Genomic DNA, 144,179 nt, shown 5'->3' on the forward strand with positions numbered 1-144,179 from the left:
AACACAAAGACAAGATAAATTTGCAGCAAATTGGCAACAATTTTTGGAATTTTTTTTTAACCATCTCTTAAATTCACAAATTCAATCCACTTTATTATTTCAGCCGTTTCCCAAAGCTTGGGTTGCAATCCTATGCATATACTTACTTGGGAAAAAGTCCCAGGGAATCCTGTGGGGCTTACTTCTGAGTAGACATCATTAGTCTTGCACAGATGGCTATTCCTGCAATGTTGGGAAAATGGAAAATCCTATGTACACATATTTCCCCCTTGTAATTATTATTTTAGCTCCAGTTCATAAGCTGTATACTAGCTCATAGAACTTTAGTCTGATACCAGGTTGTTTATTTGTGGTAAATTCCATTCAATCTGTGGGCTAAGGTTGACTAACCGCCATTGTGAAATGTAGATGTGCATGCATGTCCTTACAGCAGGATATGGGGAAAATGTAACTCTGCAGATATTGTTGGACTTCATCTCCCATCATCCCAGACTACTGGCCATTCTGGCTGGAGCTGATGGGAGGACCACATATTCCCCATCCCTCCCTTAAGGTGTCCCCCCAAATATAGACTGTGTAAGTAGGAGAAGGATGAGAGGGTGGGTGGGAAGAGGAAGATAACATGACATTTTAAAACACTGGTAAACACAGATGAGGAATAATTAGGAGAGGAGGGAACCAGAAGGAACCAATCCCGGCTTATCCAACTGCTTACAAATATTCCGAAGGAGAAAGCTGCAAATTATACATGCTTGCTGGATTCTTTATGCTAGAAGCAATACAAGTGTACCTTGTGCTTGGGTATTAGAATCCAAGTGGAACATGTATTTCTAGAAGGATGGAATGGAATGCTAAACAGAGCTTTTCCTCAATTAACTCACACATTCTGTTGTTTCTGGATAAAACAAACCCCAGTGCTTCCCTCTGGCATATATATTAGAGACATGAACCACGTGCAAGTGCTTGAGAAGAAACTCAAGACACTCATTCATATATTGAACTACTTTCCACCCCTCCCTCCCCATCTCTTTGTCTTATGTTATCCAAGGGGGCACTAAATCAGATTTATGAGTCATTCTCAGCAAGGCTGTATCCTTCCATAAAGCAGATGACTGTAAGATATAGACAGTGGAACTAATCACAGATACCAGAAGCCATTTATTCTGCAATAAGAGCACTGCAAAAAGCCATACCACTACTTCACACCTTCTATACAGCCCGTTATTGACCTTTCAGGCAAAATGGATAGGCTGGAAGGCTAAGATTTGCTGGCATAAGAGGAAAAATGGGATTACAAGGGAACAATTGAATTTCTGCTTGGTATGACTGGAAATCAATCTGAAGCAGAGATGGGAGAAATAGGGGTTCAGTCATTTTATTTAAAGTTCAATTTTTTAAGAGAGAGAGAAGTGTCTAAGATTCAGTGATAGGCTACAGCTGGCAGAAAAAGAATTTGCTAGATTTTATATTCCTAGTGGTTTTGAGATTAATATCCCTCCTCTGGTACTAAAAGTAAATTGGAATCAAGAATGCCTTAGCCACTCATGGAGAATAGTGATCATCCATATACCACACATGAATGAGGAAAGAGGAACAGAGGAGGGTTACTCCAAGTTATTTGTTTCATTTAAAATAAACCCACATTTCATCAATATCAATATCAGGGCTGGATACATAAAATGAAATAAAAACAACAAACCAAATAAAATAAACAGCAATACATACTCAAACAACAGAGCAGGCTGAACCTGTTTGCAAAACTTAAAATGCCTTGGCAAACAAGCAAGTCTTAACCTGGTGCTGGTATGATTATAGCAGTGACACCAGTTGTTCCTGTAAGAAGGGGTGCCACCACAGAGAAGGCTCTCTGCCTTGTTACCACACTGCAAGCTTCTCTAGACTGTGGAATATGGAGTAGAGGCTTCACTGAAGAATTCTTAAGCTACCCTACATCAGCCCACCAACATCTTGAGTTATAGATAGATAGATAGATAGATAGATAGATAGATAGACAGACAGACAGACAGACAGATAGAACTCCACATTCAGAGCTTTACTGACCCTGAGGCTGGACTTGAATAACGTGTGGTAGACATTATTTTAACACCTTGCTTCTGGAGACAGAATGCTTGACTAGACAGATTTCCTACTAATCTGGAACAGCAAGTCCTATACTTCTTAGAACTCAAAACATCAGTTTTACTTATTTTTGTCTAAAGAATTGTATACTGATCCATAAATGTAGCAGCAGAACATGTTCTTGCTGCCGGTATCGATGCTTCAATCAAAGCAGATTTGTAGCCATTATTTAGAATTGCTCTCCTTGCCCCCCCACCCAATACTTTGTTTTTCTGCGCCTGATATAGAGAAACTGAGAGGAGGCTTTCCCCATAATTTAACCTTTGAATCAGAAACTACTCTCTCTACTAAATTTCTGTGCATCCTATTAAGGGCAAAATGTAGTGAAAGCCACCAACTTTGATGCTTTAAAGTCATGGAGGATAGGACTATCTGTGGCCTGATCCACGATGGCCCTTCTTAAGAAGTGAAGAACTCAATTAATTAAAAAGGGTTCTAATATCTAATTTCTAGTTTCTAATTAAGGCCCTATCTGATAAAACAGTAACGACTTCCCTCACAGAATCCTGGGATCTGTAGCTATTAAGAATGCTGAGTGTTGCTAGACAATCTATTCACCTCACAGAACTATAATTCCCAGAGTTCCTGGGAAGAGGGATTGAGTCTTAAACCACTGTTGGAATTGTTCCTCTGTGCGGGGAATAGGGGTCTCTTAACAACTTGCAAAACCCTTTTAAAAACTGCAGTTTTGAGGATTATTTGGGGGGAGCCATGGCTGTTTAAAGCGTTGTGCTACTGCTTTAAACGTACTACTGCACCGATGGGGCCCAAGTGTGCTAGCTGTTGGTCCTCCTCATCAATGTCTGAGCAAGAATTTAAGAGTTGATCTCCCTCTTCCAACATGTTTCTCCTTGAAGTTCATCCTACTGAGGCATGGCTGAAATGTATCCATTAGTATGACGGATGTGCTTGTGCAGAAAAATCTCTTCCTTGCTACATTTCCATTAGACCCAATTGCCCTTATTTACATGTGCTGCACATGTGCAGGGAGTGGAAGGTAATTGATCTTCATTCATTTTCAGGGTATTACCATTCATGTTGAGAGTTTCCCTGGAGACAGCACTCACAGTTATGAATTCATTCACAAAATAGAGACACTGGAGGTAAAATAATACATTGTTCTTTCTTTCTTTCTTTCTTTCTTTCTTTCTTTCTTTCTTTCTTTCTTTCTTTCTTTCTTTCTTTCTTAAAAAAGCATGTTGCATTTTTCAATCATTAAAAAGGGTTCTTGGGTTTTATGCTAAGCAAGTTAGCTCTTTTATGCACACATTTGTGTTACATCTGACTTTCCAGTAAGGATGTGTCATTTTTCTAAGCAAAATGTGTAAGGATGAAAACAACACATGGTTCAGAGTTTCTTGGAAGATTAATTACCTTAGAATTTGAAATGTGGTGTAGGCCCCAGTCATAAAACCACTTCAATTGGTTTCATATTCACCGTTGTGTATTTAGGATAGAAGCGTCAGAATTTGGCTCCAAGAATTCAGCCTGCAAAAGTTTAGCAGGTTATTTTGAGGTAATGTTATGTGATTCACATCCAGAAAGGTCTGTTTTGTTTTTAAAACGGGGGGGGGGGGGTATAATTTGCCTGGAGAATATAATTTCACCAAGTATGGTCAGGGTGGCCCAAGACATTTTGCCGCCTGAAGCGGAACAGAAAATGCATTCCTTCTGCCTATGTTGGCATACAGTAACCACAGATGGCCATGTTACTTTGATACCTAAGGGGTAAAAAATAATCCCACAAGCCCCTCTCTCTGTGAGTAAAAGTATGATACATTTTTTAAAAAAAGTTTGCTGCCTTTTTCATGCTTCCTGAAGTGGTTGCTTCTTTCTGCCTAATGTTAGGGCAGGCCCTGTTCTCACAGCACCATAGTGAAATTTGCTATATAGAATTGTCTAAGCTCCCTTGCATGTAAGGTAATCAGGTGCAAAGGGACTTAGGTGTCACCTTTTTAATAGTTGTACTGCCCTGTTTGGGGTGGAAGTCCCATGCTAACAAAATGTGTGAGCAGGGAGTGGAGAAACCAAACAGGGCAGCATACCACCAATGTTGGTGTGCTATTCTGACCAAGAACTGAACACATTCACACGTTCAATGTGTGAGTGAGGATTTCCACACAGGCGTCCACCCTCCACAACTGGGATTCCTGACTGAATGGAAGCCTTCACAAGTGTACACCGTAGGGGTTTCCACACATAATATGAACAGTTGAAAAGGTGTAGTCCTGCAGGGATATCTCACCTGAAAGCATGTGCTTCATCGAGGGGGAGCACATCTCTTCCGTTCATCACAGCCATTGACTTGTCTGTGGAGCAAGTGCTGAAAACATGTCCTCTTCACCCCAAATCCTGTTCAGCTACCTGAGGCTGCAGATCATCTCCCTCCCCAGACTCCAACAATGCTGTTTCCCTGGGACTCCTGCCTCACCATCAAAGCCTGCAAGGTTGTCCATTCACTAGATTCTGCTCCGGTGTTCCAGCTTCCACTCCTATTTGCCCTTGTTTCCCTCCTCCTCTCCCATCAGAGTCTACCAACCCCAATCTGGGCCTGAAGGCACCCAGGGACTTACAGTATCTCTTTAGGAACACGGGGAGATGCCTTATTCTGAGAAGAAGGAACAACATTGAAGAGCTGATGCAACTAACCCAACCTTTGTCATGCTGGCTGGGGCTGATGGGAGTTGTAGTACAAAATATCTGGAGGACACAAGGTTGGTGAAGGCTTCACTAACAAAACTACTACTGCAAACCAAAGAAGAAGAGATGTACGGTATTTAATTTTTCACATAGCACCACATGCAGCGTTAGGTGGCAACACAGCATGCTAGCGAGCATTAGCAGAAAGACTGATGTTCAGCTTTAACACACAAAAGGCAGCATGATGCCTTTATAATGGCATCTCAAAATGGGTTTGTAGTGACTAGCAAATTAAGTTATTTGGTAGTCTTTTTATTAGTGACTTGTTTCCCAAGATTTATAATTAAAAATCTATATACAAATGAGTTGTTCATATCAGTGAATTTGTATGCCCTGCTGGAGTCAAACCAGAACTTCTGTGATGTTTCAGATACACTTTGGAAGTAATACTGATATTTTACCTGGAATATGAGGGGGAAAATGGGATAGATTTGATTGCCCACAGACAGCTGGCCTGCGTCCTGTTGCTACCACTTTGTCACTTAGCTCAGAAAGGGAATATTAGAGACTGGATGGTGGTTTTATAAAATCTCTGGATGCAGGGAGAGCCTGTTCAAGATTGGTCACACCAGGTAAAAGGTGAAGGTAAAGGACCCCTGGACAGTTAAGTCCAGTCAAAGGCAACTATGGGGTTGTGGCGCTCATCTTGCTTTCAGCTTTCGGGTCATATGGTTTGCCTGACTAAACCGCTTCTGGTGCAACAGAACACCATGATTGAAACCAGAGCACACAGAAACGCCGTTTGCCTTCCTGCCACAGCAGTACATATTTATCTACTTGGACTGGTGTGCTTTTGAACTGCTAGGTTGGCAGGAGCTGGGACAGAGCAATGGGAGCTCACCACTGTCGTGGGGATTCAAACTGTTATGTACTGAAGATCTCACCCTGGGCCAGCAGGGGGATACTGTAGATAGTTTTCACTCAGGTCCACATATGCAAATAAGGGATTGAAAGTGACGTTCAGTGATTGGATAGTTACAGAAAATGGTTACTGTTGCGTTCTAGTGGAGCTCTATATAAGCAGGCTAACCACAGCTCCACCCACACCCCATTTCATGGAGGTGGGCGTAACTCCCTCCTGTATTGAGGCATTAACGATGCACAGGACCCATCCAGTCAACCCTGTCTTACTAGATTTTACCAGGCATGATGAGCAGGAATAGAGAGGGCATGTAGTCAGCTTCACTGCCACAGTTGTCCTGTTGATCTCCTTAGGCTGCGACTGAAACCGACCACACAACCTGTAATTCTATGCCGCTCCAGGGTCCTCCAACCAGCCTGAATATTCTCGATATGATGCCTCCTGAACTAAAGCTCCCATCACCACACTGGCTACCCTGATTTAGATCAACAGATAAATCCCCCTTCATCCCTTCAAGACTTCTAATGCAAGGCTCTCCTCTTCTTATAATTCCCCGCGTGCGACTTTGAAGTCTTCGGCTGAAACCCTATTTGCACTTGCTCGAGAGTAAGCTCCACTGAACTCAGCAGGGCTGCCTTCTGAGCAGCCAAGCGTTTGGACTGTGCTGTTGATGAGCCATTATCTGATCTCCCTGTTTTGTAAGTGTTTCCAAGGGACTAGAACCACCTTCATATATTAATTCATTTAAAAGGCCTTTCAGGGTGTGATTCCTCAAATGATGGTGCAATTATGAGGCTTGACAAGAAGGACAATTTACAACATCAACAAGCGAAAGAGTTCACGTAGGCATCTGCTTAATATTCACTGCCATGCCTTTGAGGAAGAAAATAAAATCTTGTGACCACTCAGTCTAGCAATCCGAGTCCAATTAATGTTATACTGAATAAATTAAAGCATCCTTTTGTTTACTATGGGGAAACTGCCATGGCGCTGTGAAAGGTATTAATTTTATGTGTTTGCAATTAGCCTCCATGCTTCTAACAAGCGAGAGCTCCTTGAACGTGGGACCTTCAAAAAATAACTTTGATATGAGGTTTAGATAAGACTGTTTTTTAAGTTAAAAATTGAAATACATAATTATCAGTTCAAGCAGTGCAGCTTTTCTCTGTGTAGAAACGCAGTAGAGAATTTGTAATCCTAGACATTGAAAACATATCAGGCATATGAGTATCATGCAGTGGGGTGATTCATAAGGATGCAGCCCTATGCCCGCTTTCCTGTAAGTAAACCATCTTGAAAACTATAGGACTTACTTTTGAGCAGGCATGCTTGGGGCTTTGCTCTTTAAATGCATATTGATATGGCCTCTAGCAAAACATAGTAAATGAGGCTGCAACCCTGTGCACACTTACCTGTAAGTAAGCCCCATTGAACTCAGTGGGCTTACTACTAAGGATCCACGTCCTGCATTGGGCTGTGAGGTCTGAGTTCAAATACCAGCTTAGCCACAATCTAAGGTGTATTTAGGCAAGCCAAAATTCTCTCTCAATCTAAGCCTCAAATCTGAAATACAGGAAATATCATCCTACCTTACAGGGTAGTTGTAAAGACTTAACATGTGTGAATATATATATATATATATATATATATATATATATATATATGTAAAGGGACCCCTGACCATTAGGTCCAGTCATGACTGGCTCTGGGCTTGCGGCGCTCATCTTGCTTTATTGGCCAAGGGAGCCAGCGTACAGCTTGCGGGTCATGTGGCCAGCATGACTAAGCCGCTTCTGGTGAACCAGAGCAGTGCACGGAAACGCCGTTTACCTTCCCGCCGGAGCGGTACCTATTTATCTACTTGCACTTTGATGTGCTTTTGAACTGCTAGGTTGGCAGGAGCTGGGACCGAGCATCGGAATCTCACCCCGACACGGGGATTCGAACTGCCGACCTTCTGATCGGCAAGTCCTAGGCCCTGTGGTTTAACCCACAGCACCACCCGCGTCCCTAAATACACACACACACACACACACACACACACACATATTGCTGTTTACAAATGCCCTATTTTCTTTAAGGATTTTTAAAAATGATTATTTGCTGTTTTTATGACCAGGACTATTCACTCTTGTGGTTTTGATTTTGTCCCTGTTGTCTGTTTTGTTACTTGTATGTTACTGATAGCTGTCTTTTATTTCTCTTTTATTTTATTCCCCTCTGTGCAAATCTTGAACGAAAGACAAGTTGTAATTTTCTAAAACCAAACCAAATCATCCATCCTATGAACATTTGCTTCCATTGACCTCAGTGGAATTCATTTTTGAGTAAACATGCGAATGATCAGCCTGCAATGCCCAATCCATTTACTGTGTTTTTATTATACTGATCATTCCCAGCAGAGAAAGTGCATCTTAACAGAGCTATGCTAATGAATTTTTCCCTTTTCCTTTATTTTTGCCTACACACTGTAATTACTTCCCACTTTCACTCATTTCTCATTCTCCACGTTTTATTTCATGGGCTGTGTACAGTGTGCTGGGATTTGTAGCTCTGTGAGGGGTAAACTCCAGTGCTTTAAACATATGGGGTGTGTGCAGCCAAGGTCCCCACCTTCCCACAAGACGTTAGAATAGAAATAAAAATGCTTCCTTTGATCAGGAAAGCCCTAAAGCCTCATTCTAAGCAGAGTTGCTTGGAAGGCCTCACTGAGTTACATGGGAATGACTCCCAAATAATTGCACACAGGATAACCATTCTGTGATAATTATCTCTGTGTGGAAAGATAGGAAGAGTTATCCGAATCTTGGAGACCTCAGCATCATCTTCCATGTGGCTTATTCCTGAGGGATGCTGTGAATGACAGCTTTATCTTCCAGCAGCAACTGTCTCTTTTTGCACTGAGCTACCTCTGGGGAAGTATAAAATCCCTACTGTGGTAGTTGCAACATGAAATTGGCAATAAAGTGCTGGTGCCAGCACAAGTTAATAGACAGGAATAAATCTTCAGTGGAAAAGCTAATCCAACCTGTTCAGAGCGTCAATTTACTGGAAAGCACGGGTCTTTTAAGGCCTGTGGTCTTAAAAGTAGCTTGGTCTGCTGAAATATTAAGGGCGAACGCTCCTCAGACATTGATGGGGCAGTCCAGGAGTCCCCACCCCTCGCAGGTGAATCCCACACATTTTACGTGTTCTGTGTCTTCAGGAGTAGATCAGATTATAAAGGGTTCCAGCAAGATGAGGCATCTGTGGCCCTTCAGATGTTGGTGGGCATGATTGCTGACCATGTTGCCTAGGGCTGATGCAGGTTTGAGTCCAATAACATCAGGAGGTCCACTGGTTTTCCATCTCTGGCTTACAGCTTTCACTGATACCTTCTAACAGTTGATTTTGAGGGGTGGTGTATGAGCACTGTGTTAGAGCAATTAACTTCTTGAAATAGCACTTTTCCAGTTTCCAGGCTTTGGGTCATTAATTTGAAGAGTGTTGTAATGTGACTTCTTTTAGTTGGGTGGGATCTAGAAGTCCTGCCTTTTATCTGTATAGCTGTGTTTCGGGGTTTTTACTCAGTTGTTCTTAATTGCTTTTAATGTAAGACACTTTGAGTCACTCTTTGAGAAAAACAACTAACAAATATAATAAACCATAATAATATGAATAACAATAATAGAGGAACCGAGAAGCTGTCTGAGCTCACAGCTGTGCATGCATATTGTTTGTGTATTAGCTGGGTTAAGGCAACATATTCCCAAACTCTTCCCTAAATGAAGACTTGGGACTTTAAGGTAGGAATTGCTTAATGATGATGTATTTTCCTGAGTAGTATATTCTATATCTCACTTTACTACGCAGAACTGCACTGCCATCTACTGAAAAACAACAGCTCTAACCATCCACTCTTTTTGTTAAGCAAGAGGGTGTTCACAAACAAGGGCAACTTCCAATTATTGTGCCAAGTCTGAGTTGCACTAATAAAGCAAACACCTGAGGGATCGTCACATGGATGATGGAGAAAATTTGTTTTCCATTGCTCCAGGACCCAAATTAACAAGATCAAATTACAAGAAATGGAATTTAGTCTAAAAATCAGGAAGAACTTCTCAAGAGTGTGAGCTGTAGAACAAATTGACTCAGAAAGTGGTGGGATCTCTTTTGTTAGATGTTTTGAACCCGAAGCCAGATGCCTACCTATCAGGGGTGCTGTAACAGTGCATTCCCAACATTGGCAGGAAGTTAGACTTGATAACCCTTGATGTTCGTTTATGGTTCTGTCTACTCAGAAGAAAATTCATGTGAGGGAGATGGAGAAGCTACAGAGATGAGTGTGCCAGAAGAGGCGCTAGTGGGGTTATTTTTTTTTACTCAGACTGCCACTGACTCCGTGAGGCACCAGCTGTGAATGAGAGACCCAGAACCAAAAGAGAGGCATAAACTGCAGAGATAAGATTGCAACAGTAAGGCCTTTTGGGAGGTGAGGTTTGAGCAGAAGCCTCCAACCCAGAGAATATGATAGAACCTGTGCCTAGAGAAAGGTGCAGTAGGGATAAGAAAGCATCAGGAGGTTTTGTTTTTATTAACAAGGAGGCTGTTCAATGTGGGTCACACCCCGGTAACTGGTAGAGTATTGCAGCCTTAAACTTACTCAGAAATTTCACATGCATTATCTTGGTAATCCACATGACAGACTCTGTCACTCTTAGCAATTCTGTTACACGTATATCATTTCTTAAGTAAGCGGCCTAGCTGGAGCAACTTGAACCTCCAAAGCAGACTTCTATTATTAGATCTGATTGATGTAGATTTCACAATATTTTGCATACATAACAAAGAACAGGATGCTTCATGAATTTCCTAGGTAGCTGCAGGCTGCGCCAAAGTTAGTCGCTACGCCCTTGATAGTATCAGGTTACTATTTTTCCATTTCCTGCATTGCATGTTCTTCTAGCTAGCAACATATGGGCTAAGATGACTTGATAAAAGCCCTGACGTAAAATCAAGGAAAATAACACCAGGGTGCATCTAGATAAAGTGCACAGGAAATTATGAGCTGTACACCTGCGGTCCCCCATGCTGTTTCAGAAGTAGCACAAGACAGTTTGTTTGGGAGACAAAGGGCTTATCCACATAATGTGGATTTGAAGCTGCTTGTGCCTCAATGTGTCTGGCATTGTCTTTATGACATCTTTCCCATTGACCTGGCAGCCAGGAATTTGGCCATGCCAAGCCATCAATGGTGGTTTCTTTCTCTTGTGCACTAATAGGGAAGAGCACTGGTGTGTTGAAATCAGTGGTTGAGAGTGGTGTGTACATGGTAAATCATTAACTATGGTTTACTGCATCAAGTGAATGATACCATTATTTCTAGCCCCCTCTCAACATCTTGGCCTATGAGCAGCAGAGTTCAGTTTAAGCTTCTATTTTCCCTAATTTATCCTCCCTTAAGGTTTCCTTTTGCACTTATGGTTCTGTTTTCTGGGCCCATACAGTCATACCTCAGGTTACAGATGCTTCAGGTTGCATTTTTTTCGGGTTACAGACCCACAGAAACAGGAAGTACTGGAATGGGTTACTTCCGGGTTTTGGTAGTTGCACTAAATCACACTTTGCGCATGAGCAGAAACGCTGAATCGCAACCTGCGTGTGTGCAGACGCGCTGCTGTGGGTTGCGAACGTGCATCCCACACGGATCACGTTCGCAACCCGAGCGTCCACTGTACAACGAAGAGCAGTTTCTAACTTAAAACAGAAAGCAATAGAATGATCTAGAACAGCCTTCCTGTGCACAGAATACATTTTATTTTATAATAAATTAAACTTTCACCCAGACTTTTTAAAAAAACAATCATGCCAATGTGGAAATATGGCAAACTGAATTTGATGATGAAGGGGGTGGGGAGAGAAGCCAAACTTTAGAGCTTCATTCATTTCAAACTCCCACTCCAAGTATCTTTTGCCAGGGAAGCGTAAAGGAGCTGCCTTAGATACTGGGGGGATGGGGAGTGGGACCAAGATATCGGAGAACAGAGTTGTGCATACCCCTGTCCTTAGGTGTGGAGGAAGACAGTGACCCAATGCCAGTGATGAAGTAAGATTCAGCTGGGAGTCCAGTCAGCTTCTGGTTTGGGATGAGGACACCACCTTGTTCTTTTCTTCAGGCACAAAAAAGCTGGTCCTTTTCACTCACACAGCCAGAGGCCGATGAGACTTGAAGTCCAACAACTTACAGAGGGCCACAGTGCCCCCCGCCCCCATTCCTGTATCTCTGCTCTATAGCACAGTTTCTGATTTCAGAACCATCATGGCTTTCTCCTGTGAACTACTGGAAATGGCAACCTTTTGTGAAAGTTGTGCATCTCTTTGGCTCTCAGAAGAGCCGCACTTGAGCATGTTCCAAATATCCATTCTTCCAGTTTCACTCACGAAGCAGTAGAGAATTGGGTCAGCTATACAGTTCAGACTCGTCAGTGCAGTTGTAATCCTGTAAGGTATAAACATCCTCTCGGCAGCGTCACAGCCACAGCCACAGTCACACTCACATGGCTCAACGATACTGCGAATGAACAGAACGACATGATATGGAGTGAAGCACAAAAAGAAAGTGACGACGATGCTCAGCAATAAGTGGTTGATTTTCCTCTTGTCCCTGTTGTGGGTGGCTTGATTGTTCTTCACAGCTCGGTATATTTTCTGGTAGCAGAAGACCATGATGGCCAGTGGGATTGCATACCCCACAAGCACACGGTAAAAGTTCAGTTGGGCCTGCCAGTTTACTAGAGGGTATGTATCATAACAAAATGTATGGTTTGTGGATACAAAAGTTTCATTAAATATGTCTTCGTTCTTTAAAACCTGATAGTTTGACATGATTTCAAAGGCCCAGACAAAGATAGAGGCAAGCAAGGCAAATCTTCTTGTACGCAAATAATGGAACCTCAGTGGGTAGACTACAGCTAAGTATCTATCAATGGAAATGCAGGTGAGAAATGCTGAGCTGGTGTAATAATTCAAGTACTTAAGGAAAACAGAAAAAGTGCAAAGTTGCTGGGAAAGGTCCCAGTTATCCTCATTCTGAGCATAATAAATCCATAGAGGCAGGGTCAAAGTGTACAGCAGGTCAGCTAAAGCTAAACTTAAAAGATAGATGCCCAACTCATTTTTTTGCTTTATTTGGCTGTAGGATATATAAAGGGATGCAGAGTTGGCAGGAATACTGATAATAATCAAAATGCTGTAGAGAACAGGAAACAAATGTTGATCTAGTTCATAAGTTATAAGACAGGTTGTTGCATTGCATAATGATTTATTACAGGCCATTCTTTCCATTAAGACCAGTTCACTCCAGATGGAAGGGATATGATGCCAAAAATTACTAGTTGTCCCAATCCAATTTTGGGTCACAGAAGAGCAGATAATAGGTTCTTATGGTCCAGATTGTCAACCTTCACCAAAATGCAATTCACTGTGTTTTGTTTTTGTTTCTTTGCTGCAAAGGAGAGAAAGAAAAGATGCAATTAGATGGTTTGTTTAGTTACTCTGATCGAGGCAATTGTCAATGACGCTCAAAGCAAAAAACAGTAGTAAAAGGATGGAGATGATTAAAGGTACTGCTGTACATCTGTCATTTTGGATGGCTTTAGGGTCTCTTTCCCTCTTTTAAAATTCTGAAAGGAAGGAAAACTGAGCAATGAAGGACCATCTAGAAGGAATGGCTCATGTCCAGAACAGTCTCTGAGGGAGAAAATAACACAGCACAGATTAGAATAGCTACAAAGAAATATAAAAAGGTAGCCAATGTAGTTAAATTGCAGGATCACTTGCTGAAAGAAGAAAAATAAAAAGACCACAAACTGTAGTGAACTCTGATAAGGTAAGCAAAGGAAGAATGTGTGAAGCAAATTCCGAAAAGCAAACATTTATTTAAATGCACCATTAGCAAGAATCCACCCAATGAGACGGAACAAGGTCTAGACCACGGGTGTCAAACACAAGGCCCGCGGGCCGAATCCGGCCCGCCAGACCTCGTCATGTGGCCTGTGTAGCCGCCGGCGGCCACCAGCCTTCACCTTTTATTCTCGCTTTTTTTCTCGCTACTGCCTCTCTTTTGAGCGCTGCCCATGTGATTTTTAATACCGGCTTGCCAGTCTCCGCTCACGGGGGCCTCCTCGGACCAATGAGCGCTGGGGGGCGGGGCTGGGAGCGCCTGGGGCTCCGGGGCTGCGGCTCCGCTCCAGCAGTAGGAGAGAGGGGAGCGGAGGCGACAGAGCTGCTCCCCGGGACTTCCATCTGCTTGTGCCGAGCTCCTCGTCCAGCAGCTCCGGAGTCCTGCTGTGGCTCGGAGGGAATTGAAACGTGGGTGGGTGGGAAAGGGGTTGCAGGAGGACCGACCCTGGGGGCAGTGCGCGACCCAGCCCCGGTTTGCTTACTACGGGGTGGGTGGGAAAAGGGTAGGAGAGGGATGGCTGCACCCTCAGAGCATTTCTGGCCCTGCGGGAGGAGCCGTGGAGCGGCCGGTGGATGCAGTGGCATAGCGTGGGTTGTCAGCACCCATGCAAGTAATTTGCGCCCCCTAACCCTGGATTTGCGCCCCCTAACCCTACCCCTACCCCTACCCCCCAGATGTTGCGCCTGGTGCGGCCGGCCCCCTGCACCCCCCACGCTACGCCACTGGGTGGATGGATGCTTGGCGGGACGTGAGAGAGGTCGAGAGGGGACTTCTACCATGGATGCTTCAGTGGAGATTGCTGCATCGCAGGGGGGTTGGACTAAAGGACCTTTGGGGGGTCCCGTCTGACTACAATTCTGTGGTTCTCCTCACTGAGGAAGTGCGGCAGGGTCGGGAGGAGGGCGCGGTGCCCGGGAGAGAGGGGAGGGAAAGAAAGAAAGAAAGAAAGAAAGAGAAGAAAGAGAAGAAAGAGAAGAAAGAAAGAAAGAAAGAAAGAAAGAAAGAAAGAGCCTTCAATCACTTTAAGGAGGGGGGACGTCTGGAGGAGCCAGGAAGTGAAAGACTTGCTCACCCTAAAGAGCAGCGCACAGGCGATGGTGGTGATGGGTCTTGCTTGCCTGTTTACAAGCTTGGACGTGAGGGGTTTTTGCAGGTGGGTTGACACCAAAATATGAGGCAGAGCAGGTTGGCGTGGAGAGGAACAGAGACTTTAAAGCAGGTGATCTGGAGAAGAGAGCTGTGTGTCTACTGAGGGGTTGGGGGGGGTGAAGGATCCAAGGCAAGTTCAGGGTTGCCACTCCTTCTTTCCCTCCCCCTTGGCAAGAGGTGTAAGCAGAAATCCAGCAATCGAAGGAATAGGGAGAATGGCACCCTGCTGGATTTCGTGCTGTTAAAAGGGTGCAGAGCAGGCGCCAAGGAAAAGGTGGCAACCTTTGGGAAGTGGACTGGGGGGAGCGCAGGAAAAAAGGATGGTTGGGGAGGAAGGGTGCCTGTGGGAGTAGAATCGAGGACTGCTCACTCGCTCTTTTAAAAACCAGGATTGGGGGGCAAAATCTATGGGACAAAGAGAAGTTATGAGGGGCTGGTAGAGAATTGCACCTGAGGTTGGATTCTGGGGGTGGGGGGTATGGAGAAACCGGAGCGAAAAACTGGGAGAAGATGGTGTGGGGGTGCTGTGTGGGTTGCAGAGAGAGATAATTGGGAGTGTTGGTGGGGGGAATTGAAGGGAGCTCAGGGGAGAGGCTGAATGGCAGCAAAGTCATGTAGGCAGAGTGTTAGTGAATGAGACATTAACAAAACAAGGAGGGTCTTGTATTTGTGGAGGAGTAAAACGGCTGACGAACGTGTGTGAAAAGCCGAATGCCGTGGGAGGAATGGAGACAAAGAAAAGCTGAGCCTCTGTTAACGAAACGCAGCAAATTAGCAACAGTTAAAATCGTGGTTGTGTAACTATTGTCCCTAAAATATCACAAAACACGTTCAAACAATCAAGCTGTGCGATCAAGTTATTAAAGTGACTTCATCTCAAGCATCAAAGTAATTTGTCCAGAAATAGATCAGTGGCCACAGTTATTCCAATCAGGTAGTGAGACACAGATCATGAAAGGCACAAATTCTGTTCCTTATAGCCTCCATCATCCTATGTCCATCTTCAAACTAGAGGTGGAATCATCTTACGCAGGATATTTTAGAGTTCCACACCTACTCATGTCCTCATATCACTAAATGTTTAATTGAATATGGAGTTTCTATCAGTATGTATTTCTGAAAATGGGGGAAATGTCTACTTATTTCTCTCTTCTCCCCTCCTGAGAAATTTGCAGTTGGAAACATACAGAATTATTGTGTGTGCATAAGCCAAAGTGTGCCTCTCATGTAATGTGTCTATAGCCAGTTTTTCTCATCTGTGCATTTTGTTGCTAGAAACAGACATGGTGCTGTTTTAATTCTTTTAGGGTCCAGTGAGGACCTGGATAGCTGAGTTGGTTAGAGGGGTAGTGCTGATAACACTAAGGTTGCAGCTTCTATCCCAAAGCTCAACAACTTTGGGGTAAAATTGTGAAAAAAGAAAAAAGCTCAACAACTTCAATCCTTAAAAAAGGTCAGCAACTTTGGTCGGCCCTCATGCATGTTCACTTCCTCAAATCTGGCCCTCTTTGAAAAAAAGTTTGGGCACCCCTGGTCTAGACAAAGAAAAAAATGTGGGGGGATTAAAATACTTGAGGGAGGACAGAGAGGTCACAGTGAAGGTAGATAAATTCTTTGCATTGGTCTTTACTGTGGAATCATAGAATTGTAGAGTTGGAAGGGACCCAAGTCCAACCCCTGCAAGGCAGGAATCTCAAGTGAAATATCCATGACAGATGGCCATCTAACCTCTGCTAAAAACCTCCAAGGAAGGAGAGTCCGTAACTTCCTGAGGGAGATTGTTTCCATGTCGAACAGCTCTTGCTGCCAGAAAGTTTTCCCTGATGTTTATTTGGAATCTCCTTTCTTGTAACTTGAAGCCGTTGGTTTAAGTCCTACCCTTCAGAGCAGGAGAAAACAAGCTTGTTTCCTCTACCATGTGGCGGCTCTTCAGATATTTGAAGATGAACATCATATCTCCTCTTTTCCCAGCTCCTTCAACCATAAAGCTTGATTTCCAGACCCTTGATCACTTCCTGGTTCATATGGAGAAGCCATTTTCAATGGAGCCCAGCAACGGAAACCCACAGCTGTATTGAGGTGGCACCAGGTATTGAAATTTTTGTGCCCCTAACAATTTTGCACCTGTGCTACGCCACTGAATTCTAAACAGGTGTATTTAGAAGAAAATCCCACTAAATGTGTTTAAGACTTCAGTCATAAAATTGAGCTTAGAATAGGGGTACATTTGCTGAAGTACACAAGGAGAGCCTCCTTGTTCAGGCCAATGGCCCAACATCCTTTTCTCCCAGTGGCAAATCCGATGTTTATGGGAGCCCTGAAAGCAGGGCCTGAGTGCAACAAGACTTTACTCACTTGTGATTCCCATCAGCTGGTATTCGAAGGAGCACGAATATGCCCATCAATGATAGCCTTATCCTCCATGAATTTGTCAAATCCATAAACTCATATACTCAGAATTGTAGAGTTGGAAAGGACCATAAGGGTCATCTAGTCCAACCCCTGCAATGCAGGAATTTTTTGCCCAACATAGGGCTCGAACCCATTACCCGAGATTAAGGGTCCCTTTTTATAACAATTTTTAATTGAATTTTCAAACAATTAACATATATACTTCAATAAATAACAATTTTGTCTTTGCTTGACTTCCCACCCCATTTCCCATGGTGTTTTAATTTATTCCCCTCTACTGCACATTGCATGAGATTAAGAGTCTCATGCTCTACTGACTGAGCTATCTTCTTTGAAAGCTGTCCGTGTTGATGGCCATCACTCTATTGCAGAATACCTGGAACTCAGAGAACATTCAGCAACATTTCCTATCTATAGACGCGCTCTCTCTCTCTCTCTGCCAATACAGTGGTATTTGCATGCACTCAGAGATAAGGGGGACAATGGAGACCTGATGAACTCTTGTTGCACTTGTGTCTGAGTGCACGCTTGCATGCACACACTAAGGACAAAAGCGTTTTCTGAAAGAGAGGATGGAGATTTACCACGGACAGATTCCAGAAAGATGGGACAATTGGAGCACAAGGCTGCAACCTTTTACAAAGCTGTTCTTTATTAATCACCCCCTTAGATGCTAGCTGCCCTCCACTGGATTCCGAAACAGTTTAGTGGAGGGATCCAACAATTTATTTATTTTTTATTTCATAAAATTTATATACTTCTTGACTGTAAAAAGGACCGTGGAGCAGGTGTTCACCCACCCACATCAACACAGGGCACAGGGAGGGGGAAAAAAGAAAAGAAAGCCAAGGGTGCGCCTTGTGTTACATTCACTGCCGGCCGCCGGCCAATCTATCCATACAATGCTCCAAAGCCTGGGCCAGAAAAACATTACTGATCTGTTTCTTTGTTTGTATATAGTTTTTAGAAGTTACAGGACAATGTATTTTGAAACAGTTTATGTCATTGTCAAGAGGGAACCTCTTGTGTCACCCTTTGTTTGATGACATAGATGCCAAATCCCTGGGGTGCTGGGTGACCAAATACCCGCAAAATTCCCCATGAAAGTGCCGGGCACCCATAAATTTCAGTGCCAGGGCCATGCACGCTGTATGGTACCCACAGTCCCAGGCCCAAGCTGGCACTGCTGTTTGATGATCTCAAACAGATCTCGTAGTTTCAGCCTTTATACCTAGCCTGAAACCTGTATTTCTAATTAAAACCACTCAGCAGACCATATTTCATACCAATATAAGAGAGTCTGTTAGTATTTTGTAAGAATTAGGACTTACCTTACTTCAATTGTGACCCTGCTCTGCTGCTTTGTTTTTGTTACTTTAGACACTTCACCCTCAGAAGACAATGTGCTCTGATGAGAACCATTTCTCATGCAGAGACAGGAAATTGCTACAGTCTGCTTTGAGAGGTTAGGAAAAAGAGGAAACAACTTTGCAGTTGCTGGTGATGATGGGAGGAAACCATGGTTTCTTTTCTGCCCACATGATCTGGAGCTTAAATCTTTTCACACTAATACTATTTGTACAGGGAAAGGGGCCATAAGATTCACCAAGTCTTTACCTTACCAAAGAGGGAACACTAAAAGGATTACTATAGGGTTGGCGAGTCAGTCTGGATGATATTTGTGGGGGTCTCTTCAAGGCCTGTGATGTTCTCTGTGAGAGGTTAAAATCTGTAAGAGAAAATCTGCTGAACCAGCCAGAGCAGTCTCTCTCTTAGGTGCTGTCACCAACATCTCAAAGAGTGAGTTACATTGCCATAGTGACAACTAAGTGATGGTCCTGTCCAGGAAGAGGACACATATTTCTTCACCTCTGTCATCTTAGGAAAACCATAACAGACCAAGGGGATATCTCTGTGTGAGAGAGTTTGGACTGATGTTGTAATCTGGAGAGATAGAGACATAAGTTTGTGCTTCCTTGGAAGCCTAATGGGGAAGTAAAGACACCACAGTTTCCACTGATCATCATTCCAAGGAAACCAAACCCTGGAAAAGCACAGGTACTCCTGGAGTCACTCCTTGAAGACTGGGATGTGTAATATAATAATAATAATAATAATAATAATAATAATAATAATAATAATTTATTATTTGTACTCTGCCCATCTGGCGTAGTTTCCCCAGCCACGCTGGGTGGCTTCCAACAAAGATTAAAAATACATTAAAATGTCACACATTAAAAACTTGCCTGAACAGGGCTGCCTTCAGATGTCTTCTAAATGTCAGGTAGTTGTTTATCTCTTTGGCATCTGATGGGAGGGCGTTCCACAGGGCGGGCGCCACTACTGAGAAGGCCTTCTGCCTGGTTCCCTGTAGCTTTGCTTCTCGCAGTGAGGGAACCGCCAGAAGGCCCTCGGCACTGGACCTCAGTGTCCGGGCAGAACGATGGGGGCGGGGTGGAGACGCTCCTTCAGATATACTGGGCCAAGGCCATTTAGGGCTTTAAAGGTCAACACCAACACTTAGAATTGTGCTTGGAAACATACTGGGAGCCAATGTAGGTCTTTCAAGACCGGTGTTATGTGGTATTGGCAGCCGCCCCCAGTCACCAGTCTAGCTGCCACATTCTGGATTAGTTGTAGTTTCCGGGTCACCTTCAAAGGTAGCCCCACATAGAGCACATTGCAGTAGTCCAAGTGGGAGATACGTAACTAGAGCATGCACCACTCAGGCGAGACAGTCTGCGGGCAGGTACGCTCTCAGAATTGACCTGTGCCTCTATGGACAGCTGTGAGTCCAAAATGACACCTCAACAATATTCTAGGTTTCACTTACTTAGGGGGGAAACATTGCATAGCTTAGGCTCTGCAATGAGATTTATCATAGATTTATATACAGTGGTGCCTCGCAAGACGAAAATAATCCGTTCCGCGAGTCTCGTCTAGCGGTTTTTTCGTCTTGCGAAGCATCCCTATTAGCGGCTTAGCGCTATTAGTGGCTTAGCGGCTTAGAAAAAGGGGGGAAAAACTTGCAAGACTCGCAAGACGTTTTCGTCTTGCGAAGCAAGCCCATAGGGAAATTCGTCTTGCCAAGCGGCTCGAAAAACGGAAAACCCTTTCGTCTAGCAGGTTTATCGTCTTGCGAGGCATTCGTCTTGCGGGGCACCACTGTACATATATGAAGCCCCTTTATTGCCACTGATTTTCACTTGACAATAAGTTTACTCTCAATTTTTTAACAAATCTGTTTCTCAGAAGAGATTATTTCATAGCTGGCTGACAAATGAACATATCCTCCTTGACCACAATCCAAGACAGACTTGGGTGTGTTTAATACCATTAGAATCAATAGGTGGCATTCACCTACATTTTTTGTGCCAGTGCAAGGGAATTTCCTTCCTCTCCTCTGCCCCACACCATCTCCAAATGTGCTCTGGAGGGCAAATTTAGGGGGTGCATAGGAAGAAAGAGAGAGGGAGATAGTTTCTTTGCACAAGGAAAAACCTTTGAGTTGACAATCTGATTGGGATAATTGCATCTTCTGCCTCTTTAACAGCGTCTTGGTTTGTGGATTTGGGCAGAAGTGTCTCATTTCTGCTTAACAGAAGCTTAACAAAATTCCTCCCAAAATTTCATGTTGCATGAAAGCAGAAGCTGCTGTTTACCACATTTTCTATTACATCTGGCTTTGGAAATGAGAAACGAAACTCTGAATCAAAAAGGTCTTTCAGTGGCACAGGATATTGCAGGGGAGGGTTTCTGTTCCATTTGCTGCCCCTCTCCCAATTTTTCCTTTCTTGGAGGTTTTAAAGCAGAGGTTGGATGGTCATCTGATATGAAAGCTTTGGTTGAGATTCCTGCATTGCAGGGGGCTGGACTAGATGACCCTTGGAGTTCCACCCAACTCATTCCATGATTCTGCTACTTAGGCTTGCCTGACTCATCCTTGATTTGCAAGATACAAGGCATAAACCATTTGCTGTAGTAATTAGAAGCAATTATCTACCCAGTTTTGACAAATTGTCAATGTATGACTTCAGGTAAACTCATCGACCCATTTGCCTTGGTAAAAGCGGAAGCTTGATTTGTACATTAGTCAACACCTTTGTCTGTCTAATCAATGAATCTGTCTAATGAGGATAAGGAAAAGCATTGAAAAGCGAGCACAGCCTCTGGGCAAAAGTATTGATACTGGGATGGAGACCAAAAAGGATTACAAATCTTACAAAGACAGGCTTGGAGACAGAGCCTAGGAGGGGCAAAAGAACAGAACAAAGTGCAGGGCAGGGAGAAGGCCAAAGCTCTCAATTTTGATTTCTCTCTATTTCTCATTTTTCTCCTCTTAAGCTTAGCTCTCCACACCCGATTCAGGGTCTTTCTCTCTCTCCTAATTTACAAATTTTCTATGTGGGTTGGCCTAATTCACATGTTTTCGCAAAGCATATTTTCTCTGATGTTTATATTTTTCTTAATTGAATACATTTTTCTATGTTACTTTCATAGGGACATAGGAATCTGCTGTATACAGACTCAGACCCATTGACCCATCTAGCTCACTATTGTCTACACTGACTGCCAACTGATCTCCAGGGTTACTTGAATGGATCTCTTCCAGCCCTACCTGGAGAAGCCAGGGATTGAACCTGGGATTTTCTACATGAAAGGCAGATGCTCTGCCACTGAGCTATGGCCCTTCCCAAGAGCTATTCCACTGCCCTTGCCAATTTTCAGAAATATATGCATTTTTATGCACTCTTTACATTTGCTTATTCATTTTTGTGCATATTACTTGGCTGGAAAACTGCACTGCAAAATTCAGAGAAGTGTGAATCTTGAAGGATGGCTGGGTTTCAGTTTGCACATTTTGGAAAGTACAAATTAGGTAGATTCACATTAAAATGCAAACTGAATCAAATTTCCGATCTTCTGGAGAACACCATGTTGGCTATCCCAGACTTGTGCAAAATTCACAGAGTAATGCATACCGATAAATTGATCACCCTGCGATGATTCAAACACAATAGTTCCCAGTCTCACTTTCCCAAGAGATACTCAACTTTTGATTTGCATATATGTTGCAAGCCACATATGATTCATGATTCATGACTCCATGATTCATGACTGTGTGCAATCCTAAGTATTTATACTATATATTTAGCATCACAATGACACTTAGCTGACTGTACACATCTGTAATTTAAAATAATGAGCTTAGGCTTCAACATTCAACAGCTGGAATGTACATCAATTAGCAGAAGCATTGCATAAAAACAAAACAAAAACAAACCATCAAGCCTTGATCTGTTATGTTTTAATTGATTTTTGCCTGAATACAAAACAATGAATGAATCAACAAACACTGTAGCGGTGAACTCAGAGCAGAGTCATTACATTTATACCATAACAAATAAATAATGTGAATATAGTACATTAAGATTGTTGCAAATTCCCACACCATGGAGAAACCTGGTTGGCTTATGGAGTACGTGTTTGTGTACTCACATAGCTAATGAAAAGAAACCAGGTTGCATCAGATTAACCAAATCTTGATGTTTAAGCTCACAATGAACATGGTTCTACTTTTCTGTGCTGGCTCCATGTTTTGGGGATCTCTAGCGCAAGATGCTTGGTGGGTGTGTTGAATTTTTCAGTTCTCAAATTCTGAACATGTGGGGTACTAAAAGGTTGTAACATGACTTGGGAATTCAAAATATATTTGGATTAAATTCACATGATTTAGTTTGCATGGTAAATAAAATGTGTGTAACATTGCAAAGAAATCATTAAAAATGATTGCCACATACTTGCAGTTATATTACAGTATATATATTTATTTTATCTATATAGTATACTTATTTTATATTTCCTGACACTTTCTGAAGGTACAACTAAAATTCTTTGGTTTTCCCAGTTTATAGACCAGTTGGAGGGGTTGAGACCTTTAGAACAGTAGTATACACTTGTTCACACTAATATTTTTTTTTGGGGGGGGGGTCCCATCATCTCCCTAAAAGAGAAAACAGGCTTACTTCCAAGTAAATGTGCACAGGATCAAGCTATAATCCTATGCACACTTCCTTAGAGAGCAAGCCCCACTGAACTCAAGCCTTCTTTTAACGTTACCAGGGCTAGGGCTAGGGAGACCTGACCTGAAATCACACAGGCCACGAAGCTCAAGTCCTTTCTCAGGCTAGTTAGCCCAATCCCACCTCACAGAATTGTTGGGAGAAGACTGGAGGGCAGTGGTGGTAGGTGTGTGTGCGCGTGCAGAAAAGAAAAGAACCCAGAGCTTCTTATTTGCATTTCAGTCATTCATTTTATTGCCATTTCAAACGGGATGAGGGGCGTCACGTGTTGAGATTCCGGCATTGCAGGGAGTAGGGCCCCTTGCAACTCCACAATTTTAGAATTCACTGCCCCAACTCCCCATCTCGTCCTCACAACAACCCTGCGAGGTAGGTGGAAGCTGACAGCTTCTTTGAGGAAGGGCGAACACTACACAAGGGTAAGCAAAGATAAATCTCCGTGGGCTGCTAGGCAGCCAAAAAAGAGCCTACAGCGCTCAAGCCTCCTCCTTGCAGCAACCCCCCCCCAAAAAAAAACTTCAAAAGCCACCCAGCATCGACGAGACAGTCCCCGTCACGTGACTGCAATGACGCGGCGGGAACGTCATCGCAGGTGACCGGGGGCAGCCGCGGCGGCGGCGGCCGAGAATGGGATTCCGCGGTATGCGCGAAAAACCTCCCTTCTGTTTTCGCAAAACCACAACAACGGCGACGCAGCCGAAGTCAGGTGACCTCGCGCCACGTGACCATGCTCGGGTGTGGGGGAGTGGAGGCCTCGCGCCGCTCGCGCCGTGGCTGACAGGATTTATGACAGGAGCCGGGAGGCGGCAGAGCAGCGCTGAGGCGACGCGGCTGCTCCTTCGTGCCCCGCCGGCCGGCCGTTCAACCGTTCATTCGTTCAACCGGCGAGGCTCGTCCCGTCCCGCCCTGTCCCCGGCTCAGCGCAGCGTGCGAGGATGACCTGGCGGCTGTGGGGCTTCGCGCTGCTGGGCTGCAGCCTGGCCTCGGCCAGCGGCGTTTACCGGCTGGACGACGCGGTGGGGCTCGCCTCGGAGTTCGACGGCATCGGCGCCCTCAGCGGAGGCGGCGTAGGTTGAGCGGCCGCTACCCCCGGGGGCAGGTGGGGAGGTGTCGGTAGGCGCCTCACCCCGGTCCGCGCGCGGGAAATGCTTGTGTGTGTGTGTTGAGGGATCCTATAGAACTGCAGAGTTGGAAGGGACCCCCAAGGGTCATCCAGCACAATATAATAATAATAATAATAATAATAATAATAATAATAATAATAATAATTTAGTTATACCCCGCCCAGCTGGCTGGGTTTTCCCAGCCACTCTGGACTGCTTCCAACAGAAATACAGTGGTACCTCGAGTTACATACGCTTCAGGTTACAGACTCCGCTAACCCAGAAATAGTGCTTCAGGTTAAGAACTTTGCTTCAGGATGAGAACAGAAATCGTGCTCCGGCGGTGTGGCAGCAGCAGCAGCAGGCCCCATTAGCCAAAGTGGTGCTTCAGGTTAAGAACAGTTTCAGGTTAAGTACGGACCTCCGGAACAAATTAAGTACTTAACCCGAGGTACCACTGTATTAAAATGCAATACTCTATTAAACCTTAAAAGCTTCCCTAAACAGGGCTGCCCCTTGCAGTGCAGGAATCTCAGCCATAAAGCATCCAGGGCAGCTGGCCCACCCAACCTCTGCTTAAAACCGTTCCCTGTGTATCTGTTTGCTTTGTAACACAACCCCAACCTTGAATAAAAACTAATTCAAACAAAAACACCCTCTGTGCAAGGAGGGAGATGGTTACGCAGTCGAACAGCTCTTCTGGTCAGGAAGTTCTTCCTGATGTTTAGTCGGGAAGGTTATTGTTCTAGTCCGTTGCTACATTACACATTTTTGGTTTTTGGTTTTATATTATGAACTGCTTTGTGATCCTCGGGTGATGGGCGGTATATAAATTTAATAATAACTAATTAACAGAGGTGTACTTAGGGGGTTGGTGAAACTGGCCTCTGGTTCGGGGTGCAAGCCCAGGTGTCTGTGTGTGTGTGTGTGTGTGTGTGTGTGTGCAACAAACACCTATCAGATTATGGAGTGTATGATTTTTACATTTTACAGTATAGAGATATAAACAGTAACTCCAGAATTTTTCTTTTTCTCTCTTCTAGGCTACTTCCCGGCTTTTGGTGAATTACCCAGAACCTTATCGCTCTCAGATTTTGGATTATCTTTTTAAGGTAAGTGCGACATTGCTGTTCTTGTAGACTTTGACCTAGGGCAGTCATTGAATCAACCTCTTTTTGACCTTTTTATTTCTTTTAAGAAATGTTTTAGCCGTCCAGCCTTGTTAGCTATCCTAGGGTGTGTTGCATTATAAAACATCACATAAAAATAGTCGAACCAGAGCACATAAAATGCATCATCAAAATTCCATATAGGTGTTTCTATCCTGGATGTCAACTGACTTTCTCGACCTTTCCAAGTCGTTGGAACAAATATGTCTTTAGTTGGCACTAAAAAGAAAGTAAGGCGGATCTCAGCCATACTTGTGAGGAACTGACGTGGCACTTAGTGCTCTGGCAGCTACATTCTGGACTGCCTTTAGGAGCTGCTCCATCTGTTAATGTGCTGACAGGTATTCTTTACTGTACTTACATTTTTATAAAACCTGTATGCAGTGCTTGATATCATGACCCAAACCTTATCAGTGCATTAATATCAACTTGCATTTTTTTTGCCATGGTGTATGCTTGATGTTTGCTTTATACATCTGGCAAATAAGATGTAAGAATTTGAGCTAGGACGTTTTTCTTATTCTCACTCCCCCCCCCCCCCCGCCGCTTACTGTCGTGTTTATTGGCATTGATAATACTAGTCAAATAGCTTGTGGAAGCTTAGTGGCTGCTTAACTGTGACAAAGTGCTGTAAATTCATGTTGCAGTTGAGCTTGTAAATATTCTCAAGACAGGACCATCAGCGAAGCCTCAAACTCTCACTCTGTGAAACTAAGATGTACTGCTTTTCATTTCAACATTAAGAATGTTGACGAAAGACTGCAGTTCAGAATAGAATGTGAGAAATGTACTTACAGAAACAGCTTGGGTATTTGGGCAATGCTGAAGTGGTGAAGGAATATGGTGAGCAGCACAGTGCTGGGGCTTTTTCAGAGCAGGAATAATGTCTTCTTCTGGAGTGCTTAGGAAATTTATGGTCTTTCCTGGTAAATGAAATGGTAAATGATAACGAGGCTTTCAAGATTATTTGTGCTGCTTGTGACAAAATGGTGTTGAGGAATATGATAAGCTTTTTATTTCTTTTCAGGCAAAATTCTTGTTAGTTCAATTTATTGCTTGCCTTTCATCAACAGGTTCCAGGGTGCGCTTCAACAACTTAAAATACTATATTAAAAATAGTTTAACACCAATTGCAGTCAAAAGAACAGAGTGAATCCTAAAGATGTACGTCAAAGGCCATGGTGAAGATGTGCATCTTCAGCATGCGTAAGAAACTGTATAATAAAGGTGCCAAATGCACTTCTATGGGGAGGGAATTCCACAAATTAGGGACTACTACAAATAATGTCTTCTCCTAGGCTGCCCTCGCACAACCTTCTGAGGGCAGTGGAACTACCAAGAAGTGGGATACAAATGGGAAAGATGGAGAAACTGAAACCCTTTATTGGAAGATGTGGAATAAATATACATATCCTCCACGATCATATTTTTTTCCAGTTTCAAAGTTTATTGATCGGAGCAGAAAATAACAAGAATAGTTAAATAAAACAGTTTAAGGGAAAAACCTTACTTCAAACTATTCCCAATAATGGTACAATTTAATCAAAGTACAAGAAAAAGTTAATAAGATAATATTTTAAAATTCAACTAAGTGTTTCAATATATGTATTTTGCTACAAAGCCATAGTACTTCGCACAAAACAGTCTATGGTCTCAATGTTATTGTTGATGACTTGGAGTGAAATTCAAATTTCTGCATCCTGTGTATCCCCCCCCGCGCTCCTGCCCTGTAGAGTTCCCCCATCAGGTCAGGCTAGCCCTGTTGTTGATGCTGGAGGTTTACAAAAAAACCCAAGGTCTTTAACATTTTCTCAATCAGATTGGCAGGGCAGAATTGTCATTTAATAATAATAATAATAATAATAATAATAATAATTTTTATTTATACCCCGCCCTCCTCAGCCAAGGCCAGGCTCAGAGTGGCTTACAAGCAATAATAAAAACAAGTTAAATGATTACAACTTAAAAACAAAATTAAAAATACAACATTAAAATATTGAAACATTAAAATGTTAAAATGTAGCCTCATCGCAGGAGGAGAAGGAAAAGAAAAAAGAAAGAGAGGGAGGGAATCAAATTGGCTCCAAGTCAAAGGCCAGGCGGAACAACTCTGTCTTACAGGCCCTGCGGAAAGAAATCAGATCCTGCAGGGCCCTGGTCTCATGAGGCAGAGTGTTCCACCAGACCGGAGCCAGAGTTGAAAAGGCCCTGGCTCTGGTTGAAGCCAATCTAACTTCCTTAGGGCCCGGGACAACTAGGGTGTTGCTATTTATGGACCTTGAGGCTCTCCATGGGGCATACTGGGAGAGGCGGTCCCGTAGGTACGAGGGTCCTAGGCCGTGAAGGGCTTTAAAGGTCAAAAGCAGCACCTTAAATCTGATCCTGTACTCCACCGGGAGCCAGTGCAGCTTGAAAAGCACTGGGTGAATATGCTCCCATGGCAGAGACCCCGTGAGGAGCCTCGCTGCAGCATTCTGCACCCGCTGGAGTTTCTGGGACAGCTTCAAGGGCAGCCCCGCGTAGAGCGAATTACAGTAGTCAAGCCTGGAGGCGATGGTCGCATGGATCACTGTGGCCAGGTTGGGGCGGGAAAGGTAAGGGACCAACTGCTTGATGCTGCGAAGGTGGAAAAATGTCGCCTTGGCTGTTGCTGTAACTTGCGCCTCCATGGAAAGGGAGGCGTCAAGGATTACACCCAAACTCTTAATGAAAGGCAATGGCACTAACTGGGCCCCCGCAAGAGAAGGGAGTTGGTCCCTCATCCCCATGCCATCCCGACCCAGCCATAGGACCTCTGTCTTTGAAGGATTTAGTTTCAATCGGCTCCCACAAAACCATCCAGCCACAGCTTCCAAGCATCTGGTCAGTGTGTTCGGTGTGGCCATCCATCAGCAGATAGAGCTGAGTGTCATCAGCATATTGGTGACAACCCAGTCCAAAGCTCCGGATAATCTGGGCAAGGGGGCGCATAAAGATGTTAAAAAGCATTGGGGAAAGGATTGCGCCCTGCGGCACTCCACACACCAAGGAGTGGTGCGACGACATTTCCCTCCCTAGTGCCACCCTCTGTCCCCGACCAGAAATAAAAGAGCACAGCCAGTTACGGGCTACGCCCTGTATCCCCACGTCTGCGAGGCGGTGGTCCAGAAGATCATGATCGACCATGTCAAAGGCTGCTGACAAATCTAAAAGGATCACCAGTCCTGACCCGCCTCGATCCAGCTCTCTACGGAGATCGTCTGTTAGGGCAACCAGAGCCGTCTCGGTCCCAAAACCAGGACGGAAACCGGACTGAAATGGATCTAAAGCCGATGTTTCCTCCAGAAACCTACCAAGCTGTTCAGCAACCGCTCTCTCAATTACCTTACCCACATATGGAAGATTTGAAACTGGGCGGTAATTGGATAGGTCTAAGGGATCTAATGAAGTTTTCTTTAAGAGTGGACATACCACTGCTTCCTTCAGTTCCCCTGGGAATGTCCCCGTGTCAAGGGACAAATTGATAATTTCAACCAGGGGGGTCTGCACAACATCTGGACACTCCCTAATCAGCCAAGACGGGCACAGATCAAGGAGGCAGGTGGTGGGCCTACCAACTTGGAGGAATCTATCTACATCAGCAGGGAGTATTTGATTGGAATGGTCCAACACTGGACCTGAAGTCAGTCGAGGGGCCTCCAGTTCAGTCACTGTATCTAAATTGGCAGGGAGGTCACGGCGGAGCAACAGGACTTTCTCCACAAAAAAGCTCGTGAATGTCTCACAGCTGTGGGTCGAATTTGTGCTTAAATTTGGTTGTCCTCCTAAGGACGCTATTGATCTAATTATTCTAAAAAGTTGTGCCAGGCGAGAGCTAGCGGATGCAATGGAAGCTGCAAAGTAAGATTTCTTAGCATCTTTCATAGCCATCTCATAGGCTTTCATAAGCGTCCTATAAGATGTTCTTGAGGCTCCGTCATGAGTCCGTCGCCATACTCGCTCTAGCTGTCTGAGATCCCGCTTCATTTTCCGGAGCTCCTCAGTAAACCAAGGGGCCCGGTTTCGACGGGGTCGCAGAGGGCGCTTAGGCATGATCTCATCAATGGCTGCCAAGAGCCGGTTATTCCAGTCCTCAACAAGGTCATCTGATGAGTCGCCAGGAGGAGCAGAGTCCCGCAAGGCTTGTCGGAATCTATCAGGATCCATCAGTTTTCGCGGACGAGCCCAAATAGGTTCGCCACCCGAGCAGGGGAGGAGCGGGAAGTCAATCTTGGCTTTCAGAGCATAGTGATCAGACTATGGCATTTGAATCTCTTCCAAGAGGTTAAGACCTTTTTGGAGTTACTACGTGACACTGTTTACTATGTGAAGACAGCCAGCAAGTTTCAAATCCATGGGATATGGCTATTTATTTATTTTTTGCTTATTGATCCATTACTGGTGCTGGCTGGCTTCTTTGAGGGCTAACAGGATTTAACTGGAGCCAGGTCTCAGCCCTGCAAAGCATGAAGCAGCGTTGCAGGGGATTGGACTACAGGACCCTTGAGATTCCTTTCAACTCTACCATTCTACGATTCTATGTTTGTGCTTCTGTGAATATTTTTTTTAACATATTGAAGGCAATTATTTTTTGTAATTGGGATTACTGTTCTTTGAGGGAATCTAATAAGCTGCAAAATAATTGACCTTGCAGAAGAAACTTCCTTGCAATATGCAAAATTTTGCATCACAATAGAAAACATATACATAAATATAAAGAAAGAAAGATGGAGTGAGATAAAATGAGCAACAAAAGTATTCTGCTTTTGTTAATAAGCAATGCAATGATCCTGGCAAGGGCTGAGGATAGTGTTGTGGGGTTCCTTTCAGCCTGGAGAAAGTACTGTGTGTTTCATAGTCTGTTTCCCGTTCCACTTAATTGTAGGAAGGTACAGTACATACAGCCAATATCACTGCCATGTTCTTTTCTCTTACTGGGATACAACTGTACGTGTCCCTGTAAAACAATTGCAGAAGAGCCGCAGGGCAAAGGCTGATGAAAGTGAAGGCATAATAGGCTTCTGTACCAAGCTGCTTTGTAAATATGTATTAAAATCCCTTTCCCTAGTGCTGGTGTTGCTGGGCGACTAGTTCCATTAGCACTGCAGAACTGGTCCTCTGTGGGATATTGACTGCCAGCGTCTCAAAGGCTCTAAAGCCTGACTTATGTGCAGTGTATGCTTGCACAGCCACTGTTTTGGCATATCATGTGCAAATACAATCTCTGTTTTCAATCAAAGAGGTAATGATTGTTGAGCATCATAGTAGGTAATAAGTCAGTACCACAGTCATGACTGCAAATTATTTCCTATTTACATGATGCACTGTGATCCATGAATAGCATAAATGTTAACACTGCTTCCTCTTCTTTTTCCCCTGAAGCCAAATTTTGCTGCTGCTTTACAAATCCTCAAAGTAGAGATTGGCGGAGATGCACAGTCCACAGGTAAGAGCTGTTGAGGAAAGAGATTTAACCACAAAGCATTGTAATAATGCTGTAATTATGGGTTAGTTAGTTCTAAACATTGTCAACCAAGTTGCTCACCACGAGCTTTGCATGATATACTGATTGTGCCTCTTTACTAGGTTCTGGAAAACTGATTCTGTTATGGTTGGAACAAAATACTCAATAGTGGAGATTTTTCTCAAGCCCCTTGATGGGGATATAATTGCCCTTCCCCAGAGTTATGTTGATAATTTGATAAGCAGGGTGGGTGTAGTACCCCCACAGCTGATCTGTGTACCTGTGTGTTTGGGGTGTGTGAGAGTGTGTGGATTCACATGAACAAGCAGGCAGAGGGCCCTCTTGGTAGTGGCACCCACCCTGTGGAACACCATCAGATGTCACAGAACACCCTGTGGAACACCATCAGATATCAAACAGATAAATAACTATTTGACTTTTAGAAGACATCTGAAGGCAGGGAATTTTTTAATGGTTGATGCTTTATTGCATTTTTAATATTTTGTTAGGAGCCACCCCTAGTGGCTGGGGCGACCCAGTCAGATGGGTGGCACATTATTATTATTATCATTAATATTATTAAGATTGTTGTGTGTATGGCTTTTTGTTTTTGCCAGGTAGAGGGAACTGTTGTCTAGTGGGTTCCATATTAAGTTTGCGAATATCTCCTGAAAATGGGATGTCCTCTTGCTATAAGCATCTTTACTTTGCCGTAAATCCATTGATTTCATTAGAACTTATTTCCACGTGAGCTTATCAAGGTGCTGTTAAATGGGTTGTTGAACCACAATGCCTATCAGCCCCTGGAAGCATGGCCAATGGCCAGGGATGGTGGGAATTGTAGTTCAGCAGCATCTAGAGGGCCAAAGGTGACCCACACCTACAATGAGAGACAAGGGTGAGATCAGCATGTTCAGGGGACCTTCATTGTGGTGGGAGATGCTGAGGTGACCTGTGAGTTTGTTTATTTGTTTGTTCCTAGAGAAGAGGTGGGAAGCTGAGAGGTGTTGTGTGGGGAGGTGTGTTAAGAGAAAGGGATACCTTCACCTCCCAGTTACTGTACTGGTATCAACAAAGATCAGTGTTTTATTGAGTTGTATTTATGGTTTTATTGCATATTTTGGTTTTTTTATTTGCTGTATACTGCTTAGAGGTATTTTATATATTAGGTGGCATAGATACAGTGGTGCCCCGCAAGACGAATGCCTCGCAAGACGAAAAACTCACTAGACGAAAGAGTTTTCCATTTTTTGAGGTGCTTCGCAAGACGAATTTCCCTATGGGCTTGCTTCACAAGACGAAACGTCTTGCGAGTTCTTGCGAGTTTGTTTCCTTTTTCTTAAAGCGGCTAAGCTGCTAAGCCGTTAATAGCCGCTAAGCCGCTAATAGCCGCTAAGCCGCTAATAGCCGCTAAGCCGCTAATAGCCGTGCTTTGCAAGACGAAAAACCGCAAGACAAAGAGACTCGCGGAACGGATTAATTTCGTCTTGCGAGGCACCACTGTATGGTCTTAATAATATTATTATTGCTATATATGTAGCTGGAGGATGTTGAGGTTGACAGATGTAGCTATTAAGAATAGTTGTTGTTTTTGTCCATGGAGTTTTCTTGGCAGGGATACTGGATAGTTAGAATGGTGTTATTATTGTTCCATATTACATGAAGTTCTCAATCTAATGCAACTGGACATAGATCATAAACAGATAACATAGAATCATAGAATCATAGAGTTGGAAGAGACCACAAGGGCCATCGAGTCCAACCCCCTGCCTAGCAGCAAACACCATCAGAGCACTCCTGACATATGGTTGTCAAGCCTCTGCTTAAAGACCTGCTTAAAGAACAGTTTGTCTTGTAAATAAGGCATGCATATCCTGGGCTGGCAAAGCACTGCATAAGCTGGATGGTACAGCTGATATATATTTAGAACATTTAATTAGCATTGTTTTTCATTAGCATTATTTCAATGCAGAGTCATGAGTGGGTGAATGCCAAACGTCAGCTTATTATATCTTTGGACTTGATCAAAAATGGTTTCTATGATTTATGAAGAACCCCGCAACATAACATGGCGCCATCTGGGCACCACATTTCATCTACATTTCAGATTTTAGTATTTTTTGCCATCCTGTTTCATGTGCTTGTGATTCTCCAGCAGATAAGCCCCAGAATAACCTGACTTAAAGTATAGCTTTCCACTCAGTAAGTTCTTACAACCTGTGATTACAGGATTGGCATTGGAATGTCTATAGAAGATCAGGTTTCTTAATGTAGATGTATAAGTACAGAGAACTGCATTTGTTGTTAATCTCCTTCTTCCCTTGATGCTATCCAGGGTGCTAAAACTGGTGTAAGAATAACATTGCATGTCCAGTTTCATGATATACATATAGTTTACACTTGTTGAGAAATGTATTAGATTGATGTAGCAAAGGATGTGTAACACATTGCTGAGCTACAATTTTGTTTTCCTTCTGTAGATGGAACTGAACCATCCCACATGCACTATGAAGATGATGAAAATTATTTCCGGGGCTATGAATGGTGGCTGATGAAAGAAGCTAAAAAGAGAAACCCTAATATTAAATTGATTGGTAAGACCTGCAGACCTGTAAGGTGTGACGCTTTGTCCTTCTTACCCTGTAATTTGAGAGTACCTTTGTGATTCATCTTAAACCATTCTGTTCCAATGTAATGTGCAGCATGCTTTAAATAATATTGATTTACTCAGCTTGGAGTGTGTGTGTTGTGTGTGTGAGAGAGGCTGGGTTTGCACAACTTTGCAAGCCCAAACTGTGGCTTACCAGGACCATATGAATTTGCAAGCTCTCAGAGGGGAGCTGATGCTTTTCAGGCCTATGCTGTCCTGAAGTTAGCCAGTGTTTGGATTTGCATGTCATTTAAACCCAGGCTGGTGGTTATTCTCTTTACTCACTAGCTATGAGCTGCTACCAAGAAAAAAACCATAGGTGGTGGCGGGGTGGGGGGTGGAGAGAAAAGAAGGCATCCTCTGCTGTTGTTACTGCTTATATAGGAATGAGTTGGTGGGCAGATGGAGCGATTTTGACCTGTCAGGCTTTATTTATGAATTCCTTTAAAAAAGAAAGAAGCCTTTTACATAATGATTAAACTGTAAACATTTTGCTTCTCCCCAAATACCCCCCTTCACTAAAAATTTGGTTTCGGCCAGCACCCCATGATTAACACACACTTAAGGGATTTTGTAGTTTGAATCCCTGCACCATTTCCAGATCATTTATGTTATATAAACATATAATAAAATGCTCTTAAATTTGAAACGGAAGATTTGAGGGTGTATTGTGATGGGAGCATAGGGTTAAGAGAACATTATGATTTTCCTATAAAAACTCCAATATACCACATGCTTTGATACCAAAATTACCATTGCAATTAATAAGGAAACCTTATTGAATAAATTCAGCCTGTTTGTGAAAATACAATATGCAGGAACCTGTAACACTTCTGGAAAATTAAATTGTGATGTTGGTTGGAGACTGAGGTGAAGCCACAGGAACAAGCAGTGCATTGTATAGTCTCTTGTAGGGTGTCCCAAAGAAAATCAGCATAACCTGGAAGGGCTGACAACAAATGAGGAAGACTAGATGCCTGGAGCTGTTGTTTGCCTCTTTTGATAGCCTTCTACTCATAATGTCACAAATGCCTTCCCATGACAGAGTTAGGCAACACATATTTCCCATGCATTGTAGTATCTTCCTCTTTTAGGAGTGCCCGTTGCAACGGCATTCTGCCTCACCTTCCTGTTTTGGCATTTCTTTGCCCACATAATCAACATGTCATTTCCTGAGTGCTTGATTTGTTTTTCCCACTCTAGATGTTTCATGGAAAATACATTGGTTCTGAGAATGTGCACACTCAGAATATGAAGGAAGCCCAGGAGCAGCCCGAAGCAGTGCTGGTCACCTGACTGTAATTGTTCCTTCTGATAACTCCATGAGGTGTACCACTGGGTGAAAAGCACTGTTCTGTGGCATACAGTAAAGGAGGGCCTGATAGCAAAAAGAGTGCAGTTTGGACTGGCTGAGCCTTTGAGTGTTTGTTGGTTGCACCGTTTCTCCGCAGGCACTTAAGCCCACAGCTTTGCCGGAGGAAGAGAGGGAAGGCCCAGTAGCAGGGGGTATTGTTTGTCGGCACACATTTCTGGAGAGAATGAAAAGAGAATTTATAGTTATATTTGTGGGGTACCGTGGAAATACTGAATCAAAACGTACCAACGAAAGAAATTTGATGTTTAGTGCTGCCTGATCGCCAAACCATGGTTTGGTTAGTTACCTGGGCATGTGTGCTTCTCTTCTCCCTTCTACCTCATCTCTCATGTGGACATGCCCTAAGAGCCAAAAGTTATTAACAATAGTGCAGATACAGTGGTACCTCTGGATGCAAACGGGATCCGTACCGGAGCCCCGTTTGCATCCAGAAGCGAACGCAACCCGTGTCCGCACGTCTGCACGTGCGCGGGTTGTGATTTGCTGCTTCCGCGCATGCGCATGATGTCATTTTCGCCGTCTGCGCATGTGCGAGTGGCGAAACCCGGAAGTAATGCACTCCGTTAGTTCCGGGTCGCCGCAGTGTGCACCCCGAAAATACTTATCCTGAAGCTACTTCAACCCAAGGTATGACTGTATTCTAGTTAGCCCAAACCAGTTTCCCTACCTGCTTCTAGCCATGATTGTTAGACTGGGCTTGGCATTAGCATCCCCCTAAATGTAACTTGCTTTTTAATCTCCTTGGTTGCCAGCCAGACAGCAGGCTAAACTCAGGGGGCTGGTACTGGTGTACAAAGCCTTACATAGATTGGGACACGGATACCTAGCCGATAATTTCACCCCTTTACACCCAGTTGAGCACTGTACTCTGCAGGAGAGGGCCTCCCTCAGACATCATCTCATCAGGAGGTTCATTTTGTGCTGTTGTTTGCATCCGTGGGCTTTGTGAGACAATGGAGGAGTGCGCCTTTTGGGGGTGAGATCAAGCTGTTGGACTGTTGCAGCGCCTGCTGTACAATGCTGGACTAATGCCTTTTGTTTGGAGGCATCTGCCCTTTGGAACTCCCACCAGCTATATATCAAGCAGACGCTGCTGTCTTTTTGGCACCTGTTGAAGACCTCCCTTTTCCTGCAAGCATTCTAAGTGGAGATGATGATGATGATAATAATAACAAAAATTATTATTATTATTATTATTATTATTATTATTATTATTATTATTAATTTCTACCCCACGCATCTGGCTGGGTTTCCCCAGCCACTCTGGGCAGCTTTCAACAGAACATTAAAAACAGAATAAAACTTCAAACATTAAAAACTTCCCTGAACAGGGCTGCCTTTGAAAAGTCGGATAGTTGCTTATTTCTTTGACATCTTCTGGGAGGGCATTCCACAGAGTGGGCGCCACTACTGAGAAGACCCTCTGCCTGGTTCCCTGTAACATCACTTCTTGAATGAGGGAACTGCCAGAAGGCCCTCGGCGCTGGACCTCAGTGTCTGGGCTGAACGTTGGGGGTGGAGATGCTCCTTCGGAGATCTTTGTCCCAATCTTTCTCTGTTTTGAATGTTTTTATTAATGCAGTCATTGATCGTTAATTGCTTGGGGGTGGTTCATGGGGAGCTATTCATAAAGGAAGTACAGTGGTACCTCAGGTTACAGACGCTTCAGGTTACATACACTTCAGGTTGCAGACTCCGCTAACCCAGAAATAGTACCTCGGGTTAAGAACTTTGCTTCAGGATGAGAACAGAAATTGTGCTCTGGCGGCACAGCAGCAGCAGGAGGCCCCATTAGCTAAAGTGGTGCTTTAGGTTAAGAACAGTTTCAGGTTAAGAACGGACCTCTGCAACGAATTAAGTACTTAACACGAGGTACCACTGTAAAATAATAAATAATGACAGCAAGCTCTGAAATTGAAAATTTAGGGGGGGGGGGGAGTGCCTCTTCAAGATGGTAGGTATTATACTCCCATGGCCAAAGAAGTAGGAAGCTTTCTGTATAATTTCTAAAAACCAGAACTGAGTGGTGCCTCACTGGTTTCAAGAGCAAAGAAATGTGTGGATTGTTCTGTAGTGTGAGCACACCCACAATGCCTCTCCTGCAGGGTAGGTTGAAGTTTGAACTGTCCTATTTTGAGAATAGGGGCTGTGTGCTAAGCTTTTCCGTTGTATTAATTTTATGCTTGTTTTTTTCCTTCTCTTTACAGGGTTGCCCTGGGCTTTTCCTGGATGGGTTGGGAGGGGTGAGAACTGGCCCTATGATTATCCGGATGTCACTGCTTATTATATTGTGTCCTGGATTATAGGCGCTAAAAGATTTCATGATTTGGACATTGACTACATCGGGGTTAGTAAAGGAATTCCTCTTTAAATACTTTTGAACATGATTCATGTTAGAGATTCCAAAGTCATCTAATACAAGTCTGCTTCGACCACTTTCCTGAAAAAAATCCACTGGGTTACTTCACACCCCTCCCCTCAATTATTAAAATACTGTAATGATTAGGAAACATTGGTGCGCACACTTTGGGCTTATGGGATTTGCCTTGTTTTTTTGTCCTAGAACCTCAAGATCCACCAGTCTGAGCCTGGTACAAAAGACATACGTTTCCTTTGTGTACACATTTATACACAAATACACCCATCCTTTTTCCTACCTGTAACACTTGGAGAAGGTGCTGCAATTAAACAATTCTGAGCCCAGGCATTTGTTTTTACCACCAGAACTGCATTGAACTTATGTTCCTTCCCTCCACCCCACCCCAATTTTCAGTCCTCCTTCTGCTTTCCTCATTTCTGTTGTTGTTGTTGTTGTTGTTGTTGTTGTTGTTGTTGAACAGTTGGTAGTCAGAATTTGTTGCTCATCTACTTTTAATCACCCAGAAATTTACTAGTAGAGATTGCAGATCTTCCTTTAGGCCATCCACCACTGCCTGCCTTTCGTATCTGTGTGCATTATTACCACACGTTGGGCCAGGACAGAGAGCGTGTCTTCCAGTGCAGATCCTTAAGTCTGGACAGTTTCTTCTGCAGTATATCATACCTAGAGAAACCAGAGGCTTCATAAGTACTAGGAGCAAAACCTTAACCTGGTTCATGTGTAGCGCCTTTTGCCCTTCACGCTTAAGGTCAGCAAGCTCAGGCAGGGCATGCCAGGAATTGGATTTGAGTGTGTCTTCTCTGACCTTTGTATCACTTCTATTTTTTTTATTTTGGTATTTTTAGATCTGGAATGAACGGTCTTTTAGCAGCAAATATATCAAGGTAGGTCAACTAATCAATTGACATCCATTTTTTAAATAATGCATTCTTAGCATGTATAACATCGAACTTCTAGCAGAATTCATCTAAGTTGTTGTACTAGTGCAACATGATCTCTCCCTATGCATCCTCTCCCAATTTTGCTTAGACACATCAGAACAGCACAGCTGGTGTGTCTGTGTGTGCGTCTATGTGCGGAGAAGAGGGCAGAATGTCTGCACTGAAGCTTACCTTTATCAGCTTACCTACAGTTCTAGCCTTTTTTGTTCTGTTGCTAACGAGTGGCAAAGCTTCCTAAGGCAGTTTTAATGGATAAAGATGCATAGAAAATGGCTGCAATCCAAACATGCCCAGCTGATGCCTCTCAAATGCTTTGGACTACAATTCCCATAATCCCTGGCTGCTGGCCATGTTGATTGGAGCTGATGGGAATTGTACTCCAATACATCGAGAGGATGTCCTCTTGGGGAACACTGGGCTAGAGGGTCTCTAGATTCTCAGTGTTGGTTTTATTTTTTCTTCAGTGTCTGGCTGATACTATTGTTAACCATAGTCTTCAGTTAACCATAGTTTCCCATTCCCCCTGAACTGGGAAACAAGCCATGGTTTCGTGGAAACAAGCCATGAAACCATGGTTTAGACCTTCTACTTGCTCAGCCGTTGCATACAATGCATAGTGTTTATTGACTAAGAGTGTCTTGCTATGCACAACAAATTTAAATGAACCCCATTTTTGAAGACATGAAATGCTACTACTGTTATAATGTAGAAGGGATATGTTAAAAGTGTATATTTTGTGTGGATATCTGGTAGAAAGGGACTGCAGTGAAAGCTGTAAGTGACTGAATGCACACATGCCCGACCTGAACTGCGCTAGGAAAACTAGCATGGTTTAATTTGTCATTTACAGATGTGTCTCTTAAGCTAACTTGTCTCACTGCTACAGATGTATCTTTTAGTGAATATTCCTCCATTTCTGTGAAGTAAGGTTTGTCAGCAGCACTAATAGGCCAAGAACTGAAAGGTGGGAGGAACCACTTACTCTCCAGACATTGTGGACTATAAATCCCATCATTGTGGACTATAAATCCCAGACCATGACCCAATGCCCGTGCTAGCTGGGGCTGATGGGAGCTGGAGTCCAAGAGTATCTGGAGGGCCACTGGCTGTCCATCCTTGTTTTATATCCGACATAGTGCCCTCCAAGACAACCCCATGTCTACTCAAAAATAAGTTCCATTGACTTCAGTGGAGCTTATTCCCTGGGAAGTATATAGGATGACAGTCTTATAGCAATGAAAAATGTTTTCTCTTTCTGATGTTATCAACTTACCCTCTTTTTAAAAACATTCATGGGATGCACTTTAGTTAAAAAACAAACAAACTAAAGTTAAGGGACGCAGGTGGCGCTGTGGGTTAAAGCCTCAGCGCCTAGGGCTTGCCGATCGAAAGGTCGGCGGTTCGAATCCCTGCGGCGGGGTGCGCTCCCGCTGCTCGGTCCCAGCGCCTGCCAACCTAGCAGTTCGAAAGCACCTCCGGGTGCATGTAGATAAATAGGGACCGCTTACCAGCGGGAAGGTAAACGGCGTTTCCGTGTGCAGCTCTGGCTTGCCAGATGCAGCTTTGTCACGCTGGCCACGTGACCCGGAAGTGTCTCCGGACAGCGCTGGCCCCTGGCCTCTTAAGTGAGATGGGCGCACAACCCCAGAGTCTGTCAAGACTGGCCCGTACGGGCAGGGGTACCTTTACCTTTACCTTTTTACTTTAGTTAAAGTTCAATTACAGTCAGTTACTAAGATGTGGTGGTATTATTAGTCCGCTTTATTAAATGTAGTATAATGGACATAATTCATGGGAAGTCTTATCTGTATGAGACAGAAATATTTCTTGAAGATTATCATCTTTTCTGTATGTGTAGAGTGGTTTATGAATGATTTCTGCATTGCATAAAAAGGGGAGATTGCAAGATTAACAATGAAGGAAATAATAGGGGTTTAAAAATGGAATTTTTTACTGATTCAGGCCAGATCATCTTCTCTCTCCCCTCGCCTTGTGAAGACCAAATTTGGCAGGTGGGGGGGTGCTGCTCACCTCTCAGTTACCTGACATCACAATGATGTCAGTTACCCCTTCCACTCTGCACCATTTGGAATCATACAGTGCAGGCAAATTCACAGTCCACGAAGTACCTTTCAAAGCACTACTCAAGACCTGACAATTGACTGATTGTCTGGTCTTGTGAAGTCTAATGCAAATCATTCTGCAAGACCCCATGACGGAGCGCTTTGTAGATGGTTTTGCAGACGCCACATATTGGCAGCCCCTGCAAACCTATTTCAGCTGAGCCAGGTGTTTCCTTTCATCTGTGGGACAGGTAGATGTGGCCAAATGGGGAGACCTGGTGGGCCTAATCAGGTCTGTGGGTTGGAGGTTTCGCACCCCTGTTTTAAAACATGGTATTAGAAGCTGGCTGCTAAGTGAATGTAGGATGGAGTTCTCAAACACTTAATTGACATCTGAGTTCAGCGTGTCATGCCTGTTTAATGATAAGAATGGAGAGCTGCCAAGGATTTTCAAATCTACAGTGTTTCTGCTTTCTCGGTCATTAACAATTCAGTTATTTTATTTTAGAATTCTTACATTATTTAAATTGGATGATGAGGTGCCTTAATGGGTGAGATTCAACAAATGAGTCCCGTCTATTTGTTCAATGGGGTTTCCCTGCTCTCTGTGCATGTCCTGAAATTGGCTTGGGAGAACATCCAGAACAGTGTGTTGGAGGTGGCAGGTGTATCACCAGATGTACGGGAGTTAGCTGTGCCTGATAGGTGGCTAAAAAAGTGAATCTGTACACCTAACCAAGGCACTCCCTTCAAGTTGCAGCCCTGGAAGTCCTTGTTTTAACAACAGGTTCCAGGATTAAGAACTGGTAATACATGAATAACTTGGGGAACTGGAAGCTTTGGAGCACAATTTAAAGCAGTAGTTATCCAAATGTTGAAAGTACATTTCATGTACACATCAGAAAGGGGCCAGGAAGAGAGAAAGCTCTCAGGTAAGGGTGTTCAGGATTCCATTTGAGAGCTGTGACACTCGGGCAGATTAACTGTGTGTGTAGAAGCCCAGCTCTTCCATCATTTCACAGCCCTCGCACTTTAATTTGATCTGTTAAGATAATGTCACACTCTCTCCATTGATGAAAGCTGTGTTATCTGTCAAGTAATGCTATCTGTTATCAAGGTACTCCGCAAAACCATGGACAGAGTGGGTTTAAGGAAGGTTGGCATCATTGCTGCGGATGGTGAATGGGACATTGCAAATGAAATGCTAGTCGATCCCTATCTTAATGACTCGGTTGAGATAGTAGGGTAAGTGTGGAAGCCTTGGGTAAAAATAATAATAATTTTATTATTTATACCCCACCTATCCGGTAATGGTGATTCCTTTGTGCCTTTGATCACAGTTCCATATGAACTGAAGAAAGTTTGGATCGACGTTTGACCATTAACTGAAGGAAATTTGGATCCAAGCTTGGCCATTTCTGCATCTCATACTTGAGCATAAAGTCCTTACTGCATGGAGCTATGCTGCCCCTTTTGCCACCTCTGCTCCTGTGCTTGACGTTGTGCATTTAGTGCAACCTGTCTAGTGTCTCTCTGCTGCTGCTTATTTTGGTGTCTGCATCCTTTTTTATATATCTTCTACAGTCTTTTCAGTGGTGGTAGTGTGGTTTTGGAATACTTTCATTGTAGAAATCCTTCAGGCTCCCTCTCTGACCTTTCTTTTCTCTGAGCTGAAAACTTCACTTTCAACATGGTTTTAATATTTAAAGCAGTAATATTTTACTGCTTTACTGTATTGTTGCTGTATTGTTACTCTTTTTTCAGATTTCCTGATTTTTAATTTCATTTGTAGATGTCCTTTTAATGTGTGACTTTCCCTTGTTACATATGTATTCCCTTGTTACATATGTGTTACATATTTCTTAGCTGTGAAATTCTTCTAGATGCTCTATGGGAGGAGGAGCAGGGTATCCATTTCCTGCATTTATTTATTAATCAAATTTGTAAACCAGCCCTTCCTCCTGAAGAAACCTAGGAACCTAGCAAACAACATGCCGTGAAACACTTTAAAAACACCTTGAAATAACTCCCATTCAAAGCTGAACTCAAAGGCATTTTGAAAGAGGAAGGTCTTTAGTAGGTGCTGAAAAAGACAACACCTGTTTAATATTCAAATTCATGTCATATACAGAAAATTTATGGCCATTTGGACATTACTAGTGACAGTCTACGCTTAAGATGCCTTTCCAACATGGAAATCCTCGTTTTAAAAAAGGATCGCCCAATATATCGACACATGTTCAGACACTGTCGCCCTTGGGTTTGTGATATTTGCTACGTTTGTAAAATAAGCTTATGGAAGTGCCATCATTCCCTCTGTTTCTGATATTCGGGTATGAACACAATTGTTAGGTAGCCTAAACAACCCAACCCACGCATAAGAGGGAGGTATCAGCAGGTTTGTGGAGGAATACTATAATCTGCCGAAGTAGTAAGCAAGAACCTTAAGGAATACGCGGGGGATAACCCCACAAAGCAGTGGCAGTGGCAGTGGCAGAGCTAGCTGCTCGGGCACCCAGAGCAGCGCACATGCTGTGCACCCGGGGGTAGGACGATTGTACCCAGGGCATTGCGGTCCGGCCGGGGTGTGTGTGTGATTGGCACAGCCGCGATCGCCCCTGCCTCCCTGCCTCCTCCCCCGCCCCTGCATAGTGACCACTGAGCATGCTCTGTACCCATGGAATACTGGCTGGAATACACAACAATATTTTGCGGCAGCTCTTACTTTTGCATTTTTAAAAGCCATGTATATCTCTTGGGAGGAAATTAGAGAAATAAAAGTTCCTCTTCTGATGTACCCCTTAAGTAGGGGGCAAGCACTATTCTGAACGCGCTCACTAGGGGGCAAGCATCATTGAACTAAGTGAGGCTACATAGGGCTGGATCATAAATCTGTTTTGTGAAGGCTAATTAACCAGTAAGCAAAAGCTACCCCTTTTAGCCAAACAAAAGAGTTATTTTAATTAGGGGATATTTATAGTAGTTCGGAAGAGGCTGGCTCCTCCTAATGGTGTCTTCATGCACCTGAATTTTGAAGATGATGAGGATAATAATAATAATAATAATAATAATATAATAATAATAATAATAATAATAATAATAATAGTAAATATACCATCCTTCATCTGTAGATCTCAGGGAGGTTCACAACAAATTTGGGGCACTAATTAGGGCCATTGGTTTTCATATTACCTGTTCTGCAGAGTTGTCTAATGTTACTAAATTGCCACAGCAACAATTAACTCTCTGCTGACTAATTTAAAAGCAATTCAGCTGGTAGTCACATTTGACCCAATTGTGGATTCATTCAACAGGATTAATAATCTAGTTAGGTACACACACACACACACACACACACACAGTCAGCCCTCAGAAGAACTTAAGGATTTTCAAAATGATGACTTGCCATGGAATAACTTTTCTGATTGAAAAATGGTAGTCAGGCATCATAGGCAAGAGCACCTCAAGGCTTATACTAGGATGTGATTAGTGGCAGGCACTGTGTGTGGAATGATGCTGCTCACCTGACTTTGTTCTAGCTGAGTCACAACTGCCTAAAGGGACAAGAAGGGGTGTTGTGGTTTTGAGGTTGGTGTGGTGCAAATGTGGTGGCGGAACCAGGCTAGTGCTCTTGCTCACATGTTTGCAATGCAATGATCTTTCCTCTGCCTCTCCATTCCAGTATGCAACAGCAACTCAGCTGGAGGGAGGTCAGGTGAGCAGCGCAGCCTCAACCCACAGCCTGCTACTGGGTGGTGGAAAAGATTGCCATGGATCATGTCTTGCTTTTCTGAAAATGCTCACTTAGGCCTCAGAGTAATCTCATAGCTATGCAGATAGGCTTCCAAAAACTAGTCTCATGCAAAGTCCTCCAAACCTTGTTATTGAACAGGTTGTATATTGAAGCTGGTTCACGATAGGTAAACTGATACTATAACCATTTTTAAAAATGACATGCCTACTCCTAGGACCTTTGCTGTTAATTGTACAAGGAAATCAGGATTCTTAAATGCACCAGATTTTAGTGTCTTGCCTGTAGTTTCACGGTCTGGCTCAGTAAACTCCACCTGCGTTTTAGAATCATAGAATCATAGAATCATAGAGTTGGAAGAGACCACAAGGGCCATCGAGTCCAACCCCCTGCCAAGCAGGAAACACCATCAGAGCACTCCTGACATATGGTTGTCAAGCCTCTGCTTAAAGACCTCCAAAGAAGGAGACTCCACCACACACCTTGGCAGCAAATTCCACTGTCGAACAGCTCTTACTGTCAGGAAGTTCTTCCTAATGTTTAGATGGAATCTTCTTTCTTGTAGTTTGGATCCATTGCTCCGTGTCCGCTTCTCTGGAGCAGCAGAAAACAACCTTTCTCCCTCCTCTATGTGACATCCTTTTATATATTTGAACATGGCTATCATATCACCCCTTAACCTCCTCTTCTCCAGGCTAAACATGCCCAGCTCCCTTAGCCGTTCTTCATAAGGCATCGTTTCCAGGCCTTTGACCATTTTGGTTGCCCTCCTCTGGACACTTTCCAGTTTGTCAGTGTCCTTCTTGAACTGTGGTGCCCAGAACTGGACACAGTACTCCAGGTGAGGTCTGACCAGAGCAGAATACAGTGGCACTATTACTTCCCTTGATCTAGATGCAATACTCCTATTGATGCAGCCCAGAATTGCATTGGCTTTTTTAGCTGCCGCGTCACACTGTTGGCTCATGTCAAGTTTGTGGTCAACCAAGACTCCTAGATCCTTTTCACATGTACTGCTCTCAAGCCAGGTGTTTTGTTTTACATTGAGACAAACTCTGAAAACTCCCAGTATCTTTCCTTTACAAAAGGCGTCAGTGGGGAGCCGTGATCTGGATTGTGATGAGGAGCAAGGGGCAGGGGGGATGGTTAAGCCATTACATAAGTACATGACAGTGGGCAAGCTGGTTGAAAAAATACACTCTTGACTTCCCTGTTATTTACATAGTGTAGGAAGCTGCCTTATAATGAGTCAGACCATTGGTCCATCTAGCTGAGTGTTGTCTATGCTGACTGACAGCAGCTCTGCTTGGTTTCAGGCATCTTCCCTCCTAGCCTTACCTGGAGATGCTGAGGATTCATCCTGGGACCATCTGCATGCAAATCGGGTGCTCTAGCCACTGAGCCTTTCCCCCTCCCTTCAGATTCTTCTGTTGCTGTTCAGAGAGACAACCTAGTGGAACTTTAGTGGTGTTTGAAAATAGAAATGTCCTCTGTTTGCCACCGCAGTGATGTTGCCTTGGCAGCCAAGTCTGTGTCTTGCCGCAAGTTCACCATGGAGTGAATGAATGAGAATTGAAAATGGGTTTGGGCTTTAGTCGGGAGAGAATTTGCTTTTGTCCCCAAAGCCATTGCAGTAACTGGCTTAAGCATAGAGGGCTCTGGTTGGGCTCCATAGAGTTCGTTCAGGAGGTTGGCAACTTGAATTGTAGAAATTCTGCTTGTGATAGTCACTTCTAGCATAAACGTTTGTGTGTGCAGTAGGTGTTGAATTGGCCCTGTGTGTCCAGGAGACATCCCTATTGATCTTTTCTCTACTCCATAACTTTACTTGCTTGCAAGAAATAAAAATAAAGTTTCTTCCCAATTTGGAAGGAAGAGATGGAGGTGTCCTGGCTTGCCCAGCCTCTGCACCCATTGGTAGTTGCTTGGTTAGAGTACCAGCGAGGTGCAGAGGAAGAGCAATACTTTGCATAACCCCAGCTCTAAACTTTTGGAGGTGGAACTTGTTTTCATGTCCCCACTTCTCCCCCTTTTGAAGACCTTTTGTTTCAATGAGGTTTATGGGTCTATTGCAGGTGGTGTTATTGTTTTAAGCTGCAAATCTTTTGAAAGAGGTATCAGTGTCTTTGCTGCAGCAGAATAACATCGCCACTTTGTTTCTCCTTGCATGTGTTCACGGGATGTCGTAGTTAGTCACTGAGCCTCTTGGGCTTGCTGATCAGCGGTTCAAATCCCCGCGATGGGGTAAGCTCCCATTGCTCTGTCACAGCTTCTGCCAACCTAGCAGTTCAAAAGCACACTAGTAGCTGCAGCTACTAGTAGGTACCGCTGCAGCGGGAAGGTAAGCAGCGTTTCCATGCACTCTGGCTTCCATCACTGTTCCGTTGCGCCAGAAGCGGTTTAGTCATGCTGACCACATGACTCGGAAAGCTGTCTGTGAACAAACGCCGGCTCCCTTGGCCTGAAGGGGAATACCCCATAGCCACCTCATAGTCACCTTTGACTGGACTTAACCATCCAGGGGTCCTTTACCTTTACCATGTTGGTCACCTGGGCTGTACATAAAGGTCTCCCGTAAGCTTTGTTTAATAGTGATATCTTACAGTCTGTTTATACCAATTCAATCCATCTTTGGTGAAGTTCTTGTCTGCAGTTTTTGAAACTCTACCATTTGTGCAGATGTCTCTCAGTGAGGTGAGGTATAGGTGATAAAATCTTGGCGCAGAATAATAAAGCTGTAATTTGTGCCTTCTCCCACTGCTTGCTGATTCTTCTTAAAACCCAGCTTAAAGTAACATTGGCACACACATTCAAGCTTACACTTTAGAAGCTGCTCATATCCTGTGTCAGGGCTATTGCACAGAGAGACGGTTGACTTTGTTGATTATGTCTATCAATGGATGTGAATGAGAGCAGGGTCCTTTCTCTTGCTTCCCAAGATCAAATCTGAGAGCAGACTTTCAATTCCTGTTTAATACCTAGCCTTCACCAGAGTGAAGCACATAATATGCCTGCTGTGCACCAAAAGAAGCACGGCAGCCTTGATTTTTGGAAAATGCTGTGTGTGGGAATACTACCTTTTCATCTCTTTATTTTCCAAGCTTTTAAGATACACTTTGGATAAACAAGAGCTGCAGCGGGTGAGGATCATAGCCAGCGATAACCTCTGGGAGCCAATTTCCTTTTTCATGCTGGTTGACTCTGAGCTACGTGAAGCAGTCGATATCATTGGGTAGGACATCTCTTCAAAGCTGATTTTTTCCCACCCATAATCCCTTCTGAAAAATTCTGGCAAATGATGGGAAACAGCAACTTTGGAAAAACTTTCTGGAATATCAGCATAGCAGTTACAAAATTTTGGCCACGTGCCTCTTTAGCAGCAATCCTGTACCAAGGGGAGCATGCGTTGTGCCCATCAGATGTTGGAATGCAACTCCCACCAGCCTCAGCCAACTTGGCGGTGGTCGTGGCTCATGGGAGCTGTAGTCCCAATAGCATCTGCAGGGCAGCATGTTGGCTACCCCTGCCATACACATGGATCTGGGAGGATGACCCATTGTTGCAAAGATGGACTGACCTCTGATTAGACATCCATAGGATACTTTCAGGGATACTGAACTATACACACACATTGATGTAATTGGAACATGACAACCCTCTCCTTTTTCCTTTGCTCTGGGAAAAGGGGAGAGGAGAAGTTGATCAGAGAAGTGCCTCATTTCTTCAAATCATGCCACCCACTTCCCCAAGCTGTTCCCCCTCCTTCCAAGATTCCAAATATGCTTGTAAGTCTAGATATACATTTGGTACTCTGGTGAAGAAAGTCTTTGCTCAAAATCACATCCTCCCAAAGCTGTTTTCTTTGGACAGTAGGGAGACCTGTCAGGCTCTACTTTCATGCAATTGACTGTAATTCATAGCGGTAGGTCTCCTTAGTTCTGGTTGTTCCCTTTTGGTAGAGTGAATGGTTGCCATGTAGATCTGATTTGATCAGCCTGACCAATCCATGTGGTGACATTAGCTCTTCAGTGAGTAAAATTTGCCTTGTGTATCTTTTTGAAACTGGTTATTGTGGAGGTGGACTATATTCATTTAAGATCTGAATCGTTTGTGTGTGTTGTGGGAGGTAAATTGGTGTGATTTAGGTTAAAACGATAAGATAACTCTAGTTCAAGATTTCAGAAGATAGAAAGTTCTTAGGGGTAGCTGCATGTTTCAGTACTTCCAAGTTTCAAAATCAACTTGGCATGCCCAGAGTGAGGCAGGGTTCCTGTTTTGAGAAACAAGAACCCCAATCCCTGCTATGTGGCACTATAGTCCTTAAGGTCTTTGACTTTGGGTCAAGAATGGCGGCTGAGAGTTAGTAAACCTATGCAGTTTAAATTCTGCCTCTGCTGTGAGCCCACCAGAGGCTGAGAGAGAGAGAATGGAGACAGTGATAATGACTTATTTTGCAGGGTTTTTGCAAAGATGGATGAGAAAGTACAGTGGTGCCCCGCAAGACGAATGCCTCGCAAGACGAAAAACTCACTAGACGAAAGGGTTTTCCGTCTTTTGAGGTGCTTTGCAAGACGAATTTCCCTATGGGCTTGCTTCGCAAGACGAAAACGTCTTGCAAGTCTTGGAGTTTTTTCCCTTCCCCCCCCCTTTTTCTAAGCCGCTAAGCCGCTAATAGCCGCTAAGCCGCTAATAGCGCTAATCCGCTAAGCCGCTAATAGCCGCTAAGCCGCTAAGCCGCTAATAGGGGTGCTTCGCAAAACGAAAAAACCGCTAGACGAAGAGACTCGCGGAACGGATTAATTTCGTCTTGCGAGGCACCACTGTATACAAAGCTTTTTTGAGTGTCCAGAGTGCTATGTAGATGCTAAGTATTTATTTTTTTCCCTTCCAAGTTTTGAGATGTAAATTATTATTATTCAGTCTATTAGCCACCCTTCACCAGCAGGTCCTAGAGCTGATTACAGCAGTTTAAAATTCAGTACTCAGAATAGTTAAATGGCAGTCTTTGGCAGAAATTAATAAATCCCTGACACTTTCAGGTTCAAGTATTTTGTTCTTCCGGGTCATGGACTTAACTGTGTATTGCATCCAAATGGATGATGCAGCCTGGCCTTCACCAACCCTGTGCCTTACAGACATCATGGACTGCAGTTTCCATCACCCCTGACTGTTGTTTTTTTTTTTTTTAATAATTTTTTTTATTGCATTTTCCACAAAAAAGAACAAAAAAGCAAATTTTCACAAACATTACAAAAAGAAAAATTTTCACAAACATTACAAAGGAAAAAGAAAACATAGACAAAAAAAGAAGAGAAAAAAGGAGATTTTAACATAAAAATAAACTCACTTTCCAATTATAACCTTCAAAACCTTATTTTCCTTACTTCCACCCGCCTCCCGATCTTGTATTCTATGTAATAATTAGTTCAGCAAGCTCAATCTTTGTTCATTTTGATTCTTGATCCCTCCCTTTGTGCTCTTATTTAACTCAGTCACTAGAACCCCTTTTCCTTTTCAATGTCCTCAACATTCAAAGATTTTACAGTATTTTTGTAAATAGACTTTAAACTTCTTCCAGTCCTCTTCCACCTGCTCTTCTCCTTGATCTCGAATTCTGCCGGTCATTTCAGCCAGTTCCATATAGTCTGTTACTTGCATCTGCCATTCTTCCAGAGTGGGTAGATCTTGTGTCTTCCAATACTTTGCGATGAGTATTCTTGCTGCTGCTGTAGCGTACATAAAGAAAGTTCTGTCCTTCTTTAGCACCAATTGGCCGACCATGCCCAGAAGAAAGGCCTCTGGTTTCTTCAAGTAGGTATACTTAAATACCTTTTTCAGTTCATTATATATCATCTCCCAGAAAGCCTTAATCCTTGGGCACTTCCACCAAAGGTGAAAGAATGTCCCTTCAGTTTCTTTGCATTTCCAACATTTATTATCGGGCAGATGGTAAATTTTTGCAAGTTTGACTGGGGTCATGTACCACCTATATATCATTTTCATAATATTCTCTCTTAAGGCATTACATGCCGTGAATTTCATACCGGTGGTCCACAACTGTTCCCAGTCAACAAACATAATGTTATGACCAACGTCTTGTGCCCATTTTATCATAGCAGATTTTACCGTTTCATCCTCAGTATTCCACTTCAACAGCAGGTTATACATTCTCGACAATATCTTAGCATTGGGTTCTAACAATTCTGTTTCCAGCTTTGATTTTTCCAGCTGGAAACCAATTTTCCTGTCCAAGTGATAGGCCTCTCTTATTTGAAAATAATGTAACCAATCTCGCACCTTATCCTTAAGTTTCTCATAGCTTTGCAATTTCACTTTATCTCCCTCCTGCTCCAGAATTTCCCAATATTTTGGCCAGTTAGATTCCATATTAAGCTTTTTGCAGGCCTTTGCTTCCATAGGTGAGAGCCACCTAGGGGTTTTATTTTCCAATAAATCTTTGTATTTCATCCAGACATTAAACAATGCTTTCCTGACAATATGGTTTTTAAATGTCTTGTACACTTTAGCCTTACCGTACCACAAGTATGCATGCCACCCAAAAACGTTATCATATCCTTCCAAATCTAAAATATCCGTGTTTTCAAGAAGTAGCCAATCCTTCAACCAGCAAAAAGCTGCTGCTTCATAATATAACTTAAAGTCCGGCAGGGCAAACCCCCCTCTTTCCTTTGCGTCAGTAAGAATTTTGTATTTTATTCTGGGCTTTTTGCCCTGCCAGACAAATCTAGAAATTTCTTTTTGCCACTTCTCAAAACAGTCCATTTTGTCAATGATTTGTAGCGTCTGAAACAAAAACAACATTCTTGGCAGTACATTCATTTTGATAACAGCAATTCTACCCAGTAAGGAAAGTTTCAAATTTGTCCAAATTTCAAGATCTTTTTTCACTTCTGACCAACACTTCTCATAATTATCTTTAAATAAATTTACATTCTTCGAAGTCAAGTTCACCCCTAGGTATTTCACTTTTTTCACCAATGTTAAACCTGTTTCTTCCTGAAACCTTTCCTTCTCTACTGCTGTCAAATTTTTCTCTAAAACCATAGTTTTAGATTTATTCAATTTAAAACCTGCCACCCGACCAAATTCTTGTATTATTTCCAGTGCTCTTTTAGAACTAGGGATTGGCTCCTGTAGTGTCAGTACTAGGTCATCTGCGTAGGCTTTAAGTTCATCACCCCTGACTGTTGGGCATTCTAAATGGCACAGATAGGAGCTGGATTTCACAATGTCTGCAAGGCAGCAGGTTAAGAGATGGCAGATGCAAACACACAGGAAAAAGACACCTAATTTCACTGGGTGATCAGTGATTTGTTAAATGTATTCTAGAGGTGTTTGGATCCTAATCTCTCCTCCATGGAGGAAAGGACTGATAAGAAGAACTACTGCAAAAGAAAGAAAGAAAAGAAACTACAGTTTTCTAGAGTTTAAACTTACTGCAATCAAGTGTATTTAGAGTCCTTGCTTTGAGTTAAAATGCACTTTGTCCTTGCTTTTTGTTTTTCAATATCCAGGGCTCATTACCCAGGAACGAAAACGGTGCCTAGTGCATTGAACACAAAGAAGAAACTCTGGGCTTCAGAAGACTATAGCACTTTCAATGATGAAGTGGGGGCAGGTTGCTGGGCTCGAATCCTGAACCAAAATTTTGTGAATGGGAAAATGACATCGTACGTCTTGACTTTCAAAGAATTATAGATGTGTGTGTGTTTGTGTGTGCCTGTCTGTCTCTATCTATCTATCTATCTATCTATCTAGCAAGGTAGAATAAAACCTTGTCTAATTACCAGTAATTGGAAATGCTGGTTGCCAGGTTTGCATTGTTCAGCTAATGAAATCCCTGTGGACTTGAAACTTGTATTTCTTGGCAGTCTGGTTCACTTGTATCCACAACAGAAGAAGTAGGCTCAAACACTTGATATTGTGGCCCAGATAAGTCTTAATTTCCCTCTTCACATGTTACCTCCAGTTGTTGATGATGATCTGCATGATGACCTCTTGTTGGGAGAAAGACGGAGGGGAAATATGTCCCTGTTAATTCTCCTCGGTCTCTCAGCGGCTTTCAGTACCATCAACCATAGTATCCTTCTGGAGCGGCTGTCTGAGTTGGGGGTGGGTGGCACCCACTTTGCAGTTGGTCGGGTCCTGCTTGGATGGTCATTTCCAGAGGGTGATGCTTGGGGAGTGCTGTTCGGCCTTGTAGAGTCTTCACTGTGGGGGTTCAATTTGATCCTCCTTGCTGTTTAACAAGTAATCTGGAATTTTGGAGTACGTTGTCAGCAATATACTGATGACATACGTTGAGCTACAGCCCTTTCTCATAGACAAATATATTCCCAGTATATTTATTGGTCTAATCATAGCATGCTAGACCAATTCTTTACATGATTCTCTTTATTAATTCCTGTCTTCTTTATCTCTATATCACACAGCACTATTGCTTGGAATTTGGTGGCTAGTTACTATGAAGATTTACCTTTCGGCCGGTGTGGTTTAATGACAGCGCAGGAACCATGGAGCGGGCATTACACTGTGAACCCCCCCATATGGATAACAGGTATTTTTTTTAGACAGAGCTTTTTGAAATGAGATGTATGTTTTTCAATTGTGGCTTTTCTAAGTTATTAAGGCCACAGCACATTTCATTGGGCATACAAACTATTTAACCCAGCAGGGCTAGCTTCTGCATAGATATGCATGGGATTACACCGCAAATGTATTTTGAATTGCTGCTCTGTGATGCAATTTTTCAAATTTATTGGACAGCCTTTGTAGTAGTGATGTTCTTGGCAAGTTAACTAAGAGCTGGAAGGGGAAGGTTGTGGCGTATTTTGAAATTAACCTGTTTGGGCGCAATAAGGGCCAGCTCAAGGCACGATCAGCATGATAAAAAATGCCACGTATTCATGCTATACACACATACATGCACATGTATTTACAGAGTAGCCCTAACTGTGGCTCAGAAGCCCTATTTAATTTAACAAGGTTTACTCCCAGGTAAGTGGAGTTAGGATTGCAAATTTTAGTAAGATTCCATGTTTCCCCCAGGGGGGCAGAACTAAGCAAATTCTCTTTCTGTGTGTTTGTGTATGTATATATATGTACATAGGGCCAGCTCTAGACATTTTGCTTTCTGTGGTGCAGCAGCAAATGATGCATTTTCTATGCCTAAAGTACATAGTACCCAAGGCCAACAAAGTTATTTTGGTATCTGGGGCAGAAAATACTGCAAGTTCCTCTCCTGTCTTGTAAAAAAAATCAACAATAAATACACAAATATTTCCTGCAATGATTTCATGTCACCCCAAATTGGCTGCCAGAGATGGCTGCATCACTCTGCTTAATGTTAGGGCCAGTCCCCACCTCTCTGCATCAACCTGTGTGTGTAGAGCTGGAGTCCCCAACATGGTGTCCATGAGCACCACAGTGCCCTCAGATACATCTATGGCACCTTCCTTGGGCCTCTGACCCTCCTGATTTTTATCTTAGTTTTGGAATTGGGGGATGTTTTGAGGGGGCGGGGGACTGTCTACTTTTTTCATTTTCTTTTTTTCCCGCTGATGTCAGTTCTGTAAAAGCAAAAACCCTCAATGCAGTTTACAAAAAAGATAAAACTGTAGTAAAGTTATCAGTAGAAAGAAAAAAACAACAACTTCTCTCCTTTTTCTGTTTTGACACAGCACACACTACCCATTTCACACAACCAGGCTGGTACTACCTGCAAGCCGATGGGCATCTGGAAAAAGGTGGCAGCTACGTGGCTCTGACTGATAGGCAAGGCAATCTCACGATCATCATTGAAACCATGGTAATGCTCTCTTAACGCACTCTGCCAATGTCTACCTAGCTCAGAACTGTATTCCAGCTATTTAAAACAGTGGTGTTTTAAAGGTACCTGTGCTGTATGCTGGTCTGCCATGGTCCGTTAGATGGAACTGTGATTGCGAAGGGCCATCTATAAATCTCACCTCCTCTATGAATTCAGAAGCTGGCCTTAGATAACCTTCTGTCTCATAATCTCTGCCCCCACGCCTGCATTACAGGAGCCGTTTGTAGTGACCTATTGTGTAGAATTGTGGAAAGGCAAGGTAAAATTGGTGAACCTGCAGCCCTCCAGATGTTGTTGAACCACAACTCCCATCATCCCTGGCCATCATCCATGATGGTGGGGGTGCTGATGGGAGTTGTGGTTCAACCGCACTGGGAGGGCCTACTTCTTTCTCCCATCCCTGTTGTAAGGGTTCCTGGAATGACATACCTGAAGTGCTTTGAACACTGGTGACACAGTCATTCAAAGTATGACAGTCATAGCACTATTGAGGTTCATGGCACTTAACAAGGAATGTGAGGACCACAAAACAAGGTGCTTACAAAAGTTTATTCTTCTGCAGCTGCTGCTGGCTTGTTATTGCATGATCTTGAATGGAGTTTGTTCAGTGTGATCTATGACCTGCTTCAGTTGCTAGCAATGCAAAGTTAGGTCATGTTTGTGCCAAGGTTTGAGACTTCTCAATGGAAGTTGCATGCAAGGAGTTTCCCGACTGACTTATGGCATCGATGAATGTTAGCCTAATTCCTAGGATCACCCCCCCCACTCCAAAAAAAAGAAAGAAACACAACTTAGCACTTTGTTGCTGTGGGCAACAAACTGTGCACAGTTCCCAGTCTGGTCCTTCAGAGCAGTCCTGTTCTGATCCAGGGTTGATTTGATGTGGATTCAGGTCCTGGACTGAATTGGAGTCCTTGCACAGTCTTTAATTGGGGTTTAAAATCTTAATTTTAAACCCCAATTAAAGACTGTGCAAGGACTCCAAGGGACGCAGGTGGCGCTGTGGGTTAAAGCCTCAGCGCCTAGGGCTTGCCGATCGAAAGGTCGGCGGTTCGAATCCCTGTGGCGGGGTGTGCTCCCGCTGCTCGGTCCCAGTGCCTGCCAACCTAGCAGTTCGAAAGCACCTCCGGGTGCAAGTAGATAAATAGGGACCGCTTACCAGCGGGAAGGTAAACGGCGTTTCCGTGTGCGGCTCTGGCTCGCCAGAGCAGCGATGTCACGCTGGCCACGTGACCCGGAAGTGTCTCTGGACAGCGCTGGCCCCTGGCCTCTTAAGTGAGATGGGCGCACAACCCCAGAGTCTGTCAAGACTGGCCCGTACGGGCAGGGGTACCTTTACCTTTACCTAAAATCTTAATTAAGCTTGGGGTTGGAATGTGGGATGGGGTGGGGGAAGAAGACACATGCAGGCAACTGACTGTCCCCTTTTGACCTCCCTATTGCTCCCCTCTTAACAGCCCCAAAGTGATCCAGGGTTGCCTTAACCCATTTTGGCTCAATTTTGGGTAAACCCAAATTGGCCCCGTTCAGGACCTGGAATTCAGCCAGAGTCAGCACATAGCTCCTAAGCAACACATGGAGTTCTAGTTGTATTGTTAATACAGTGGTACCTCTGGATGCGAACAGGATCCGTTCCGGAGTTCCGTTCGCATCCAGAGCAGAATGCAACCCGCGTGTGCGCGGTACGCAATTTGCTGCTTCTGCACATGCGCGTGACGTCATTTTGAGCGTATGCGCGAGTGGCGAAACCCAGAAGGAACGCATTCTGTTACTTCTGGGTCGCCGCGGAGCGTAACCTGAAAACGCTCAACCTGAAGCAACTTTAACCCAAGGTATGACTGTGATTCTTTTGAGTATTAGTTTCAGATAATATATTGTCTTGAGTTGAGATGGTGGTTGATGTGAGTTCCTTGCTGTTCATTTTCAGACTCACGACCACTCCAAGTGCATCAGGCCACCACTATTTCCCTACTTTGTGTCACCACAGAAAGCAACTTTCCATCTCAAAGGATCCTTTGTAAGTAAATGTCATACACTTAATTTGCTGCCTCTCACTTCTGTGTTCTGCCACTAATGTGTGCAATATACGTGCAGTAGGACATATGAAGAAAGCAGAATCTTGGAATAATAGTGTGTGAGATACGTATTTGCTATTTTGAAGTGTCTGTGTAGCTAGACACCATATATTAATAATTCTACTTGTTTTATACTCAGCCGATCACAACTTTGGATCACTCATTAGTAGGTCTGTTCTGTATGATGCATTTTTTTTGTGTGTGTTATGGCACCTACCCTTCCACTGAATGTCAGACAGCTGCTGTGTCTATTGTCTTTTTGGCAGCAGCTGAAGACCTTTCTTTTTCAGCAGAGATTTGACTCGTACCAGATTTGAAATTGTTTTTAATATATGATGTTGTTTGTATATATTTTATTGTTAAATTGCTCTGAGATGTTTAATAAAAAGTGGTTTTAAAAAGGGTGGACTTTGCCGCCACAGACTTACAATTTATACATTCTTATTGAGTTGCCCACACAGCAGTTGTATATGAATGAATTAATATTGAAACAGTAGGCAGCTAGGTATTCTAGATCCATGATATTTGGTTATTGACACCAGCCCATGATCTTTATGCGGGCCTTACATCTGCCAGGAGGAAGACTTCTACTTTGCTCTGGCATTGGGAACCTCTTTGACTGTAGCTTCCATAAGCCTAATCCAGCATGGCCAATGATTTGTAGTTCAACAAAATCTGGAGGGCCACATTTGCCCCATTCCTGATTAAGCTGGAATCTACACACGTATAAAATCCATTGTGAAAATGCTTTTTAAAAAAATGTTTTGAAAAATACATTGAATTTGGTATAGCTCACTGTTGCCATCCAGTGTCACCTCTGTATATTGCACTTTACAACACATTCAGAAACCTACAGGGTTTTATAAGAAGACTCATGAAAGTTTTCTCCCCCTTCCTCAGAGCAAGCTGAAATCTCTTCACATGTGGTATTCTAAACTTGAATTTAATTCTCCCAACTCCACATTGTTCCAGTCTCTTGGACCCATAAATGTAAGTGTGCCTTAATTTATTTACGTGATCACCTTACCCCATAAATGTCAGTTCGATTGCTATGATCTGCTGAACTGGCACTGATTCTTGCCTATCCAGACATGTAGAATGTTGATATGTCTTTTATCGATGACTGTAATTTTTTTTTAATGTTTTAAATGGTTGTTTTGTAAACCGCTTTGAGGTTTTATTGCCATCAAGTGGTATATAAATCTTATAAATTTAATTGATTAATTTATAGCAAAATACTGCAGTCTTCAAGAAGAAGAAAAAAAAATCCATGTTGCTTGTGATCTTTTCTCCAGGCCTATAAATAAAGGCCTGATGAGTCCTCAACATGCTAAATATTGATTCTGTTTACTGCATAAACTCACTACTGTCCCAGGTCTGAAATGTAATGCATCACCATACTTACCTATAATGCCTTGTATTGTTGCAGTAAAATGTCACATCCAGAGGTTGTGGCTAAAGCTTAGTCAACCTGGTAGTGATAATCTGAAGCAGGACCATTTTGCCGGTCCTAGGCTTGTACCCAAGATGAAAGATTTCACCTGTATTTCCTGCCTCTAGTCAGCCACTTGTGCATCTCTCTCTCTCTCTCTCTCTCTCTCTCTCTCTCTCTCTCTCTCTCTCTCTCATTTTTATTAAATTTTCATCTAATGACTTCCCTTCTTCTCTTTCCATGATTCATTTTGCCTATCTTACATCCCTGCATATTTTACAATAACCATTCCAATCGGTTTTCCACTATTACGTCCATCAATATTATGTTGCCAGCGTTTTGAGCTGTACACAGTTATTTTCCATATACTCAATAAACATTTTCCAATCTTCTTTTAATGTATGTTCTTCTTGCTCTCTTATTCTGTATGCCAAATCTGCAAGCTGTGCATATTCTGTCAACTTAAGTTGCCAATCCCCTTTAGATGGGACCTTGCTCACTTTCCATTTTGGAGCTAACAAAACATGGGCCGCAGTTGTTGCATACATAAATAACCTTTTCTGATACCTGAGGATTTCAGTCTGGGTTATCCCCAGCAGAAAGGATTCTGTTTTTTTTTTGGTTTTTTTTTTTTGGGGGGGGGGGAGTAATTTTAAACATTTTTTTCAGTTCATTGTAAATATTTTCCCAAAATTCTTTTACCTTTTTACATGTCCACCACATGTGAAAGAATGTTCCCTTCACCTCTTTACACTTCCAGTACCTATCTGATTCTGTCTTGTAAATCTTGGCCAGCCTAGGTAAAGGTAAAGGGAGCCCTGACCATTAGGTCCAGTCGTGACCAACTCTGGGGTTGTGGCGCTCATCTTGTTTTATTGGCCAAGGGAGCCGGTGTACAGCTTCCGGGTCATGTGGCCAGCATAACTAAGCCGCTTCTGGTGAACCAGAGCAGCGCACGGAAACGCCGTTTACCTTCCCGCCGGAGCGGTACCTATTTATCTACATGCACTTTGACGTGCTTTCGAACTGCTAGGTTGGCAGGAGCTGGGACCAAGCAATGGGAGCTCACACCATCGCGGGGATGCAAACCGCCGACCTTCTGATCGGCAAGTCCTAGGCTCTGTCGTTTAACCCACTGCGTCCCATCTTGGCCAGCCTACTTGGAGTTAAATGCTATCTATGAATCATTTTCAAATAGTTCTCTTTCAAAGAATAACATGCTATAAATTTCAAGTCGCTTTTCCAAAGTTTCTTGTGCATCCTTTCTCCACGCAGGTTTCCGAAGGCGTGTTTACACTAAATCTGGGTCTGGATGAGGTCTATACTTTGACAACCTTGACAGCAGGCTTTGAGAAGCCTTTCCCGGATCCTCCTGCATCCCAGCCATTTCCTTCCGATTACAAGGATGATTTCAATATCTGTAAGTAACACTTGGAAGTCATTTTTAGGGTTTGGGAGGTGGGATAGGACATTATCTGGTGGCCCCAGGCTAGCACAAGATCCTTATCAATAGTATTAATTCTCAAGCATATGTGATTAGAAGCCTGCATTAACACAAATGTTTGACCTGGGGAGTATCCAGCATACTGTATACTCAGTGGACATTCAGGTTTCTTTTTGAGGAGCTTCAGCTTCAGGAAAGACTTCTGATCCCCAAAGGCAGAGGTGTTAGAACCTCAGGTCTGGGGGCCAATTGCTACCCACAGCCCTGGCTCCTCTGTCTGGCCCTCTCGATTCTCCGCAGACACACACCTCCCTGGCTCTGTTCGGACCCTGAGCATTTCTGCCTGGCTGTGATGTGTCTGATAAAGCCTCTTGCTTGACAGGGTTGAGGATGGAGGGGGAAGTGTGAGTGTGTGTAGAAGGTAGCTTACTTTGCAAAGGTAACGTTTCCATGTGTGGCCCTGCATGCCGCTGCCACGTGGTCCTTGGAAGGTAGACCAGAAAAAGGATGTGGCTCCCAAGTTGTAGAAGTTTCCCTAGCTGCAAGGTCAAAAACAGCCATCCGTGTTGAGATTTGCATCCAGTGCCGGAACTGCTTGCAGGATAGGATTGAGGATCCTCCATGGTCTTCAATTCCTGAGAGGCTTTCAAGTGTCCTCTTCAACTTGGATGACCCTAATGAAACACTCAGTTTGTTACCAAATTGGAGGGGATGTCAGCTCTGTGCCAGGTTCTGCCTGCTGCGTCCCAGTGGTGCTGAGAGAAGCTGTCACATCTTCTTTCGTAGTGCAGGTGAGTGAAATAACGAGCTTTCTGTTCTCCCAACAGGCAACCCGCCTTTCAGTGAGGCCCCAAACTTTGCCGATCAAACTGGGGTGTTTGAGTACTTTGTAAACGTTTCTGATCCTGGGGAGCATGTCTTCACCCTCCGACAGGTGGTGACGCAGAGGCCTATAACCTGGGTTATTGAATCAGAGAATCCCATCAGCATTATTGGCAACTATAAATGGTATGTAATTAAACGCAGCGCAACCCGCTGAATTTCCAGCTTGGTGCAAAGTTGCAGTGGAATCCAGTATTTGCACTGATTTTGTTAGCTGCGGTATGCAGATTTGAACATCAGTGAATGCAAAAGGGCATCCCTCACCCATGAATTGCAAAATGTCTTTCTTTGCTGGTATCTGAAGAAGTGTGCATGCACACGAAAGCTCATACCAAGAACTAACTTAGTTGGTCTTTAAGGTGCTACTGGAAGGAATTTTTTTATTTTGTTTTGACTATGGCAGACCAACACGGCTACCTATCTGTAACTGTTTCTTTGCTGGGTTTTTGTGGTCGCATAAACCAGGTGCTGCATGGCGACGTACAGTATTTAATGTGATGCAAGGCTGCCACCTGCTGTTGTCCTAGCATAACTACGTGAAAAGAAGCTGATGGAAATCAAGGTGTTGCAGAAAGTGATTGTATGAGCATGCATGGTCGAACGTAAAAAGAAAACTGCCTTAGATTGTGTGTTTGGAAATCGGAGCTCTGTGCTTATAAACGTGCTGCAGTCCCTGCAGTTTAGTTTTTCTTATCAATTTGGTTTTTTGCTCTATAATAAAGATGCTGGGTTGTATTCAGTGACGTCACTGCACGATTGGAACAACTACCGCTCACACAACAGAACTTACCGTTCTCTTTCCTCCCCGTTTGCCCCCCACCCTAAAAAAAAATTGCTCTTGGGTTTCCCTAACCCTCTGGAATAGATTTAGTAGGTGAGGAGGAGGAGAGGAAGTGGGGGTTCAATTTTACAAGTGAAAATCATTTTGATCGCATAACAATGTAATTGGATACAACAGGTCTTTTTTTCAGGGGGTACTCAGGGGTATGCAGTACTGGCACCCCCACTTGGTAAAAAGTGTGGCACTTATTGTAACAGTTTCGTGGTGAGTACCAGCACCTATTTTTCCACGGGGGGAAAAGCACTGACTACAATTCCATTTGAGGGTGGCTTACATATAAAAACAAAAAGCAGTTGGCTAGGTGCCTCTATTCCTTTCCTATCTTCTTCCTCCACTCTCTGGGATTCTGTTATTTGCCCTGCACAGTCGTTTTGCTGCTCCTGTTCCCATGGAGTTATGCCAGGCTAGCAAAGAAACACAGTGGTGCATATCACTTCTGGCAGGGATGGCACAGCTGGGATAGCAGAGGAATGGACAGTTGTACTGAGTGCCTCCTTGGGTGTGGTTGCTGTTCACCTTAAGCAGTTGTATCTATGCAGCTCTTGGAAAATGATGTGTGTGTGTGGAGGGGGAATAGTCAACCTCTGTTGTGCCAGAGTACTGATCCAGATTCCACCTCTCCCACCAGCTGCAGGGTATAAATACAAAACAAGTTCAGGAACAACTGTATTATAATTATTACAATATGTTTATTTATTGATACTCTGCCTTTTTCCCTGACAGAGATTTGTGCATACATGTCCTTAAATATGTTTACACTTAGAAGTGGTTGGAATTTTTCTTGTTGTTGGAAGACTAATGCCAAAACTGACACTTTTCCAGCGCTGAGAACTGCATTTGTCTTTTTGCAGGGTAAACCTAACGATAACTTGCGACATTTACATAGAATCAAATTATGGAGGTGCATTCATTGCGGGAAGAGTGAACAAAGGTGGGATATACATCAAAGCCGCTAAAGGCATTTTCTTCTGGGTATTTCCTGACGGTACATACCGAGTTACAGGTGATCTCGGTGAGTATCCTTTAAAATGGATTTTGCATGCTTAATTAAATAGTTGCAGCTTATCCTGCAGTAGGTAATGCAGAATGGCATTTCTAAGGGTTTGAGGCTTGCACGGCAAATCCATTATGCAACAGTTCCCTTACTTGTAATTGCTGTTTTCTGTTGGGTGTCTTCCTCCACCCCTCATTTGATTTTGATTTCAAACCAAGGTGCCTTGCTAGCTTATCAGATAATAATGATAACAGGCACAGAGCAATCAAAGCGAAACTTTTTCAACCAAAAACTGTTCTGAATGGTTCTTATTCACAGCGTTAAATGCTCAAGTGTAGAAGGAGGGCTAGCTGCTTTAGAATATTGAAAGTGTTTCTAAGTGGTTTAATATTTTTTGAAAAAATCCCTAAGTAGCATACAAAACAGACAAAAATAATAATAACACACTATCAAAAAAACCCCAGGAACTTGGTAAGAACAGGGTCCAATCTGGTCAGGAAAGCATCTGCCTCCCAATTTTTTCTTAAGAACTCAGGTGTGAAATTGCTGATCTTTGAACAAATATTATTATTATTATTACTTTAAAACATTTATAAACCTGCTTAATCTCTCAACAGTATACAAAAATACCAACCTTCAAACAGTAAAAACACATGCAAAAATAAAAAGCAGTAGAATAGTATTATAAAAGTGGATTAAAAACAGAAATTCAGTAATAAATAAGGTGTAGCCTTAGGGGTCAGGGAGCACCTGGGCAAAAATATGTCCTTAGAAGATACCTGAAGCAACTGATGGCTGATGCTTCATGCATGGCAGAGGAAAGGGCACAGTGTAGGCGCAAATTTCAGGCCACCACGCTGTGATAGTCTGTTGGGTGCGCTGCTGTGAGTAAAATATCAAGTCACCTTTTGCTTGATCAAATGGATGACTTTAGAGTCCATGGCCTACAAAGCCTTTGTACAAAGGTGTTGGTTTTTTAAAAACAAACAAGCAAACACCACAATCGTAGATCTAGGCTCTAGAGGTTTGAAAGCTTGAAGGCATGTGCATAGGCTCTCAAATAGTGTGCGTGTTCGGAATGGCAAATAATGTAGCTGCTCTAAAGAAGAGCCATTTTTGTGTAATGGCGAGGAGTTCTTGTGATTGTAAACACTGTGGCAATATGCTAAAAACAATGAATTCTGTTTTCCCACTGCTTACTAAATTAGTCATGGAATCTTAAGAGTTTTAGAGCTGGAAGGGATCCCAACCTCCTGCAATGCAGGAATCTCAGCTAAAGCATCCATGACAGAACCATCTAATTTCTGATTGGAAACCTCCAAGGAAGGGGAGCCCACAACCTCCCGAAGGTGACAATTCATCAGTTTGTCCCATGTAGTCGATAGCCATTCACTGATGGAAGAAGGAAAATTAATCTCCCCTCCTTCCCATTTAACAGCAATCCAAATGAGCTACTGTTTCGAGTAATGAACAATAATTACTTAATCTTCAGGTATCTATCTAACATAACAGGACAGAATAAGCACTGGGCCTAAAGGAAAATCATTTGCTGTCATGCTTCCAATTTTATTTGCAATAGAGTTCCAATGCAGTTGTACTTTGAGTTACAAACGCCTCAGGTTACAAATGTTTTAGGTTACAAACTCCGCTAACCTGGAAGAGTTACCTCGAGTTGAGAACTTTGCCCTGGGATGAGAACGGAAATCGTGTGCCGGCGGCGCAGCGGCAGCAAGAGGCCCCATTAGCGAAAGTGGTGCTTCAGGTTAAGAACAGTTTCAGGTTAAGAACGGACCTCTGGAATGAATTAAGTTCGTAACTAGAGGTACCACTGTAATGTATAATTTTAGGGCATGTCCCAAATAAAGAAAATGTTCTGAAGCAGCTTTTTCTTCTTCTTCTTCTTCATGCAGGTGGGGAAGAGGTCTTGATGAAAGGACTGTCTGGTGTGCGAGCCAAGGCATGGCATACCCTCACTCTGATTCTTACGGTAAGCACCGAACCTGGAGCATAAAATAAGATTCATTTTGACTGATAGCAAGGGGTGGCATTTAAACTGTTTAGAGTTCTAAAATAGCTATAAGCCTAAAATAGCTTATAAGCCTAAAATAGCTATAATTTAATTTGCTATGAGAAGTATTAACCCTGATAGATATTGATGACCTGCTAATACCACTTGTCCGTCATAACAGGTGGAACCTACAATGAAAATGCTGCAGTGTGGAGTGTTTTAGTTCAGAGTTTCAGCCAGCCAAACCTCTTTTCAGGGTATTCCATTCCATAGGCACTAAGCAGGCTTTGTCCTCCCTGGACTGTTTTGCTCCACCCCTGCTCCCTCTGCAGAAACCTTAGTGTACCCTGGAGCATCTCTCATCTTGTATGTAGATGATGGTGTTTTGGCTATATAAGGATCCACACTTGGAAAACCTGCTTTGCTATCAGTATATAGGATTTTCCAGAGGTGCAGCCACGCTAGTCTCTTGCAGCAAAAACAATGAAAGGCAGAACATATCCACCATGGGTAGCAGCCATTGATAGCCATATCCTCCATGAATTTGTCTGGTCCTCTTTCTCAAGCCATCCAAGTTGGTGACCATCACTAGAAGAAGAAGAGGAGTTTGGATTTGATATCCCGCCTTTCACTCCCTTTAAGGAGTCTCAAAGCGGCTAACATTCTCCTTTCCCTTCCTCCCCCACAACAAACACTCTGTGAGGTGAGTGGGGCTGAGAGACTTCAAAGAAGTGTGACTAGCCCAAGGTCACCCAGCAGCTGCATGTGGAGGAGCGGAGACGCGAACCCTGTTCACCAGATTACGAGACTACCGCTCTTAACCACTACACCACACTGGCTCACTACTGATTGTGGGAGCAAATTCCTTAGCTTAACTAAAACTGAATGGGCATTGGGAAACACACTTGGATGTCTTTCACTTCAACTCACCTTGCAAAGCAGTTTCCAGGTAGCTTTGCAGCCCTCGTTCTTGACCAGTTTACTGAAATCCACATCAGACCCTGTACATTAATGTTCTCCCCTTACTTTTGACAGGGAACCAATGCGTCTGGCATGTTAAATGGCAATCCTCTCTGGGCGAACGTCACCATAACAGATCCTGGAAATGGATGGGCAGCTATTGGGACTCACACTTATGAATTTACACAATTCGACAACTTTCATGTTCAGGCCAACTGAGACGCCCGTCATACTTCAACAAGCCAATTCTTGACTCCTTTTAACTTGAGCCAGTTTCAACCCCTTTGCCGTTGTCATTTTGTAATTGACATTGGTACGAAATTTTTGTTTCGTTTCCTCTGCAGCTTTGGGGAACGAATTCAGCTTTCTTCTAAAGTTGAAATGCGTTTGTGTCATCCTAATTAGGGTTTTCTCAGAATTCAGTTTTCTCTCTTGGCAGAAAGAATTAGTTTCAGAAAGTCTCCCTCTGTCCCCTCGCCCCCTTTTCTTTTACAAAGTATAAATGGAACTGGAGCAGAGTCCTTGGCGTTTCATTGGTGGGAATTGTGACTGTTTAGCCTCATTTTAAGAAATGTGCAACAGAGACCTCAGAAAACTGCTGTTTTCAACTGTTTCAAAAGCTATGAAGTCCATTTCTTTTCAGAAGTGCCTGGTGTATGTGGCTGTTATGAAGTGCTGTGAACTGAAAGATCCTTTTGCCTCTTTATCAGAGGTGATAGAATAAGGGACTCAATAGATTTAAATCCCTCTTTCCAGGAAATGAAAGGTTTCACTCCTCCTCTTCTAAAGTCTTAATTCATATATCTGTTTTTAATGAAAAGCCAGCTGCTAGCTGGTTTCCTTATGAAGTGCCTTGATTTAAACTACCTCTGCTAATGGCAGTGTAGCAAATATGTTGATGGTGCCTGTCACTGTTCGAAGGTTTGATAACCCCACAACTTGCCTCACCTCTTTGAGCTTCTCTTCTAAGCTTGTCTGCCTCTTTTGGTAAATGGAAGGGGGAAAGAATCTGTAAAAGTAATATGGATGAAAAAATCAAGGGAGAATGTTTATCCCCACTCTCACGATCCTAAGAGCCAATTTGCACAAGTCAGTTTGAGAGCACTTGAAGCTGCCAAGCTTTTAGCCATGCACCATTTGTGGGAATCGCAACCTCCATATGGGTCAAGTTAAATATGTGTCCTGCAAGGAGAAAATAGCTCGTACAAACAATACCTTTGCATGAGTCCAGTTGCAACTTTACTGGTGACCAGAGAAATCACTGTGAACTGTCCTTGAGACATGTAATGCTTGTACTGACTGCTAATCTATGGTGGCAAATTTCAGGCTTGCAGGATATAGTAGAGCTATGAGGTTCACCAGCTAGACATGGGTGCAAAGTAAGGAAGGTGATTGTGGAGACAGAGACAGGGTTTTTTGTCAGCCGGAACTCAATTCAGACCAAATTCAAAAGTGCAGATAAAGATGTTCATTATAGCTTTTCCTTCTTGATGGACTTTGACCATAAGCAATGAAGATATAAGGTCATGACTGATTGACTGCATTTATTCCAAAGATTTCTCCCCCTTTTTGTGCTAGGGCAGATAATTTCTATTTTTGCATTGTGTACTAAATGTAGCATAATCACAATATTTGTTTCTTGTTAATTTATTAAACGGTAGACTTTAAAGTTGCTGGGTTGTGAATGTTCTCAACAGGTTAATGTTTGCTGAATGCTTGTACTTCTCATGATTCTTAACAATTGCCTTGATGTTACAGCGAAAAGCTGGCATATGGTGGCTGACTACCACAAAGCCTAATGTTTCATACTGGAAAAATAAATGCTGCTTTAAAACCTTTATATGTCTATGGTACTGCTTTAAAAATTGTCGCTTTTTCTGAAGGTTCAGAGGTAAGCTTTCCTCTTTTGTAGAGTCTGATCTCAAACCCAAAGAGGCTTGTATTTTCACAGCCTCCTTCACTAATTAGGAATATACGCTGAAGGGTTTCACCACATGTGTGGTCTGCATTTTACAATGACTGAGCACAAATCATATATTGGCAGCACAATTAAAATAAAAACAAAATCAGTTGGAAATATAGGAACACTTTGAAGAATATCCAGATTCTTGTCCACAAGAGGGAGCACCACCCAAATCTACTGGGTCTTCAGGTCTAGCCTTAGAAACTGCATTATTTGGATAAAGCATACACTGATTAACATTTTGGCAAAATCTCCTAAGCAGTTTACACACACACATATACAAAAAATGTGCAAACAAAAATCAAGATAACAACAAACATAGTAGGATATTACAAACAGAAATCAAAATACAAGAGGTACATTAGAAAAATGTCTTAATTTAAAATAACATTCAGCAGCTGCACAGAATAAAAGTGGGAAGTCCGTATCACCTGTTTTTCATCTTGCATTTGTTCAGTGTAGGTGTAGGTAAATCCGTGTAGCAGATAGCATTTTTATGGAACAAAATTTATGTACCACTTGATTATAAGAGAAACTATGAGTGGTTTACAAAAATACAAAATGAAACATTACAATTACCTACAAACACTTAAATCGAGTACATAGAAGCATTCAAAATATGATTGAAATAAAGAGGAGCTAAAAAGAGATAAAACACATGTAACTTCTCCATGTCTAGGTAAGCTTGCCTAAACAAAAATGCTTTAAGCAGGTACCAAATAAAGAGTACAGTGAAAGTGCTTGCCTGATATCAATACACAGAGAGTTGCAAACCGTAGGTGCTGCCACACTAAAAGATTGATTTATGAGGAACCTGTAGCACTGCCAGTTCTGGAGACTCAGGTGGTTGGCAGGGTATATGTGGTTTAAGGCGATCCCGCATGCCAATGAGTCTTAGGCTGTTAAGGGCTTTATATGCTAATATAACCTTGAACTTGGCAAATGGACAACCAGTGGAAACTCTGAGCAAAGGTGTTGCATGCTAACAAGGTCTCACTGCTGTCACCAACAGTGCAGCAGCACTCAGCACTAACCACGTTTTCTAGATCCTGTGCAGGGAAAGCCCCACATACCATGTGTTGCAGTTATCTAGTCTTAAAGTCGCCAGTGCCTGAACTGCGGTCAGGCTCTCTTGGTCTAGGAATGGCTGTAGCCGTTGCACCATTTGCAGCAGGTAGAAGGTGCTTCTGGTCACTGAGGCTTCCTGGGCTTCCAGCGACAGAGCTGGATCAAGAAACACACCCAAACTCTGCACTTGCCTCTGTAGGGGGAATGCAGCCTTTTCCAGGGCACTGCTAGTCCAGTCTTCATAAGGTAATAATCCAGCCATGGTAAGGAAGTGCCTTGCACCCCCTATCTTCCTTCCATCTTTCATATCACTTGTGGTAAATACAACATCAAGAGTGAGCCCTGATTGATTCGCTGGACCATTAGAGAATTATGGAATTGGTTTGGGTGGCTTCTGTTCAAATTAGAACTGGGCTAACAAATCCAGCCAGCTCTTTTTCGACCACTTGCAAGAGGAAAATAAATCCCCCTGATTTCTTTCTCTTTTTTATTTAAAGCCGTGCGCCACTCAGAACCATGTGGTTGGCAGGAAACAGAGCACCTTGCAATGCTTCCTGGTTGCCTCGGGGGCAATGGGATGTGGCACGCTTTTGATGGGGAATACAAAACCCTCAGCCACCACAACACAAAAGTGAAGTATGAGATGTCTCCTTCCCCCAACAAACTTGGAACTTTTTATCTTCCCACAACCCTCACAAGAAAGCAGCAGAAAATCTATTCCTGATTTCACAGGGAGCGGGAGAGCAGCCCAGCTTTAATTGAAATTCCTGTTTGCCCATGAAGCTCACTGGGTGACCTTGGGTCATTCAGTTAATCTAACCTACTTTACAGGGTTCTCAAGATAAACTGGACTTTATCCCTACGGATGACACACCCTGAGTATCTTGGAAGAAGGACGAGATGTGCAGATGTAGTCATTCTTAGAGCCTACAGCCTCACCTTTCATAAGTGCTCAGTCCAACATCGAGTGCCCTTGGGAAGGAAACAGGCTGCCAAAATGTTAAATATCCCAAAGATTTGTAATTAGCCGTTGCAATCCCAACAGCCCAGATGGTTCTGCAATACTGGGAGCATATTTCAGTATTGCTTGGTGAAATATGGAGCAAGGTTGTATTACAATGTTTGGGTTTGCCGGAATGGAGGAAGGAAGTGAAAATGATAAATCCCAGGAAAAGTTGCTTAACGTCTATTCGGAACAGATGTACACAGAGAACTGTAACGATGTAGCTATTCTGCATTATGCTGGTAGACGGCAATGCATTGTTCACTGTTAAGTATATCAGGAGAATAGAAAAGGCAAGCTCAAGTTAAATTGTGAATGTGGAAAAACAACAACACCTTGATCGTGTGTTAAGTTTTCAGTAACTTGAAGCAATGGCTTTAAGGCAGCATGAGTGGGGATTAGCCCTCCCCCCTCCCTGCAACAATGGATAGAAATAAATAATAATAAATGACTAAAGAAATGCAGAACACACCCAACAGTTCCACAGCTGTATTATGCTTTTTGGGTCGGGAGAGAGAGTAAAATAAAGAAAATATTCAAATGCAAAATGGGAAGTTTCCTTAGTTCTGCTTTTGGAGCTGGCTAAATTCTGCTCTGTTATAAGACAGCTGCTACCTTGCTCTTTAACACACACAAGCACATCACAGGAGGAGAGACGGAGAAGAGAGAGGGGGAGAGAACGAAAACCTTGAAGGGGTATATGAGCGGGGGTGGAGGGGTGGGCAGAGTGAGCAGAGGAAATCGCACACCTCAATGTTCGAAACAAGAAGACGAATTTGAGATTTGTGCTCTTCAGCTGCTTCTACTAAGTCTCTCTGTGTTGCACAGTCTGCCACACGTTCTTCCAACAAGAGAAGCTCCTGTTGGCAGTCCCAGCTGCAGGCTCCTCTCAAGTTAAATCCCTCCCAGACTCTCAATTTCAACCACATGAGGCATGCTCTAAGAAACAGGGGAGAAGGAAGAGGAGGAGGAGGGTAGGGGAGAGGGACATTGTCCAGAGCTTCACCATTTTCTTTCAATTTTCATTTCTTTCCCTTCTTCCTTCCTGCCCCAACCTCTCTCCCGTATCACTGTCCTTGTCTGGCCACCCCCTTTATTTTCATCAAATTGGCACCCCTGCTGGTTTCCACAAGCGGGGAGAGTGATGTTGTGCTCAGGTTCTGCTTCTGGGTTTCCTGTGGGTATCTGGCTGGCTGCTGTGAAAACAGAGTGATGGTTGGGATGAGTCCTTGGCCTGATCCAGCAGGGCTCTGCTTACATACTTAGGAGTTGGAATCTAATAGTACCTGGAGCCTCCCCATGTGCTGGCTCCAGGGGTAACCCCTGAAATGCAGTCCAAGACTGGTCCAGGATCCGAAGGTTCTGCTTGGAGTCAGTCCGACAGGGCCAAGGCAGGACATGAGGCAGGAAACCAGGCAAGGACAGGCACAGGATCTCAGGCAGTATCTAACGTACAGCAATGTTGCTCCTGCAACCTGGGGCGGGGTCCGACAACCTATTATTTTTGTCGGGGTAGTGGCCGATCCTGATCCCCCAGCGACTCACCTCCCTGTTTTGCCCAAAGGCGAGCACTCCTCCTGCGAGTCCTCAGGTCTCTCCTTCTCTCAGACCTTAGTCTCTGCAACTCGGGAGGTGTCGGTGGATTACTAGATCCAGGGGCCACCTCAGCCTCCCCTGACCAAACTGGTAGTGGAGCAGCTGTAAGTGATGGCCCACTGAAGGCAACAAGGTAATCCCTGCATCTGGAGCCAGGGCAGGCTCAGGCCCCTGACTCGGCCCAGCTGGTGTTTGTTGCAGGGGAACCTGTGCAGACTGGGACTCTTCAGGTTCAGGCCCCAGACATGGTTCAGATGATGCCTGAGGCAAAGGATCTGGTGCAGACTGAGTCTCCTCTGGTTCCAAGCCTGAGTCCCAGGCCATCAAACCCCAGCCCTATCTTAATGGCGTGTTGCTTTTGTCTCTGTGCTGCATAGCAGGGCACTCTGAATTTTGTTGGAACACCAGAATTGGGCAGCAGGGTTGTGTGAATGTGTGTGCAACTTTTTCCTCTACAGGCCATTTTCCTAATCAAAAAGTGGCAGGGGGCATTTATCTCCTGCATCACACATACTTTTGGCCCTTAAATTTCTCTTGGCTTGAGAAATTTCCCTTTTGAGGAAACACTCCTCCCCCAGTCTCATTACCACATCGTGCTTCTGAAGGTTGAGCAGCCCAGATGGCTGACTGATCTTCAAACAATGCCACCAATTGCATTGAGGAATATGTTGCAGGTCTCAAGCTCATATTCCACTGGAGGTCAATCTTGGTGATCCCAAGCAGCTGTCCATATGAAACGCTTTTGCATACAAAATGGAAAATAACCATCTTCTGGGTTTCTGGAAATGTTCTACAACATAGCAGATGAGTGGACCTGAGGGGTAGCTCTGGCATTTCCCTGCCCTGAGACATATGTGAACCAATCTTCAGATTCAACTATTAACAGTGCTGTCTTCTCCAAAGAATCAAGTGTGTTGAGGTATCAATCACTGGGTTTTTCGTAAGCCCCTTTCATATCTGGCTTCTGTGTATTATCTCTGCTTTTCCACCATTGCAATCTTTCACGAGCTCCTAGCACAGCATGTTTAACAGAGCTCAGTCCAGAAAGGGTGCTGCATTTCGTTTTTCATTACAAAGATGGATTGCAGCAATTCTCTGCTGTCCAGCCTCCCTGATGAGGCCTTTCAGCATCCACAGATGCTCCTGCTGCAGGCTACTTAGTCTTATTAGGTCGTCTCAAAAGCAAGCTACTTTCGAGAAGTTCTCTGGCGTCATGCGAGGCAAGCCTGTCTTTTGAGCAACGGGTTTCATTTAATGCCACGCATTAACTCGGCATGTCCATTCTGGATAGATTTCCTTTTACCCTTGCTGTTACTGTGGTGAGCAAGCTATCTATTAAAGTGGGTGAGGGTCAAGGTGTGTGGCGGCATTCCATGCCAAGAAAACCCAACATTGGACCATTAATGTGAAAACGTAAACAGAATAAGAGCCTGCTGGATCATGCCAATGGTCCATCTCATTCATCACCCTGTTCTTACAACAGCCAACCAGTTGCCTTTGTGAAACCGACACGCAGGACCTGAGCAACAAAGCATTTGTCCCTGCTGTGGTTTCCAGTGACTGGTATTCAGGAGACTACTGTCTCTGACTGTGGATGTAGAGCATAGCTTTCAAGGCTAGTAGATTTGCACCCCCCTGTTGATGTTTTATCATTGCTGTGTCTGCTGCCTTCGGCTCCTTCAGGGGGAAGGGTAGAATATAAATCAAATTAATAAATAGCATGGGGTGATGGGAATGGTAGCCCCCAACAACCACTGGTAGGAGCCAGTTTGGGGGAAAGCTGCAGAATGCTGATGTGGCAAATAAATAAATGACAAGTAAGTGCCAAGTTGCAAAGTCAAATGTGGCCATCTTCTTTCCGTAAGGTCAAATTATTTCTCTCATTTCTGAGTTTTCATCTGATGTAGGTCAAATTGATGCTCCCTGGGGATGGGGGGGGGGAGGAGGAAATTGCTTAAAACTTTCTAATTTGCACTGTCAGAAACAATATGTGAAGCAAAAGAAAGCCATCCTTCTAAATTTCCACTTCTCCAAATTCTGCGTTGCAGTTCTCCAGCCAAGGAATTGTGCACAAAACTGCACGTCCTAGGGCAAAGTGGGGGAAAATTGACATATTAGGGAAAATAACATACAAAATTGCATTCTGTTAGGGAAAACTGCATTGCTAAAATATGTACTCAAAGGTGTGTGTATATGAGGAGATATGTGCATTCAAATGCTGATCAAATGTGGATAAAATTGCACATGAATGGGGAAATGCGGAGAACTGAACTCAGTATTGGAAAAATGGGAAACTGAGAAACTGAACTGATCATTTCACTCATCTCTATTGCTTCCTGTGTACTGTAATATCAGATTCCGGTGGATTGGATGTGGTTCAGTGATACTGAATGTGGCTGGATCTTGATTCCACCTCACTGATAAATAGAAATAAACACATCAGGATGACAGGTGGAAAGTAACTTAATGGTGGCATTTCCCTGCACAATCTGCACGTACAACCACAATCTTCTTCTTCTTCTTCTTCTTCTTCTTCTTCTTCTTCTTCTTCTTCTTCTTCTTCTTCTTCTTCCTCCTCCTCCTCCTCCTCCTCCTCCTCCTCCTCTTCTTCTTCTTCTTCCTCCTCCTCCTCCTCCTACTATTGAATTTATATACTGCCCTATACCAGGAGGCAAATGAACCAGTGTGGTGCAGCAGTAAGTGTGTTCAATAGGCTGAGATGTGGGGAAATGAGGCTCAAACTGAACTACTCAGCTACAATAAACTGAAATTTACAGATTTAACCATTTCTAGTCATGGACAAGTCCCTCTAGGGATGTTCAGTCATTTGCCCGCCAAATGTATGAATTTCAGATGAGTCCCACTCCTCTTTGTATGTATTTATAACATCAGCATGGATGGCTAACAAGTGACTAGTATTTTCTCTCTCAGTCTAATACCTCACATGATTTCTGGAGAGTTTAAAAGGCGGCCAGGACTCCTTGGAGGAAGGGTGGGATGCTGAAGGTTACTAAACAAAAGGGGAGCTCCAAAACACAGGCCTTTCCCAACATCATGTGAACTCTTTATGCAACAAACCCCTCTCTCTATCAGAGCAAGCTGCTATTTTCATTTGCCTCTTGATATATCATTTCCTCAATGTGAAATAATTCTGAGCTACCCTCCTTCCCTTCCCAGCAGTTGCCCTCTCTGTCTCTCTCCCCCTTCACCTCCCAAGGAAAGCTTAAGTGAGACATGCCACTTGTCTTCCTCAAAATGGCTGCTCTGTGGTAACAAGTACTTTCTTACAGGAAGACAAGCTTTTCATTCATTTGATTCATTCCTCTCAAAGTTACTTTCAAGGGAGCTATTCTGAATGAAGTCCCAAATAGCCAAAGTGGTGTTTAAGTGACCATGCTTTATTACACCACAAAGTCCTGCGTCATACTAAATTTATGGCTATATCATTTGCGTTCATGAAACTTAGCTCACTACTTGGCTGGTCTCTGCAAGTCAGCGCTTGCTGAGAGAAGAAAAATCCTTACCACTGAAGCAACACTGGTGTGTGTGTGTGTGTGTGTGTGGTGTGTGTGGTTACACACAAACACACCTGTCAGAGCTGCCCCTAGGTCCCAGCTCACAGAGGACCAACACGAGGCTGTCGTTATGTACAAAAGTCTTTATTGAGGTTCAGTTTCCATTTCAAAGCCGCAGCGCGCAGCTCTACGTCTTAACCCTAGACCGGCGAAGTACCGTCTGAGTCTCCTCCCCTATGACACCAGTTTAAGATCCTAGCCCTGCTCCACCTTTTACGCTGCTCTCTCCTCCTCTGGGTCCTCCTGCCCGCTGGGGCATTGCCCTTTCTGGACTCTTCCGACGCTGAGTCGCTTAGCTCCTCCCCCTCCCTCCGACGGGCTTTAGGACCCGGTTCCCAATCCTCATTCTCTGCTGTCCCGCGCTCCTGTACATTTGAACTTGCCTCTCGCGCCAACCCAGTGACCTTCCTCCTGACCGTTACACTACTTCTGTCACTGCTTCCCTCTTCCGGGATACTGGCCGGATCTGACCTCCCCTCCGTTGTCTGACTCTCCGATGGAGGTGTGGTTAGCCCTGCCTTATCTTCTCTCCCTGGTGGGGAATGCACTGGCCCCGATCCTTGGGACTCTTCCCCCCCACTCTGCTCTGGTGGGGAAGCTGGTCCTGATTTCCAACTACTGCTCTGGGAGTCCCTGCTGCCCCCTTGCTCCTGGGGCGTTCCCCTTGGGAACCCCCTACCCCTGGCCACTGGCGCCCCCTTCTGTGAATCTTCCGATTTGCTGGAGAGGCTCATGGAATCCCTCGGTCCACTGTCCTCTTCTCCTACGCTCCCCTCGGATTCTTCCCCTTCGCTCTCCATCTCCTCTCTTCCCTGTGCCTCTGCTCCTGAACCCCTGACAACACCTATAGGCACACACAAAGCAGAATAATAATAATAATAATAATAATAATAATAATAATAATAATAATATACCCTGCCCAGCTGGGCAGCTCCCAACAGAATATAATAATAAAAAAGCGATAAAACATCAAACATTAAAAGCTTCCCTAAACAGGGCAACCTTCAGATGTCTTCTAAAAGTCAGATAATTGTTTATTTCCTTGACATCTGATGGGAGGGCGTGCCTGCCAAACAGGGTGCCCATTTTATAGTTAATTTAAAAAGTAACATAGACACAAATACAAATAGTATTTAACTGCTTAGATTCCAAGTCTTAAATCATTTTGCTTCCATGATATGTGGAAAAATGAACAGGCTCCATTCTCTGAATTTGGGACCTAGTCAATGGTTGGTAGGCATGTGTAGGGGAGTGGATGTGGAAAATGAAGGTTCATGACACTTCTATTTTTTATTTTTGTTATCTGAGAGATGAAGGAGACAATTCCATGAGCCTTTAAACACAGAACCTCTCAGGTAGTGTGTGTTCATTTGAGGACAGCCCAACACATTTTGCTGCCTGAGATGAAGCAGCAAATTGCTCTCTCCACCCATCACAGTGCATAATCCCCAAGGCCGATCAGGATATTTGGGCACCTGAGGCAGAAAAGGATGTAGTTCAGTTATGGGGCATCCTCTTTGCAAGCAGATAATCCTAGTTCAATCTCTGGCAATTCCAGGTTGGGCAGGGAAATATGGAATTCTGTAGTGCTGTTGCACAATGCTGAGCTAGGCAGACCATTGGACTGAATCAGTATAAGCAGTGCTTTTTTTTCTTGAAAAAGAGGTGCCAGAACTCACCATGAACACCTCCCTTGTTTTCTTATAATGACAATGGCGTCTACCTGAGAGGTGCCAGAACTGAGTTCCAGCAAGTTCCGGCTGAAAAAAAATTATTCTAAAATTCCATAGGCAACTCCTCCCTTCTCTGGTATTAAAAACACAGCAATAATAAATCATATGACTAATCATTTGCTACGCTTTCATGGCACCTCAAATCAGCAGCCTCTCTTGTATTTTTGTGTGTGGCCTTTAGTTAGAGAAAGAAAGAGAATAACACCTTCAAACTTTCTTTGGCTGACGGGGTAGGTAAATAATATCACTTATGCAACAGAAACTGTTAAGCATCTATTATGTAACTGTGTATGAGCAAAGATATCACCAAACCACACAAACACACAGGCCTTCTTTTGACACATTGATTCACGTGGTCTGTTTTTATGGCAGTTAATGAATGCATGTCATATCACAGGTGGTTTATCACGACACCTTGCTAGGAGTTGCCCTCTTCCCTTCTGAGAAACTGCTAAGCCTCAGCTGTAAACAGATAAGCAGTTCACTGAGTGAGACTGACCCCGTCTTTGAAAACTATGTCAAGGCTGCCGATGGTGCTACCTCAGTCTAAAAAAAAAACCTAACAAAACAAAAAGCGTCCCCTTCCAAACTTATTACAGCAGGTCTAATCTGTACGTTTAAAGAAAGAAAGAAATATATAGCGCTATCGCAAAGATCAGTCTGCAGAATGGAAATTAGAAGCTTGACATGCATTTTTATGATCTCCTTCTTTCCAAAAACTTTTTGACAAGTCTACACAAGAGCACAACATACCTCTAGATGGCAGTGATACTATGGCTAAGGAAGCATGTAGCATCTTTTGAGCTTTTTCTGCCTTCCTCTCAGGCATGGGAAAGCAATTTTATTGATGGCTGCTTTGAGACGTCATGTTTTTGTCAGTGGCCTTACTGCCCACCGTAGTCTAGCATTTTTGGAGCTAAATGTCAGTCTGAAATTGTTGACAGGAAGGAGGAGGCCTGGTGGTAACTGTAGACCAGGGGTGGGGAACACTTGGTCCTCAAAATGTTGCTGAACTACATTGCCCATCAGCCCCAGCCAAAGGTTCCCCCCACCTGCATTATGGTCAATACATTATGGGGGTCAAGAGTCTGTCAGGACTCATGCAAAACCAATATCTTAAGTACATGCTGAAGTCTCATTCATTCCTACAATGCTCAACAACATTTTGTGTCTGTATTTTAACCTCTTGAAATATGGCAACTCTACTTATGTGATATAATTTCTGGGGTGAATGAAGTTTGTCTACCTTTTGGAAAAACAAGAATTTTCTTCTTAATAATAATAATAATAATAATAATAATAATAATGATTATAATAAAGAGGGCACCCATGGACTGATAGAAAGGTATTTCCGGTCTCTCAATTGTTATTATTTTTTTTCAATGGCTCTGGCATCAAGAAAACTAGTTGTTACCTGGTCACCAACAGGATGAGGGTTACTAATACTGACTTAGACAGACTACTGGACTGAATCTTGTGCTCCCTTTGCCTTCCACATGTATTTGGAAAGATCCAAGAAAGATAGGAAACATACATTTATATAATTAACGTCTATTATTAGGACAGAGGTAGTGAATGTGGTGCCCTAGAGATGTTGTTGGACTTTCATCAGCCTCAGCCAGCGTAGGCAATAGTTAGGGGTGATGGACCGGTCAGGAAGTTGTAGCTCAACAACTTCTGGAGAGCACTGTCCATGTAAGATACTGCAGTGCAAGTGATGCTAAGGGTTCATAAATGCCAACGTTTTCCAAATAACTTGCAGGGCTGTCAGGTAATTTTCTTGTTGTTAATAAAATTGATTGAGACATTTGCATATTTCCCAAGCCTGGCATCAGAGATCAGTGTCCTTGGGCAGCTTCTAAGGCTTCAGCAGTGTGGCAAGGCCCCCCTATGACCAACTGTTCTTTCCTGCCATTTTGTTTCCAGTCACTTGTTCAGGACAAATGAGAGGGTAGGGGTGGAGGTGGAAGAAATCCATCAAAACCATCTTGCCTTAACTTGGAGCCAATTTTCATTCTAAATCAGCCTCAATAAAGGTTGCTTTTTAGGTATAAAAGGAAATGTAAGATACATGATTATTTAATTTGAAAAGGCCACCATTCTCTGTTAGAATGAAAGACATACATTTAAAAATATATCTTATTGTCATAACAGAAAGGAGGGAAAGCCCCAAAACCTAAACAAATGTACTCTCAATTCACAGCTCCACTGGTTCCAATCTGCCATCAGTGGCTGAAAATGACTCTTACCGATCAGTCCATGAAAGCTGTAGCTGAGGAATCTAAATTAAGCCAATTAAGACCTCCTGTCCTAATTATTCACTCTTTGTCCAGTTCTGCTAATACAGGCAATAGCCATGTCAAGCATCGCCTTTGTGTGAGGCTTGTATGGTCTGCCTCAGCTCTGGATCTTTTGAGTTGTATCCAAATAAGTTATATGCAGAGTAGACCTACATACCCTCCAACATCCTGGGAGGACAACCTTCCCCCGCACCATTCTGCCACCCACCGCCCTTAAAAGTTGCCACTGGCCGCCTCCCCTCAACACCATCTTGCCATTGGCCACCCTCACCTGCCGCCTCTGCTCACTGCCACATGAACCTTCCCCCCTCCCGATGGTTCTCTCAGTGCAACCAAGACAAGGTGATTCTTCATGACCCCCTCTCCTGGGGATTAAATATAATTTCATTTCATCAACTTGTGGAGTCTGAGAATTTCTCTCAGTACTTTCGAGAAAACTCTGTCGGATGGCTGGAGGAACAAATGCAGGAATTAGGCTTGCTTCTAAAACCATCAGTGCCAGATTTAGCTATAGCTATAGCTTAGGGCCCCACTCTCATTGGGGCCCCCAAAAAAATTAAGTGAAAAAAACCCTGGATGTACATTTCCAAAATATAAGATAAAGAACAAATAAAATAAAACCTACATGCAGCAAGAGTGTTTTGTGTTGTGTAGGCTCCTATTTGTTATGTGCAAATGGCTTTAGATACCTATTTGGTCCATAAACCACATAGCATATATTAAAAAAAGAAAAAAGAAACCAGCGACAATTTGTTGTTGACAAAGGACAGCTGGACATGTAAAGGGCCCCATTACCTTCAATAGCTTAGGGCCTCCTCAAACCTAAATCCGGCACTGAAAACAATCCAGGAAGAAAACAAAGCTAAAGGTAAATTTCATGTGCAAAGATTCACTAGAGTTTGTGGCAACTTTTGACTAAAGAAATCTTAAGGTTTTCTTTCTCCCCTTGCCACCCCCTGAGTTGTTGTGAGATGTTATGTGTTACATTACAAGGCTGAAGCACAAAGGAATATCAGATCTGGAAACAGACAAAAGAAGATGGGCTGGGCTGAAGAGGAGATGGCATTGTTTAATCACTTCAGAGAGATTCAGATGTTTGAAAAGCCTACTCTGAAAGCTTCAAAACGAATTTTTGCTTAGTCTAAAAGAAGCCAGAATAAACATTTTCTTTTCTCCGTCTTTGTTCAAGATATGTATCCCAACAAAGGCACTATAAAATGATGATTATTTGTAGCCTCCAATTTAAAATGTGAATGAATGCACAAACCGCGTTCTCATCTGTACCAGATCTGAATTATCAGAATCAATTCATGTGTTCCTTCCTTAATTTGTTTTGGTGGGTAGATTTATTTTATTTTAGTTTTTTTTAAAAAAGCTAAGGCCGCTGTGATGTGAGAAATCCATGAAAAAAACCCCTCATTCTTCCATTCCCCAAGTAGAGAGACGTCAAACAGGCCACTTCTTTATGTTGATGGAGAACCAGATGTCATGTAACCAATCATTAAGAGGATGATGGCAATGGCTGAGTACACATCATATATTTAAAGCACATTCCCCTGTAAAGAAACCTGGGAACTGTAGTTTGTTAAAGCTGCTGGGAATTATGGGTTTGTGAGGGGAAGCTGCAGTTTCCAGCATTTGGGAAGAGAGGGGAAATGTGCCTGATAGTGCGTACACAGCTAAGGTCTTCCTTTAAAGCTAGAAAGACCAAACTTATGTTTCCAAGATTTTAAAGAGGAGAATTAATTCAGTTTCCGCTGTATACCATCTTGTAAATTATTTTAATGAAGAAATATTCCAACTATTTTATGCCTCTGCTGTGTTGGAAAAATCTGCATGTGACTCTTCTCAACTCTTTTGCCTGATGTTGCATGAGAAAGAAAATACAGTTGTACCTCAGGTTAAGTACTTAATTCGTTCCGAAGGTCTGTACTTAACCTGAAACTGTTCTTAACCTGAAGCACCACTTTAGCTAATGGGGCCTCCTGCTGCTGCCGTGCCACCAGAGCACGATTTCTGTTCTCATCCTGAAGCACAGTTCTTAACCTGAAGCACTATTTCTGGGTTAGCGGAGTCTGTAACCTGAAGCGTATGTAACCTGAAGCGTATGTAACCTGAGGTACCACTGTAATAATAATGGTTCACTTTATCCATAAGAAAGAAAGTCTTCAATGAAGGGAGGTTTGTTTTCGCTAACCCAGGAGAAGGTGCTCCCACTGTCAAAAAAGGATGGGGACAAGTCTGGAATAGAGGAGACTGAGAGGAGATAAGATAGCCATCTTCAAAGATCTAAAGAGCTGCCACATGAAAGAAGAAACAAGCTTGTTTTCCCCTGCTCTGGAGAGCAGGACTCAAACCAATGGCTTCAAGCTACAAGAAAGAACATTCCAACTAAACACCAGGGAGAACTTTCTGACAGTAAGAGCTGTATGACAATGGAGCAGACTCCCTCAGGAGGTGGTGGACTTTCCTTCCTTGGAGGTTTCTAAGCAGCGGTTGGATGGCCATCTGTCATGGATGCTTTAGCTGAGATTCCTGCATTGCCGGTGGTTGGACTAGATGACCCGTGGGCTCCTTTCCAGCTCTACAATTCTATGACAAGCTGTGGCCCTCCAGATGCTGTTGGATTCCAGCTGCCATCATCATGGCCAGGAAAGACAGGGGTTGTAATGTTTTCTGGGTTTCCTACAGACATCCGGTTTGCCACTGTGAGACTATATGGGCCATTGGCTTGATCTAGCTGGCTCTTCTTATGTAACCCAACAATGTCTGGAGGGCCACAGCTTCCCCACTTCTACTATAAGAGTAGTTCAGCAGATCAATAGGTCACCTAAGATGCCCCTCCTCCCTGTTCATATTTCAGTAGTAAAGTTGTAGTTCCAACAAAAGATGGGTGTTTTCATGAATGGGTCAATGTATTCTGCTGGCCGTGGTGGAGGTATCCCTGCATGAGCTAAGTGTGTTGTGAAATCTCTTAACAGATAACAGAGGATCCTGGGGAAACTCTGTTTGCATGGGGAGCAGGCTAATGGAGGCTACCACCAGCTCTGCTGAGATGCAAGGCTACTCCCTGCAGTGACTGTCCCCTGGAAGGATTACAGAACACGGGTTTAACCCTTCCTTCTCACACTGCAGTCCTGAAAAAGATCGCTCCCATGCAGCAAATAGGAATAATAACAAATGATATAGGTTTCTTCTTCTTCTAGTGTTATTTGCTATAGATAGAAGAACATTTTTGTAGGATCACAGCAGGGGACGGAATGGTTAAACCTCGCTTCTCTGCAGGCTGTGATTGCAATCCTGATTGCTCCCCCCACCATGTCTGCTTTTTGCTTCAAGAGACACGTTTAAGATCTTTAGATCAGAGAGTTTAACACTAGACCCTGAATGTGCACTGGGCAAGCAGTTAACAGATCCATTTTAAAGACAGTGGAGACTGAGACTGATGTTAGTCTTTAAACACTCTTGAAACCCATGATAGAGAACTCAAATCCATGAAGATAACCTATATCTTATTCCAATAGCAGAAACAAAAGCAAGTGTATCAATGGCAAAAAGCCCTTTCTATTATTATTATTATTATTATTATTATTATTATTATTATTATTATTAATTTCACAAGCATCGGCAGACCAAGGAAACAACAAATGCAAATAGGCATGTAAAAATGTTGAAGGTATGTGTTTTTGTGAATGTTTTTGAACTCCCTCCCCACAAATGACAGCTTTCAGAGAAAAACTGAATTTCATGAAGCTTCTTGAAACATTAAGAACAGCCCATCTTGCAAAAGCTTTGAGTATATTTATTTACTGAATTATAAAGCTCTCCTCAATTGTTTGCTTGTTTTCCAGAACCATTCGTCTTCTGTTGCTTAATACCCTTCCCATCTCGGTAAATATCCTTTCACCTTCCTTTCCTGTTTGTTCTCTTATTTTCTTTAATTGATCATACCTATTCTTTGGGAAGCATGTTAGATAACCATTCGCCATCTCTCTCCCTCTCTCTCGTGCACAAAACCTGCTCTAACTTTTTGCGACTTGTTGGCTTTGAGTACAAAAGTGCCTGGAAAGCAAAAAATCCCATTAAGCTGGGAAGCACTGAAATATGATCATTAAATCTTGATGGGGGTTTTCCTTTTGCATTGCAAGACCAATTGCTTACCGGAGCAGCTTAGGTGAGAGACGAATATGCAATAAGGTAGAAGAGATCCCAAGGCGTCCTAGGACCTGTAGAGAAGAATGCTTATTTAGAAGCATTTCCAAGGCAAGTGAAAAACAGCTCACTCTTTGTAAGCAGGATAACACCAGGATACCACTCCTGATTATAGTGGGTTATTTTTTTCCTGTGTAGTCAGCACCATTAGGCAGCCTGGCAGCGGGTGATTGTGAGGTTTTTAGGCCATCTGAGATGCACTGGGTGAATTATTTAGTGGAGGAATTTGCTTAAGGAAGAACTGAGGCAACTGAACTGCGAAAGAGCTCATACCCTGCACTCTTTCACTGGTGAAAATAGAAATAGTTATCTGCACTGGTAAGGTAAAAGGTAAAGGTAAAGTACCCCTGGACGGTTAAGTCCAGTCAAAGGTGACTATGGGGTTGTGGAGTTCATTTCGCTTTCAGGCTGACGGAGCTGGCGTTTGTCCACAGACAGCTTTCTGGGTCATGTGGCTAGCAGGACTAAACCGCTTCTGGCGCAATGGAACACCATGATGGAAGCCAGAGCACACAGAAACACTGTTTACCTTCCCGCTACAGTGATACCTATTTATCTTCTTGCACTGGTGTGCTTTTGAACTGCTAGGTTGGCAGAAGCTGGGACAGAGCAATGGGAGCTCACCCCGTCGTGGGAATTCGAACCACCAACCTTCTGATCAGCAAGCCCAAGAGGCTCAGTGGTTTAGACCACAGCGCCACCCGTGTCCTGCACTGGTAATACTTCCATTCTCCCACCAGGATCGCTCCCTGAGCTCCCCCACCCCAACATGCATTGCAGAAACCTTATTTATACAGTTTCATTCTACCTTTTCTGCAAGGAGTTTAGAAGATTCTCCTTGCCGCTCCAGCCATTTCACCATCACAATAGCCCCGTGTTACATGTGTATGTCTGAACCCACATGCATGTCTGAGTGCCATGTTTTATTTATTTACCCCACCTTCTTCTCTGAGGAGCTCAAGATGGTGTACATGGTCCTCCTCATTTAATCCCTACACTAACCTTGTGAGGTAGGTTTGGCTGAGAGGAAGTGCCTGGCCCAAGTTCACCCAGCAAGCTTCATGCCTGAGTGGGGATTTGAACCCTGGCCTCCCAGGTCCTAGTCTGACACTTTAACCACTACGCCACACTGTCTCCACCCTCCCCTGGTGAAGAAGTTGAAGAAGATGGTCCTGATGAAGAGGGAAAAGAAGAGGAGAAATCAGCATAGATTACTGCAACATGTTATATGTGGGACAACCTCTGAAGATGGTTTGGAAACTGGCCTCTGAAGATGGTTGGGAAACTGGAGAGCCAGTGTGGTGTAGTGGTTAAGAGAGGTAGACTTGTAATCTGGTGAACCGGGTTCGTGTCTTTGCTCCTCCACATGCAGCTGCTGGGTGACCTTGGGCTAGTCACACTTCTTTGAAGTCTCTCAGCCCCATTCACCTCACAGAGTGTTTGTTGTGGGGAAGGAAGGGAAAGGAGAATGTTAGCTGCTTTGAGACTCCTTCGGGTAGTGATAAAGCGGGATATCAAATCCAAACTCCTCCTCCTCCTCCCCCTCCTCCCCTTTTTCTTCATCTGGTTCAGAATTCAGTGGCCAGGTTGCTCATTGGGGCAAGCCGATTTGAGCATATTACCCAGATCCTGGCCTGATTGCACTAGGGCTGCTGACAAAGTCTGGACCCAATTGAAAGTATTGGTTTTGACCTATAAATCCTTAAATGGCTCAGGACCGAAATCTCAAGGACATCCTCTCCCCACATGAACTGACCCAGATTTTGTGATTGTCATTTAAGGCCCTTCTTCATGTGCATCCTCCACAAGAGGTCTGCAGGGTGACAACATGAGAACGGACCTTTTCTGTGGTGGCCCCCTGTCTGTGGAAAGCTCTCCCCAGGGAGTCTTGCCTTAGTTACATACGTATCTTCAGGCGTTAGGCAAAAACATTCCTCTTCTCCAAGGTGGTTGGCTAATGAAACAATCTATAGCCCTTTCAACATTGTGTTTGTTGCAATGTTTATGTGCTTTTGTGTTTTTTATATTGCAAACTGCCCTGTGATCCTCATATGAAGGAAAATGGACTCTGATTAGTTTGTAAGAAACTATCACATAAATAGCCTACCCTCATCTTAACTGCACAATAAAGAAGTATTGCATATAGACTTAACAATTCCTATAAATGTCAAGAGGAAAGTCAGAAGCAAATTCCCACTCAGTGGGGCTGCACTCTGAGAAGCCGCTCCAGCAGACTGAGGGGACTTTTGGCAGTGCAAAAGGGATGCGGGTGGCGCTGTGGGTTAAACCACAGAGCCTAGGACTTGCTGATCAGAAGGTCGGCGGTTTGAATCTCTGCGACAGGGTGAGCTCCCGTTGCTCAGTCCCTGCTCCTGCCAACCTAGCAGTTCGAAAGCATGTCAAAGTGCAAGTAGATAAATAGGTACTGCTCCGGCAGGAAGGTAAACGGTGCTTCCGTGTGCTGCTCTGGTTCTCCAGAAGCGGCTTAGTCATGCTGGGCACATGACCCGGAAGCTGTACACCGGCTCCCTTGGCCAGTAAAGCGAGATGAGCGCCGCAACTCCAGAGTTGGTCACAACTGGACCTAATGGTCAGGGGTCCCTTTACCTTTACCTATAGCTGGGGGGGGGAAGGGTAGCTGGGGTCTTTGCCCTGGGTGAAGCCTCCAGAGAGGTGCCATTGAGGCTCCCAGACTCTGTGTATGCAAATGCACCTGGCAGGTGCCAGACTGGGTCTTTGACCCGGGTGAAATAAAGCCTAGTTTTGCCCCTGCCCTTTGGAATAGGATAGGATGGGATAGGATGAGGATGGTAGCTTTACACTGGTGGGAACCAGAGACCCTCTTCTTGCAGAAGTGGAAGTATTTTTGTTTTGTTTTCTGGATCCCACCCAGCAAATTCTTCGCCATTTGTTTCATTCCAAGATTAGACAGAACAGGAAAAACAAACAACCCCCTCAATATTTGTAGCAATATTACCACTTGTGGGTGTATTCTTATATTATAGCAATCTCCCTATGGTTCAGAGCGAATGGAAGGAATGTTTTAGTGTTGTGTTTTGCACCTGAACAAATTAGTGAAATAAACCATCTCTGGAGTGTTTTGAAATGGCCTTGAAGATACTTTATTAAAAGCGATAAATCAAGTACTGTGATGGAAATGATTTAATTGCATCAGACCGAGATGTTGTCTCCCCACCCCCCTTCTCTCTTTTGAAATGTCTCCCCATACATTAATGACTTTGAAACAAAGAACTGGATTTAATAGTTTGCAGCAATTTAATCTAGCACAAAATATTGTGGGAGAGTTTACTGAAATGAGCTTTAGTTTATCATTATATAAGACTACTTTTTATGGGTTTTGCAGTAAAGAGGGTTTTAACTCATTTGACGCAACAACTCTCTTTCCTTCCTCCCCCGATCCAGTTATGTTTATAAATATTTGTTCGAGCAAGAAAGCATCTTCAAGCTTATTAAAATGGCAACTTATTCATAGGTCATTATGCCATATACAAAACGTTAGTAAAGATGTAAAACATTCGCAAGAATGGCTGTATGCTTTTAATACAACATGAGCCAATGAAACAGCAACATTTAAAAGGCAGTATGAATTCTGCAGATAGTTAAAATAGCCCTGTTTTCAACTTTGACAAATCTGCTAAATAACAGGACCCATTCATTTTACATGACTTGTGAATCTCATTGAAAACAACAGTCTCCAACTATTCACCACCTCAGCGACTGTATCTTCTGCAGTTACCTATTTAAGATTTGGGCTTACAAAAGCTGTCTTGTTTTAACACATAATACATATATTTGCCAAGCATACTGATTGCGCATAATTTCTATAGCTTTCCCCCACCATGTGCAAAATACTTCAAATCTAGTTATGTCATTGACACCTACCACACTCAAGTTTGCTGAAACATTCCATTTTACAGATGAAGAACTGAGAATTGTCAGGGGAATTAAGAATTATCAGGCCAAGCAGTGATCTGTACCTGATTAATGTTATCCAATGCCAATTTCATATCCATATCTGATGTAACAATGTTACTGAGAAACCCCAGCCTGAGCTAAATTCACAGAAGTTCCTTTTAAAATTCTGTTTCTGACCTTGAACACCAGATTTCTGTTGGCTCATATGAATAATGATGTTATTCTATTTCAGTATTTAGTCTAAATCCCCTTTCTTGTGATTTCGGTTTTGCCCTGTGGAGCAATTTGTTACATCATTTATGTGACATCTATTTAAATATTTGAAAAATGCCATCATACCGCATGTTAAAGCTACCAAACTCCTTCAACTTTTCCTCTTGGACTTGGTCTCCAGTCAATCTAACCTTTCATCGCAAGACTCAATCTCTTTCACTCTCTTTGTTACCCTCCTCTGGACATGTTACAGTTTGCTAATATCCTTGCTTAACTGCAGTGTCCAGAACTCAACACAGGATTCCAGGAGAGGTCTGACCAAAGCATAACAGAGTGGTACAATTTCTTGTGATCAGGGTACTATACTTCTGCTAGTGCAGTCTAGAATTGCATAGCCTTTTTAGCCGCTGCATTGATTGCTGACTCATATTTAATTTTTAGTCTACTAAAATCCTTAGATCTTTTTAACACATACTGCTGTCAAGCAGCGTGTCACCCGTCCTGTATTTGTGGATCGTTTGTGCATTTTCTCCCTACTTAAATGCAGAAATTTACATTTGTCTCTGTTGATAAATTCACATTTAGCTCTTATCTCATGCCAAGTAGCTCTGCTGAAATTCATTTTCTTAGTTTTAGCCTCGTTCTACATCCTGTCAAGATAATCTTGAATGCTGTCTTTCTGCTCATTCTGAGGCTTCAGTACTAACTCCTTCCCTTATTTTACCCTGCGGGGTAGTGAGGGGGGTTGAATTGAGTGGAGTCATCCCTCAGTTTGCTTCTCCAGATCAGTTGACCTCTGGCTGGTCTCCGCCGACAGAGCAATGTGTGTGTCATTCTGCCAGTACAGACCTCTCTCTTCTGTCTACCATGGGTACAGATGGGCAGAAGACCTATTGGAAGCACATGCTGGGTTGTCCCGAGGGTGTGGTGGGGCTGAACTGACCCAGACCCTCCCAGTGCCCCTAATTTCCAGGGACATCCCTGATTTAGAGAATCTGTCCTGGTTTCTGATATGATCCTGGAATGTTTTCCTTAGGATGTCCCTATTTTCATTGGAGAAAAGTTGGAGAGTATGGAGTTATCTGACCCCTGAGCTGCCTGAAGGCATACCTGTATAAGGAAGTTCTTTTTTAAAAATATTTTATTATGTTTTAATATACAGTGGTACCTCGGGTTAAGTACTTAATTCGTTCTGGAGGTCTGTTCTTAACCTGAAACTGTTCTTAACCTGAAGCACCACTTTAGCTAATGGGGCCTCCTGCTGCCTCTGTGCCGCCGGAGCACGATTTCTGTTCTCATCCTGAAGCAAAGTTCTTAACCTGAAGCACTATTTCTGGGTTAGCAGAGTCTGTAAGCTGAAGCGTATGTAACCTGAGGTACCACTGTATGTTGGAAGCTGTCCAGAGTGGCTGGGGCAACCCAGTAAGATGTGTGGGGTATAAATAGTAAAATTATCATTATGGATTAGGACATCCCTATTTTCATTGGAGAAATGTTGGAGGGTATGCGACAGGCAGTTAGAGCTACCCACCTGTCAATCACATGACACTGGGTGACCCAGAGTAATTTATTTCCTGTGTAGATTTGGCTTAAACCTGACCTGCAGAGGAAGATCCTTTGCCTCACCCTGTTCAGTTCATGTTGGCACTAGGACTGACGATTTGTGCTTACAGCAAGCCCTGTTTGGCTTCACTTTAGACTCTTTCCTAATCCCAGTGGGCTTCCTTTAATTGCTGTTCAGCTGATTGGTGCTGAGAGCAAGTCCTGCTTTGCCTAGCCTTGCTTGCTAAGGAGCATTGGGGGTGCATTTTAAGTTTCTCAATACCTTTGCCAGTGTGGTATAGTGGTTAAGAGCAGTAGTCTCGTAATCTGGGGAACCGGGTTCGCGTCTCTGCTCCTCCACATGCAGCTGCTGGGTGACTTTGGGCTAGTCACACTTCTCTGAAGTCTCTCAGCCTCACTCACCTCACAGAGTGTTTGTTGTGGGGGAGGAAGGGAAAGGAGAATGTTAGCCGCTTTGAGACTCCTTCAGATAGTGATAAAGTGGGATATCAAATCCAAACTCTTCTTCTTCTTCTTCTTCTTCTTCTTCTTCTTTGCAGCCACATCTTTGTCTCATATCGGATGTCCCAAATGTTGTCAGGTGTGGGGCAAGTAAGTGCCCATAGTTTGCAGAAAACAGCCTCACTGGAACTTGCATTGGGCCTAATTTGGCCCATGGCCCAGAGGTTCCCCACCCTTGGCATAAAAAAAGAGATGAGAAGTGGAAACAGCAGAAGCTGATGGGAGTATTTTAAAACGCATTCACAAGTTGCCAGACCTGTCAGCTTTCCCCTTGGGACACTTGCTTACCTGCCTTCCCCTGCTGGTCACCCCCAAAGCCCAGGTTGCTAGGGCTGGAACTTCCTTAGAAGCTTCTGCCGAGTATCCGCTTCTTGCTAGATCTCAGGCAGAGGCTAAATGCAGCTTTTCAGCAGCAGCAGAAATCTGCCTCCAGGCATTCATTTCAAAAGCCAGTTGGAAGATTCTAGCTGGATGCTGGGCTCTTTTCAAGAGTCTGGCAGCAGAGAAGTGTGCTCTGGTTGAGTGGGCGAATTCTGCCTATAATTATTATTATTATTATTATTATTATTATTATTATTATGCTAATCGCTGGGACAAAGAGCAGCAGGGCACCCCATGTATGTATTTTCATGTTATTTAAGGTATTTATATAATACCCTTAGCTACCTAAGTTTTTAAGCAGTGTAAATAAAGAATATGAAAGCAAATAGGGGATAAAATCAACGAGAAGGGTTATAGCTGCAGGATAAAACATTGGCTTTGCATGCAGAAGATCCTAAGCTTTATTTGGCAAGAAGAATTCTGATATTCAAAAATTAAGCTTTGTGTGTATGTGTGTGTGTGTTTTAATGGGGGAAAGTGTGAATCTGCATTCTCTGTTTGCAAGCTCTGGACTCTGTGCTCCGTGCTTTGTAATAACAGCATGTCTGCAAATCACTTAACGGTGACCTGTTCTTGTAGGCTTTAAGTGGAATGAAGTGGCAACCAATTTTTGAAAGTGATTTCACCCTCTGCAAAGGGGTAAATGCTTCATCATAGAGCCACCCAAGTGATATAATATTGTGGTCTGATCAGATGAATTGTCATCACCCTCTTGCTCTTGAAAATCAAATGTTTGGAAGGAAGATGACAAATTTTGCCAAACAGAACAAGACAGCCATGCCCAGTTTTGACTCAGCCAATTATTACTACCAAATCACTGGTTAAGAGCATAGGAAGAATATGCTGGATCAGGCCAGCAGCACATCTAGTCCAGGATTCCCTTCTCACAGAGGCCAGCCAGAAGACAATAGCTTGTACTAAGTGGTTCAGCACCTCAAACATAAGCGGGGGGGGGGGGGACTTCCTTGAGTTGTGATAAAATGCTGTACTAGTTATAACTTAAACTGTACTGCACCATTGATGCCAGCACAGTACACCATTTACTGGGCTATAGAATAATATTGCTTTTTACATCTAGAGCACCTTCTGTCTGAGCCACTCCAACCCCTCATGCTAATTTTAATTAACTGAAACTGTAAGACAGAGAAATATTCTTGCTGGCATGGGACATTAAAAATTATTTCCCACAGAAATAATAACTGAGAAAGGAAGTTAAATGTTACTTTCAGTAGCATTAGGAAAGGAAAGTGATGCATTCACACTAAGGGGCAAATACCACATCGTATGAGTGCTTTATGATGGGGCCAGAATGAGATGCTTGCCAGGCTTATAACTTCTGTTATCACTCTCCAACTAGGAAGATTTCACATATGTCCAGATAGGGTTGCCATACGTCTGGAATACTGCAGTCAGCAGCAGTGTCTGGATGGAAAATGTCCGGGAAAATCCAGGTGTATGGCAGCCCATGTTGGCAGTGCTGTTTCCCCATAAAAATAGCTCAAAAACGGTATTGTTGAGTAAAAAGCTCGACAACTTTGGCAAATAAAGCTCAATAACATTTCTGTCCATATTTTCACTGAAATATGGCAACCCTATGTCCAGAGCAGTTTTGCCTGGGAAACTCAAAGCAGCTTATGAGGTAGTGAAGAAATAACATCACCCAGTCTTCTAAAACTTGTGTAGTTCTTTATTTCCTTGACATTTGATGGGAGGGCATTCCACAGGGAAGGCACCACTGCTGAGACTACTACTAACTTCACTTCTCACCGTGAGGGAACTGCCAGAAGCCCATCAGAGGTGGACCTCAGTGTTCAGGCTGAACGATACTGGTAGAGATACTCCTTCAGGGCTGAGGCTGTTAAGGGCTGTAAAGGTCAACACCAGGAGATTGCCTCTCCTGGATCTGAAACAGTACTGGTATCTAAGTTATAAAGGAGCCATGTAAAGCCTGAATCAGAAGCCCACAATGGGGTGGACTTGGGTCTTTCAAATTTCAGCAGCAAGGCCCAAAGTCTGCTCGATTTGCTACATCATAGTTATGCCGTCCTGCAGCACACCTTGGGTTCAGCTCCCGGTGTGGCGGAACCTGGCACACTGCCCTAAATCAACTGCTGCCCACAAGTTGATAGGCAGCCAATATTCTCTGAAACTGCAATCCTCTGACTAGGCCCTGCTAAACTCACTGAGGCATACTGTTAAGTAAACCTATATAGACTTGCCTGCCACATTACCTAGATTCCAAAGGTTGTGAGGGGCTGCATTTTTCACTAACTGCAACTTTCAAACACTCTTGAAAAAGAGTCCCAAATGGAGTCTACACTGGAGGTAGCTACCATGGGCACTCTAGATGTCTCTGGACCACAACTCGCTTCATCCCTGGCCATGCCTGCTGGGGCTGATGGGAGATGAGTTCAACAATATTGGGAGGGCACCGTGTTGGGTACCTCAGTCTAGATTCTCTGCAGCTAAGGTGGTCAGGTCCAGAGGACTTCTGCCCAGCAATGACAACACGACTACACCAATGTCCTGATGTTGTTGCTGTTGTTGGTTGATCTCTGAGCTGTGACAGGGCTTTCTCAGTGGAGGTTCCCTGTTTGTGGGATCCCGTCTCCTGCCTTCAGTAGTAAAACATTCCTCCTTATCCAGGCATTTCATGGCTGAAAGAGATGTCCCTGGCAGCTTTGAAATTATTAGCTGTGAGGATATGGGACAGTTTTAAAAACATTTTTTGTTTTGTTTTATTTTTAATTGTATTGTTGTGCTGCTTTGTTTTTTGCCATCCTGGACTTATTTGGGAAGAAGGTCGGGATGGGAATTTAATGAATAATATTAATGCTAATAAGGAGATCTTTTGGAAGCCGAGATTATGCTGGGTATGAGGATCGATCTGGGAACCTCCTCTGACTTGAGGCAGCCTGAAAGAAGAACTTAGTGAAAATCTGGGGGGGCAAAGTGTGGGCTGCTTCTATTGCTTGCTCTGGTGCACCTCCACATGAGAAGCCCCTATGGAATGCAGAGATGGGTTTGGGTGCACATGCTCAACTAGGGTCACCCTTGATAGGCTTGGTTCATTGAGCGTGGCTATGGTTTGCCTTGGCTTCTTGGTGTCTTTCTTTTTGCCTGCTCAAGTGGTTTCCTGTCAGGAAACTTGCATAAATGTCAGGCTGGATTTCTGGCAGGCCTTGTGAATGGGTGGCAGGTGTTTCATAACAACACTCGGAGCCGTCGACTCAGAAGTGTTGCTCCGTTTAGTGCAAATGCGTAGGAGAGAATTGTGGGGAATTTTGGCTCCCTTTAATGTCAGTCTCTCTTCTCCAGCACGCAGACTTGCAGAACTCCCATCACCCCAGCAGATGGGGAGAAATGCCTTCGGGAGAGCGGCAGTGTGCAGATGAACTGAAGTACTGGAATGGAGCCCTGGGGATGGAACACCTACAACCGAAGGGGGAAATAGGTCGGGTAATGTGCAACCTTTCAATTACTTTAGAGATGTAAGGTGCTGAAGACTGCTCATTAACCAGAGTTGTAAAATGGCACATTTGCTGTGTCATTATTCTTTTGTGCATTAGCCTGACAGCCTTCTAAAAGGTTTATCAGAACTCATTCTGACTCACTGGAAGCCCCGCTGCCTCCCTAACTGGAAGATTTTCTTCCTGTGCACAGACTGCCCAATCCTTTCCTTTATTGGCCTGCTCCATTCACCACCTTTCCTCTGCACAAATGCAGCCCTGAAGTAGGAAAAATCTCCCTTCTAGCTACACCTAAAGCCACCCAGCTCAGGGAACAGGGTTTTCAGACAATGAAAACATCTGTTATTTACTTGCAGTGAAATCCTATACATGTCTACTCAGGCATAGGTCCCACTAAGTCCAATTGGGCTTGCTCCCAAGTATGTGGGTAAGGAACTGCAGCCTTAATTTATTATTATATAATTTAATAGGGGAGGAGGGCCCAGTATGGGTTTATTGCCAGAGCTGCCAAAATGACTTTGAGGTGACCTTGTGAATGCCGTTATGTACGAAATGCAGCACTGAGAGTTGGCAACTGAGGAATGTGTGTAATTGTAGTCTCACACTTGTGAATCATGTTTCCTGGCTATCTAACACAGGATTCTGTGGGTTTCCCAACTTCCAGAATATTTGAGCTTTCACCTTTTTAGCATAGTTTTAGCTCTCATAGAATCCTTGTGGATAGTTTTTACTAGTGCTGCTGACAAAGTCTGGATACAATGGGCTCATAAGAGGAATGTTCATAGCTTGTAATACTTGTTATCATTGGATGTCCCTTACCCTGAAACTTGTAATCCTGTCATAGCTGAGTGGGTGTCCTGTTCTCGTGCCTGAGCAGCTGATCAAACCAAGTTGGTGAGGGTGTAATCTATAGGAGGTCCATATTTCAAATTTGATTACAGTGGTACCTCGGGTTACATACGCTTCAGGTTACATATGCTTCAGGTTACAGACTCCGCTAACCCAGAAATAGTACTTTGGGTTAAGAACTTTGTTAAGAAATCGTATGAAACATAATAAATATTATTGGGGGGGGGGGAGAAAAAAAAAGAAATCGTCTCTGGCAGCGCGGCAGCAGGAAGCCCCATTAGCTAAAGTGGTGCTTCAGGTTAAGAACAGTTTCAGGTTAAAAACAGACCTCTGGAACGAATTAAGTACTTAACCCGAGGTACCACTGTACTTTAATTCCTCACTTGACCACAATGAGAAATTGTTCCCAGTTTTAGTAGCCCAATTTTTGAGGGATGAAGATGGCTTCCTAATCTATGTCCTACTGCCTGCCTTCAACATTCACCTGCATGATTACTTACCAGAAATAATTTCCACTACCAAGTGAGGAATGAGACTAGGGTAAGAGAAGTGGAGAATATGTTTTGCTGGAACAGCTGCCAGCTCTAAGGTGGTAGCTACTTTCCATCTGGTGCATGGACTGCCACCACCTATGTCACCAGAATTGTTGATACATTGCCCTTCTCCAAGGAAGGACCTGTCAGTTTCGCTTCTCTCACTTTCTTATTGTTCCAGTCTTAAATTCAGTTCTCTACGCTTCTGCAACAATTTGTTGTTTTTTAAAAAGATAACCAGCATTTTTGTGTGAATTCCTCCAAAGAACACATTTTTGTCGTTAGTTTTGACTAATATTTGTACACATGTTTGCAAGCAATTTCTCCTAACTGGCATTTTTGTATGCTATTGTCATCAATAAATTCTTATTCTTATTCTTACATATTTTTGTAAACATTCATTGCTGGAGAGCCACACCACAAAATTCAGATAAAAATTCAGATTTTGAAGGATGGCTGTCAGTCTGGAGGCAGGGCATCAGATAGGATAGAAATGGTAGGATTGTTAGTAACCCCTTCCACACATTAAGGGGCTTCCAATAAGTAAAGCAAGCTAAGTCCATATGGCTGGTTCTGACCTGGACACTGATTCTACTCACCTGCCTCCAACCACAACCCTAACCTGGATGCCTGAAGCGGAAGCTGGCTGTACAGAGGGATTTGAGCTCACCTGTTTGGACAGTCAGCTTTTCCTCAGACCTCTTAATATGTCTGGGGTGGGGTAGTGGTGGAATCAGCTGAGTGGGTTTACCTATCTGCCATGGCCCAGTTGATGAGACAGCAAGAAGGGTTGTGTTTTCCTCAATCATTACCGACTCCTCGCTGTCTCACCATAGATTTCAACCTGGCTCACAGGTTTGCTTCAGAGTCAATCTGGATATACAATCAAATATATGGGTCAATTATTTGGCCTAATGAGGATCATTATAATTAGCCCAATTGGATGTTGTTACTTCTGATCCATGCAGTTATTTTATGTAACTTTGTCTGATGGTCGTAAATAGCTAATAATTTTTTGTATTAGTTATTTGTGCATATGCCAAACAACATATGTATTGACACACCCATACATTAGTAACCACTGAAGAATACCTCATTTGGTTTTTCACATTTACGTTTGTGCTATAAATCTTTTTTAGCGTATCAGGGTTAGAGCATTTAATTTCATTTTCCCCATCCCAATTTGTTATCACGGTGTGGGTTGTACTGGCATGTATTTCCTTTGTTTAACCGTGCTTAAACTTGAAACAGCATTTGCTGCTGCAAAGTGGCCATTGTAGAGATGCTCTCCCTGCCGCCTTGTTTTGAAAGTAGGGTCCTTCCTTGGAGTGAGATAGTTCCAGGGCACACAGAAGCCTATATTGGTGCTACGGAAGTGATGGCATTTTTTCTTTACAAAAAGCAGGAGGATGTCAAGTTTCCTGCTTGGCAGGGGGTTGGACTCGATGGCCCTTGTGGTCTCTTCCAACTCTATGATTCTATGATTCTATGATACTAATGGAGGGTTGTGATGGCTAGGCTATCAGAGGCAGCACAATGCCATGCAATGGTCCTGGGCTTTGACACGTATGGATTGCAATTTTACATGGTCATATCGGTAATGGTTGACCTTGAGCTTTCTTGCATCTATATAAAACAACACATTGCCGTGCAGCATGGCACTTAAGAAATGTCAAGCCCAACCACTGGAAAGCTAGAAGGATAACGTTGTCCCACTCAATGCATTTGCTCTGCTGCAGCCTACATTGCAAAAGTAAACAATATGCAGATTTAAATATACCTTCAGGTATAGATTTTCCATAAACCAAGAAACAAACCCGGTTTATATGTTTGGCTTTTAATTCTGAAATTTATTAGCTTTCCATAGCCATTGCAGATACAAGCTCAGTCTTAATTGTTCCGTTTTTATTCCTGCTGAAAACACAGTAAATCTTAATGGTTGTGCTTTGAACATTAAGAGGCAAAGTAGTAGGGGAAAAAAGTATTCAAAACATTAAATTAGCAACGGAGTAATAACATTTTCAAGCTGTTCATCAGAATTTATACTGAGTTTGAGAAAGTAATTGTCCCGCGCCATTCTTAGAGGGGCCTACTGATAGAATCATACTCCATCCCCAAGATAGTATTAAAATACCTTTCTGATCTTCCCACCCGCCCATTTTGAGACTTTCAGAACTGTGAAAATGATATTTTCCCACTTTAATTATACTGCTGGTTAAGAATGCATTCTGTTGTTTTCACTCTGTTACTAGTTTACACGCTGTTTGTTTATAGCTCTCTGAAAACTCATTTTAATAAGGTCAGCTTTGCAATTTAAATTAACTTTAATATTTCTTGCAAACTCCAGAGCAGTTTGTTTATGGAATGGCATTATAGACTCTACTGGAAATTTATAGGGTTTTACATATATAAAAAATTAAAAATATATTTTGCTTTCTTTTCCAAATGATATATGATAGGAAATAAATAACTGTGCCCCCCCCGCTTTTTGTAAAAAGGACTCCAGCTTAAAACAATGAAAAAAATTATGTACTCAGCACAGCATTTGAGTTGATGACAGAATTCTCAGTGAGCAACAGCTTTACACAAACTGAGTTGTTCTCCTCTTCTGGAAGTAGCGTGCATTTAAAATAAAATGGATGACTCAGAGGAATAAATCAGCAAATGTTTCGTGTGAACAAATATCTGTCTGTTGATAGCATTGTGACTATTCTGTGTATTTCTTCTGTTCTTGTGAACAGATGTTCAAGGATGTAATCTGGTCTATGGAGATCACAGGCCATTTCTGCTGTTTAATTCAGTGGGTGATAGATAGGTCTTTGGACTGGTCTATTGAATCTCGTGTTTTGTTACGAATTGCATGACCAGAGATCTATATGAGCATATATTTTCCCTGATCCTGCGCAGAGTTTTACTTGTGTTCAAGTGAATGCGACTGGAGTCCTTATGTGGTTGTTCCTCATCCAATGTTGGAAATATCGAGGACTTAGTGGGTGGTGCCATTGGGCAAAGACTTATGTGTATGCCCTTGCCCCCAATATAGTTTGGCATTCACATGCAGGTGGATGCCTGAAAACAACAAATCCTCTTGATATATAGATTTTCCTTTAGAACATTATCAAGCATCTGTCTCTTCTAAGAGCCCTCCCATTTTTGCTGCAGCAGAAGAAAGATACTCCTCTGTAATTTATAACAGTAAAGAACTTCCAGGCTCGGATGTTAAATCATGGAATGGCAGGACAATTCTGCTAATGAAAATGAGTTGCTGAACGAATATTGTAATTGGGGCCTTCATGTCAATAATGCACTTCTGTGATTCATGTTTACCTGATATTTCTGATTGAAAATCCCTGCTATATAATTGAACCATAAGTTGTTAACATATTGCTGAGGCCTATGTACATGCCCTGTACTGAATAGGAGTGAGCCCCAACCACATTTTGAAAGAGCACTTAAATGGATTTGTAATATATGGTCACACAGGCTAAGCTGACTAATGCGAACATCCAATTTGGACTGATCTTCACTTATTTTTACATTACAGCATAATGATGGGATCATAAGGAGTCATACTGGAGAAAATCTATTAGGTTTTGCTGTATCTTAGCAATAACTCTGCTACCCAGTCCAATTCTTGGGTCACAATATGCCTATAAAGCATAAATATATTCTCAAATCGAGTTTTAGAAGATGCTGAGAGTGGCAATGTTCTATTTCCCGTAGGTTTGCCTGTATATGTAGACTTGTACCCAGTAGTTGTGAAAACAGAAGGCAGTTCATTCAATTTCTCTATATCCTACACCCCCTGAAAACTGTCTTCTGTGGCTTAGGGACTCCCAAACAGTGGGCATCTGTGCCACATCAGGCTGTGGCTCGATAAGGAATCACCCAAAATCAAAGGCCAGACACCATCCTTACAGATATGTTCTTTTCTTTGTTTTAAAACCCCCAATCTTCTTTAAATGCAGGATTGGTAACAGCAATTCAGAGAACATCAACAGTACAAATTGCATACAATGTTGTTGTTTTTAAAATTAACTTTCCCAGATCAGTTTGTACAACATAGATGTGTTCCTATGTTTAGTGTGAGTCTGCTGGATCGTATCCCGTCTTTATCACGAGAAACAGAGAGAAAGCTTGTAGTTAGAAAATGATTCAGTGGATATATTTGAAACTTGTCAATGCAGGAGAAGAAAGTTTGCAGATGGTCTATGCTGAATTTGGGGTACAAAGGATAATAAATAGCTTCTTTTGAACAAGTTAAACATTTGATGAGAGACTATGGCATGTTGGCATGTGCCATGTGTTTTTCTCCCATAGAAATTGGAGAGGTGGTTTTCCTACAAAGATTTCACCATTTGTACTGTATCTTTTGAGAAATGCTGTCCTTTGTTAGGTCAAGGGGTTTGTTAGCCTATACTTTTGTCTAATAGCAGTGTAACATATTTGTGGGGTTTTTATTATTATTAAAAATACATTTTGTGGCTAGTGTTAGCAGAATTTCATAAGCCCTCAGTTTGAACCTCTTGAGAGAGAAGGTTCAGTGGCATGAGAAGGAGCTTCAGGCAGAGTTGGTCAGTTGATCAGAAAAGGATGGAGAAGGGAGAGGCACCAGGTTCTAGTATTATGAAAGTATTGTGTTTTTATACTGCTTATCACTCTGTGATCCTTAGATGAAGGAAGGTATGTAATTTTAAAAAATAAAGAAAGAAATAGGGACTCTGAATCTCTTGTGGTTTTGAAATGCAAATATAGTGGTACCTCAGGTTACATACGCTTCAGGTTACATACACTTCAGGTTACAGACTCCACTAACCCAGAAATAGTGCTTCACGTTAAGAACTTTGCTTCAGAATGAGAACAGAAATTGTGCTCCGGCGGCATGGCGGCAGCAGGAGGCCCCATTAACTAAAGTGGTGCTTCAGGTTAAGAACAGTTTCAGGTTAAGAATGGATCTCTGGAATGAATTAAGTACTTAACCTGAGGTACCACTGTACCTGGTTCATGAAAGATGCCATTAACTTAGTGTTAACCATGCACACTCCCAAGGTCTGCTTTTGGGTCCCACCATTCCACCAGGCCAGAAACGGGGAAATCTAGATTAGTATCCAAAGCCTTAATATTCAAATTCATTACACATGCAGGCTAAGACATATGTTAGCTTTCTATGACTGATATATGATTGATGGGAGGATTATATTTGCATACATCTGTTCATCTTAATGAATTCACACCTTTGTTATTGGGTCTCACCATCTTGATGCACTCTTTACTTTTGTTGATCACTGCCAGTTCAGCTGAAAGTGGAAATCCATCTGAAGCAAATTTCTATTTTTTCTTTCTCTCTCTCTCTCTCTCTCTCTCTCTCTCTCTCTCTCTCTCTCCCCATTCAGAATAAAAAAACCCAATATTTTTGTTCTTCATACTGGAGTCGCCTGCTGAGTTTAAGAAAGGAGAAATCTTTCTGTGGTCTCGCTCAAGCAAACCATTGTTCCCTAAGAGAACACAGGAAAAATTTGAAAGTATACTTTTGCATTTACTCACTCTGGAGCTTTGATTAGGGATCACAGTGAAGAGAAAGTGCTGGTGGATACAAAATAATTTGTGGGAGCCTTTCTCATGGGCATCTATGAAACTTCTGGACACGTTCTTGTTAACAGAGAAGTGAAAGCAACTCATACTGGGACGATGAGAAGATTTTCAACTAAAGTATACAACTAATACTTCTTTGTTAGATCCTCTCTCTGATTTGGTATCTAGTCCCAGCAATCCTTGTTTATGTCCAGCTGGTGTTCCTATGAGTTACTGTTCTTCTTGATTATTTATGTTCAATCATGACCTGATCCTATGAATTCTTCCTTGCCCAACACTTCCACCCACCCACCTATCTCCACTGTTTTTCCAAATTCTTCCTGTTTTGCGTGTTGAGGTCCCCAAGCCACCCCCCAAATAACTCACAACGCACACTTAATTTTTGTTTAAGGTTTTTGGCATAATTTTGGCCACAACTTTATTTAAATACAAAACCGTGAGTGGTTGTTTAGGCATTGGTTAAGACTATCTGTCCCCCCGCCTGGGGACAGAACTGACTTCCGGGCACCACCGAAAGACAGTGCGGGGGAAAGCAAGTCGGGGAGAAATGGAGCTGAGTCACAGACCCTCAATTCTCACCCGCATGCTCCCCGAAGGCTTGCCGGCCCTAGTCCCATTCCAGGGATTGGACGAAAAGATGGCAAGCCCCAGGATTCCTTTAATGGAATTCCCTTTCCGCAGCAACCATGGAGGGGCTGGCCCAGCCAACCTAACCCCTCCTCCACCAATTTATAACCAATGCCTAACCGCAACCTTACAAGTTGTGACGATTTGCTAGGCAGTAGGCAAAAACCAAATGGCCCAGCCAATCAGCCAGATGGACAAAATTCCTACCAAGCCCCTGCCCCAATGGCAGACGACCCCATGACAGGCATAGCAAGGTCAATGCAACAACCCCTTACTCAAGGGCGGGTGGGTGGGTGATCTGTTGCACACAGCAAAGAGAAAGCTCCAGGCTGCGTGCAGAGTATTTAAACATTTTACCCCTCCCACCAAAATTGCAACATAACTTTTACCCCAGCAACCCAGTGAACCAATCACTGCCCCAGGCCATCTTTAGAGACCCTGCCTGGTAACAGAGGGGTGGCTCAGCAGACCCCACCGCAACACGTGCTCTCCATGAAGGAGAACACGCTTTCCGACCATTTCCTCATTCCCCAATGGACATTTGCAACTTTAACTGTACCCATCTTGCCACCGCCTGACCTTCTCTCCACTCCATTTTTTCAAAGTCCATATGGGGAGAGGCTGTCTTGAGGTACTGCGGTCCTGAGCTGTTTAAGGCTTTATAGGTCAAAACCAGCACTTTGAATTGGACCTGGAAACCATGACAGCCAGTGCAGATGAGCTAGGATCAGTGTAATACAATCAAAGCTGAGCAACCTGGCCACTGAATTTTGCAGCAGCTGAAGTTTCCAACTGTCTTCAAAGGTAGCCCCATGCATTGCAGTAACCTAACCTAGAGATTACAAGACCATAGACAGAAGTCAGGCTATCTGTGTCCAGATAGGGGAGCAGCTGGGCCACCAGCCAAAGCTGATAGAAAGCACTTCGCACCACTTAGGCCCCCTGAGCCTCAAGGGACAGCAAAGGATCCAGAAGGGCCCCCATGCTATCTACTTTCAAGTCTGCCCTGATGCTGTACTTAGTACCCAGGTGGGCAGAGATGGGTCAGACCAACTCCACCCTGATCACCCACCCAGATCTCCGTGATACAGACCAGATCAGCCTCCTCATCCACAATCAGGTCATGGAGAATGGAAGTCTTACTCCAAGCTGAGCTGGCATTCAGCAACAGCAGCTGTAGACCCAAGGGCTGGCTCATAGGATGACAAGAAGAGGAGGAGGAGGAGGAGGAGTAGTAGTTTGGATTTGATATCCCGCTTTATCACTACCCGAAGGAGTCTCAAAGTGGCTAACATTCTCCTTTCCCTTCCTCCCCCACAACAAACACTCTGTGAGGTGAATGGCGCTGAGAGACTTCAGAGAGAAGTGTGACTAGCCCAAGGTCACCCAGCAGCTGCATGTGGAGGAGCAGGGAATCAAACCCGGTTCACCAGATTACGAGTCCACTGTTCTTAACCACTACACCACCCTGGCTCACAGTTCCCCAGGTTAGAGCAGGCACTGGCACATAGTGCATCTCATTGCTAATGATGCTACGATACTGTCATCATGCCGAGTGGCCAGCTGTATGACTTTCTTTCGTGACTCTTCTCTGTAGTAGCCAATCCTAATGTGATGGACTTTGAAGACGCTCGAACTCAGGATGAAAGGGAGAAATGTGCTAAGAGGAAGGTACGTTTGGCAAACCCTCACCGTGATCAACTCATGCCCAGAAACTTATGTCCCCACTGTGGAAGGAGGTGTGGATCCAGAATTGGCCTCCACAGTCACTTACAGCCTCACAGTTAAGACCATGTTCATGGAAGACAATCTTACTTGGCTGTGAGTGATCGCCAAAGAAGAAGAAAGAAAGATATATCACATTAGAGCAGAGAGAACCAGGATCTTTCTGGTCAGTGCCAAACCACCTATATCTGAGTAAGAATTGGCTTGCTCTGTCTGATAACATTTACCTCTATTGTCTCATTTGTTTACCTGACCTGCCACTGCTCAATGTATTGCCATCTGTTTAGAAAACAACCTTGTTGACAACTTATTGTTTAATCATGGTGGCACTGTTTGCTTCATAACCTGGCAGGGACTTTGGGTTGAATTCTAAAACTGTAATTTCATGTGCATAGGTATGCCATCTTGATTGCCCTAGACTTTGGCAGTATTCATCCAGATTTATGCCAGCGAGCATATTGCTTTTCCATTTAAAGGATACTGTGGTGATCACAAGAGGCCATTTTTTGGAAGGTGCAATTTTTTTTTGTCTGCATGTCTATGTAGACAGAACATTAAATATTACCTTTTCTATTTGCTGGGTCCCTGTAGGCCAGCACGATACCTAATTATCTCCAAAATGATTGATTTCACTTATGCAGGTGGAATGTGTGTTGTAATTTCCCATTCTTCAATTTATCTCCCTTTTACAGCTGATTGTTGCTTTGCGCATGGGATCGTGATAAGCTTTTCTAAAGGAAATATTTGGATAAATAAAAAAAATTATAATCAGAACTGCATGATAGAGAGGCTTTTTGTTTGCTTCCCTCATTCCCTCTATCCCCCACCATCTCTCACTCTTTAACATGGAAATTGATTGGCTTCTATTGGCTAGTCTGCAGGAGGCTTTTTAGTAAGGAGATGAGTGGGCACTTCAGAGAGTCTTGAATGCTCCATCAGGTGGTGATGGGAATTAAACACAATAGTTTAAAAGTTAAAGAGACAGATGTGAGGAGGAAAAACAGCTTTTGCTTACTGCCTTTTGTCTATAATGAATGGGCAATGCATTATAACATGGTATTAATATTTGCCAGTTACACAGTCAGACAGAAATATATTATCATTCAAACCGTATGAGGATTTCTCCTTAATTCCCTTCTTATTGCTATAATATTAGGTCCAGATTGTCAGAGTTGCTAGCCATCCATCATCTTCCATTCTTCCAAAAAAAGGGGGTGGTGGAGGAAAAGCACAACAGAGTGAATTGCATTGTGTTTTCCTGACCTGAACCCCCTGGGTACTCTGTTTCACTTCCCACTCAATATTCTAGCTGCCAATTCTGACATTTTGTAGTCTTCCCTTAAGAACCTTGACCCACCTGTCTGTAACTCTCTAGCCAGACAGCCACCTGAACCAAATCCCAATGAAGCTGACTGCATTGTAGTGGTTTTGAAAAGGTCATCGTGTTTACTGTAACATGGCTATCATTAAAAATAAAATGCATGACTTTTTGTTCAGTTTCACCAAAGAAAAGTGGACTTTCTTGTAAATGGCATTCAGCTCCCATAATATAAGATAATGGACAATGACAAAAATAATCATATTGAGCTTGCAATCCTTGGGTGGGGCAGGGGGGTGGGTTGAAGGTTGGTCATCCGCCAACCACCTGGCTCTTGCCAATAGAACACAAGTAAGGCTTGTTATGATGTGGTCCAAGGAAATGGGGGCAATTGGCAGGCCCCCAGCTGGCTCCAGCTAACCGGCCAGCAGCTGGGTGAACTCCGGTCCTTGGAACAGCATGTAACTGTGACTCAAGCCTCAGAAACCCTTAGAGGCTGAACATGCAAGCCAGCAGAGATAAGAACTCTTCGCAACTGAAGGGCAGATTGGAGGCTGTGTAAAGTGTATTTAATTCAGCATCAGGACAAAGGAAAAATATGCCTTCTCCCCTTCGTGTCCAAGCAAGCAGCATAAGCAAAAGCTATACACAAACGGAAGTTCCCAGCAGGCTGTGCTGGAATGTAAACAGACATGTGACATACAACTCCACATATCTGGAGTTGTATTCACCTCCCATTGAAAAAATTCACCTCCCATTGAAAGCTGCGCTAACTCCTGGGCTGGCATAAGTCCCTGGGTTGAGGGCATATTATAACCAGTAATATGTCGGATCCTTCAGATGCAAGCTTCCTGCCCTGGCACACTCTTGATCTGCCCAACATGACCCATTTTGGACCAACTAAAACCAGAGTTCTGACTTCTATAGAGCCAGGGTTGTGAAATTAGCCATGGCAGCAAAGAAAGAATCTGGCATAAGATCTCCATTTCTGAGACTGGGGGGGAGGGTGGGTCTCTCTGCAACCTTGAACAGGGAGATTAGATGTATCCTAGTCCCTTTGACCCACAGAATTGCAGCCCCCCCTTTCCTTAATAATCTTAAAATTGCATCACCATTAGTTCTACCTCTGCTAAATTCTATTCACACTTGCCATTTCACCACAACTGCTGATGGCCACGTTCAGTTTCATACATATGCATGCTCATTATTTGATCGCTGCGACATCGTGTGAGATTACTCGCACGTGTGGATGGACCATCACAGAAAAAAAACTTTCATATCTTGCCACATCATCTCTGACACAAAACTTTTCAACGGGGTTTGCTTTCACATTAATTGAGCAGAGAAATCCTATACACCCATGCACCTGTAAACTGTTGTCTATATCTTGCTTCAATGAAAAGCATGTTTGTAGGTCTAAAATCCAGATTAAAGCTCCCGTTGCAGGTCCCTTTATTGTGTTGCCATGTATGCAGGATTCAACCAATAATCAGCAAGAGAGCAGACATCAGTCTGAGCACTTACCTGAGGATGTTTCAAGAAGGTGATGGGGAAATGCACTGTGGATATAACAATTGCTTGCTGTGATATACTCTGTAGAGACTGGATACAATCTAACCTCTGCATAAGCTCTGTGCAAGCAAATCAGAATGAAAGCTCAATAAACAGGTTGTTAGGAAGAGTACTGAGTACTAAATGGTTGCAGGGAAGGCTTAGGACATCTGTTTATTGAGCATTCATCCTGATTTGCTTGCACAGAGATTATGCGGAGGTTAGATTGTATCCGGTCTTTATGGAGCACCTGTTCTGATTTGTTTCCAGGGAGTTATACAACAAAATAACCATTCATCTTACATTCATCACTATTTGTTTGTGTGGTCTTTGTATGCCTTCCTGTTAATCATTCATTCATTTATTCCACACTTTGCAATGCATTTTCCTATCTCTTTCCTAACCCCCCCAACCCTCCCATTTCTTTTAAAAAGTTGATTTGTTGTGCTTTATATGCGCAAACCTAAACTTCCTGGTATGTGCTTGAATTCCACCTGGAGAATGCTGACAGTCCTGAGTCCTAATTGGCTGTATACTGCTTCAGGGATCCCTTCCAGACTGTCACTATTTTGCGAGTGGGATTCAGTCATAGTACAGGCAGATTTAGTTTGTGAAATTAAGGCGGATTTGGTTCTCATCTGTAACAAACCCAAAAAGCTAAAAATAAAACTTGGGATTTGTTTTGAGGTAAGGGATATGATAGGGACGCGGGTGGCGCTGTGGGTTAAACCACAGAGCCTAGGACTTGCCGATCAGAAGGTCGGCAGTTCGAATCCCCGTGATGGGGTGAGCTCCCGTTCCTCAGTCCCTGCTCCTGCCAACCTAGCAGTTCGAAAGCATGTCAAAGTGCAAGTAGATAAATAGGTACCGCTGCGGCGGGAAGGTAAATGGTGTTTCCGTGCGCTGCTCTGGTTCGCCAGAAGCAGCTTAGTCATGCTGGCCACATGACCTGGAAGCTGTACGCCTGCTCCCTCGACCAGTAAAGCAAGATGAGCGCCGTGACCCCAGAGTCGGTCTCGACTGGACCTAATGGTCAGGGGTCCCTTTACCTTTACCTTAAGGGATATGATGGGAAAATGCACTAGAAAATTTAGGATAGATAGCAATCATTGCAAAAGGTGTTGCAGTGTAGTTAAGGATGCTGCCGACTCATGGTGGCTGGTCTTAGATTTGGCCCATATGCCTTATGCCTTAATTTCCATTTGCTTGCTTTTATGGTTATGGATCTAAAAATGTTGATTTCAGCTCTTTCCTAGTTTGGTTGGTATGGCACAAGAATGCCAGTCAGATTGGCTCTTTGGATCATGCTAACTAGTGGCAGAGTTTGCTGCATGGGCGCATGTAGCAGCAGTCATGCTGTGCACCTGGGGGGGGGCAGAACAATCCGCTGCACAGGGCCGGGGCAATCCTCTGTGCGTGGCTGCAGCGAAGCTATCCTCCGTGCCTGAGGGCGGCAGGGCGAGCCCCCCTCCGTGATGTGCCTTTTTGTCACCCCCCTCAGAGAGGGCACCTGGGGCGGCCCACCCCCCCACCTTCCTACACCCCTGATGCTACCCTCCATGCTCTCCTCTCCTCTCACCTTTACGTCCCAGTATGCAATAGCGACGCAACTGCCCAGAGGTCAGGTGAACGACACTGCCCCCCAATGCCATCTGCTACTGACTATAACATGCGCTAGAACTCACAGCAAGTACAGTGGTACCTTGGGTTACAGATGCTTCAGGTTACAGACGCTTCAGGTTACAGACTCCGCTAACCCAGAAATAGTACCTCGGGTTAAGAACTTTGCTTCAGGATGAGAACAGAAATCGTGCGCCGGTGGTGCGGCGGCAGCGGGAGGCCCCCATTAGCTAAAGTGGTACCGCAGGTTAAGAACAGTTTCAGTTTAAGAATAGACCTCCAGAACGAATTAAGTTCTTAACCTGAGTTACCACTGTAATAAAAGAACTGAGCGCCCAGTCTGTTGCAGCCAATATGCGCTGCTCGGATGTGTCCTCTCCCCTCTGAACCACCCCAAGGTCTTTGGAGGTGAGACTGGTGACATCAGTTTCCTGCCTCTTGCTCACCTCTCACTGCTGAACAGCTATTAAGACACAGAATATTCTTGGGTGAAACTTTACACGAAGTTTAGGGATAGAAGGAATTGATAATCTGTTTTCGGTGCTAGCGGAAAGGGATGCGAAGAGGCAAGGGTGTGTGGGTGAATTTCATATGTGTCATCAGTTTGCCTGCTTGCTTAATTGAATAATTAAAAGCCCCTGCATAAACTCATGCGATAGTCTCATATTTACAGCAAAGCTTGAGGCACTGAAAAGCACCCAATGAATTAGGCTTTGGAGGCAAACAGGGATGGCAAAAAGGAAATGCAATTCCATTAAAACATTAGCGATAACATAGAATGTTTCAATGCTTTTCTTTTTGTTGTTGCATCTTGCCTTTATTTATGCAACTCCCCCAGGCCATCTTGCTTATCATGCTATTTTCCCCCTCTCCAGGAGATGGTAACTTTTCCCTCTTTTTTTAAGTTTACAGTCTCTGCGGTCCTTTTGCTGAAATTTTGTAGCAAGGATACATCTACTTAATTGATGAACAGCTTTGTATCGGGTGATTTTTGTAATCCCATGGCTATTTATCTTCTGAGGGATTGCAGTGTTTGTAATTGCGTTAAAAGGATTAATAAAACAAACATACAAACAAACTGGGAACAAGCAAGTTACACAGCAAAGATAAAGCATTACAAAACAACTGTTTATTCGCTTTTTGAGGATAGGATTATGCTTCTGAATTAATCTTCAATTAAATTTATGAATTTTATTTATAGCTTTTGTTGTTGGTTTAACCAGTTTAAACTGACATGGCAGCAAGCGCTGCTAACAGGATCTATGGCATTGTAATAAATATGATTAGAAAAATCCCCACTGGCCTATTTCCCCCCAGCATTAGCTCGTTTAAGTATGTATTTAGCTTTGGCTATCAGAAATTCATGCATTATATATAGGATAGTAAAATTGTCATTGTGAAAGTGGACAGCCTTAAGTGGTCCCCAAACTGGCAGTGAATGAGAAAAGCAGAAATGACAACAGAGGGACTTGTGTGTGTATTGTGTGTGTCCACGCTTCAATGGCCAGGATTGTGCCTTCCTTCCTTCCTTCCTTCCTTCCTTCCTTCCTTCCTTCCTTCCTTCCTTCCTTCCTCCTCCTCCTCCTGTAATAACAGGTACAAATCACGCCATACATCAACGAAACAACTGTAGAGTGCTGCATAATTGGCTGTACAATATTAAAGTCATATTGTATGTTGCAATAACATTTTTGGCTGTGCGCATATTACCAGCCTCCAGCCTATCTACCATGTAACCTTACTACGCCAAAGAGAAACATGCATTTATGTGGTGGGTGGGTGTGAAACAATGGCAAATTCCTTCCCTTTGGTGTTGACCCTTTAGGATTGGCATGACGGGGACCACTACTTTCAGTTTTTAATTTTTGAATGTCATTGTCCAGTAGGAGGATTTGAATGAAAAGTGAGTACTACTGGACGGTCACAGAAATGTTGTGCTTGTGTTTTGTTCTATCCCAGGGTAAGAGCCTGGGCTGTAATATTTCTGAGTGTTCTGAAGCTGCTTAATGTCACTGAATGTGAAAGACTGAACCAGTGTAGAGTAAGGAGCTATCAGAATGGGAGACATTGAGGAAGTGATTATGTTTCTGATTTTTTGCTAGTGAGCTGCCCTAGATGTAGGTGGCTGAATGAGTTGGTTGGAAATTATGCTTAATTTCACCAGGGATTTTTTGGGGAAGGTGTGTGACTGTGAGTGAAACTTCTCTTTCATTTATTTTGTTTTGTTATTATTGATATTTATGTGTGCAATTTTTATTGTATGATTGTATTTGGTTTGTATTTGGAAAGCTTTTTTTTAAAGGTTAAGGTAATAGTTTGATTTCCTGTTAATTGTGCTTCTATAAATTGGGATCATTATTGTATTTGTTACTGTAGTGTGTAATGTTTTATTTTTATGTTCTGTAATGTTCTGTTTGATTATATAAGACAGGGTGCAAACCGCTTAGGTTTTCCTTTGGAAATGTGAAGTATGGAACTTGATTTAAGGAAAATAAATAAAAATAAATATTCACAAAGGTCATGAAAGGAAACCATAGTTCCTCAAGTGTTCCTTGTTTATCAGCTCCCCGACTGCTCTACTGTGATGCATTAAGCAATCTCCCAAACTGTACAAATTCACCCTTTCACTGAAAAGCCTTCACTGGTCTTTTGATGTTCAGCTGTTTCCATGCAGGCAGCCACCAGCAGGAAATTAACCAGATCCATGTGAAGGACATCAGAACAAATTTGCCTAGATACCCACAGCAAAGCCAACACCACATTAAGAACTATGATCTGATTTGTCATTTCAGAATTCACTCCCATCTGTACGAAGCAGTTGGAATCTAGGACCTGAATCCAAGGACAGAGAGGGGCAAATCTTTGCTGCTCTTCCATTTTTTTAAAAAAAATTAAAAAACACAAATAATCTTCCTGACTAAAATACAGCGGTACCTCGGGTTACAGATGCTTCAGGTTACATATGCTTCAAGTTACAGACTCCGCTAACCCAGAAATAATACCTTGGGTTAAGAACTTTTCTTCAGGATGAGAACAGAAATCGTGCGCCGGCAGCAGGAGGCCCCCTTAGCTAAAGTGGTGCTTCAGGTTAAGAACAGTTTCAGGTTAAGAACGGACCTCTGGAACGAATTAAGTACTTAACCGCGAGGTACCACTGTACTGAGATAATTTGGAGGGGTGGGTTTCTGACTGGAAATGGAACTCTTCACATTTTAGGGCCAACAGGGATCAACCGGCTGACAGCTAATTCACAGCTGAGAGCCATGGTGGAGAGCCCTTTGGCTTTTGCTCTTTGGCTTTAACCTCTGGCTCCCATGAATACCTGAAGGGTGGGAAGAACAGACACAAGCTCAGAATACAGACTGCAGCCTTCCAGGTGTTTCCTTTCTTTCCCCCTCCAGTCCACTGATCCAAACCTACACCAAAAGCCCTCCTCCAGGTTACAGTGGAGCAGGCTTCTGAGATGTTTGGAACTTGAAGGAGAAACTCTCCCAGAGACCACAGTGACCTGCCGGGTCTACAAGGGATATATTTTATGTGCTGCATGAGTGACAACTTCTAGTAACTGCTTTTAAGAACTGTCTTTAAAACCACTCATTCTGTCAGCGTTCCTTCATTCTCCCCTTTGCCCAGCTTATAGCAACTCTTGTCCCCTCCCACCCCCCATGGAAGTGATAAAAAAAACCCTCTAGAAGTTTTCAATCTAAGCCACTTTTTTTTTTAATTCCAAAGCAACACACAATGTCTCCCTTGAATTCAGTGACCTTTCCCCCCGCTTTTGCCTGCAAGAAGCATTTGTCAAGAAGGCAGCAGGAGCCCACCTCATACTAGTGAACCTATTGTTTGCAGACTTGCTCTTTCGCTGTGCACGGCGGCCAGCTGTGAACTCTCACCTGAATGAGAGCTTGATTGACAGCTGTTGGGCAGCGGCAGGGGAAGGGAATCCACAAATCTCAATAGCACACAGAGGAATGAGAAAGTTGTTCAACACACACAAATGTTGGGCAATATCCATTCTTATGAAGAGCCTTAAGCAAGCCGTTCTTAAAATGCAGAAGGTATGTTTGGTGTGATTGTCCACTAACACTGAATGAAGCTCACAGGGCCAGACCAAAGCTTAAGAACATATGGATGGTCTGCTGGATTAGGTCAGTGGCCCATCAGGTCCAACATCCTGTTTTTACAGTGGTCAACCAGATGTCTATGGAAAACATGAGCGCAAAAGCACTCTCCCCTCTTGTGGTTTCCAGTAACATGGTATTCAGAAACTTACTATCTCCAACAGTAGGGCAGAGGCAGTTTTAGGGTATCATGACCATTGTGGTCACACTGGGTGTCACCCTGCAAGGGCAGGAACAGAGCACAAGAGGCAAGGGAGGGCTGAACTTTGAGAGCCCACTGGGTGGATGTTTCAGAGCATGACCATCGGGGCTGGTAGGGACAGATAGCCACATCCTCCATGAATTTGCTTAATCCTCTTTTAAAGCCGTGCAAATTGGTCACCATCACTACCTCTCGTGGTAAACATTTTCTGCCTGAGGTGAAGGACAACATCACAGGTCTTTCTTTACCTTCTGTCTCCACCTCTTTCTCCAGCTGCTTTCTGGCTGTGCTAGCCCCACTCTATCTGACACACATTTACTGTACCTGGAATCGACCACCTCACTGTGCCTAATGGGAGGACCAGACCCAGCAACCCACTGTCCATGTTGTTGTTGTTTAGTCGTTTAGTCGTGTCCGACTCTTCGTGACCCCATGGACCAGAGCACGCCAGGCACTCCTGTCTTACACTGCCTCCCGCAGTTTGATCAAACTCATGTTGGTAGCTTCGAGAACACTGTCCAACCATCTCATCCTCTGTCATCCCCTTCTCCTAGTGCCCTCAATCTTTCCCAGCATCAGGTCTTTTTAAGGGAGCCTTCTTTTCTCATGAGGTGGCCAAAGTATTGGAGCCTCAGCTTCAAGACCTGTCCTTCCAGTGAGCACTCAGGGCTGATTTCCTTCAGAATGGAGAGGTTTGATCTTCTTGCAGTCCAGCACCATAATTCAAAAGCATCAATTCTTCGGTGATCAGCCTTCCTTATGGTCCAGCTCTCACTTCCATACATCACTACTGGGAAAACCATAGCTTTAACTATACGGACCTTTGTTGGCAAGGTGATGCCTCTGCTTTTTAGGATGCTGTCCAGGTACAGAACCAAATAGAACAAAACAAGCCCCCAGGTTTTGCTGTTATCTTACAAGGCTGGGGGACGGTTAGGTGTGGTGAGCCACTGCTAGTACAGACCTGATTTGGGAGAATGATTCTGGGCCCAGCACACTATAAATGGATTGGACCCTCCGACTCACTCACAAAGGAGGACACAGATTTAAATATGCATTGCACCGTTGACAAATTTGTACCCTCTTTTCCAAGGAGCGAGAAAGCCCCCCCCCCAATAAAGAAGTGACCACAAACAGAATAAAAGACCTGGCACAAGAATGTGAACAGAAAGAAAATGGTTTACAGAAAAAAAGGTGAACAGAAAAAAAGATTTCTTTCTGCCACATGGCTGTTAAAGGCTGTGTGGTATGCCTTGCCAAGTGAGCTGTGTCAAACCTTACATTTAGACTGTTTCAGGCAGTTGGTGAAAATGGGCTCTTAAAAAGGCCCTTGGCTGACTGATTAAATGATTCACTGGCTGAGTTTTGTGTTTATTCGATGGCTGCTTTGGAATTCCTATATTGGTTTTATAGTTTGTGATAGCATGGTTTGATTTAATTTGGGAAGCACTGTCTGTTTATGCGTTCTTCTGTGTTATGGATTTGTTAGCCATCTTGAATTCCCTTGGAAAATTAAGGAAACTGTTTTAAAGGCAAAATTTATTTTTCAGTAATATTTAAAACAAAGCTAAATGAAATAAACGAAAACAACCCCTTAAGTATTCCCCACAAGAAAGTTAAGCCCCTGCCCCCACAATATGTGAAGTGTGCCCCTCCCTTGCCAGTCTACAAGCCATATTCCTCTGCAAAAAAGTCACCTGGGAAACACAGGATGCATAGTTCTTCTGCCTCCCATCTGATTTGGGAGGAAGGGAAAATTTAAAATCCCATGCCCCCCCAATAGGAAAGGGTGTTCCTAATAAGTTTTCCCCATTGCCTACTTCTGAATGTTGTTGTTTTTGGTGTGAGTAGGAACAAGAGAACTGATGGAGGGCTGGGCGGGCAGAGAGAGAGAAGAAGAGGGGGCAGGCTGATTGAGAAGACTGGCTGCTTAAGGAATAACATTTTGACCTAAATCAGAAGAATCTGGGCCCAGCTTGAAATGGAATGACACTTCTCATATTTTCAGCCCTCCAAATTCTGCAAGCATGCTCATCAATACTTAAAAATGGACATTTTCTCCCCATGAAAAAATGTTCCAGTTTTACAGATATTGGGTAAATGTTACTTTGGTCACAACCTAGAGATGCACATTTATGTGGTTACAATTTCCAGAAATCATGCTAGTCTGCTGCAGCATAAGCAGCAAAGGGCCCTGAAGGTGCTGCAAGACTCGTTGTTGCTCAGATTTACATGGGCCCCCCATTGTTAGCAACCACATAGCTCTATAAAAGCATGAGGCTTTTTCATAACTGGCAATTGACAAGTCCCACTTAACATACTTTATTTATATCCTGCCATTTGAGTAGCTTAGGGTAAAAACAAAGCAAAAATATTATGTATGGAAACTGAGCCACAATTAAATTATGAAAATAAAACGACAGCGTAATTAAAACTGCCTTTCAGCAGAAAGCCACCTAAAACCAGAAGCTGCCTGCTCAAAGCAGCCCCACTTCTGTGCAGGGAACAGTCACACAATCCTTGGCCACATTCATACCACACATTTAAAGCACTATGATACCACTTTAAACAGTAACGGCTTGTCCCCAAAAATTCTGGGAGCTGTGGTTTGTTAAGAGTGTTACAGTTGCTAGGAGACCATTCTTTCCCTCACGGAGCTACAGCGCTCAGAGTGGTTTAACAATCTCCCAGGGAACTCTGGGAGTGAACAGGGGTCTCCTAACAGCTCTCAGCACCCTTAATAAGCTGCATTTCCCAGAACTCTTTGGGGGAAGCCACGACTGTTTAAAGTGATGTCACAGTGCTATAAATGTATGGTTTGAATGTAGTCCTTGTGGCCCCATATTGAAGTAGAGTTTCTGGACAGCAGAGAAGGAATTCACTCAGTTCACATTTTAATGTTAGCCTACCTAGTTTGCATTTCCTGACTCTGTCTTTGAATTTTGTAATGTGGGAGTCCGACCAAACAGCATGCACAAAAATCCATTTATTAACTAAATAAATAAATAAAACTACTGCGTTAGTCAATACTGCTTGTGGAAAATGTGTATATTAGCAAAATTGCATTCCACATTGCTAACATTAGGAGAGATATGCTGTCCCACCTCCAATGCACGTGAATCTTCATGAGAACTTTTAAAAGAAAAATTCGCAAGAAGTGGGACTGAACCAAATTTATGGTGGAGGAAATCAGAAATGGAAAGGAAAGGAAATTACTTGGTTCATCCAACGCTAGCTTATGGTGGCTTCGATTCTGAAAACTCAGCCAAGTGGCATAAATTTCTACTTTTCAATTTTCTGGTAGTTTGAGAGTTTGACATTCTAATTGTGAGGTTTCTTTATGGGCCTATGTTAATATTTTATCACACAAATGCTTCATTATATTATGAAAGAGTGTCCATGCCTGTGCAAATTTGATTTACATTCCTAATGGACCCTGCTACAAATTGACCTACCCCTAATGGAACTGCAGATTGCTGTGTGCAGAGTATAAATGTTGGCTACTACAGCGTGACCCTGATATAACCTTACACAGCTACTCTATTTTAAAAAGAAAGCGGGGGGGGGGGAGAGACACACAGGAAAAGGGCAGCCAAACACATGCATTCGTGACCATTTCTTCTTAAGGCTTTGCTTTCCCCTTAATTTTCCGACAATATTATCAGTGTTAACTGGCTGCTGTTAAAATGACAAGTGGACATTGCTCTGCAGAAAAAAAAAAAGTATTTCAAGCAAATTGTTATATTGCTTTTTTTTTTTATAAAAAAAACCCTCCTCTAAAAGCCAACTTTGGAGTCAGAGGCTACAGCAGCATGCTTGATTAATGAGCTGTTTTATTAGTGGTGCAAATAATATGCAATGTCATAAGACCCATATGTTGTGGATTAGAGATGAATTAAATTTACCTGGATGCCAAGCAGAAAAATTTAAGTATGCTTCTGGTCAAATTTATAATTCTGTGTTTTATTTAAATGTTACATGCAGGCATTGCGTATATTTATGCATTTGATTAATTTAATGTCATGTTTACTTAACCTGTTATCCAATCAAAATTGATTCTCCACCTCTGCCTTTGTGAGACACCAATCACCCAGCCTGCTTTTAAGCAGGGCTGCTGTGTACATAAAGGCTAGCTTTGCTTGGAAGTAAATTGCATCTTGAGACTCTGGATAAGAGCAGAGAAGCTGGATCTGAGAACCAGGCAGAGGGCCTTCTTGGTAGTGGCGGCCGCCCTGTGGAACATCCTCCCACCAGATGTCAAGGACATAAACAACTATCTGACTTTTAGAAGACATCTGAAGACAGCCCTGTTTAGGGAAATTTTTAATGTTTGATTTTTTATTGTGCTTTAAATTCTGTTGGGCAGCTGGGGAAACCCAGCCAGATGGGCAGGGTGAAAATAATAATAATGATAACAACAACTACTACTACAATGGTACCTTGGTTTAAGAACAGTCCTGTTTACGAACCATTCAGTATACAAACTCTGCAAAACCGGAAGTAGTGTTCCGGTTAGCAAACTTTACCTTGGTCTACGAATGGAAGCCAAACAGTGGAAGGACACGGGCGGCAGGAGGTCTCATTAGCAAAAGCGCTCCTCGGTTTAAGAATGGCTTTGGTTTAAGAACGGACTTCCGGAACGGATTAAGTTCATAAACTGAGGCATCACTGTATTATTATTTATTATCTGTGCATGCAATTAGGTAGAATGAGGTATTTGCCTCAGGCGGTGCATGCTGCTGTCTGTGTATGGGGGCAGTGGGTGCGTACCCTCCAACATCTCTCCAGTGAAAATAGGGAAATCCTACTCCATAATAATAGTTTAACTATTTATACCCCACCCATCTGACCGGGTTGCCCCAGCCACTCTGGGTGGCTTCCAGCATATATAAAAACAGAATAAAAGCTTTAAAAGCTTCCCTATATAGGACTGCCTTCAGATGGCTCAGGGGGTCGAATAACTCAATATCCTCCAACATTTCTCTGATGAAAATGGGTATGTCTTAAGGATAAGCGAGACACTATTGGATCAAATCAGAAATCAGGACAGCTTCTGTAAATCTGGGACTGTCCCTGGAAATTAGGGAAACTTGGAGGGTCTGTGGGTGATAGCCCTCAGTCATTCCCTCAGAGCCCTCTGGCTATTCCCTTTTGGTTGGAGGGCAGTGCTATGTTTCCATGAGGCCTTCCTTGCACCCCATACTGGAGCTAGCCTGCTGCTCTCAGGTGCAGTGCAAGATGTTGTTCTATCACCAGTGTTAAATGATTCAAATGTCAGTCTGATCAGCTTCTCTTGACACTCTGTGGCAACATCTTGTCATTCACCTCAGGCAGCAAAACATCGTGGGCTGGCCCTGGTATGGGGTGTGCTGAATCTGTCAAATTTAGTCTCTTTAATTCTTCCAATCTTAAACTCAATTATCCACATTTCCTGGTTTTTTTGTTTTCATTTTTTAAAAAGCCTCAGGAAAAATAGTCAGCACCTTAATACAAACTCCTTATACTGGAAATGTGGATAAAATGTGGATAAAAGTGAAAGGCAGAACCTTCTAGCACTTTCATCAAGTTAGGAGGCCTAATATCCTTGATATCTATAAAGTTGTGGCCTTAAATCCCCATCCTGGATCATGTCACATGTTCACTCTGGTGTGAGGGAGCAACATTGTCTTCTCCTATGCGGTCAGTTATGGAACCAATCAGCTGCAGTGAGATCCATCAAGCCCCAGCCTCAGTGGGAACACAAACACCCATTCCCAACAGCAGATAATAGCACATTGTGGTTCAAGGACCCGATCCCCGCATAGTGGAATGAAAACACACGGACACGTGATATAAGGTTAATGGGCAAGAAAAGGCCACAACTTTATTGATTACAGCAAGTGAAAAGGTATTGGCTTAGGCATTGGATTACGTCAGTTGACTCCACCCACTCAGAGAGGGGTGAGTTTAGAAAGGGGGGTTTATTCACCAGTAGGTGGAGCCTGTTGATGCTAATCCAACTATAAGGTCTCCCCTGATGTCACTGAGGGTCGTGCCATGGCCTCCCGCCACGCAGGCATCGGACAGAATACATGACCGCCGGATTCCTTTAACGGAATACCCAAAAATTGAAGGCATAGGCGATGGCCACACCTAGTTCTTCCACACACCACAACACATTATTCCAATGCCTAACCTACCCACCAATACCACGAAAGTTGTGACGATTGCTGCGAGGTAGGCGAAAAAACCACAAAGCCTAATGCCAAATGGAAAAATTCCTACCAGGCCCCCCGGACAACCAGGGCAACCAGGGCAACCAACCTAAGGTCCATAGCAAGGCCAAAAGAAACTGAGACCCTGATCTCTAAGGGAGTAGAGGGTGGGTGACTCGTGACAGGACGACGAAGACTGAGGGCCGTGTGGCTGGCGCAGCAGCGATTTACGCTGCCGTCCATGCCCTTTTGAAGGCACCTGGTTGGGTGCCTGCCCGTGGGCGTGGTGTGCCAGCCAGGTGAGGGGAGGCAGGGAGCTAATGCCCCCTGCTTGAGGCGGGAACTGGCTCCCGCCCACAACCACTCCCCTCTTTTGCAGGAGGAGAGTCTTTGCCAAGAATTCAAACAAATTAGAGGGCTGTAGAAAGGGAAGGGAGATAAAAGGAATTCATTTTTCATCACGGCCACTGGGGATTGTAAAACTGTCCCACCTGATAAAAAGGCTTGCAAAGTAGCAATTTTCAAGGCATGGCAACGTGTGATCATAAATGTGGGTGCAAATTCAAAAGATCATTTTGCTATTAAAACCAAACCAAACCCAGGGGAATAATCATCTCAATAAAGGCTGTGTGAGTCACCGCTGAGTGTCATTCCTCAAGCTAGTTGCTCCACTGTATCAGGCTCAGGACAGCTCTGCCATACCTTTATGAAATTAATTACAGCTAGATCAATTAACTTTGCAGACAACTGCCTTGACAAGCCCGTATCGTGGGCTCCTGTTCTGAGATTGATGCATTCAGAAGAGGAACGCAGAGTATGCCTGACCTAGAGAGTGAAACTGTCTCCTTGGAATGCCACTTCTTCCAGTTTCCTTAAGGAAGCAACCCAGTGAGTTTTGCTATCTGTCAAGGTTAATTTGTGCCAGCTTAAAAGCTCTCCCTCTCCCGGAACCCCACCACCAATATATGTATCATTCACAGATTACAAGTGTGCTCATATCAAAAGAGCAGACACTGACAATTGGAAATGACTATGTAAATTTACCCAGGATCCAATTAAAATACACATTTTGGAGGAAGCAATTAAAAAACAACAACCCACGACCCCTTAGTGATTGCTGAAGAAGCGATACCTACGAATCTGCACAATATGCTATAAAAAGCTCATTACACATCCAATCTGTCTTTGTGTCAGCGTTGAATTCTCCACCATAGGCATCGCATAAATTCACACTTATAAAATGCTCATTTATATCAGCTGCAGAGCAATGGCATGATCTATTTCTTCTCTTCTCTTCTCTTCTCTTCTCTTCTCTTCTCTTCTCTTCTCTTCTCTTGTCTTTTCTTCTTTCTTTCTTTCTTTCTTTCTTTCTTTCTTTCTTTCTTTCTTTCTTTCTTTCTTTTCATCCTTCCATCTTCCTTCCTTCCTTCCTTGTTTCCCACCTACACATCACTGCCCAATAACTATGAAATTGCCAGTGACGGAGAACTATTGTAGAAATAAGACATAGAGAAGCATTCCTGTCATTTTCTTACTGTACTATTTCCTTCAGCTGCCTGTGTACTAGTCCCATTCATGAGGAGGGGCCCAAGGCACCTTCTCATGTGGCTCCAATGTGCATTCCTGGGCAGGATCAGGGTGGAGTTGGCAGAGGAGCAACTAGATAATGCTGAGGTCATGTGATAGCAACAAGCCCAATCTAGGACTTTTTGTTATTCTAGCCTGGAGGCATTTCCCCCCTGCCCATAAACACTGGCATAAGAGTGCTGGGGGTGGATGCAGTGCCGAGTGCATCTCTCCATCAATGTTTTCTACTGCTCGATGGGGGTTAAGATTAGCCCCCCCCCCAGTGAAGCCAGTTGTGGCCTCAATCTATTATGTGGGTCCTTCCTCATGGTGGAGATGCTTAGGATATTTTAAGAAAGCTGCAGGAGATGAAGTATAAATGACTTTGTTCTTCCAGCTCTGGTGTAAAATGGCCAATCTTTTCCCCAATGCTGGATGGAAACATCTTGCCTCTGTCCCCAACAGAGGAGAGACAAAAGCCTTGCAGATGATTCACAGGTCCTATTTTTCCTCACTGCGTCCCTTGAATATCCAAAACGGCGCCAAGTCTCAGCATCTCATAAGACTGAGCCATTAAGTTAGCCAGTTGAAAATTCATCACATCTTGAATTTCAAAGAGCAAGTGCTCACACAAATAGCTTGAAAACAGGCAGCAGCCCAAGCATGTTATAGCAAACCTTAAGCAATTTATGTTAGCAAATCACTTGAAGAAAAATAAAAGACAATCTGCCCAAGGTTGGGAAGAGACAAAAGCTACTGAATAAATGATAAGTCATGAATTATTTTCCAGACAATATTATCTACCTGCTCGATGGTGCACTTTGCCGCTTTCCTTAATTTGGGGGTTAATTTGAGGACTGCATTTACTGAAACTGTAGGCTGGATCTTCTGTGACCACCCAAATGCCACTTAAAGAAGCAGTCAGTTTCAGGATTTATCTTTTACAGTCTGATGACTGCACGGCATAATCCACTACCTGACTTTTATGCTGGTTTCTATATTGAGCATTTGCTTCACTGGGTTTTCACACTCCCTCGCACCCTTTTATGTCCATATTGCAAATGCCTCTGTTTTTTGCTTTAAATACGTCAAAACTCCCTTTATTGCTTCCTTCAATCATTCCTTCTCACAAACATCTTGTCCTTTGCAAATGATGGCTGATTTATGCCGCTCTTACCTTCCTGGTTGCCGCTCATTTTGCAGCTTGCTTTAATCACACCTTCCCTACTGTGCGTGAAGAAACACTTCGGCATTCAGATAAATTGTGTGTGTGTGTTTCAAAACAAGCTACATTTGCACTGTTCAGATTGCTGAAATATCCACAATTAAGAACCATCCTGCTTCTGTGGAAACAAGGAGATTGGTGTGTGTGTGTATGTGTGTGTGTGTGAGAGAGAGAGAATAAGAGAAAGAACAGACATGAAAAACTTCTGCTGGAAATTTTGTGGGTTTATTCTGCAACATGCTCTTGACACAACAAGACTGAATTAGTGGTGAGTTTATTCTGCTTCATGGGTAGTTCTGCAATGCTACCATATGAATGCTGTATGGAAGTGCTATATAGCCCAATGAAAGAAGAACAAAACTCAGCCAGAACATTTGTGCTATGAAAAGTTACAGGATTTCAGTGGGATACGCACTGCTTGGAAATGAAGCAGCGTGACTGTCCTGAAACTTTTCCAGGTGCAGAGAGTATTGAAAGTGTGATCACATCTGATTGTCTCAATAGCATGATGAGCACAAATCATAATGAAGCATTTGAATGGGCAACTGATTACCTTTCTGGAAACCATAGGTGCCGGCTCCTGGTCGGCTGAGGCAATATGGCCTCCTGGGATGTGTGGTGTTCAGATCTGCTCCCCGGTTCTTTGTGATGTCACGGCGGGCCCCCTCACTCATCTAGAGAAGCTGGCGTCTTTGCTGGGAACCACTCCACAAAGATGCAGAAATAATGGTTGATAACTCCCTCCCTGTGTGTTGAAAGAACATGTGATGGGGGCCCAGGACCACGCATGCTACCCCTTGGTTGACGTGCCCAGTAGAGATGCCCCCAGCACACCACATGTTCAGTCGATGTGTGAAGAGTCTCTCTCCTCTCTCTCCACACACACACACACACACACACACACACACACAGAGAGAGAGAGAGAGAGAGAGAGAGAGAGAGAGATTCAGCTCCTTCAGAAGAGTGGAAAGGCAACCAACAGCCTCATCACATGGAGGAGCTCAACACTTGTACATTGGTGTGCACAAAAAGTCCTGGCATGCACCAGTTGACTGTGGATGGTGGTTTGCAATGGCTGCCCTGCACATGGAGGTGAGGCGGGGGTGGGAAAGAGAGCATGTTGTGCAGCCTCATCTCAGACATACTTTCCTTCTGAACCCCGTTCCGGCTTTGGTTGTTTGACTTCTCTGCCACATGCATGACGTCAAATGGAGAAATGCTTCTGTGTCCCATTGTAATTATAAGAGACAAACAAACAAATAATCTACTACTAATATTACGATTAATAAATTTGGCCTATTTCTCTTTCAGTGTGTAAACGTCATCCAAGACCATAGTCCTATGCAAGTCTACTCAGAAAGAAAGCCTTTCAGGGCTTAATCCTACATACATGTATATAGAAATACCTCTTTATTCTTAATCTTTGCACATACTGTGTTTATTAAACAAACATGAAGAACAGGAACAAAAAGAACAGTGCATTGAGGGTCCAGTTTCCACCTAGAATCTGAATGTCACCTATTAATTACTGTATTTTTCGTCCCATAGGATGCTCCGTCCCATAGGACACACCTAGTTTTTTTTTTTTTGGGGGGGAAATAAAATTATTTTTCCCTTTATTTCCCCCCCAAAAAAACCAGGTTGGGGAAACCAAACCAGGTCGGGGAACAGCGGTATGGAGGCGCTGTGCCTCCCCGCAGGGGAACTCCCGCAGGGCTCCCTAGGCTGCGGATAGCAGCCTGCCGCCCGGCACGCGGATACCCAGAAGCAGAGCGCCCCACGCGCCGGACAGATATCCGCAGTCTGGGGAGCCCTGCGGGAGTTCCTGCAGGGCTCCCTAGGCTGCGGATAGCAGCCTGCTGTCTGGTGTGTGGGCACCCTGAAGCAGAACGCCCCGCACCCCGGGCAGACATCAGCCAGCCCCACAAGCTTGGGGGACAGCGGGGAGGCGCAGCGCCGCCATATCGCTGTTCCCCGACCTGGTTTGGTTTCCCCGACCTGGTTTTGGGGGGGAAATAAAGGGAAAAATAATTTTATTCCCCCCCCCAAAAAAAACTAGGTGCGTCCTATGGGACGAAAAATACGGTAATTAAAGTAGATGAATAAAAGAATAAATTAAGTTATTTTAGAATATGCTGGAAATGATAAAAACAAATTTAAGGAACCGCAGAAAGAGGAGGAAGGAAGTCGAGTTTTGAAATGTTAAAATGACTGTAAAACTATTGAAATGTATATAATGGAAAATCATAAATAATATATTTTTAAAGGAAGTCTTGTTTCTCAGACACAGCTTAGTCTTCTGTCTCCCAAAAAGCAGTTCGATCCTTATTCTCTGATACTTCCAGAAATAGTTTGCAATGTTTCAATAAGAAACATTGCATGGGGCCCAGATTAAGTTAGTTGGGTTTTGTTGTCATTGAATTCAGTGCCACTATAATCAACGGGATCACTTAGCCTTTGTCCAATTGCTTTCACTGGGACCTTAGTTCAACTAATTTAGGCTGAAGTCCTCCACAGGCACCCACTATTTAATTCAGTTTAAATTCTTGAGATGCTGAGTATTGGTGGGGACTTTTACATGCCCAGCATGCACACTTTCACAGAGTTATGGCTCCTCTTAGACCACATAGCTTAATAGGAAGGAACAGAAATCAGTAGGAGATGCAGCAGGCCTTGGTTCTGCAAAATCTTCTACCATTGGAATCCTACCCCACAGTGACTGTGACCATTTCTTGTTTCACCCATGAAAAACAGCAGGACTTGGATTGCTTCATTGTTACAAATGCGTTCGTTACAGATTTTGTTGCTTTTATGAGTGCTTCCTTGGCTTCTCTGCATAGTGTCCAATGAAAAATCACCCCCCCCAGTAGATGTGTTAGAAATCCTCCGACTTGCTGCATAATCACTGCTCAGTTGAGTTTGTCAGGGGTTGATGTCATGACCGAAAGCCACCTTCTTGTGACAGCTCCTTTCTGAATCTAATTGCCTCCTTCTAGCCGGTTGAATATTTGAACGTCCCAGCTGCTGTGACAAATATTCTCAAGACATGCTGGCATTCCACAGATATTAGCAATGCATGATTATGTTAGGAGAGATTGACAGTCTCTTTTTCGCCTCTGTATAAAAAGGCTCCTGAAACATGCTTCTCTGGATGGAACCTTAATGGCAAAGTGGCTTGAAATAGTACCACCTTGCATGCGTGCCGTATGTCTGGGAAATAAATCACTTTCCTCCCACCTATATGTTCATGTTTAAATGCACTGCAACATCACCACGAGGGAAAGTTTATCTTTTTTTAACGACATCCATCTTTGCTCCCTCTTGTCCTCTCTGCCACTGTGACCTTGGCCCCTCCTAGCCGGGAAGAGTTTCAGGTCTACATGCTTGTTATAATCTCCTCTGTATTTCTGACTGCCACCTTGATTTATCCTTTGCTAACCAATCAGGATGCGTGACCAAATGCTGCTTTCCAGTCCAACCTTTGATGGAACGTTTGGCTGCATTGTAAATCATAGCTGGGGTTTAAGCAGAGAGACTATAGAGAGAAGGAAGACAGAAGATAAGAAGATTCAGAATTGGGTTTTGTGCCCACTGCATCCCCGAGTCATGAGATTTTAGGGCAGCCCTTCCACATTCAGTCAGAGAGTGGGGTTTATTGTGGCATTTTGGTGGAAATTTGATGATAAGCAGGTTGGGAAGGAACAGAACATAAGCAGCGGCCTGTGCAGGATATGGTAGAATCTGAGCCAATTCACATATGACACTTTAATGAAGTAAAATTTAATAACCAAATTCAAATAGCGAAAATGTGTGTGTGTGCTGTTGTCAATTGTGAAAAGTGTCCATATGCATTTAAAGTCATGGGAGGAATCAACATTTGGGAGACGATCAAACCAGTGATAGACTTCCGTACTATGCAACCCTGGACGAGGCCAAAATTTGGTGGGCTCCCAGCCCCCATGCTACCTTCCCAAAGACAGGTAAGGAGACACCCAGCTTTAGGAAGGAGGTATGAGGGCTCTGGCGAGGTCCTAGAGCCCTCCCACCTCCTTCCAAAAGCTGAGAACCTGCTAACTAGGCTTTGGAAAGGAGCAGGGAGGACTCTAGGACCCTGTCAGAGCCTCATACTTCCTTCCCAAAGCCCAGCACATTGCTTACTGGGTTTTGAGATGGTGCCCCCTCATCTCAGCACCTAAATCCACCTCTGAACACCTCTGTTCAGCCCTAAATCCACCTCTGAACAAATTCACAAGGAAAGCCCTATTTGATAAGACCAAAGGCCTATCTAGTCCAGAATCCTGTGTCCAAAGTGATCAGCCAAATGTTTTGTCCCTTACCTAGGAAACCATCAGGTGTTAAACCCTCATAGAGTCAAATTGAATAAGCTTAGATTTCTGTTCTAGAAGTGCCTCCTCAGACCTTGAACCTCTGAGTGGGGAATGAGTGGGCAGCCATCACAGAAAAGCAATACTTTGCTGCAGTTGAACTGTTTACTTTAGGTATCTCCTGCGTCAATAATAGGGAGAGATTTATCTGGTCATGCAGAACCTATCTTCCATGAGAGGATTCTCCTTCAACACTGGTGACAGGACAGTGTCCTCCACAACACCCCAAGACAGCACAAGAGTTTGTGGGGTTGCGATGCAGACTAGGCTATGTGGCAGCAGCTTTCTGCCACTCTCTACTCCCCGAGCGCTTGCTGCCAAAGGCAGCTGCCTCACTCTGCCTAATGGTAGGGACGAGCCCCAGCAAGGATGAAGTTGTCGGTCCCTCCCTGCTTGAATGATTTGCTGATCTGATGTTCCCCAAAGGCTCCCCCAGATTTGTGACACATCTTGATGGAAATTCAGCCCAATGGTGCACATGTTTCGAGAATTACTGCTCCTCATTAACAGAACAGCTTGTCGTTCCTTCCCATGCCCCCGGTAGACTTCCTTTGCATTTATACCCTGAAGCAACGTAGTAATAGGATGACAAATATGGGAATCAAAGTATCGCCTACCATTAAAATAATTATTTCTGCCCGCAAGCTTGGCATTTCTAGAAAGCGTTCCATCCACATATGTTTGGCTTGGCCCTGACAAATGGAGCTGTGCTTTCCATACTACAGAAAGAACTCTGCTGCCACCCCATCAGATTGCTGTCGAGACACAAATGCCTGCTTTTCACTCTCAATAACCCACTTCTTCATCACAAGCCAACGTTCATCCAAATTAAGGCACGGCAAGTCATTTCTGTGGGAGTGTGTGTGTGGGAATCTTCCAGCTTTTTGCTACCTGATTTATAGTTACAAGACAATATTGGGGACATTAAATTTTAATAACGCTACTGTCGTTTTAATCACAAGGCTCCTGCTGAGCTGCTCAGAAATTCCTTCATTTTTAAAAGGACATTTATGGCACTGTATAGGCAGGTGCGTAATTCCTCACTTTCAAGAAACGGTGGTTTATTTGCCTGGAGAGAAGTCAGAACTTTTTTTGTTGTGAATGTCTTGTATGTTACTTGCACTGCAGTCAGTGTGCAAATGTATGAAGCTGATGTCTGCTGTGGATCTGTCTAAGCTGGTATTGCCCACTCTGAGTGAAAGCAGCTCTCCAAACTCTTGATCAGAGAGGCATTTCACAGCCGTGCTGCTGCCAGAGACTCTTTTAGCTGGAGATGCTAGGAACTGGGCCTGAGATGTCCAGCGTTCAAAGGATGCACTTCAGCACCTGATGTCAATGGACAGCGACTGAGGCTCCAGTACCCTGGCAGGACTCACTGCTGTTGCCAGCTCTGGGTTACCGAGCAGCCGGGTGTAGCAGCCATTAAAGTTTCTCACAGTGCCACCAATGCATCATTGTTTGGGGGCATTGTGGGAGACATAAATAGGGTCATAAGAATGTGAGAAGAGCTCTCCTGGATTAGGTCAGGTGCAGAAGGCAGGGGGAGGGAGAGCAGATGGAGAGGGCACAATGAAGTGGGTGGGGTAGGGTGGTGGTGAAGCTGAAGTGGTTTGGGCACACTGTTGGGAGTGCTAGATAAGCTTTGCCAGTGTGCCTCACCTGCCCTGATTTTACTGCCAATGTGTCCCATTATATGACAGTGATGTTGCTGCCTGGAGGCCAGGCCCATGGTACAACTCCTCCCCACTTCCTGTATTTGGAGTGAGTTTGGAGTGTCTGTCTGGGAACTCCTGTAATATTAGTATTGGTGTGGCACCATCTGATGGCACCTTTATGTGAAAAATATACTTTTCGGCTAGCATATATATATATATATATATAAAATTTGGGATTAATAGCTTCAAAATACCAGACCTCAAGGAAATACCTTGCTCACTGCTACCATCCTGGTAGCTTCATACCCTCCAACATTTCTTCAATGGAAATAGGGATGTCCTTTTCAACAACAACTGTAACAGCAATTAGTACTGTAAATGGTTCAGCAGCAGCAGCAGCAACAACAACAATAATATTTCCACCTTGCCCCAGTCACTTTTATTATATAAAAACATACTAAAACATTAAACATTTAAAAACTTCCCTACACAGGGCAGCCTTCACATGTCTTCTGAAGTTTGTAGAGTTACTTATCTCCTTGGCTTGAGGGTCACATAACTCTATAGCCTCCATTTCTCTGATGAAAATAGGGATGTCTAAGGAAAAGTGGGACATTCTGGGATCAATCAGAAACTGGGATGGTTTCTGTAAATTTGGGACTGTTCCTGGAACATAGAGACACATGGGGGTCTGTAACTTACTTTTTACATCAACTGTGCATTTCTCTACATATCTATGCAGAAGGAAGTCCGTTTGAGTCCAGGTAAATGTGAAGGATTTTAGCCTTTGTATCATACTCATTTTCCTCTGCTAAATGTTGGGAAATGTATGGTTCAATTATTTTGAGCAAATATCAGTGCTATGTGCACATTTGGAATTAAGACTTGTGAGCCAATAGCTCACTGGATCTTTTTAATGGGCTTTGCTCCTATTCTTATTGGAGAAAATAGACTTTTATTGATTTCCTCCAACTTGAATGGAAGTCTTTGCTGAGGATTTTCACTGTGATCTTCTAACAAAGGAAAGAGGTGAGGAGGTCTCACTACCTGATTCAGATTCATTGTCCAATTGCAAGTATTTAGGCTAACAGAGACAGGTTATTTTAAGTTGCAAAAAAGTAGAACTTAAAATTGCTGTTCCCACATTTGGAAGGAAGGTCAGCCTGCTTCAAAGCCATTCTGCATCACTTTAAAGCCAAATCTAATATCCATTTATCACAATTATATTGCTAAGCATTCTGCTAAAGTCTGAATGAGTGCTGTGCTATTATATACAAAATATAAATGGAAATTATATTGCAACAAATATTCCACTGGGCATATCCAAATCCTTATTTGTACCAAAAATACTCTTTGGTTCTAAAATCTTGAAATCTTTGGTTTCAAATCTCTGTTCAAGTCAAAAAGCTTACTGGCTGGCGTTGGACAAGAGATATTAATATTATTATTATTATTATTATTATTATTATTATTATTAATTATTCCCCACTCTTCACTTGTAATGAATACTCAAAGCAGATTTTAAAAGAAACAGAAATCCAATTTAAAATATTAAACCAGGGATACAATAATTAAAAGTTGCATTTGTTAACAGCAGTAAAACAAATATTACATTAATTTACAAATCTGTGTTATCACTAAAGAAGAGTGCAACTTGAAACATATACACTTTGCATTGTTAAAGTTTTATTGATTTGTTATTTCTTGCACCTGAAGGTTTATTTCATCTCAAGTTTTGCATCTCTTGCTGGGAGTGCATCTGAGGAATTCTGAGAGAAGCCAAAAGACAGATGACTAGAGAAATTTAAATGGTACTGCATTTCCGGAAGTGCACTCACAGCAAGAGATGCAAAAGCCAGATACTGTAAAATGAAACTAAGCCAGCAGACTGACAAGGAGACTAAACCATTATGCATAAGCATAGCATTCCCAATGAATTTTTTAAAAATAATACTTATTTTATCCTTGCATTGCTATCCTACTATTCAAAATCCTCTCCATTTCAGAAGTCTGAAAGTTGGCATGTCTGATTCCTTTGAGGAGTAATGGGGTGCTGAAAGTTTTGTGCCAATAGGACTGGAAAACACTGAAGTTTCAGACAGTTGAAGACTGACTGGGCCTCTCACTAAAATCTGTGGGGGAAATTAATCGGTGCGAGTTACAGAAATGAATCAACTGGTTCCCACTAAGTAACAAATGAATGCAGTTCTAGAAAATGAGTAACAGAAAGAAAAAGATGCTTAACAGTAAAAATTAAAGGAGCGATTAAATGAAACACATTTTCTTGCACAGTCTGAGGATGTGCACTGGTATCTCGGAAATCCAACTTAAAATAAGTGTGAGAAAGTTACAGGGCCAAACTCAAAAGGGCTGTTGCAGCTTAAATGTTCCTTATGCCTCAAAAGTGTCAAAAACAGACTTCGCTGCCCACTTGTCCTTTGTAATAACATCCCGTGTTTCACAAGTTAAATGAAAATGCCCCCTCTATTTCAGCTTCAATTTAGCCTGTGGGAATGAAAATGCCTTCCCAATTTCCAGTGAAGCTTGAGAAGTGAGAAGCAGGATGCGATCCCCTCCCATGTGTTAAATGCGATTCCAGAGGAAGGTCACAAATCCTTGTCCTGTTTCTCACAAACACCTGTTAGATGAATTTCCAAATTAATGGCTCAGGTTTCTGGGTTTTTTTGTTTTTGTTTTTTTGCAGTGGCTGACACCTCCCTCATATCTCACAAGCTAGAGGCTGGGCAGCTGACTTGAAGCTTTTGAAATCATCCATCTGTCATACTGGATATTGATCTTTGTACGCTGTAAGAAGGTTGCCAGCACAAAACATTATTTCAGTTATTGGCCCCAAGCTATACCAACCTGCCACTATTTGTTGTGTGTGTTATTGTAGAATTTTGAAGGTTGATGGACAAGTCATTCGATTATGATTAATTACTATTATGTATTTCCTTTCCACCGGAAAGCGAAACAAAAAATGATGGGGAACACTAATCAATGGCTTGAGAGTTCCAATACTACACAAACATTATCTCACCCTCTCAGCTTTATGCACCCTGGTGATGTATGCTGAAAGTCAGAAAGGGGACAGAAGGTTTGAAAGACTTTAGGCCCCTAACATGTTGACAGTCGGCATATCAGACAGATGGCACGCCAGCCAACATTTTGCAGAACAGAAATAGGGACACACTTTAAACTCATTCTCATGGCCAGGACCACTGCCAAGGCCTCCCTTTCCCTCCGATGCCATTTCACATACCTAAAGGGCCTGTGGCACCATCTGCATTCATAGAACGTTGGAGTTGAAAGGGGCTTTTGGTGGGCATCTAGTCCAACTTGCAGCTAAATGCAAGATCTGCAATTTGGATGTAGCTATAGCATTCTTGACCAATCCCTATCCAGACTCTGCTTCAGTGCCTCCAGTGAAGGAGAGCCAAAGCTGCATATTCCATGGTCAAACAGCTCTTACTGTTAATTTTTTCCTCTCCTAATGTTCAGCTCAGATCTGCTTCTCCATTGGTTCTAGACTGGACCTGTGGAGCAAGAGAATATGCCTACTCCATTGTCTGTGTGATGACCCTTCAGATACCTGAAGGCCATAATCGGAATAATTTTAATAATAATAATTTTATTATTTATATCCTGCCCATCTGGCTGGGTTTCCCCAGCCACTCTGGGCAGCTGATCATGTGTTGCCCACAGGGCCCGTCCAAGACATTTTGATACCTGAGGCGAACCACAAACTGGGGCCTCTCCCCTGCCAGGGAAGAAGGGGTGAGTGAAGTTGTACCTCGGGAACAAGGAGGGAATAAAGATCTGCAGTGGGAACAAGTGTGGGAGGAGACCCAGCAGCACCTTCTATTTGCCAAGAGGCTGCTGTAGAGGCAGTATTGGGGTACTGCTGCTGAGGAGATGGCAGTTCTGGCCTCCAAGGAGTGTGCTGCAGCTGTCACTGCCACGACAGAAGCAGCAGGCAATGCATTTCTTGGAGGCTGTTTCTGCTTCCCCTGTGGATCCTGCCACCTGAGGCAGTCACCTCACCTTTTGTGGTGTTTGTACAGAGCCCATGGTCGTTTCATGGACTATTAACCTATACACCACTGCTTTATTCTTCCGCTGCCACCAACCAGGTTTCTTCTGGTGAAATACTGAGTCTCAGTCAGGTTGTAAAGTCAATAATGAAGATTAAAGTTTACTGAAGAACAAACAAGTTTTTAATATATTCAGAGCGGTTTCTCAAATGCGCACCCTTAACTAGATGTGGCACTATCTCACACTGTCACACTTTTCTCTCTCAGATCTATCCCTGTCTTTCACCCTAGCTGTCACAACCGCTATGTTTGTCTTACTGGCTCTGCCTGACTCTGGCTCCTCTATCTCCCCATGGTAAAACCCCTGGGCTGAGCCTCAAAACCAGGTAGGCTCCGCCTCTAAGTTTCTCATTGGTCAATCTACATTAACCATTTCCATCCCTGTACAAACAAAAGCACAAGGAATGGGCAAACGCCACACCTTGCCTCATGCGTGGGCTGGCCCTGCTCCCTCAGCTAAACTCTTTTAAAGCTAAACTCACCCAGTGCTTTCCACTATTCCCCACAGGAACCTCATCATCCTCAACAACCTATTCATGATATGTTAAAGAGGCTTGTTCTGTGTGAGGATGGTGGCTGCATGTTTGGAAACTCTGATTCTGCAGGATTCTAGAACATGTGAGGAGACCACTTTGGTACAGGACGTTCCCTGCTGCAGAAGTTCAGTCTCCAAATTGTGGAGAGCTGCTTTGCATGCAAAAGGTCTCTTGTCCAGTCCCTGGCATCTTCAGGTAGGACTGGAACCCTGCCTGAAACCCTGCAGAACTGCTGGCAGTCAGTGTAGACAACACTGAGCTAGATGGACCCATGAAATGAGACAGTATAAGGCAGTTTCCTATGTTCCAATGGTTTGCCAGAGGGAGCAGGACTTGCACTTTCAAGTCTAGAGCTAGAGTCTTCCTGTTTGACCACTCAGTTACCCAGGATGCAAGACGAGCAAACAAGGCTCCTTGGCCCACTGCTGAAGCTTCAGTATTTATTCAGAAGAATCTAATTCAGACCATTCATTGGGTAAATACCAAAGACTTCGCTTGACTAATGGCAACATGATGAGCCTGATTTACTTAGACTCCTCGATTAATTCATCCAAATGTCTTCTCAAATGGGCATCATCTAGCAATCAATTATCCACTGGCTTTTAATATAGATTGCTATGTCTATTTATTTTTCCCCTCCCTGTGTTGTTAGCATTTTAGGAGTTTAAGACGCTGCAATAATGAGTGGAAAATTATATCCATATTTACAGAGATGTAGATATAGTAGAACAAAAAAGGACTAAATTCATTGCTGGTTCAAATAAATGCCAAGGGCTGGCAGATATAATGAAAATATTCCATTTATTCAACCATTAAAACTTAATGATGTGTATAAGTAATAACGTTAATTCATACGTGTGTGTGTGTGTTTTAATGCTGACTAGGATTATCTACAACAGCTGGAGACAATGAACATTCCAAGTTACAAGGCAGAGAGAGACCTCTGAGGGAATGAAGCTAGTCTCGGCTCATTCCAAGAGATTGTGTTGGAAGTTGGAAAGGCCTTGGTTTGAATCCTGCCTCGGCCATGGGCTCATTCAGTGACCTTAGACAACAAGCCACTGTCCCTCAGCCCTTGGGGCTCCCCCTGCATTATGTCACTGAGTGTACCTGACAAATCACAGACATAATACAGTTAAATATCTGACACAGAAACACTCATCTTTTCAACATAGCTTTATCTATTGCCTATATATCTCATGACAGGGGAGATATATGTGTTCTTCCATCAGATACAGCAGAAACAATACATTGTGGTTTGGCCTTCATGATGCTTGAACCACTCCCAATCCTCAGGCTTCTGGCCTTTATTTAGATGCAAATTTCACTGGATTGAATGAGAACATGGATTCCTGGCACTCTATAGAGTTTTAGGCATCCTAATAATTGCATTACCCATTCATATCCCAGCGTGGAGAAGCTACCCAGCAGTTTTACTGTCCGATGCAGAGATGCTGTAACCTTTGCAATAAAGTGTGGAAAGTTTCTATCCCTCGGTGGACAGGGGGGTGCTGATGGAAAGAAGCATGCCATCTAATTTTCTCTCCCATCCGCTTCGCTCCTGAGAACAGCACATATTTCCCCTTCAGATTGATTTATCTGTAAAGCAAATAGAGCTTTATTATTCCAATTTTTACAAGTTTGAGTTCATGTCATTGTTTGAGCTGAAATCTTTACCATCTCTGCTCGTTTTGTTTACTCAGCATGAATATCGGGTACACACTGTAATTCAGTTTAGCCTTATCAGACGTGCGGTCCCCTGGTAACAATGGGGGAAATATCTTCATTATTAATAACATTATGAGGATGGCAGCCTGCCCACAGAAGCCGAGTTTGCATATTTGTGGAGTGTGTTGGGTGTTATTATTTGTCCTCTGCTAATTAGAATTTAGCTGACAAAGGGATGAAGTGAACTGGGAAGAAAATTTCATGGCACAGTTGCTGGGGTCCTGGGCCTGTATGTCCTGGACTGTCAATATCACCAGGTCCAAAGATGATTTTGGAGAGGAAATAAGAAAGTAAATAACCCCTGCTCTTCCTAGATATTTTTTGTTTGTCTGTACTCTGTGCATTTGAACACCACTTAATTTATCATGGCTAAATTTATCATCAAGGAGAAGATTATGGCCAAGTCTGGATCCAGCTGGAAGCCATTTTTAATCAAGATGGTGGGCTGAACTCTTCTTTTTTTTTAATTTGTTATTTGGTTTTTTATTATACACAAAGAAAAAGGAAGAACACCCATTACACCTATACATTACAAGAACAAATAGACTTAATACAAACCGACTCAAAGACACAAATGACTTCCTGTCTACTCCTTAATTCAGGTATACAAACTTGCTGCCGATACATCATCATTTAACTGCATCTTAATTTATCTTAGGTCTCACATCATTCTTAAAGCTACTACTGAAATGCTGAACTTTTCAAAACTGCACAGATTTTGACCAAATTTTGTTTGATGGTTCCTGAGATCAAGAAGAAGTCTTCTTGTCTACATTTGGATACAATTGGATGTCATTTTGAATCAAGATAAAACTTTCAAAACTGCACTAATTTATTTATTTCTGAGGCCCTTCTCTATCTGCCACCTCTAAGGGAGGTCCACAATGTCTCCATGAGAAAATAGGCTTTATCTTTAGTAGCCCTCTGTTGGTAGAATGCTTTCCTCAGGCAAATGTATCCTGAGAAGCATAGTTAATGGCAAGGACAGTTGAGAGACCCCTCTAAGACCTACAGTTCTCTAAGTTCCCTGAAAAGAGGAATTGATTGTTAAACCACTCTGAGAAGTGAGGCTCTGTGAGGGGAATTGGGTCTCCTAACTACCGCCAGCACTCTTAACAAACTACAGTTCCCAGGATTCCTTTGGGGGAAGCCATGACTGTTAAAGTAGTATAATAGTAACTGAAATGTGTGGTGTGGATGCAGCCTGTCTTAGGCTGAACAAAAGTGCTATTGGTTTGTGCAGTCATGTGCATGTTTTCGGGTTACGGATGCGCCGGAACCTGGAAGTACCGGAACAGGTTACTTCCGGGTTTCAGCGCTCGCACATGTGCAAAACCACTAAATTGCGCTTTGCGCATGCGCCAAAGTGCCAAATCGTAACCCTTGCGTGTGCAGACGCGGCACTGCGGGTTGCGAACGTGCCTCCCACATGGATCACGTTCGCAACCCGAGCGTCCACTGTATTAGCCTTCATTTTCAAATTGGAATTTTGGCGCCATTAAATAATGTTGACCTGATTGCGCTTTCACCTCAGCATGATCCTGCCTAACAAACCCTCCTCTGCTTGGATGTCGGAGCCCCGTCTGTAAGTGAGGAAGCAGCCCAGTAGCTTTCACCGATTTCGCTGGATTTCTCCACAAAAGAGTAGCTGAGAATGGCTGCGACATAGCAAAGTGATCTCCAACTCCTAAAGTCGCAGTATTATCATCTGTCTTTTTTTTTCTCCAGAAAAATTGAAATATAGTGAGAAGTATATTGCAGCTCCGTACAGCCAATATCATGTTGCTCGAATTGATGAAAGGCTCCCTTTCAGATAACAAGTATTAGTACAGGGGAGCATAAAGGGAGGAGGAGAAAGCCTGCTAAGGAAGCAGAACAGCATGTCAGTAGAAATAATGCACAAGGACATTTCAAGCGCAATGCTCAGCAGCTTCACAACAAAACAACATTGTTTTGCATTACCCACTCACAGCAAGGAATGAGAACATATGACAAGCTTTTATTACCGACAAAACTTCTGTAGCTTTGAGATTCCCATGGACGTGATCTCCCTGAGGGCTGCTTCGCACTTCACACAACAGATAAGTTGTGCTATTTGCCCACCGTGTGACTCCTAATAAAAGCCCCCTAATGTCTGAATGTGGGGGTGGGGAAAAGAGATCTGTATGTGTAAATGCTCGGACAGATGTGCTACTAGGCTCCAGTAAATCCATTCTGCATTCATTGCCATGTATTTCCCTTCAACAGTCACAATGTTTAGGATATTAATGGACATGGAATAGTGAAATAGTTTCACCTACTTTTAGCCACACTCAGTGCACAAATGCAGCCCTTGCGGGGCTGGCCAAGGATGAATGCAGGCCTTGGACCAATAAAGGTATCTACCAATAATATAGATATTAACTGGCTACAGTGTATTGACCACCGGGGAGAGTAACAGTCCTCCAGCATCATCTTCTAGAAAGAGTCATCTAGATAGGGATGGAACCAGTGAAGCACAGTGCCCTCAGTACCCAGCTTGGAGATGTTGAAAAAAAGGATACCATGGTTGATGTTATCAAAGGCTGCTAAGAGGTCCAGAGAATTTACAGGGTTGTACTCGTCATGTAGGGATGCAGGTGGCGCTGTGGGTTAAACCACAGAGCCTAGGACTTGCCGATCAGAAGGTTGGCGGTTCGAATCCCCGCGACGGGGTGAGCTCCCATTGTTCGGTCCTTGCTCCTGCCAACCTAGCAGTTCGAAAGCATGTCAAAGTGCAAGTAGATAAATAGGTACCGCTCCGGCGGGAAGGTAAACGGCGTTTCCGTGTGCTGCTCTGGTTCGCCAGAAGCGGCTTAGTCATGCTGGCCACATGACCTGGAAGCTGTCTGCAGACAAATGCCAGCTCCATTAACCTATAGAGCGAGATGAGCGCGCAAGCCCAGAGTCAGTCACGACTGGACCTAATGGTCAGGGGTCCCTTTACCTTTACTCATCCTGTACTTTTCACAGTCAAGCTCATCTGTTAAGAGGATTTCAGACTCAAACTCAATATGGTTCAAAGCCAGATTGAAGTAGATCTTGATACTCCATGTCATCCAAGGGTGCCTTGCCACCACTTGCTCAAGCACCTCGCCCAATAATAATATATCCCTGATTAGCCAGTAGTTGGAATAATCCTCAAGATTCAGAGCAGCCCTTTCCATCCCCCAGGAGTGGCCTGTCATCCATGTCCATCAAGGTAGCTCTCACTAGGGGATTTATAAGCTCATTCATAGAGACACGCAGAATATAAATAATAATAAGCCATAGTAAACCATTGAATCAGCACTATGTTGATTTTTGTGGTTGTTGTGAATGAAAATATGCATCATTATAGTGCAAGAGAAAAAGGAGAGCATATTGTCTTTCTCCCTCTTTTTCTTTCCGAACAAGGACAGAAGTGTATCAATGAGCAGCTGGTCTGCAGACACCCCCCCCCAATTTAAAAAGGAGTGAGAATGAGCTGTGCACATGCTTGCGGACAGTCTTTTTTGTGTCTTTCTATGAAGCCCTTGGCAGGACTCATCCATTAGGCTACAATGGGTGTAGCCGAAACAATCCATTTTCCGACTCCAGAAAGGCTGGGAATATCAGTGGCTCTCATACGTCTCCGTGCTCATCCTCTGTGTTTTGAAGATAAAGTAGCTGACTGACATTTGCTTCGGGGGGGGGAAGGAATAAGATGAAACACTTGGATTTCAGATTTACAATTTTGACACTCCTTTTATCCGCTTAGCACACACATCCTTTCCAATAAGGACATAATCAAGGTATTTTATTGTCAAGCCTCCCCAAGAAACAACCCACACCAGGACAAAGGAAGAGCAGAGTAGTATAAATTAATGCCACTTCTAACAGAGAAAAAACAACTCTGACGGCAATGATCGCCTTATTACTCAGCCGCTGTTCCCGAGACTGACATTAATAAAACAAGATGGATGACTTTTGCAATTACTTTTGGAAATATAATTAATAGTAGTGGTTAACTAATGACTAATTGGTTAATAGTTGTAAAAAGAAAGCCGAGATTCTTCCTTAGCCTGCTGGATATTACACCGCAAGTCTGTGGCTGGCTGGTGATGATATTAATAGATCAGAAAGACATGCAAAATACTTTCCTGATACAGCTATATTCGGCTTAGCAGCACGCACGCACATGCTTATTATACTGTGTTATTTGCTTTTTAGGTATATAGAATACTTCTATACTGCCATGCATTTATTCCATACCCTCCAACATTTCTCCACTGAAAATAGGGGTGTCCTATTCCATCAGCATCATCATTTCATTATTTATATCCCATCCATCTGACTGGGTTGCCCCAGTTACTCCGGGTGGCTTCAGATATCTTCTCAAGGTTGCATAGTTACTTATCTCCTTGGCTTGGGGGTTACCTAACTCCAGAGGTGTAGTGAGAGGGGGGCTAGGGAGCACAATCAGGCGCCACGGCTGAGGTGCAGCAGCAGGCAGGTTGGCCTAGCGGGCAGGTGGATGGAGGCAGCAGGCGAGGAGCCTGTTGGAGGTGGGCTCTGTTCACCCACATGGGCTTCACACACGCCCCGGTGCATGCCCCATCCCATCTGCCCAGTCCAGCAGCAGGGGCACACACAACACATGCCCTGCCCTGGGCACTGGCAACCCATGCTACGTTGCTGCATAACTCCATACCCTTCAACATTTCTCCAACAAAAATAGGGACGTCCTAAGGAAAAGTGAGATATTCCAGGACAAAACACCAGCTCCCTCGGCCTGCAAGTGGAGATGAGTGCCACACCCCATAGTCGAATTTGACTGGACTTAACCATCCAGGAGTCCTTTACCTACCTACCCTATAAGCAGAGCTCTGCTCATGGGAACTTTGGTTCCAAGCCATAGAACAGTCAGTCAAGCTCTGAATCAGGTCTTCTACTTGTTGTTAACAAATGTAAGTGGAAAGAATAAGGCCAGATTTTGCAATTGTGAGGCTTCTGCCCACCTTAATCTTCTTTACATTTCCTGGGAGTGCCGCACCTTTGTGAAGCAAAAGGTGACAAACAGGAATATTTTCCCACCATGCTATGATATAAATACTTATCAACGTCTCTGGAGGAGACATGAGAAATGTAATAACCAATATTTTAAAAGTGAATTGCAAATTTTAGTGTACAGCAACATTGCATACATAAATATATATTGCAAATCTTCTGAGTGACTACATTGAAGTGATTCATTAAGGGGAAAAAGATTCATCCTTGTCAGCTGAAGCTGAGTGGGATAAATTGCCTGGGAACAGCCTATTATGACTTTTCTTAGCACTTTTAAAATTACACTTGACATTTATTTCTAATAACTGATAATGCAATTGGGTGGACAATATTCAGATCCACCATAATGTAGCAAACACCTTCACCTAATTATAATTTCCAGTTTTTTCATACCTTTAATTCAAGGATTTAATAACCTTTAATAAAGTGTTATAACACCTCATGTCAGGAGGTGGGAGTTTGCTTGCAACCCCGGACATAATGGAACATAGGAAATCTGGAAGACTTCAGCTAATTTGCAGATTTTAAATGACATGTTAAGACAAATTGCATTAAAATTTACATAAGTAGGAAGTGCACCAGGATGTCACAAATTGAAGTTCTACAGCCCTACAGTCTTTGTACAGTTTAGAAATGGCATGGCTATTTTGATGTGTTTTGAAAATGGTAATGGATTGAGATCTTGTTTTGCATATATTTTGATTCTACACTGGAAATGTGCTAAGTAATATTGAGGACATCAAAGAGGAGATGGTCTGCTTCTCCCAAATACTCTTAGACCTTCTGGTACCCTCTAGATTGGTAATTCTTAGCAGTTACTGATAGCCACACATAGGTATGGATAGACCTGCCAGTTTCAGAAACTCTCACTTTCTCATCTTTCCAATCTTAAATTAGGTTACCCATATTTCTACAGTATCATTTGTGATTATTATTATTATTATTTTAAAAAAACTTCATGTAACTATATCAGCCTTTTAGTATAAATTTCTCCTAACATACACATGTTTTTGTATGCATCTTTGTATGATGTACACATTTTGGGAAGCAAACGATACATTTTAATGTTATTTACACACTTTCTCCACATATATTCATTTTTTGAACACATTATTTGGTTGGAGAACTACATCGGAAAATTCAGAGAACTCTTAATTTTGAAGGATAACTGTTATTGGACTGAAGTTTCTCATTAAAATGCACAAAAAGGAGCCCCCATCCTTTGCTGCAAGCTACCTGGAACTTCTCCATTCTTAAGGAAATCAGCCCTGAGGGCTCACTGGAAGGACAGATCGTGAAGCTGAGGCTCCAGTACTTTGGCCACCTCATGAGAAGAGAAGACTCCCTGGAAAAGACCCTGATGTTGGGAAAGATGGAGGGCACAAGGAGAAGGGGACGACAGAGGACGAGATGGTTGGATAGTGTTCTCGAAACTACCAGCATGAGTTTGACCAAACTGCGGGAGGCAGTGGAAGACAGGAGTGCCTAGTGTGCTCTGGTCCATGGGGTCACGAAGAGTTGGACATGATTAAACAACTAAACAACAACAACAACAACACCTGGAAGTTCGCTTTCACAAACTCCACAGACAAAAATGGCAATTGTAGAAGACCTCTTGCACAGCTTCCATTGATTTCACTGGGATTTACAAAGGAAAAGACTTTGCTTGGGGCATGTCTCTTTTCACATTCCTGCACCTGGTTGTGTCTATGCCACAACTGACCCATTTCCTAGCTTATATATTTGGGAAGCTATGAGGAAATGTAATATTTAGCTTTTCATAAGGCCCCTTCACTTATTTTGCTGTCACCACCTACCCACAAGCTGGGCTTGGTTGAAAAGAAGAAGTCAATCACCTTCCCAAGAGGTCACCTTGTACATTAATGACTGAAAGCAGATGAAACATTTATTTTGTATTCCAACATGTTCCTTTGTCTGAACCACTTCGCTGTGCCATGTTCTGTCCTCCAGACAGGTTGATGGGGAGATAAAATGTTCATGTGGGTAAAAAAATCCAGAATACCTACAGTGCTGGCATATGGAGTGTGTAGCTTAGCTCTCAAGCTCTGTATCATCTCTCTCTCAGGCAATATGAACCGCCCGGCCTACATTTAATTAACATTTAAAAAATCTCCTTGAAGATGAAAAACTCTCTGTAGGTGCTAAGCGCAACGATTATTATTACTACTCACCACAGGTGTGGGCCACATGAGCAGCTGGAAGAAGGAGACTGTGACTGCGAAGGAGGCGATGACAAACCTGTGTCTGTGATGCATTTACCCAAGATGCATTTGTGTGTCTGTTAAATGTGCAGCCCAGATTTCCCTTCTCATTTTTGTCTTTTTAAGATAAATGCCGTCCTTTTTTTCTGTGTAAAATATTTTTTTTAAGGGTAAAGGACCACTGGATAGTTAAGTCCAGTCAAAGGCGACTATGGGGTTGCAGCGCGCATCTCGCTTTCAGGCCGAGGGAGCCAGTGTTTGTCCGCAGGGAGCTTCCCGGGTCATGTGACTAGCATGACTAAACCGCTTCTGGCACAACGGAACACTGTGATGGAAGCCACAGCACACAGAAATGCTGTTTACCTTCCCGCCACAGCGGTACCTATTTATCTAATTGCACTGGTGCTAGGTTGGCAGGAGCTGGGACAGGGCAATGGGAGCTCACTCGATCACGGGATTCAAACCACCAACCTTCCAAACAGCAAGCCCAAGAGGCTCAGTGGTTTAGACCATAGTCCACTCTTGTCCCTGCTCAAGGGTACTCTAGGGTACACAGTACTGGCACTGCCCCCCCAAAAAAAGCACTGGCTAAAAGTGTGACACTTACTGTAACAACTTTGTGGTGAGTACTGGCACCTTTTCTTCTAGAAGAAAAGCACTGGATAAATGTATAAGCAGGCAAGCATTTGCTAACAGAATAGCCCGGGATAGCAGAACATCAGTGTTCTACCTCCACCATCTGGGAACACAGGCAGGAAGAGTGCTGGTGTGTTTACTTCCTGTTTGTGCGCTTCCAATGAGTGTCTGGTTGGCCTCAGTGAGAACAGGATGCTGGATTAGATCAGCCATTTTATCTTTGCTTTTAATGATGAGACTTCTGTGTGTATTGGGAAAGAGAGATAGAGAGATTCATTTGTGTGTGTGAAGTTCATTTTTAAGAGGACCATGGATTTTAGTTGTGTGTTTTTTGTACTCTGCTTGGACACGTTTTTTTTTTCCTTTTTTAAAAATTAAGCTGTTTATAAGCCTTCTAAATCAAAATAACTAGAATTACACTTGGGGTTGTTATTATTATTATTATTAGGTATAATTCCAAACAATGGCTAGGGGTAAGTGGGGCTTGGGGCAGCCAAAGTTGGTTGATGCATACTACTGAAAATACAGTAGCAGACCAAGAAAAAGCATAGTTACATGGCTATTTCCTGTATTTACTTACTTACTTACTTACTTACTTACTTAAAAGACGAACATTCGCCTTTTAGGACAAGTGTCCTCACAAGGTGGCATACAGAAACAGTCACATATAAAGATAATAACAGCAACCATTTAAAATCCACAATTCGTATTCCTTCTGAGTTATGATGAGCTTGGCAAATTTGTATTCGAAAGGTAATTATGAGTTTGATGACATCACCAATCCAAGGGTGACTCACACCTAACTGCCTATGACTGCAATCCTATTAAACACAATGAACAGAGAGTAAGTCCCATTGAACTCAATGATGCTTACTTGGAGCTGATATGTAGATGATTACACTACAAACCATTAGTCTCACCATTTGGTAGTTTAAGTAAGATTGCCTGAGGTGGCAGATTTTGAGGCAAGCACAATAGCCATTATTTTGTCTCCTATTATATTATATTTTATTTGCAAGGGAGGGAAGAGAGGGTGGTTATCATTTGGATTTTGTGCCTTGGGCATCAAGAGTCTTAATTTGTCTTTACTTGTGTCACATGTCTAGTGTTTAGCTATCTTTTCTTAGAGATACAGATCTAGGTATAAGCTCTCTTCTATCTTTGTGTACCATTTGGGTTTCTACGTGCATCTTTCTAGCCTCCATCCATCAAAAGGCATTATCAGAGTCCAGCCAGGCAAAATCTCGAGGAGGATGAGGTGCCCTGGTTTAGCATGGGAGAGTCTGGAGCGCCAAATAGAAAGAATTCAAGGGCTGCATTTGCCCTGGCCCTAAGGTGTCCAAAGTCCTATATAAAATAACCAGTATGAGAAAACAATAAGGTTTGCTACTCTGCTACAGTTACTCCTGGCCAAACCCTGGTAGTATTCATGTGGCTAATATAAAGTGTGAACCAGAACACCCCCCCCCCCCCGCTGCTGCCATACTGCTTCCAGCCATGTCTGTGATCATAGTGGCTTGAAGAACACAACTCTTCATTACAGGAGTTGATTCTGAGAGTCCATCGCTAATGAAACAGCTTCATCTTTGTGTTCCGAAGTTGTATATAAACAGCAGGGTTTATTAATATGCCATTACAAAAAATGCAATTATCGAATTACTGTAAATATATAGCCTGTTAAAAAGTACTAGCCATTAATATTCATATATTCTACTAGCCCACCATTTAAAGCTTAGTGCATAAATCCAGTCCACAGTTATGTATATATGACTTTGGCAGTAGAGAGTGGAGTGAGCCTTAGCAACAGAAGGAGACCGATTGGAGCAAATAACTTGTCTGATACCCAGCTTCAGTGTGATGGATGCTTGAGGGACCATCCATCAACGTATTATGCAATGGCTGGGGGCTAAGAGAAATGGCTTTAACAGAGGCATATGGCCATATTCAGTCAAGCAAGTGCATCTGGGTGTAACAATCATTATATCTGAAATACAGGGAAAGGGGCCTAGCTTTAAACATTGCTAAAAGAGCAGGTTAGAAAATCTCTCTTAACAAAGAACTATTGGGGTGCACAAAAAGCCACCTAATTCATGTTAAAAGGGCCTGATGGCACTTCTTGATCTTTGTTTCCAATGAAATTTAAGAATATAGAGCCCTCTTTGTGCATTGTTAATGCTGTCCAGGGGCCAGTTAATAGGCTTCTAAATTGAATGGGTTTCATTGAAACATCTTCATACAGTTTAAAACATTTTTTTATTAGCGACTGCTTTGCACTGAAATAGCACTTCACTGGAAAGGTCCTCAAGATAATGTTCAGATGTTAAGTGCCTGCGCCTCACTAATAGTTGTCAGTTGTCTGCAGTGGTCTGGTTCTTTTGTTCTCTGTTTGGCATTTAACTAGAAGTGTGAGAAGCAGCAGATTGCTTGAAGTTGTCATCATGTAGGTTGTTGGGAAAACTTGGAGCAGCTGTTGATTGCCAAGTTTAGTCCTCTGTGTGATGCTGAACACAGAGGACAGGTGGGATTCTGAATGCCTTGGGCTTGTTCACAAGAGGGGATGGATATGCATCCATTGCCTGCCTGACTTCTTGCAGAACCCCTTGCAGAATTGTGAGCCTCTTATCTTCTTCCTTTGTGGTAGAACTTGGGTCTCTGCTGGTAAAGGGCCATGAGATACATTTCCCACCCTGCTTTCCAAACATCTAGCCCTTCCTTTTGGATTCCTGAAATCCTGGTTCCATTGTCAAATGTATCAGAATCAAATAGGCCAGTATTCGCCTACCTGGTGTCCCAGAAATGCTTTGGTCTTCTGCTCTTACCTGCCCTTAGCCATCATGGCCATGCTGGCTGCAGCTGATGGAAGTTGTAGTCCTACTGAGTCATGGTTTCCTCAAAGAATTCTGGAAGCTGCAGCTTGGTTAAGAGTTCTGAGACTTGTTAGGAGACCCCTATTCTACTCCTGGAGCTACAACCCCCAGAGTTCCCTTTGAACAGGGATTGTTAAACCACTCTGTGACAGCGGGGGAGTGAGCCATGCCCATTTGGAGTGGTGTTATAGTGCATTAAATGTATGCTGTGAATGTTCAGTTCAGTTCAGTTGTTCCAGCCAAAGGTCAAGACAAACTTGCAGCAATATCATTAATAAAATAAAATTTAAAACACACCCAAAATATGTCAACTTCCATGAAAGAGAAGAAGGAAGCTGGTCCTGGAGGAAGAACTGTGAGACTCCATCAGGCAAGGCCTTGTTCTACCCTCTTGTCTCTGCTTCTCAATGTGTATTGTATTGTTTTATGTAGTGTGGATTGCAGTTGTTTTATTGATTATAGTTTAGATATTATTTATTGTAACTGTTGAGTGGAATTCTGTTTAACTTTTATATGTTGATATTATTATTTTATACTATTTTAATGATTGTTGAATGTTACTTTTTCATGTAGGTTGCCTATTTTAAAGTTATGTTTTATTATCACATTTTTTGTATTGCATTAGATTGTTATAAGATGTACATTTTTTGTTTCTTCAGCTTGTAAACCGTCTTGAGTATTGTAAGATAGGAAGACGGTATACAAATTAAAAATGATGACGATACCAGAGGCACCAGCAAGCTTAAATCTAGCTTAATTTCAGATTAAACCTCTGAATCACCAAACCAACTTATAGCAATTTTATCTAAATCCCCTTTCCTATTTATTTATTTATTTATTTATTCATTCATTCATGCATGCATGCATGCATGCATGCATGCAGCTAGAGGGCTGCTCTCTTTTGTTATTGATACTCCAACAAAACAAAACCAGTCAGGTTCCCTCTATTGTAATAGAACTTCCTCAGTGCCCCTATGGTTTTCTGTGCTTTGACTTTCACTGTCTCCCTACGACACTTTCCAGAGAGGGTTTCGCAAAAAAAGTACACCCAGTTATCTGAATAAGCTTACTGAGCTAAACAATGGCATGAATGTGACCTTCGTCCTGACTTCTGGCTTGCTCATCAAATTGTGGCTCCTGCTTTGTCCTTCATTCCTTCTGGTTTGTCAAGATTTATTCTTTGGTCCTGACCAAGGATGGGGGAAGAATTTGGTTCAGTTCTTATTTGAAGGTGAACCTACCTACCTGCACATTCCAAAACCACAAGTGATCCAAAAGATCATTTGAAATTCACTCTCCTCCAGATTTTGCAGTGCACTTCTCTAATAAGCACAAAGATTTGTATATTGGGACACGATGTGCATAAAAATGGGGGAAACTGCATAAAATGTGTATATTGGGAGAGATTCAAACATTAATGCTGATTAATTTTTATGAGGGCTTTTAAAAATAAGAATTACAAATTGATGTGGACATCCGTAGACCTGAACATAAGACTGAGAAACTGATCTTAAGACACACTCACTGATCCATAGTCCTGACTACTGAGCTGATCTACAGCTTCTCATTCTTGGTTTGCCTTAGGCAGGGCATCATTAGAAATTAAGCAGATATTTATTGAACTGGGAGAGCATTAAAAAAGAAAAAAAAAAGAAAACGGGCCACAGGGCATCAATGGATAGGAGA

The 144,179-nt window shown here is 43.2% G+C and overlaps 2 protein-coding genes across 5 annotated transcripts; one reads left to right on the forward strand and one right to left on the reverse strand.

Moving 5' to 3' along the window:
* Window positions 1-10,255: 10,255 nt before the first annotated feature.
* GPR65 (G protein-coupled receptor 65) lies at window positions 10,256-18,655 on the reverse strand. 2 transcript variants are annotated; one of them, XR_013835805.1, is made up of 3 exons: window positions 18,536-18,653; window positions 11,708-13,184; window positions 10,256-11,062 (listed from the first exon to the last, which is right to left on the reverse strand). XR_013835805.1 is itself a non-coding variant. In XM_079965468.1 (2 exons), exon 2 carries the CDS (start codon window positions 13,022-13,024, stop codon window positions 11,969-11,971), a length of 1,056 nt encoding a protein of 351 aa, XP_079821594.1. In that variant the 5' UTR covers window positions 13,025-13,184; window positions 18,541-18,655; the 3' UTR covers window positions 11,382-11,968. The 2 variants fall into 2 exon arrangements, 1 of the variants encoding a protein (XP_079821594.1); XM_079965468.1 differs by lacking the exon at window positions 10,256-11,062 and having other exon boundaries at window positions 11,382-13,184; window positions 18,541-18,655.
* Window positions 18,656-23,892: 5,237 nt separating this feature from the next.
* On the forward strand, window positions 23,893-66,525 carry GALC (galactosylceramidase). 3 transcript variants are annotated; one of them, XM_079988742.1, is made up of 17 exons: window positions 23,893-23,993; window positions 25,434-25,502; window positions 30,960-31,023; window positions 33,522-33,635; window positions 37,274-37,413; window positions 38,292-38,330; window positions 47,303-47,433; window positions 51,737-51,892; window positions 52,655-52,779; window positions 53,903-54,030; window positions 55,979-56,068; window positions 57,027-57,116; window positions 58,834-58,978; window positions 59,830-60,010; window positions 61,577-61,737; window positions 63,630-63,706; window positions 64,763-66,525. In XM_079988742.1, the coding sequence occupies exons 4-17, from the start codon at window positions 33,542-33,544 to the stop codon at window positions 64,904-64,906; spliced, it is 1,701 nt and encodes a 566-aa protein (XP_079844868.1). In that variant the 5' UTR covers window positions 23,893-23,993; window positions 25,434-25,502; window positions 30,960-31,023; window positions 33,522-33,541; the 3' UTR covers window positions 64,907-66,525. The 3 variants fall into 3 exon arrangements, with proteins under 3 accessions (XP_079844868.1, XP_079844867.1, XP_079844866.1); XM_079988741.1 differs by lacking the exon at window positions 47,303-47,433 and adding an exon at window positions 41,568-41,695 and having other exon boundaries at window positions 23,902-24,354; XM_079988740.1 differs by having other exon boundaries at window positions 23,902-24,354.
* The last annotated feature ends 77,654 nt before the right edge of the window (window positions 66,526-144,179 follow it).

This window comes from Podarcis cretensis (assembly GCF_951804945.1).
Source record: "Podarcis cretensis genome assembly, chromosome: 1".
Lineage (NCBI taxonomy): Eukaryota > Metazoa > Chordata > Lepidosauria > Squamata > Lacertidae > Podarcis > Podarcis cretensis.

Coding starts and splice junctions, on each gene's coding strand:
- GPR65 (XM_079965468.1), bottom strand. CDS start 13,024: ATGGAAAGAATGGCCTGTAATAAATCATTATGCAATGCAACAACCTGT.
- GALC (XM_079988740.1), top strand. CDS start 24,223: ATGACCTGGCGGCTGTGGGGCTTCGCGCTGCTGGGCTGCAGCCTGGCC. Junction 31,024..33,521: donor CGGAGATGCACAGTCCACAG/GTAAGAGCTGTT, acceptor TTCCTTCTGTAG/ATGGAACTGAACCATCCCAC. Junction 56,069..57,026: donor TCCATCTCAAAGGATCCTTT/GTAAGTAAATGT, acceptor CCCCTTCCTCAG/AGCAAGCTGAAATCTCTTCA.